Below are 131079 nucleotides of genomic sequence, written 5' to 3' on the forward strand. Positions count from 1 at the left end.
ATTGTGTAATTAATGCATTCAGTTTAATATAAACGAAACTTTTTCTAGAATTTTTTTGACATATTTTAACCACAATCTCAAGTGCCCATCAATAGAACTAAAATAGCTTTTACTTTACTAATTTCAAAACAAATGTTTTACCGAAAATTTGTACGTTTGCCCAACGAAACTTGTCCAGTTAGATGAACACTACAATTGCAAATTGCAACTAGTTAACCATTTGTTTTAATGACAATATTTCACAGGGATTTCAAACGGTAATTATTTGGAACGCATGGCTGAACAGGAAATAGATCAATAATGACTGTCGTCTATCTGAAATAAAGCCATCACTTTTCAGCCAGATTATCAACACGATAGAACAAACAACACTGTTGAGTTGAATTCCCCTGCACGACTATTCACATGTAAATTAGATCCCACGAACAAAGTAACGTAATTTGCACCATGGTCATTTATATTTTTGCCACAAATCCCTTCATCCCGGTCATAATTTTAAATTCAATAAAATCAAATGAAATCAGCACACGGTAAATTGCTAACCAGATTTCCGCATGTTTTCACAGCTCGATGCTAATTCCCTGCGGCGCAGTGAAGAACGAGGCACCGCACTGGTATGCAACTTCAAATTGGTGGCCATATTGGCGGAGATAAATCCTCCCGCCAATCCTCATAACTGCGCCTCGATAAAACGCACCACAGCGTACTACACCATGGTTGCGCCGCACTACGAGTGGATTGTGAGTGAAATTGGATATCTTTACAACTTGGCCCCGTCCGGATCCAATGGGACCAAGGCCGGTAGCTCGAATCAAACCGGACCACTGCCGCCGGTATCGTCCTGGGGCGAACAACAAGTCGTGACCACTGTACCGGGCGCATCAGGTTAAGCGAATTTCAATAGTTTGGGGAGGTATGAGCCGTCTAATTCTCTTTTTTTTTTCAACCGTAGGAAAAAGCAAATCCTCAGCCAGCCCATCAATCAGCACAGGAGTAGCATACAAATTTATTCTCCTTAGTTTATTCATTCCATTTGCGCTTATGTATCGGTTCCACGAATGATGATGGTGAATTCGGGGAACCGCCGAAATGGACCAGAGATCCGAAATACCAAATTTTCAACCCCTTTTTAGAATTAGTTAAATTTGTTTGACTCAGCAAAGGTGCATTAAAATATATATAAGTTATTTGATAAGTTATTAGAATTTTCACTAATTGTGTACAAAAATTTCAGCAAAATGACGTCGTTTGGAAATATATCTTTAGAAAATATACAGTGCATGTTTCTTTCGTCGGTATACAAACGAATTCTAAATACTGAAGCATTTCCTAGCAACAGGCATGATCTTTTCAAATGTTTTGAATTTCCACGGTCGATTAATGAACTAAAATTCACCACAACCCACACGCTCGCCGCAAACTTTCATAAATATCGAGTTTGTTCGGTTTCCAGTAGCACCCCACTACCCACCACCGGAAATATTAAAGCATCCAGCATCGGTCCCTCGGCCGCAAGGAAAAAAAAAGATCCGCTTGGGTCACGTCCTCGGCCGTCCCAATTCCCAGCTGCAGCCGCCCATCTCTGATCGAATAGCCAACCAGCCAACCCACTAGACTCAATTAATGCAATTTTAATTCACCAAAACAGGTCGCCCGGTGGTGGTAACGAAAAAGTGAACCGAATATCGATAGCACGTATATGTGGGTGTCGATCAGAAGCATACACAACATGGCAAGTGTTTGAAGCATGGGTGAACGAGTGTGTACCGCCGCGTCGGGATGGCTGCTGTTTGAATAATTAACACATGTGTGGAGTCGTGCTCGCGCGACGCTTTTTCCACTATTTTCCGAACATGAAACTTTCATCATAACCCTAAATTGGTTATCCTGTGCATACAGCATATCGATGAACGAGTGAAGTGGAAAGTAGTTTATTAGATTACCGGATAACTTTATTGGATGAAGTTTGATGTTTATGAGTACGATGTATTCAACCATCGTTGAATTTAATCAGTTCAGTAGTTATTAAAATTTATTGGAATAAAAGATATCTAAATAGTCGCTATGATTCAAAAAATCAGAATACCTTTTTCATTTTTTGGTTTTCTTGTGCACTCAGTGTTTGAAAGGCTATAAGTTCGCTTCAAAAACATACTTTTTATAGCTTTTTATAGGAGGCATTACATAACGTTCTTAGGCAAATGCTGGGTAAAGCGTACCATTGGTACTTCGCGTACCTGAAGGAATAAAATAGACCCCATCTCGCGGTCCTTAGCCTCTTACCCAGCAACTCCTATCCCTACCTCTCCGTGGTGCTGGCCGGGATACGAGCAACCTTAGGGAAGATCAGGTAACCAACTCCGGTGGGAACTATGGTCGTATGCTGCCAGGGAAGGGAGGGTTTGCTCCTCTCCGGAAGTGCAAATCTTACTGAGCGTCTGTTCTCCATGTCAGGATCGGCTCACAACAGCGTCTGTTCTCCATGTTAGGGGCGGTTGATCATCGTCCGAGTGCCAGCGAGGGACTCTAAGTGAAACTGTGCACCACCGGCAATATTTTTTTTTATTCTTTATTTAGGTGTTCTTTTAATTCTAGATTAAGTTCAATACCGCCCACCGGAAATAAAGAGGAATGGTCCTCCGGAAATTTAGGGGGTTTGGTGTCAGGCCCTGCAAGCCAGCCAAAAAAAACTCACGCAACGAACAATCAACAAGAGAGAACGGACCGGAACCATCGGCGAAGACCACTGCGACGAAAAGGGACTAGCGATTGGAAACTCGGTTCGTGGAACTGCAAATCTCTCAACTTCATCGGGAGCACACGCATACCCGCCGATGTGCTCAAGGACCGCGGATTCGACATCGTAACGCTGCAGGAGCTTTGATAGAAGGGATCAATGGTGCGAACGTTTAGAGGTAATTATACCATCTACCAGAGCTGCGGCAACAAACACGGCCTACGACTAATTGATTTCGCCGTCTCCAAGAATATGGCCATTCGCTCCACCTACTTCCAACACAGCCTCCCGTATCGGTACACCTAGAGATCACCACTGCAGACAGAATCACAAATCGACCACGTTTTGATTGATGGACGGCACTTCTCCGACATTATCGACGTAAGGACATATCGTGGTGCTAACATCGACTCTGACTACTATCTGGTGATGGTGAAACTGCGTCCAAAACTATCCGTCATCAACAATGTTTGGTATCGAAGACCGCCGCGTTACGACCTAGAGCGACTGAAGCAACCTGGTGTCGCCACTGCATACGCGCAGCATCTCGAGGCAGCGTTGCCGGAAGAGGGTGAGCTCGATAGGGTCCCTCTTGAGGACTGCTGGAATACAGTTAAAGCAGCCATTAACGACGCAGCGGAGAACAACGTCAGGTATATGGGACGAAGTGGACGGAACGATTGCCGCTCAACAACGGACCAGATCTTTACTGTACGGCAAATCCTTCGAAAATGCCGTGAATACCAGGTCCCAACGCACCATCTGTTTGTTGATTTCAAGGCGGCATACGACAGTATAGACCGCGTAGAGCTATGGAAAATGGACGATTATGGACGAGAACAGCTTCCCTTGAAAGCTTACCAGACTGATCAAAGCAACGGTGGATGGTGTGCTGTGTGAAGATTTCGGGCGAACACTCCAGTTCGTTCGAATCGCGCCGGGGACTAAGACAAGGTGATGGACTTTCGTGCCTGTTGTTCAACATTGCGCTAGAAGGTGTCATGCGGAGAGCCGGGTGTAACAGCCGGGGTACGATTTTCAACAGATCCAGATTATTTGTTTCGCGGATGACATGGACATTGTCGGCCGAACATTTGCAAAGGTGGCAGAACTGTACACCCGCCTGAAACGTGAAGCAACAAAAGTTGAACTGGTGGTGAATGCATCAAAGACAAACTACATGCTTGTGGGCGGAACCGAGCGCGACAGGACCCGCCTGGGAAGCGATAGACGGGGATACCTTCGAGGTGGTCGAGGAATTAGTCTACCTCGGATCCTTGCTAACGGCTGATAACAATGTTAATCGTGAAATACGAAGGCGCATCATCTGTGAAAATCGGGCCTACTACGGGCCCCAGAAGAAACTGCGGAAGAGAAAGAAAAGAGATTCGCCACCGCACCAAATGTGTCATGTACAAGACGCTAATAAGACCGGTTGTCCTCTACGGACATGAAACATGGACAATGCTTGAGCAGGACTTGCAAGCACTCGGAGAGACGGGTGCTTAGGACCATCTTTGGCGGTGTGCAAGAAGACGGTGTGTGGCGGCGAAGAATAAACCACGAACTCGCACAACTCTACTCATGTTGCAAGAATGCCGGACAGCAACCCTGCAAAGATGGTGTTCGCTTCCGATCCGGCAGGTACGAGACGGCGTGGAGCGCAGCGAGCGAGATGGGCAGACCAGGTGCAAAACGACTTGGCGAGCGTGGGGCATATTCGAGGATGGAGAGATGCGGCCTCGAACCGTGTCTTGTGGCGTCAAAAAAAAAACCCAACGTTCTATTTAGTTCAACGAATTGAGGTGATGTCTGTATGTGTGTATGTATGTATGTGTGTGTACAAAAAAATGTGAGACACGCTTTTTGTACTTAGCCTTATCCGATTTGCAACAGGTTGCATTCGACGCGGAATCCTGCCTAATTTTTCGCTTTTGAAAATTGGACCAATCGGTCATTGTGTTCCGGAGTTGTTAAAAAATTGTTTTTTTTTCATTTTTCCTTGGATAAAAAAATTAATTTATGCGGGTAAATACAAACTATAGCTATACAAACTATAACTTCATCAGAATTGGTTTATAATCCAGATTAAACCATAATCAATACGGTTTGCCTAACCATAATCGTACTATTACGTGATAAAATTTGGAGCATAGTAACTATGGTTTTTCGGAAGTCGACCTTACTAGGAAGGGGTTGTTAATCGTATTAAAAAGTGATTTTTCCAATGCGTTTTCGATAAATGAATGTTACCTGGAATATAAAAGTTACCGTTCGCTTTCTACCACAGTACTTTATCATCTAAGGTTGGTATAATGTTTGACTCAGAGTATAAACCATTCATAGTATGTTCATTGTTTATAGTACATTCAGATATGATATTTATTTGTAGGAAATTTATGTTAATAATTATTACACAAACTTTTTTATGTATATAAATATACAGAGTATTAAAAATTAACCAAATAAATTATGGTAAAAGGACCAAATGAATTTCCTTGTCGCAGGACATACTTGCAGCAAAAGCGAAGAAATTGGCAACATATTAATTTTGCGTAGTACCTAATATCCATTATGGGAGACTATATATCTCTAGTCGACCCTCTATTTGATTTTCATGTTCCGTTTCAGGATTTTCTACTTCCTTATTATGGACTTTCTAAAATGTTCCTATAACGGACACCAGATATCAGCTAAAGAGAAGGTCATAATTCCATTATATATTGTTGCACTTAAATAAAATGCCCGTTGCTATACCTATCAGAGTCTTGATCAGAGTTAATAATGTGTTTCATATTTTAACCAGTTATATGGAGGAGTATAAAACATGTAACTTTTTGTTACATATAGAGAGGGGTGCAGACTTCAGAAATGTAAATACGCTCAGAGGGTCTACTACTGGTCATTTAACCAAAATTGTTAACCTATATTGCCTTGAAATTTCTTGCGTTTGCTGGTATATCTGAGTTAATCTAAACCGCTCTACTTCACTTTATCCTTTCTTCTGCAAGCAAAACGAATTGCTATACCAGGCAGCAGTCGCTATGGTCCAGTACTTTTCAGATCTCTAAGCCGGTAGTTTCCATTTTAGAAGGTGCTACAATAGAGGTAATAACCTATAGAGGACGATTGTCGCTGAGGTTCCTTTTGTTATCGTCCCCAAATATGTTGGGTACCTATCTGTCAAAACATACTGATTTTTCCTTTGTTGACATTTAGTGCCCTATCCTCGCCAGCAAAAGATGTTTCGCCAGTGACGACAGCGACAAGCGTCCTCTATAGTTTATTACCTCTATTGGTGCTATCAAACGGTAAGTATTTTGGGAATTGGTGTGGAGCCATCCATTCGTGCGCGATTCACATGAGCATCGACCTACAACGCCAAATGGCTTCTGAACGCGACCCTTTGGCGATAGCGACCGGTGAGAAAAGGCCATTTCATGCTGTCATCAACATTCGTGTGTGGGTGTAAGTTTATACTGGTCTAAACGTTGACTAGTTCACCCTATGGGCTATGCACTTGCAGTGAGTGCCATTTAAATATACTCATCTCAGTAGACCGCGACTCCGACCTAACTTTCGTTTGCTGACCATTGTGCAGGTAAGGCGTGTGACAGCTGCTTCCTGGGTGATTCCTTTTTAGCTAATATTGAGCCATTCACAATTCGACAGGCGTCTACTAGATACTGCAAAGTTCGCTTATATTGAAGCCATCTGCTGTAAACCCTATTATTTGATCGGCCATCCGTCGGCTGCCATTCTACCGCAAAGCCATATACTACTGATCATCGCCACCTGCCAACCAAGCCTTACAAGCCATCATCGTCCATCGGCAGGTCAACATCAGGCCGTCAACAAGTCAGCACCCAAGCTATTCACCGCCGCCGCCGTTAACTCAATCGCTGGTGCGACCGTCAGCATTATTATTATTTATTCAGACTAAGGCCGAAGTGGCCTGTGCGGTATATAAGAGTCTCCTCCATTCGGCTCGGTCCATGGCTACACGTCGCCAACCACGCAGTCTACGGAGGGTCCGCAAGTCATCTTCCACCTGATCGATCCACCTTGCCCGCTGCGCACCTCGCCTTCTTGTGCCCGTCGGATCGTTGTCGAGAACCATTTTCACCGGGTTACTGTCCGACATTCTGGCTACGTGCCCGGCCCATCGCAGTCGTCCGATTTTCACGGTGTGAACGATGGATGGTTCTCCCAACAGCTGATGCAATTCGTGGTTCATTCGCCTCCTCCACGTACCGTCCGCCATCTGCACCCCACCATAGATGGTACGCAGCACTTTCCTTTCGAAAACTCCAAGTGCGCGTTGGTCCTCCACGAGCATCGTCCAGGTCTCGTGTCCGTAGAGGACTACCGGTCTAATGAGCGTTTTGTAGATTGTCAGTTTGGTACGGCGGCGAACTCTATTCGATCGGAGCGTCTTGCGGAGTCCAAAGTACGTACGATTTCCAGCCACTATGCGTCTCCGAATTTCTCTGCTGGTGTCATTTTCGGCAGTCACCAGTGAGCCCAAGTACACAAATTCTTCTACCACCTCGATTTCGTCACCACCGATGCAAACTCGCGGTGGGTGGCTCACATTGTCTTCTCTTGAACCTCTTCCTATCATGTACTTCGTCTTCGACGTGTTGATGACTAGTCCGATCCGCTTAGCTTCCCTCTTCAGTCTGATGTAGGCTTCCTCCATCTTCTCAAAGTTACGTGCCATAATATCTATGTCGTCGGCGAAGCCAAATAGCTGGACGGACTGAAAATTGTACCACTCGTGTTAATCCCTGCTCTTCGTATTACCCCTTCCAAAGCGATGTTGAATAGCAAACACGAAAGACCATCACCTTGCCGTAACCCTCTGCGGGTTTCGAAGGGACTCGAGAATGCCCCTGAAACTCGAACTACGCACATCACCCGATCCATCGTCGCCTTGATCAACCGTATCAGTTTATCCGGAAAACCGTGTTCGTGCATTAGCTGCCATAGCTGGTCCCGATCGATTGTATCATATGCGGCTTTGAAGTCGATGAATAGATGATACGTGGGCACGTTGTATTCGCGACATTTCTGCAGTACTTGGCGAATGGCGAACACCTGGTCCGTGGTGGAGCGTTCGCCCATAAAACCCGCCTGGTACTGCCCCACGAACTCCCTTGCAGTTGGTGCTAGTCGACGGCATAAAATTTGGGAGAGTACCTTGTAGGCGGCGTTCAGCAATGTGATTGCGCGGTAGTTGCTACAATCCAGCTTATCGCCCTTTTTGTAGATGGGACACACGACACCTTCCATCCACTCCTGCGGCAAAACTTCCTCCTCCCAAATCTTGGCGACCGTCAGCAAGCTATACCATTACAACATTACTGTCTGCAGTAATCTTACTTCTTACTTTTCAAACGATATGTTCGTCGTGGTTTTATTGTCCCCGTTGCAAATAGGGGGAATGACGGCTTTGGCAGGTTTTGTTCTATTATTGGCAGGGTTTTTTTTATGACTGACTATGCTCAAATTTGGCCTAAGCATTCTTTGCATATCAAAGAATATTGTGCCCAATTTTCATAATATTTGGTCAACAAAAACCCCCCTGCCTATAATAGAACAAAACCTGCCAAAGCCGTCTTTCCCCCTAATTTATCTATTCAATAATCATCATTATTTGCAAACAAAAACACACAAATTACTGAAAATTTAACTGTCAAACCGATCCTTGCTCAGCACGAGTTGGGTACAACAGCCACTATGGTGGAACAACGTTCCTCTGATGTTGCTCACAGTGTAACCATAATTCTAGACCAACATTTGAAAAGGGCGTAACAGCCAAAATTTATTCGTTCTGGTTCTTCGTCCACATATATAGCTTTATATGTAGACGAAGAATCGAAAGGAATAGATTTTGGCTGTTACGCCCTTTTCAAATGTTGGTCTAGAATTAATTTTTAAGTGACCGTATGTGATACAGTAAACTAATTTATTTATGCTCATGTTGAGGTTTTACCATTTGATGCGAGATTCTATATGGAACATAAGCATATTATAGCGTTAATATGTAACCATATTATCTAAAATCATGGTACAGTTAGTACTGTTATGTGAACGGTAATTTTGTATGCGGGAAGTCAAAAGCTGCTGCAGTGCATTTGAATGGATGGAAAAAAATCAGTTCAATCAAAGGTAATTGCCTATTTCCGGGAATTAAACCACCCGACTTGGACGTTAATTTACAATGTTATGAAAACTCATATGTGAATATGTACGTTATGTGGAAGATATTGATTTGGAAAATGTATTGGAGGTAACCACTTTCCCTTCGATGGGACTCGAACCCATGACCCTACAGTACGCTAGACTGGTGCTTCAACCAACTAAGCTACGAAGGACCTCCGTCGGCCTTCGCAACCTAGCGGCCACTGAACGAGCTCGAGATTCCCAAATTGGACGCATAGTCAAATTGGCTTATTATAAATATTGGCTTGATAAATGGATTGCGAGTGATTTGACTATGCGTCCAATTTGGGAATCTCGAGCTCGTTCAGTAGCCGCTAGGTTGCGAAGGCCGACGGAGGTCCTTCGTAGCTTAGTTGGTTAAAGCACCAGTCTAGCGTACTGTAGGGTCATGGGTTCGAGTCCCATCGAAGGGAAAGTGGTTACCTCCAATACATTTTCCAAATCAATATCTTCCACATAACGTAGGGTAAAATACCCAATAGTGGACCCCCTAGTAGCGAAATTTTGCTCTTTTCGTCACAAGGAGTAGAAATTTTCAACATATTAATTCTGCTTGACATCTAATACCAAGTTCTGCATCTCCTCTTCACGATACATACATAAAACACTCAAATACACGACGTTATTCGTTGAAATTAACATTTTAAAGTCTGACTGAATTCGCCCTATAGTAGACCCCCTGGGGGTCCATAATAGGAATTTGCTTCCCTATAGTCGACACTTCATTTGATTTTTATGTTCCGTTTCGGGACGTTCTTCTTCCCTATTATGGACCCCCCAAAATATTCCTATAATGGACACTCTCGTGTTTATTTTTTATAGAATTGCAAAAAATCATTTAAATTTACTTTCCATAGCATTTCCAATGCATGTAATCGAATCATAGGACTGTAAGGTAGGTTCTCCCGATGGAATTTTATAGCAAAATGTTTACATTGTGCTGTAATAATGCAAAAATGGCTGGAGGGTCCACTATTGGTTGGGGGTCCACTATTAGGCACTTTACCCTACATATTCACATATGAGTTTTCATAACATTGGAAATAAATGTAAATTGATGAACATAGCTGAATCTATCTCTGAATCTAAAGTGCAATTTTGACCTCTCTCATGTGCTTTTCTCGTTAATCAATAATGTTTTAGAAAGAGCATTTGCCTATGCCCAGTCTCAGCCTTAAAGAAGGCAGAATTATGCTTCCATGCCAATCGGCATTATGCAGATATTGATCTACCTTGACCAAAACTGCATCGGCCAAATAGTAGCTTTTACTTTCGATACACCTTCTAAACCCGTATTTGCCCCCGTTGTACAAAAATAAGCTAATAGGTCAAAATTGGTTTGTGATCGTTTAGCCAAATAGTTGAAATACGTTTCCTTATTAAGTAGACATGAGTAGTGTTTATTGGTAAGTAGTGATAAGTGAGATAGCGAATAGCAAGCATTACAAAGTAAGATCATCTATGAATAAAGAATGTACAAAGAAGAAGGGGTGATGAAGAAGAAAGAATTAAGGGAAAAGGAAGAACTAAAAAGGAATAAAGAAATAGAAAAATGGAAGGAGAAAGAGGGAAGATGGAAAGAGAAAGAAGAAGGAAGGAAGAAAGCAGAGAGAAAAAAAAGGAAGAAGAAGGGAGAGAGAAGAATGAAAAAGGCTGAAGGAAGAAGTAAAAAAGCAGAAGGAAGAAATGAAGAAGGCAGAAAGAAGAAGGAAGAATGAAAAATTAAGAAGGGGAAAAGGAGATTTTCCAATGACCCTTTCACCATCACTATAATTGTCTCCTTGGGACTGAGAATATATGTTCCAAATTTGGTTGAAATCGGCCAATGTGTAAAAAAGTTACACTGAGTTGATCAATAGCTAAAAAATACCTTTTTACCACACCCGCCCCCTTTCCAAGGATCATCTCACCACCAATCTCGTCGTTTTCTTAAGATAAGAAATGTGTGTTCCAAATTTGGTTGAAATCGGTCAATGGATTCAGAAGTTATGCTGGAACATAAATACAAATATACATACAAACATCGAGTTTTATATATAGATAGTTTTGAGTAGTCCTGGTTTTAATTCTCGTGGGAAAAAAGAGGCAATACACCCAGCCTTTACACAGTTGGGTTTTAGACGATTAAGACCATTAGCGTCACAACCCCACAAAAAAATTCACATAAAAATTTAAAAAAATCAGATGGTATTCAAAAGGCTGTAAAAGTTCAGGTTAACCGAGAAATTAAAGAATACCAACCGTGTAAAAAAAATATTGGGTGTACAAGTTTACTCAGTCACTGAGTAGATAAAAGTTAGCGTGTCGGCCTGACATAGCAGACGAGCTTTTTCGAGTGGAAAGCTTTCGAAACAGAAAACGCCGACAGATGGAAGGTTCGCTAAACTGGTATAAAAAGTTCAAATAACACATCCATCGGCGGCAAAGAAAAATGTCCAACACGTGGTGCAACGATATTCATATAAAGAAAGCAACACTAACGAGCCACTTGAGGTGATGTTTTGATTGAGTTCTGTATAAGTGAATCGGTCACGTTAGAAATTATGATGGAATTGAATACAACATAGTAAACTAGCCTTCTGAAGTTGTGAGACTTTCCACTAAAAAAATGAATTGTCGTCGGGAATCACGAACAAAAATTTTGTTCAAAAAATCACACTCAAACAGATAGGGGAAGTGGGGGTAGCACGCCCATAGAGGTTAAAACGCGCCACCCTGAATAAAGTTAAATATCCCCATTTTGATTATTTTCAATAGTTTATACGATAAAGCAATGAAAAATATTGCCATTGGATACATATATTTCATGATTTTTCTCTAGTTATACATGAAAAACTCGAAAAAACGATTTTTGCGTGTTTTGATGCAATTCTAGCTCGGTGGAATTTAGTCTTTCTGTCGCTGTTATACATTGATAAATTAATAATTGAGCCATGAGCCATGCTGCTTACTCGTGTTCTTTATGTTCCACACGAAATCGTCGTCGTCGGTTTTAAAACGATTTTATGGGCCTTCAAACTTCTGAGGTCGGTGTGGGGCATTACGCCCATGCTCATTTCGTATGACCGAAACAGCTGAAACATTCGGTTAATTGCCTTAATGTAGGCAATTAAAATGAAAATCAGTACGATAAGCACATGCGCGTGTTAACCCATCCACTGGCGCATCTCACCCGCATGGTTTCAAAATCATTTTTTTCGGGTGCTTTTTAAAAATCAAATTTCTGTGCAATAAAATGGACAATTAGATATCTGTTATCGGTAGTCAGTCGCAGATATGCTGTTCTTCAGTATGCGCTGATGAAAACTGGCTGAAATGGTGGTTTTCATTGATAAAAATGGCATTTTCCTTAACGTGGGCGTCCTACCCCCAGTTCCCCTAACATTTGGCAGACAATCAAGTATTAATAAACCAGTCTCTGCAACCTATTTGTGACCAAATCCAGTCGAATGGGGAGAACAGTCCAAAATGCACCCTTAAGCTTTTACGATGTTTTCACAAATATAAACAAGAGTATCAAACCATTTCAACGTGTAGATGCAAATTTTACAAAACTAGTTACATTTCACAAAGATATGAGATATTCAATACATCAAGGGTTTAATGACGCAAAACGCTCGAATGGTGGTGTAAAATCAATTGCATGTAAAATAAAGGTGAACGCATGGTTGTTTGTTTTGTCTTAAAGAATTGAACGACAATCTTACGGGTGAGGTGAATAATTCGCAAATCGTTGAATTAAGGTGGTTATACAACAAAGCACAAATGCACGAACACGGTTTTCCGGATAAACTGACACGGTTGATCAAAGCGACGATGGATCGGGTGATGTGCGTAGTTCGAGTTTCAGGGGCATTCTCGAGTCCCTTCGAAACCCGCAGAGGGTTACGGCAAGGTGATGGTCTTTCGTGTTTGCTATTCAACATCGCTTTGGAAGGTGTAATACGAAGAGCAGGGATTAACACGAGTGGTACAATTTTCAATAAGTCCGTCCAGCTATTTGGTTTCGCCGACGACATAGATATTATGGCACGTAACTTTGAGAAGATGGAGGAAGCCTACATCAGACTGAAGAGGGAAGCTAAGCGGATCGGACTAGTCATCAACACGTCGAAGACGAAGTACATGATAGGAAGAGGTTCAAGAGAAGACAATGTGAGCCACCCACCGTGAGTTTGCATCGGTGGTGACGAAATCGAGGTGGTAGAAGAATTTGTGTACTTGGGCTCACTGGTGACTGCCGAAATGATACCAGCAGAGAAATTCGGAGACGCATAGTGGCTGGAAATCGTACGTACTTTGGACTCCGCAAGACGCTCCGATCGAATAGAGTTCGCCGCCGTACCAAACTGACAATCTACAAAACGCTAATTAGACCGGTAGTCCTCTACGGACACGAGACCTGGACGATGCTCGTGGAGGACCAACGCGCACTTGGAGTTTTCGAAAGGAAAGTGCTGCGTACCATCTACCCGATCAGGAATACATAACAAAATTATAACTCAATTTTATCAATGGTTGTTATTTAAAACAACGTGTGTTATAATTAGATAAATCGATACAAATGTGTCTTCGGCCAGTTTTATTGCATATCAAAATTATAACAACATTAGTTATGTATATTTACACAAAATAATTGCCTACATTTTTTGATATTGGAAAAAAGCGGAGGTAATCACCTCCAGTATAACTTGAATCAATGTTCGATGTTAATAGCTATTGCAAAGTTAATTGCCTACATTATGGATGGAAGTCCGGCGTTGTAGCGTACCACATTTTTATACGTGATGTAGGCAATTACCATGAAAGTAGATTTTTGTACCTCATAATCATATCAACGGTTGTTATAATGTTGAAATGAAGGTAACAACCTCTGATATAATTATGTTACGGCTAGAGGGAATTTTGATATAATTTTTGTTATTTTAACAACTAACCAGCCAATTTTATAACACATTTTGTAACATTATTTTTCTGAAATAAATAACTCCCCTTGTTATAATTTTGTTATGCATTCTTGATCGGGTATGGTGGGGTGCAGATGGCGGACGGTACGTGGAGGAGGCGAATGAACCACGAATTGCATCAGCTGTTGGGAGAACCATCCATCGTTCACACCGCGAAAATCGGACGACTGCGATGGGCCGGGCACGTAGCCAGAATGTCGGACAGTAACCCGGTGAAAATGGTTCTCGACAACGATCCGACGGGCACAAGAAGGCGAGGTGCGCAGCGGGCAAGGTGGATCGATCAGGTGGAAGATGACTTGCGGACCCTCCGTAGACTGCGTGGTTGGCGACGTGTAGCCATGGACCGAGCCGAATGGAGAAGACTCTTATATACCGCACAGGCCACTTCGGCCTTAGTCTGAATAAATAAATAAATAAAATATACAACAAAGCCACAAATCGGCCATCTTGGAAACCACGTGCTTTTTCTAGTGATTTTTAAAGAGCACGAATTGAGAGAACTACAACACCCATGGGGATGAAATATCCGTAGATCGTTTGTTTACTCATGCTAAACAATCGACTTTAATTTCAGCATTGTACGAAAATTACTACACTAGATTTGAACTTTTGATAATAGGAGTAGAAAAACCGTGTGGTGAATTTGAAATTCACCACATGGCTTGATTGTACAATCACCTTAATAATGATTAACTAATAATGAATTGGAATGGTAATATTCGTTCATAATTGCCCTACAAAAGATTATATGTATCATTTTATGAGTGAATCCATTTTGCCCCGTGGGTGCGTTATTCCATATATGAGTTTCCGTAACCAAATCAGTATGTGGTAAGCTAATTGGGTATCTCCGCGCTAGTTGGAGCTCCATAGAGTCTATCATGACTTACATCCCTATTATCCTCCAGTCAGACAATACTGGAAGTTTTCATCTATGGTACCGTCGTCGGGGGTGACAATGGGTCAAATGGGGGTGTGAATGGGTCACTGTTTCAACTACTTAGAATACTTGAAGAATGGGTTTAATGTACTGAATACTGTAGAATACTGTTCAAAAATCCATTCGGGTTCTTCTTCGGAAAATCATTCGTAAATTCCTCCAAAAAATACTTCAGCAATACTTTTGGAAACTCACTCATTTTTTGAGATTTGTGCTAACATAAGAACTGTATCACACACAGTGCATGTAAAAAATGGGCATTCACATTATTTTTTGTTTCGTCAAGTGGAAAACGGATGATGATATTGGCGCTTCATCTTCGTTCATTAGCGGCTGTTCAGCGGTGGCAATGTACAAGGACTCCCAGGCATCAAGTTGGGAATACTTTCGAACGCATTTTGTTAGCTTGGCTTGCTTCCATTATATAGTGTGGTTCTGGTCATTAGTGTGTCCTGTCACGCTCGAGTTATGGAACCTGTCGTTGTCAACTGCGTTTTTATGTTCTTTTAAACGAACCTTCACTGTACGGCGTGTTTGACCAATAAACACTACAGGGCAGTCTTGGCATGGGATTTCGTAATATGCCAGACATTTATTCCCTCGGAATCGTATCTTTTGAAGCACATAAACGATCCTTCAAAGTGTTCCCACTTTTATAGACTGCCTGGAAACCATGCTGCTTTAGGGTATCCTGAACAGCGTTTGTCACCTTCGGGTAGAAGGGTAAGCTAATTCTTCAAACCTCTTCCTTTTAGAGCTCAAGTTTAGTGGCGTTCTGACGGTGCTTTTTCTTTTCGTGTTTTATAAATTGCGTTTGATGAAGCAATTTTAAGGTGATTATACAATCAAGCCATGTGGTGAATTTCAAATTCACCACACGAATTTCTACTCCTATTATCAAAAGATCATATCTAGCGTAATAATTTTCGTACAATGCTGAAATTAAAGTCGATTGTTTAGCATGAGTAAGCAAACGATCTACGAATGTTTCATCCCCATGGGCGTTGTGGTTCCCTCAATTCGTGCTCTTGAAAAATCACTAGAAAAAGCACGTGGTTTCCAAGATGGCCGATTTGTGGCTTTGTTGTATAACCACCTTAATGATTCTTCTCTGATACTGGTTATGAATTTTGTTTTTGCCAATCTTTGTGTCATCATTTAGCCGTTCAGCACGCGTGTAGTCCTGGAATGCGCATGCAGGCTCGCTCGTGCTGTGTACCACGGGCGATGTGTTTTCGTTAGTGATGTACATAATGCAAAAGCGTGCGTGCTTGACCTCCCATATAAGGTTTGTGTGAGTTGGGTTGGCTTAGTATTTATATCTATGGATCAATTTCCGCATTTTTTGTTCATACATAAAAAGAAAAGGGCAGTCCGCGGAGACAACACATATATTGTAAGCTTAGTCTATCCAAGTATGTTGCCGGGAATGGTTCTTTCGGTTCGGTTCTATTAACTCGGAAATTCAATCTCCTCACTTTAATTAGTGCAAGATCCCAAACGGGATAACGTCTTGGTTTTGCGGAGCTCCACGCGCCTTCATGGTCAGAAATCAGGGATTAAACCCAAATCAAAAATGAAAAAAATCTCACACTTATCCTCTCTGTGAACACTCACAATATGTAACATACCGTGAGAGACGTTCTTACTTACTTACTTACTTACTTACTTACTTACTTACTTACTTACTTACTTACTTACTTACTTTTACTTTATTACTTACTTACTTCACTTATTTACTTATTTACTTATTTACTTACTTTATTTATTTATTTATTTATTTAGTTACTTATTTATTTATTTATTTACTTATTTATTTACTTTTACTTATTTTATTTACTTACACACATGGCCCAACCCCACCACCCCACCCACCCACCCCAACCCACCCACCCACCCACCCCACCCAACCCACCCCCCACCCCACCCCAACCCCACCCCCCCCCCACCCCACCCCACCCCACCCCCCCACCCACCACCCCACCCACCCACCCCACCCACCCACCCACCACCCACCCACCACCCACCCCACCCCACCCACCCACCCCACCCACCCACCCCACCCACCCCACCCACCCACCCACCCCACCCACCCACCACCCCACCCACCACCTCACCCACCCACCCCACCACCACCACCCACCCACACCACCCACCCACCCACCCACCCCACCCCACCCCACCCACCCACCCACCCACCCCACCCCACCCCACCCCACCCACCCCACCCACCTGACCCACCCACCCCACCCACCCCACCCACCCACCCACCCACCCCACCCCACCCACCCACCCACCACCACCCCACCCACCACCCCCCACCCACTCCACCACCCACCCACCCACCTGGCTCCACCCACCCCACCCACCCACCTCACCCACCCACCTCACACCACCACCCACCCACCTGCACTTCACTCACCACCACTCACTTACCCACTTGCTTGCTTACTCACTTACTTTACTACCTTACTTACTTGCACCTTGCCTTGCCCTTGCCTTTACTTGCTTGTACTTGCTTACTTGCCTTTACTTACTTACCATTTACTACTACTTACTTTACTTCATTTACTTACTTACTTACTTACTTACTATAGTTAGTAAATAATAAACAAGAGTAAAATCCATCCAATCTGTTCACAAATCTCAACCTCAACGTTCACAATAATAAAACGTTTAAAAACATTGTACCCCAACTAATCAAAAAAAGTCAAAAAAAGTTTTCAGTTCAATATAGCTTCAAATGAACAAAATTAATATACGCACAATCTGTTAGCAACCCTACTTAAAGTTTTATGCTCAGATCAATACACCCACTCATTCAGTATTCATTAACCCCTTGGGCCACAACAATACATTCACCTGTTGCACCATGTAAGCACGTCCACGGTATTGATTGATAACGTACCAAACAAACCGATTTCTTTCTCTTCAAATCGTACACCTTCTCCTGCGCCCAACAAAAGCGTGATGTCAGTCGGTGTGTATCATCGCTACAAACTCGATCACCCACTACACGTTGTAATCATCTCGCGTGCTTGTTTAAGCTAGTGCTGGCTACTGGCTCACGGTAATAAGTTTCTCGTTTGCAATTCTCAAAGCCGCACACTATACGCTCTTTCTCTCTATGTCTCCCGTAAGGTGAACCTACTTTTCTTATAGCAGAGGTTTTCAAGGCGAATTCGCGCAACTTATAACAAGAAACGAGGGAAATTTATATCGCTATGCTTTTCTTGAGTAAGCTGATTGTTTTATATATTTACTGAACGATATATTATGGCTTATAAAATTGAGGTCTTAGCTAATAGAATATTGAGGTGAAAAGCAGATCAAGTTGCAGTAGGAACGTAGTGCCATTGTAGATGAAGAAAACGAAGAATGTATTTCTATTGCTATATGAGGCTATATGAGGCAGTTTTGCTTTTACAGACAGTGTCATTGTACCACGAAAAAAAAACATTATGACATTCAAAAGAAGCATTGATTTCATTACCTCAGATAGTGTTTATGTACTTAATTTGAACCCACATTTATTCAGTTGAATTCGGTCGTCCACACTGCTGCTCTGTCACCGAAACGCCCTGATAACCCCCGGTTCGATACGATTTACCGTTCTCGATTGAACCAGCTCGAACCGTTCCGCGCGCCACCATCAGTCGACTTGAGAACGCGAAACGATCGAGTTTGACCCATTCGCCGCCGAACTAACGAGGTATGGGCCGAGGTTTTATCGCACAAAGCTGAGTCACTGTTGGGCCTTCCAAATTATTCATTTCGCTTGAACTGCTCAGTTTTTATGCCCGGCAGTCCCTGTAGCGTAAACGCGATATTGCGGTGACGGTGATGGTGATCGGTCACCTGAACAGACGTCGGTCGCGCGGGTGTTGTGACGCGCGTGTTTGAATTCGTGTCCCACTGTGGGGCGACAGGCGGTGCGGGGCAGGATGCGCCCAAGTGACACCTCCAGCAATAACTGCTAAGTGGTTCGGTACACCGGGAAGAGATTTGAATCGAATGCCTGAACCTGTAAAGGTGCAGAAATTGGAAATGCACACCAATTGTGCTCTTGGTGAAAAATAGCCGTGACGTGAGATGGTGAAAAATTTTACTGGCTAGAGAAAAGCCGAGCGCTATTGACGAGGAAACCGCGTAACGAGAGGGAGAGTGAACTCGACTCAAGCAGTGAAAATTATAAAGCCAAACAGATTTCAGTGCCCGCTAAAAATAAATATTCTATATTTTGCGTCGATTTTTTGTCTGTTTTTGCTGTGAAGAAATTTCCGCCGAGCATTTGTTTCCAGTGGGGAAAGAACGCACGCCAACCGTACTCGCGAAAGTGTTCGATCGTGACTGCGATTGTCCTCAGAATCAAAGCGCAAAGTCAAAACAATTAGAATTTAAAATTCTGATAAGTGCAGCGCATGAAGCACTCAACGAGACAAGCGAAGCGACGAAGTGGCAAATGACCTCCCACCTGATCATGCTGGTGGCGGTCACAGACAGCAGTTGAAAGGCGCTTTATGGATATAAACTAAATCACGAGGCAGTACCGGTTCCGATGAATGCAAAACCGTTTACACACTTTTAAGATGGCAGGCTTTTGAAGCTGTTGAAGCATTGAACAAAGTTCTTTGTTATGGATGGGGGGTTGATCTTTTTATGCAAGCAAGTCGTGGGATGTCAATTGACGAATCTAATAAACTTTGTAGCGGTTTCGTGTGGGTTTTATTGCGTTTTGATATTCGGATTTCGACACACTTCACCAATTTAGTCGCAATGTGTGATTAATGCTAGCAATACGTGGTACATGCCATATATGATTATTAATCTTAACAACGGATAAAACTGTCTCAAGAAGATCAGATCATCAAATAAGATGGAATAAAAGCTCGTCCCATCCAAAGTTTTGACATAGGTTTCTTCTCATGCTAGCTTGCGTCACCCTAATGGGGAATTACGGCACTACAATAGATATACACAGGATTTTGTTTTTACACGATTTTTTTTTCGCTCGTATTTTTGATCGTGTGACTTCAATTTACCACCAAACTCTTCGCAACATGTTTCAAAAAATCCAAAATAAATCGAAGAAAAATCACATGATAATTAATATGTGTTAAACATTTAGGATGAGTGGAAAATTGAGAGAATGTAAATCGCGTAAAAACAAAATCCAGTGTGATTTTTCCAAAAGTTCAACCAGGTCATTTGAGTTAGGTCAATATATTTTCAAAATACAATTAGCGCTAGGATTATTTGATTTACATGAACTACAGCGGGACAAGCAAATAGTTCCAACAGGGGTAACTGAAAACAGAAGATTAAAGTACAACAGAAATTTCTTCTGAAATTTTCTTCAACAATTTTACACTTCAAGTACATATTTTCAAAACAATTTACACGATTTTTTTAAACAAAGATTCAAACATCATTTTGTGGAATCTGATGGCATACACATACCATTAATATTGAAAGGCAAAAGATGTTCTGCTATTAACTAATTTTTTGTTTCAAAATCCGATAAAACGGTATACCTTAATTTAGATGCTCCACTTGGGGGAATGGTACATACGTGTTTCCTTTTGCACAGGACCACGATTTTTGCTATTTTGGCACTAGTGAGAGAATTTATATTACGATAAAGTCATGTTTCTAACACGAATCAATACTCATCCGATTTTTAAAAACAATGTACGCTGGAAAATGCATTCAAAATTTTACAAAATAGTATAAATGTTTCCAGGGTAATTCCACTTTTTTGTTTGCAAATTGTGAAAAATCAAATTGTTATTGTTCTCGAAAATATCCAGTGGGGTAGGTTGGTCGAATTTTGCGTGGGCTGTTTGGCCGAGTTAAAAATGTATTCAATACCAATCGACACAAATTTTGACCGATTCCTCAATAAAAACAACATTGAAGGGAGAGAAAATGCCCGAGAAAATGATATCAAACGTAAGTATACTCTGGTGGAGGAAAAAAAAAGTTGCAAGAGTTGTAAAAAGATTGTTAATTTTTGAAAAAGACTTTAAAGTAAATAATTAAGTTTTGTTTACGAACCTAAATATTACAAAATTATAAGCACTACTTTCCCACTTCTAAACATTGCCCACTGATTCTAGTATATTTACGACAATGAAAACCTTTTTTCAAAAAGTTTAACCACAATTAATACAGATAGTCCGAAAGCAAAACTCGGCCACTCAGCCCCGGTATCCCCTAACCGGTTCACACAAATCAGCCTAATAAGCTTTGTCGGAAAGCCATGTGCTAGCATTATCTACCACAGTTCGTTCCATTTCACTGAGTCGTACGCTGCCTTCAAGTGATTCTGTTTGTACCCTCTCTATCTGGTTGTACATTTAACATAAACTCAAAGTGCCTTTTCCACCGAGCCTCTTGAAAGGAGGCTTCCAAGCCTCTGGAAAGGAGGCTTCCAAGCCCCTCGAAAGAATGCTTTCAAGCCTCTTGAAAAAGACTTACAAGCCTCTTGAAAAAGACTTACAAGCCTTTTGAAAAAAGGCTTACAAGCCTCTTGAACGAAGGTTTCCAAGCCCCTATAAAGGAGGCTTCCAAGCTTCTTGAAAGGATGCTTCCAAGCCCCTTGAAAGGAGGCTTCCAAGCCTCTTGAAAGGAGGCTTCCAAGCCTCTTGAAAGGAGGCTTCCAAGCCTCTTGAAAGGAGGCTTCCCAGCCCCTTGAAGGAGGCTTACAAGCCTCTTGAAAAAGACTTACAGGCCTCTTGAAAAAAGGCTTACAAGCCTCTTGAAAGGAGGCTTCCAAGCCCCTTGAAAGGAGGCTTCCAAGCCCCTGGAAAGGAGGCTTCCAAGCCCCTCGAAAGGAGGCTTCCAATCCCCTTGAAAGGAAACTTCCAAGCCTCTTAAAAGGAGGCTACCAAGCCTCCTGAAAGCAGGCTTCCAAGCCTCTCGAAAGAACGCTTACAAGCCTCTTGAAAAAGACTTTCAAGCCTCTTGAAAGAAGGCTTCCATGCCTTTCGAAAGAAGGCTTCCAAGCATCTTGAAAGTAGGCTTCCAAGCCCCTGGAAAGGAGGCTTCCAAGCCCCTGGAAAGGAGGCTTCCAAGCCCCTCGGAAGGAGCCTTCCGAGCCTCTTGAAAGGAGGCTTCTGAGCCTCTTGAAAGGTGGCTTCCAAGGCCCTCGAAAGGAGGCTTCCAAGCCCCTTGAAAGGAGACTTCCAAGCCTCTTAAAAGGAGGCTACCAAGCCTCTTGAAAGAAGGCTTCCAAGCCTTTCGAAAGAAGGCTTCCAAGCACCTTGAAAGAAGGCTTCCAAGCCCCTGGAAAGGAGGCTTCCAAGCCCCTTGAAAGGAGGCTTCCAAGCCCCTTGAAAGGAGGCTTCCAAGCCCCTTGAAAGGAGGCTTCCAAGCCCCTTGAAAGGAAGCTTCCAAGCCCCTTGAAAGGAGGCTTCCAAGCCCCTTGAAAGGAGGCTTCCAAGCCTCTTGAAAAGAGGCTTCCAATCCCCTTGAAAGGAGGCTTCCAAGCCCCCTGAAAGGAGACTTCCAAGCCTCTTAAAACGAGGCTACCAAACCTCTTGAAAGGAGGCTTCCAAGCCTCTTGAAAGAAGGCTTCCAAGCCCCTTGAAAGAAGGCTTCCAAGCCCCTTGAAAGGAGGCTTCCAAGCCCCTTGAAAGGAGGCTTCCAAGCCTCTTGAAAAAGACTTACAGGCCTCTTGAAAAAAGGTTTACAAGCCTCTTGAAAGGAGGCTTCCAAGCCCCCTGAAAGGAGACTTCCAAGCCTACTAAAACGAGGCTACCAAACCTCTTGGAAGGAGGCTTCCAAGCCCCTGGAAATGAGGCTTCCAAGCCCCTGGCAAGGAGGCTTCCAAGCCCCTGGAAAGGAGGCTTCCAAGCCCCTCGAAAGGAGGCTTCCAAGCCCCTTGAAAGGAGGCTTCCAAGCCTCTTAAAATGAGGCTACCAAGCCTCTGGAAAGCAGGCTTGCAAGCTTCTCGAAAGAAGGCTTACAAGCCTCTTGAAAAAGACTTTCAAGCCTCTTGAAAGAAGGCTCCCAAGCCTTTCGAAAGAAGGCTTCCAAGCATCTTGAAAGAAGGCTTCCAAGCCGCTGGAAAGGAGGCTTCCAAGCCCCTTGTAAGGAGCCTTCCAAGCCCCTTGAAAGGAGGCTTCCAAGCCTCTTGAAAAAGACTTACAGGCCCCTTGAAAAAAGGCTTACAAGTCTCTTGAAAGGAGGCTTCCAAGCATCTTGAAAGAAGGCTTCCAAGCCCCTTGAAAGGAGGCTTCCAAGCCTCTTGAAAGGAGGCTTCCAAGCTCCTTGAAAGGAGGCTTCCAAGCCTCTTGAAAGGAGGTTTCCAAGCCCCTTGAAAGGAGGCTACCAAGCCCCTTGAAAGAAGCCTTCCAAGCCCCTTGAAAGAAGACTTCCAAGCCCCTTGAAAGGAGGCTTCCAAGCCTCTTGAAAAGAGGCTTCCAAGCCCCTTGAAAGGAGGCTTCCAAGCCCCTTGGAAGGTGTCTTCCAAGCCTTTTAAAACGAGGCTACCTAACCTCTTGAAAGGAGGCTTCCAAGCCTCTTGAAAGAAGGCTTCCAAGCCCCTTGAAAGGAGGCTTCCAAGCCCCTTGGAAGGAGGCTTCCCAGCCCCTTGGAAGGAGGTTTCCAAGCCCCTTGAAAGGAGGCTTCCCAGCCCCTTGAAAGGAGGCTTACAAGCCTCTTGAAAAAGACTTGCAGGCCTCTTGAAAAAAAGGCTTACAAGCCTCTTGAAAGGAGGCTTCCAAGCCCCTGGAAAGGAGGCTTCCAAGCCCCTTGAAAGGAAACTTCCAAGCCTCTTAAAAGGAGGCTCCCAAGACTTTTGAAAAGAGTCTTCCAAGCCTCTTGAAAGAAGGCTTACAAGCCTCTTGAAAAAGACTTTCAAGCCTCTTGAAAGAAGGCTTTCAAGCCTTTCGAAGAAGGCTTCCAAGCATCTTGAAAGAAGGCTTCCAAGCCCCTGGAAAGGAGGCTTCCAAGCCCATTGAAAGGAGGCCTCCAAGCCTCTTGAAAAAGAATTACAGGCCCCTTGAAAAAAGGCTTACAAGCCTCTTGAAAGGAGGCTTCCAAGCCCCTGGAGAGGAGGCTTCCTAGCCCCTGGAAAGGAGGCTTCCAAGCCCCTCGAAAGGAGGCTTCCAAGCCCCTTGAAAGGAGACTTTCAAGCCTCTTAAAAGGAAGCTTCCAAGCCCCTCAAAAGGAGGCTTCCAAGCCCCTTGAAAGGAGACTTCCAAGCCTCTTAAAAGGAGGCTACCAAGCCTCTTGAAAGAAGGCTTCCAAGCCTTTCGAAAGAAGGCTTCCAACCATCTTGAAAGAAGGCTTCCAAGCCCCTGGAAAGGAGGCTTCCAAGCCCCTGGAAAGGAGGCTTCCAAGCCCCTTGAAAGGAGGCTTCCAAGCACCTTGAAAGGAGGCTTCCAAGCCCCCTGTAAGGAGGCTTCTAAGCCCCTTGAAAGGAGGCTTCCAAGCCCCTTGAAAGGAGGCTTCCAAGCCCCTTGAAAGGAGGCTTCCAAGCCTCTTGAAAAGAGGCTTCCAAGCCCCTTGAAAGGAGGCTTCCAAGCCCCCTGAAAGGAGACTTCCAAGCCTCTTAAAACGAGGCTTCCAAGCCTCTCGAAAGAAGGCTTCCAAGCCCCTGGAAAGGAGGCCTCCAAGCTCCTTGAAAGGAGGCTTCCAAGCCCCTTGAAAGGAGGCTTCCAAGCCCCTTGAAAGGATGGGGAATGAGAAGTGAGACGTCCTACTTCTCACTCTTCATTTTTCTTTTCTCACTTTTGACAGCAAAAAGTGAGAAATGAGGAGTGAGAAGTGAGGCGTCTCACTTCCCACTCTTCATTTATCACTTCTCGCTGTAAAAAGTGAGAAGCTCGAAGTGGGTATTGAGCCGTCTCACTACTCACTTCGCACTCCTCATGTTTACAGTGAGAAGTGAGAAATGAGTAATGAGAATTGAAACGTCTATCTTCTTACTCATAATTTCTCACTTTTCAAATGACCTATTCGGCCAAATGCCCTGTTCGGCTAAAGGATTCTTTCGACTTAATGACACTTTCGGTCAAATGACCCTTTCGGCCGAATGACCCTTTCGGCCAAACGACCCTTTCGGCCAAATGGCCTTTTCGGCAAAATGACCCTTTCGACATAATGGTCTGTTTGGCCAAATGGTATATTCCGCCAAACAACTTTCAGCCTAGTGGCATTTGGCCAAATGGGTTTCGGCCAAACGACCCTTCCACTTCTCAGGCATACTTTCCTGTTGAAGTATTCTCCTGGCATCGGGACAAGATCAATTGTGATCGGTCAATTCTCTGCACTCAAACAGAAACGGGGACCAGAAACGGGAACCAATACAATGACGTGTTGCTCAGTGTTGCATTTTCTACAGAACTATAGCATTTCCTATCCTCAGCTATCGGATGGTCCCCCGAGCAGTTCCTACTTAAACTATCCAGCCCACTTTGGTGTGATCAAAGGCCCTACGGTTGAAGCATTGCATCGGAGATGGATAGTACTGACGGTTTGGGCACCTCAAGAAACCGAAGTGCATATATTCCGGTCTTTACGGTCCCTTCGACGGTTAGGATCAACAGGGGGCTGTTAGCCCTAACCTCACCATCTTTTTTAATGATGAATGTCTCATATTTACTGCTTAGTCCTGTACTTTCGCTTGAAGCTCGCTGGTCTCGTTCTTGAGTGATAAAACAGATTTCATTCCCATATCTTAGCAATCAGCGCTATGTTGGCCACTATAGCCCCCAAATGATTTTCTTGAAGTTCTTTTTTGAGTGCTTCGCCAACGCTCCATAATTCACCGAAATGTGCAGTGCAATGTGAATCGACAACTGAGGAACGTACAATTTGTGTCGAAAAAATCACCCTTTTGCAATTTATAAACAATTAAATGCAGAATTTCTGTGCGTCCGGATTTTCTCGTGTCAAGATTAATGCAACAACAATATCAACAATTAGCCACATGCTACAACTACAGCTGGCACTCAAACAAAATATTGTTTATTGAAATAATTTCCGCAATGCACATCGCATGTTTATTTCAAATGTATCCTCATTCATAAATTATAGTCGTTGTTTTGTGGGTCTACTTGTGGTGCACCAACAGCATCGAACCGCTGGAAACTAGTTGATAAAATGGGTTTGACGTCAGACTTGTGCGTCGGTAATAGAAGATAAAAATCGCACCAACATTTCGATCGCAAAGCAAAAAAAGCTCTGATTTATTCACGGTGTAATGGTAGTCCCTTTCTCACAATATGCCAAGACATTAACATTTTTGTGGTTCGACACACTAATTTCGTCATGGCTCAGGGACGTTGCAAACGTTTTAAACAAATTTAATTGTCATTGATGGTGAAACTTTCCTGGTCGAATGCAGCTCAGTACAAAAAAGGTATAACTTCAGTTCATTTCGCCAAATAACTTATTGAATTATGCGTAAACCCTTGAATGTTCGCATATGAAGCTAGTTTTATGAGTGAAAGTATAGTCTTTCAGTACTTGAGGCAGAACACTCATGGAACCACAAATTATCACCCATTCGACAAAAAACAGTTCGACTTGTTCGTGTCGCCGAATAATAATTCATGAGATCATCGCAGTCCCGATGGGATGGATTAGGTGTTCCTGTTCAAGTGTTTAGCGTTGGCAATGCAGCTACCCATATCGATGAGTTAAGCCGATCGATGATGATTTCACGAAGCCGAAACAGCTAATAGATGTGACTGGCGCAAGATGATTGAGGCAACGCCTATCCGAAAACGTTCGGTACGGCATTGTTTATTCAACACTGGTTCTATAAGTCGAATAAAAACGGGAGAAGCATGTGGTGTTAGGTCGTTCGTTTTGTGGCGCATTTGTACCGTACGGCAACCTATTTCTTGTCTTGTTGAAGATGGATCAATGCTGGAACCTGAAGCTGGTCATTATAAATCTATTTATCAGCTGTAAGTCGGCTTTGTTCGAATTTTGCCCAGTTCAAATATGTGTTAATATTGGACATTGAATCCATTTCTTGAGCAGGAATTTGAAAATAATCGTGCTGCATGTATGTGTGGTGTACTAAACAATTCTTTTGCATACGAATAACCGCAATTAATTGAACTAGGGCAAACCATATCGATTTTGACCAGGGCTTTAAACTTAAAATTAGTTTTTTTTTTCGAGTGGATTTTCTTTACTGTTGAAACTGATTGATCTTATTTTTGAAAAAAAAAACTTTCCCGGTTGGCTAAATCAGGGACGAAACCGGTACATTTACCCCAGTCTGGATGTCTTTGATGATACAATGAGCAACAAATTGGGTCACAGTGATGCCCTTTTTTGTTTGGTCCTAATCAGTGACTTTAATTCCACAGTTTCCAGAAAGCCTAGTGAGCAAAAGCGTAAGATTGTCAATCCAAAAATGACGAAGATGACGATTCTCGAGTGGAATGGCGAAAAGCCACGACTTTCTGGGCATTGTTCTTGCCAAACAAGATATGTACATATTCATACGCGGCAAACATAGAAAAGCTTTCATGTAATAACACTGGAAAGACTAATAGAACACTAAATTGAAAAACACGCTGAATCTCAATCGAGGTCCAATGAAGAAAAAGAAGAATTACATTTTATTATAGTATCGACTCCAAAACTTCTAAAACGCCGTCATTCATTCGATACGTACCTATATAAATTATACAAACCTTTTTATTTATTTAACGCTACGGAAACCACCTGTTTGCCAGCTGCACTCAGTACTTACTCTTCAGCGATAAAGTACGGCTACCTGTCAGTTCGAAGTTGTTTGAAATATAAATGAAACTGTGTAGAAGTAGAGGCCTTTGCTCATCATTCGTAAACGTGGGCTAGCCTATCGCATCAAACATCAAAAACAAACACACAATGCTGATAACGTTTAGATTTAGATTGAAGCTCATTAACTCAGGTTTGAAATTTAATCCCATGAGGCCGAATTCCAACATTTATTTGCTCTCGATCCGACTTCAGAATGTTTGTCCTATTTTTATAAATCCTCCAGTCGCATTGTGATAAAATAATTTATCCATATTGAATAACGGTCTCGCATCGCAAATACTTGACGCCATCGAATAATTTAGCGAATCACATAACAAGCAACATCTTCATCAGTTTCATCGGTAATTAACTTCAAGCGCTAACCTACGAAGTATATAGCTCAAGTGTTGGAACGAGATTTTTTTCCTCCGATTTCTTAGTAACACAGATACCCCGCCAGCTCTAGATGCAATTTGTTATTTTATTTCACCTTAGCTCATTTCACATTCGTTTCCACTCGAGTGGCTTCAGTTCGACCGATCATGTTGGTCTTAGTATCTCTACACAGCAAACTGCCCGATGGAACCTCTCTCGTGACTTCATACACTGCAAATTGCGAACATTACATAGCCACACTCCGGCTATGACGCGGGCTGCAAACTGAATCAACATGGGGGCTTCACCCTCGCTAACATCATCGACCTTGAGCTGCGGACGAACGATGACGTGTACGTTCAGGATGACTGAAAGTGACTTGTAAAATTAGCAGACTCATGCATGTTCTTAACTTGAGAATAAATTACGTTCACATGGATCAATTGTTCTGATGAAGGTGAGACCACGGTACCAAGCAGCATCAACATGCAACGCTCCTGCCAAATCGTGTCGAGGTCCTAGGCCTCATAATCGATTGGTGAACAATCTCGAAAACTACAAGTCACTGTTACCTAAAATTCGATGTCACGCACGAACAACAATTTTTTAATGGACCGTGTGACTTCTTTAAAATTGGCGACTGAATTGATCGCACCATAAACTTGAATGTTCCATAGTCTCAAAATATATGCACTCTGCGCAAGCGTGATTTATTGGTGTGGACAAGACTTTTTCGCGTAAAACAAATTTTCATAAAATCAATGGGGACAGGTTTGTATTACCTTCGAAAAAAGTAATTTAAATTTTTTCGTTTTAGTGTAGTGCACCTTATCCCAAGCTAACTGATGTGAAAGGCAGACACGCTCACCGCTCAACAACTCGGGAAATTCTTCGGAATTTCCTTGGGAAATTCTTCGCAATTTTCTCGGGAAATTCTTCGGAATTTCCTCGGGAAATTCTTCGGAATTTCCTCAGGAAATTCTTCGGAATTTCCTCAGGAAATTCTTCGGAATTTCCTCAGGAAATTCTTCGGAATTTCCTCGGGAAATTCTTCGGAATTTCCTTGGGAAATTCCTCGGAATTTCCTCGGGAAATTCTTCGGAATTTTCTCAGGAAATTCCTCGGAATTTCCTCAGGAAATTCTTCGGAATTTCCTCAGGAAATTCTTCGGAATTTCCTCAGGAAATTCTTCGGAATTTCCTCAGGAAATTCTTCGAATTTCCTCAGAAATTCTTCGGAATTTCCTCAGGAAATTCTTCGAATTTCCTCAGGAAATTCTTCGAATTTCCTCGGAAATTTTTCGGAATTTCCTGGGGAAATTCTTCGAATTTCTCGAAATTTTAGGAATTTCCTGGGGAAATTCTTCGGAATTTCCTCGAAAATCTTCGAATTTCCTCGAAATTCTTCGAAATTTCCTCGGAAAATTCTTCGAATTTCCTCGAAATTCTTCGAATTTCCTCGAAATTCTTCGAATTTCATCGGGAAATTCTTCGAATTTCATCGGGAAATTCTTCGAATTTCCTCGAAATTCTTCGAAATTTCCTCAGGAAATTCTTCGAATTTCCTTGGGAAATTCTTCGAATTTCCTTTGGGAAATTCTTCGAATTTCCTTGGGAAATTCTTCCGAATTTCCTTGGGAAATTCTTCCGAATTTCCTTGGGAAATTCTTCGGAATTTCCTTGGGAAATTCTTCGGAATTTCCTTGGGAAATCCTTCGGAATATCCTTGGGAAATTCTTCGGAATTTCCTTGGGAAATTCTTCGGAATTTCCTTGGGAAATTCTACGGAATTTCCTTGGGAAATTCTACGGAATTTCCTTGGGAAATTCTTCGGAATTTCCTTGGGAAATTCTTTGGAATTTCCTTGGGAAATTCTTCGAAATTTCCTCGGGAAATTCTTCGAAATTTCCTCGGGAAATTCTTCGAAATTTCCTCGGGAAATTCTTCGAAATTTCTTCGGGAAATTCTTCGAAATTTCCTCGGGAAATTCTTCGGAATTTCCTCGGAAAATTCTTCGGAATTTCCTCGGGAAATTCTTCGGAATTTCCTCGAAATTCTTCGAATTTCCTCGGCAAATTCTTCGAAATTTCCTCTGAAATTCTTCGAATTTCCTTGGGAAATTCTTCGAATTTCATGAAATTCTTCGAATTTCCTAGGAAATTCTTCTAAATTTCCTCGGGAAATTCTTCGGAACTTCTTCAAAATTCTTCGAACTTCTTCGGGAAATTCTTCGGAATTTTCTCAGGTAATTCTTCGAATTTCCTCAGGAAATTCTTCGAATTTCCTCGAAATTTTCGAATTTCCTCGAAATTCTTCGAATTTCCTCGAAACTCTTCGAATTTCCTCGAAATTCTTCGAATTTCCTCGAAATTCTTCGAATTTCCTCGAAATTCTACGAAATTTCCTCGAAATTCTTCGAAATTTCCTCGGAAAATCCTTCCAAATTTTCCTCGGGAAATTCTTTCGAATTTCCTCGAAATTCTTCGAAATTTCCTCGAAATTCTTCAATTTCCTTGGGAAATTCTTTGAATTTCCTCGAGAGATTCTTCGAATTTCCTCGATATTCATCGGAATTTCCTTGGGAAATTCTTCTGAATTTCCTTGTGAAATTCTTCGAATTTCCTTGGTAAATTCTTCGAATTTCCTTGGGAAATTCTTCGAATTTCCTTGGGAAATTCTTTGGAATTTCCTCAGGAAATTCTTCGGAATTTTCTCAGGATATTCTTCGGAATTTCCTCAGGAAATTCTTCGGAATTTCCTCGGGAAATTGATCAGAATTTCCTCGGGAAATTCTTAGGAATTTCCTTGGGAAATTCTTCGGAATTTCCTGGGGAAATTCTTCGGAATTTTATATGGAAATTCTTCGGAATTTCCTCAGGAAATTCTTAGGAATTTCCTCGGGAAATTCTTCGGAATTTCCTCGGGATTTCTTCGGAAAATTCTTCGAAATTTCCTCGGGAAATTCTTTGGAATTTCCTCGGGAAATTCTTCGGAATTTCCTCGAGATTTCCTCGGAAAAATCTTCGAAATTTCCTCGGAAAATTCTTCGGAATTTCCTTGGGAAATTCTTCGGAATTTCCTCGCGAAATTCTTCGGAATTTCCTCGCGAAATTCTTCGGAATTTCCTCGGGAAATTCTTCGGAATTTCCTCGGGAAATTCTTCGGAATATCCTCGGGAAATTCTTCGGAATTTCCTCGGGAAATTCTTCGAATTTCCTCGAAAATTGTTCGAATTTCCCCGAAATTCTTTGAATTTTCTCGAAATTGTTCGAAATTTCCTCGAAATTGTTCGAATTTCCTTTGGAAATTTTTCGGAATTTCCTCCGAAAATTGTTTTTTTTTTAAACTTTAAAAAACACATTAATAAAGTTTAAAAAAAAAGTAATTTGCTCGGGAAATTCTTCGGAATTTCCTCGAGAAATTCTTCGGAATTGCCTCGGGAAATTCTTCGGAATTTCCTCGGTAAATTCTTCAGATTTTCCTCGGGAAATTCTTCGGAATTTCCTCGGTAATTCTTCAGATTTTCCTCGGGAAATTCAAATTCTTCGGAATTTCCTCGGGAAATTCTTCGGAATTTCCTCGGGAAATTCTTCGGAATTTCCTCGGGAAATTCTTCGGAATTTCCTCGGGAAATTCTTCGGAATTTCCTCGGGAAACTCTTCGGAATTTCCTCGAAACTCTTCGGAATTTCCTCGAAATTCTTCGGAGTTTCTTCGAAATTCTTCGAGTTTCTTCGAAATTCTTCGAATTCCTCGAAATTCTTCAGAATTTCCTCGAAATTCTTCGGAATTTCCTAGGAAATTCTTCGAATTTCCTAGAAATTCTTCGAATTTCCTTAGGAAATTCTTCGAATTTCCTAGGGAAATTCTTCGGAACTTCCTCGAAATTCTTCGAATTTCCTCGAAATTTCTGCGGAATGTCCTCGGGAAATTCTTCGGAATTTCCTCGGGAAATTCTTCGGAATTTCCTCGGGAAGTTCTTCGGAATTTCTTCGGGAAATCCTCGAGAAATTCTCCGGAATTTCCTCGGTAAATTCTTCGGAATTTCCTCGGGAAACTCTTCGGAATTTCCTCGGAAAATTCTCCGGAATTTCCTCGAGAAATTCTTCGGAATTTCGTCGGAAAATTCTTCGGAATTTCCTTGGGAAATTCTTCGGAATTTCTTTGGGAAATTCTTCGGAACTTCCTCGAGAAATTCTTTGGAATTTCCTCGGGAATATCTTTAGAATTTCCCCGGGAAATTCTTTGGAATTTCCTCGGGAAATTCTTTGGAATTTCTTTGGGAAATTCTTCAGAATTTCCTTGGGAATATCTTTGGAATTTTTTCGGGAAATTCTTTCTAGGGACATTCTTCGGAATTTCCTTGGGAAATTCTTCAGAATTTCCTTGGAAAATTCTTCGAAGTTTCCTCGGGAAATTCTTCGGATTTTTTTTGGGAAATTCTTCGGAATTTCCTTGGGAAGTTCTTCGGAATTTCCTTGGGAAATTCTTCGGAATTTCTTTGGGAAATTCTTCGGAATTTCCTTGGGAAATTCTTCGGAATTTCCTTGGGAAATTCTTCGGAATTTCCTTGGGAAATTCTTCGGAATTTCCTTGGGAAATTCTTCGGAATTTCCTTGGAAATTCTTCGAATTTCCTTGGGAAATTCGAATTTCCTTGGGAAATTCTTCGAATTTCCTTGGAAATTCTTTCGAATTTCCTTGGGAAATTCTTTGAATTTCCTTGAAATTCTTTTGAATTTCCTTGGGAAATTTTTTGAATTTCCTTGGGAAATTCTTTGAATTTCCTTGGGAAATTTCTTTGAATTTCCTTGGGAAATTCTTTGAATTTCCTTGGGAAATTCTTCGAATTTCCTTGGGAAATTCTTCGAATTTCCTTGGGAAATTCTTCGAATTTCCTTGGGAAATTCTTCGAATTTCCTGGGAAATTCTTCGAATTTCCTTGGGAAATTCTTCGAATTTCCTTTGGGAAATTCTTCGAATTTCCTTGAAATTCTTCGAATTTCCTTGGGAAATTCTTCGAATTTCCTTGGGAAATTCTTCGAATTTCAGAAATTCTTCGAATTTCCTTGGGAAATTCTTCGAATTTCCTTGGGAAATTCTTCGAATTTCCTTGGGAAATTCTTCGAATTTCCTTGGGAAATTCTTCGAATTTCCTTGGGAAATTCTTCGAATTTCCTTAGAAATTCTTCGAATTTCCTTGGGAAATTCTTCGAATTTCTTGGGAAATTCTTCGAATTTCCTTTGGGAAATTCTTCGAATTTCCTTGGGAAATTCTTCGAATTTCTTGGAAATTTTTCGAATTTCCTTGGAAATTCTTCGAATTTCCTTGGGAAATTCTTTGAATTTCCTGGGAAATTCTTCGAATTTCCTTGGAAATTCTTTGAATTTCCTTGTGAAATTCTTCGGAATTTCCTTGGGAAATTCTTTGGAATTTCCTGGGAAATTCTTCGAATTTCCTTAGGAAATTCTTCGAATTTCCTTGGGAAATTCTTCGGAATTTCCTTGGGAAATTCTTCGAATTTCCTTGGGAAATTCTTCGAATTTCCTTGAAATTCTTCGAATTTCCTGGGAAATTCTTCGAATTTCCTTGGGAAATTCTTTCGAATTTCCTTGGGAAATTCTTCGAATTTCCTTGGGAAATTCTTCGGAATTTCCTTGGGAAATTCTTCGAATTTCCTTGAAATTCTTCGAATTTCCTTTGGGAAATTTTTCGGAATTTCCTTGGGAAATTCTTCGAATTTCCTTTGGGAAATTCTTCGAATTTCCTTGGGAAATTCTTCGGAATTTCCTCAGAAATTCTTCGAATTTCCTTGGGAAATTCTTCGAATTTCCTTGAAATTCTTCGAATTTCCTTGGAAATTCTTCGAATTTCTTCTGAAATTCTTCGAATTTCTTGGGAAATTCTTCGGAATTTCACTTGAAATTCTTTTGAATTTCCTTGGGAAATTCTTCGAATTTCTTGGGAAATTTCCCTAGGGAAATTCTTCGAATTTCCTGAAATTCTTTGGAATTTCCTGAAATTCTTCGGAATTTCCCTGGGAAATTCTTTGAATTTCTGGAAATTCGAATTTCTGGGGAAATTTCGAATTCCTGAAATTCTTCGGAATTTCCTTGAAATTCTTCGAATTTCTTGAAATTCTTCGAATTTCCTTGAAATTCTTCGGAATTTCCTTGAAATTCTTCGAATTTCCTTGGGAAATTTTTCGAATTTCCTTGAAATTCTTCGAATTTCCTTGGGAAATTCTTCGGAATTTCCTTGGGAAATTCTTGAGATTTCCTTGGGAAATTCTTCCGAATTTCCTTGAAATTCTTCCGGAATTTCTTGGGAAATTCTTCGGAATTTCCTTAGGAAATTCTTCGAGTTTCTTTGGGAAATTCTTCGAGTTTCTTTTGGGAAATTCTTCGAATTTCCTGGGAAATTTTGAATTTCCTTGGGAAATTCTTCGGAATTTCCTTGGGAAATTCTTCGGAATTTCCTTGGGAAATTCTTCGGAATTTCCTTGGGAAATTCTTCGGAATTTCCTTGGGAAATTCTTCGGAATTTCCTTGGGGAATTCTTCGGATTTTCCTTGGGAAATTCTTCGGAATTTCCTTGGGTTTTTCTCCGGAATTTCCTTGGGAAGTTCTTCGGAGTTTCCTTGGGAAATTCTTCGGAATTTTCTTGGGAAATTCTTCGGAATTTCCTTGGGAAATTCTTCGGAATTTCCTTGGGAAATTCTTCGGAGTTTCCTTGGGAAATTCTTCGGAATTTCCTTGGGAGTTCTTCGAATTTCCTTGGGAAATTCTGGAATTTCCTTGGGAAATTCTTCGGAATTTCCTTGGGAAATTCTTCGAGTTTCTTTGGGAAATTCTTCGAATTTCCTTGAAATTCTTTGGGATTTCCTTGGGAAATTCTTTGAATTTCCTTGGGAAATTCTTCGAATTTCCTTGGGAAATTCTTCGGAATTTCCTTGGGAAATTCTTCGAATTTCCTTTGGGAAATTCTTCGAATTTCCTTGGGAAATTCTTCGGAATTTCCTTGGGAAATTCTTCGAATTTCCTTGGGAAATTCTTCGAATTTCCTTGGGAAATTCTTCGAATTTCCTTGAAATTCTTCGAATTTCCTTGAAATTCTTCGAATTTCCTTGGGAAATTCTTCGGAATTTCCTTGGGAAGTCTTCAGAGGATTTCCTTGAAAGGAAATTCTTCAGGATTTCCTTGGGAAATTCTTCAGGATTTCCTTGGGGAAATTCTTCGAATTTCCTTGGGAAATTCTTCGAATTTCCTTGGGAAATTCTTCGAATTTTCAGAAATTCTTCGAATTTCCTTGGGAAATTCTTCGAATTTCCTTGGAAATTCTTCGGAAGTTCCTTGGGAAATTCTTCGAATTTCCTTGGAAATTCTTCGAATTGCCTTGGGAAATTCTTCGGAATTTCCTTGGAAATTCTTCGAATTTCCTTGAAATTCTTCGGAATTTCCTTGGGAAATTCTTCGAATTTCCTTGGGAAATTCTTCGAATTTCTTTGGGAAATTCTTCGAATTTCCTTGGGAAATTCTTCGGAATTTCCTTGGGAAATTCTTCGAATTTCCTTGGAAATTCTTCGAATTTCCTTGGGAAATTTTTCGAATTTCCTTGGGAAATTCTTCGAATTTCCTTGGGAAATTCTTCGAATTTCATGGGAAATTCTTCGAATTTCCTTGGGAAATTCTTCGAATTTCCTTGGGAAATTCTTCGAATTTCCTTGGGAAATTCTTCGAATTTCATGGGAAATTCTTCGAATTTCCTTGGGAAATTCTTCGGAATTTCCTTGGGAAATTCTTCGAATTTCCTTGGGAAATTCTTCGAATTTCCTTTGGGAAATTCTTCGGAATTTCCTTGAAAATTCTTTTGAATTTCCTTGGGAAATTCTTCGGAATTTCCTTGGGAAATTCTTCGGAATTTCCCTGGGAAATTCTTCGGAATTTCCCTGGGAAATTCTTCGGAATTTCCCTGGGAAATTCTTCGGAATTTACCTGGGAAATTCTTCGGAATTTACCTGGGAAATTCTTCGGAATTTCCCTGGGAAATTCTTCGGAATTTCCTTGGGAAATTGTTCGGAATTTCCTTGGGAAATTCTTCGGAATTTCCTTGGGAAATTCTTCGGAATTTCCTTGGGAAATTCTTTGAAATTTCCTCGGTAAATTCTATGGAATTTCCTTGAGATATTCTTCGGAATTTCATTGGGATTTTCTTTGGAATTTCCTTGGGAAATTCTTCGGAATTTTCCCGGGTTCTTCGGAATTTCCTCGGGAAATTATTCGGAATTTCGTCGGGAAATTGTTCGGAATTTCCTTGGGAATTTTTTTTGTATTTCCTCGGCGAATTCCTGGGAATTACGGTTATCAGAATTTCCTAGAAAAAATATTTGGAATTTCCTTGTAAGCAAATCTTTAGAATTTCGTCAACTAGCCCTTTGAGTTGTTGAAAACATAACTTTTGAATGCAATGGCTGCAATGAATGCAATGGCTTTTACTACTTATATGAATAGTTGATTTTTTTAATTTGTACGCACGCATGGATCCGACGTTAGGCATAAAGGACGTTAGGCATAAGTACGTTATGCATAATGGACGTTAGGCATGAAGGACGTTTGGCATAATTCTGCCTTCAACGAAATCGATCTTTATATACTACTGTGGATCAACGAGCCTTCTATAAAAAAAATCTTTTTAGAGTGAAATAACAGCCTTTCGGTACAACTTTGTTGTACATACGGTAAAGGCAAAAACGATTATAATACTGGTGCTTTATTATCATTATAAATAAATTGGAAATAGTAGCATTTTATCATTGAAAGGTATACAATTACAGATTATCAAAAGTGTACTCCTAGAAACTAATTTCTTTTTAATTGATTTGCAGTTTTATATTTAATTTGATATACACCTGTGTTCAGAATAATAGCAGCGGAAGCCGTTTTTCATACAAAATGGTCAACTTTGACAAGCTGTAACTTTGTATCCCGATGATCGATTGAGCTGAAATTTTGGCAGAGAACTACAAATATGTTGAAATTTACACATACTAGGTATCAATTTTTTCGAATGACGCGTTCAAAAATTACGCCAAATTAAGTCAAATTGTTCAAAATAATAGCAGTTTTTGTTTTGGAAATATCAGGAAAACAATTAACTGGAATGTTATCAATTCGAATTCAGGTGCTGCACGACACTAAGTTTAAAATTTAAAAAATACAAATTGTTGAATTTGACATTTGAATTGGCCAATATATCAAAAATAAAAACTGCTATTTTTTTGAACAATTTGACCTAGTGCGTAATTTTTGAACGCGTCATTCGAAAATGTTTATACTTAGTATGTGTAAATTTCAACATGTTTGTAGTTCACTGCCAAAATCGGGGTACAAAGTTACAGCTTGTCAAAGTTGACCATTTTGTATGAAAAACGGCTTCCGCTGCTATTATTCTGAACACAGGTGTACCTCGTCATGCTAAATTTCTGTTATATCGCTCAAGTTTATGCATGCGGCAAGGTGCACTTCGCGAATGTTCAAATCGACAATGGATGTGTTTAAAATTGCTGAAGGGAAGAGCCCAACTTGTTAACAATATTTGTTAGTTGGGTGGAGCGTCGTTGCTCAACAAGCGAATCGCAGCTATAAATATTATGAACGAAAAAAAAGTAGCCCCTTAGACTTTTTCATTAGTTTATAAAGCATTTATAAAACTAAAAGCTTTGAGATTACTTCTATATCAACCTTATCCATATTGGATTACTACATACACTTATCTCTTGAAATTGTTAATACGTATGAGAATTGAGAAGCGTACATTCACTGAACTTAATTATTTTGTACAAAATAGCGCCACCTTCGCCCAGTGACATTTTTTACACCAATCATAGAAAAAAGTTACAAAGCGCATAAATGAACAACCCATACAAACATCCTCACTCCACACAGGTCAGATAAGATAAAACTTGCCAACCGATGAGGCAGATAACAACACTTGGTTACATCGGGCCGTACTGCCTCGTGATTTCATTTCGCGGATTCCTCCACCGTGAAAGCGAGTGGCGCACATTTTTGAAAATCAAATCAATTGCAATCTTATAGTTTTATCCTTCCCAATAGTTATCTCCAGTCAGTGTCTTCAGAATGAAATGATGACAACAACAGCGGACGAAGCGAATTTCGACGAATTATCACCCTGATGTTAAAAAATACATTCAGAAATCGACGGAGCCCCGCCAAGATACGAGACTCATGAGTGCAATTTAAACATCGCATCATCAACCATAGCCGTTCCACAGTGGCAGCGGGACGAGATAAAAAGTTGTGAACGCGGAGACACCCATTGGCGGTGGTTTCATAACCGCAAGTGCTGCAGTGTGCAATAAGAAGAAAAAGTGCGAGCCTACGACCTCGGCGGGCCTTGGCAAGGTGGTGAAATCATTACCAATAATAAGTGTTTAACGGTGACAAAGATGTCCTACGAGTACAGCACAACGGGCCGGACGGCCAGTACCAGCTCGATCTACGACTATCCGGAACACCTGAACCCGTTCTACGAGGACGAGAACCACAAGCGGCTGCGATTCTGGCAGTTTGGCCACCATCGTTCCGATAGGCCAAAATCGCAACGGCGCGGCAGTTTGGTCAGCATCAGAGATGGTCTCCGCGATATGTGGTAAGTGCATCGAATTGAACCAAGTACATTCGGAGGAAGCCTCGCTAATTGGGTTATTTATTGTGTGTCATAAGTAAGCTTATTCAAGACGGCACGTTTCGATGTCGGCTCCGTGTTAAGTGAGTCGAATTACGGGCGGAACGTGCCCGCTAGGGAGCGGTCAGCGGCGCAAGTAGCTCAATAGAGGGAAAAGTGAATGAAAGAAATGTATGATGTTCCAAAGATCACCTTCGTTTTATGATGATGAAGTGTGATATATTTTTGTTCAAATATTTGCATGTTCAATAAGAGTGGAAAGATAAGCGCATAATAATTACTGGCACAAGAAAAGCTCGAATTTGCAAAAATAAACCATTTTAGCACATTGATACAAAAGAGCAGTTCAGTTCAAATCCAGCTTGGAATAACTGACTTGGTTTGTAGTATTCGGGTTTTGCCAGTAAATAATATTCTAGATAACTTATCCAAAATTAAACCTATTGGTTTATAGACATTTTGCCAAAGATTCTACCAAATAAGATAATATAAATAAGCACATTTCATTGAATTTCTTCAGTAGATTGTACTCACCGTTAAGGTCGACATTCATATTCGTAAGTGTTGCCGAGTGATTTTGAAACTTGTGGTTAAGAACTAAACTTCTTTCAGCTGATAAAAAGACATTGATTTGTTCGATCAGATAAAGCTAAAAATATTGCAGGTATTAATAAAGATTTCATAACAATTTTAGTTGAAATTCTTACACTTTTTCAGTGCATCCGTACGTACTCCAACTTTTACTCGACAAACTTGCTTGCCATCGGATAGCGCCGTATCTAGTATTTAACAAATTCTTATTATTTTTCTAGGACTATTTTCAAGATCCTAATGGCACACGCATAGCAAATCTGTTCAAATCATAAGGATGTTTACTGTACTAAAAAAACAAAATAAGAAAAAAATGTTTTCAATAATGGTGAAAATGCGTATTAATTGCATTAATTACATGCATAATGATACAAAACACGCGATCTAATCCCCTAAAGGGGTTTTTTGGCCTATCTAATGATTTTTGCCTTTCTTGTTGTACCAGAAGGCTATAATTTCATTCCAAAAGCCAAATTTTGATAGAAGGCTCGGAGACGCATAGTGTTATACCCCAATCGTCTCTGCTCGAAAAACTGAGCAAATGTCCGTCTCTGCGTGTGTGTGTGTGTGTGTGTGTGTGTGTGTGTGTGTGTGTGTGTGTGTGTGTGTGTGTGTTTGTGTGTGTGTGTGTGTGTGTATGTGTGTAGCCCCGGGAATTTTTTTGTTAAACACGTTTCATATAGAAGGACTTAACCGATTCGAGTGCAACTAGTTTCATTCGATGGAGAAACTTTCCTAGTTGGACACTATTTTTTTTTGTTTTCTACTAACTCAAGCGGTTTGAATAATATTTCTATTTTTCTTTTAACAAATACGCTGTTTACATGCACACTTTAAATCATTAATCAATTTATATTTCTGGTTTGTTGATTTTTATCGGTGATGAAAAATACACAATTTCCGTTTTTTAATAACGTTTCGGCTTACTCCATTCAGCCATCATCAGGTCTATGATCAAATTTTAGATTAGTTCAAAATATTGAAACTGATTACAATATTCTTTTCTCCTACTTACATTGAAAAACGTAAACGCCACCAGTGTGGTTTAATAACTAACCCCCCTCAGTCTAATACTATCGAATTCCTTCTTTTTGTTGTACTATATGCGTCATCGTGTCTACAGAGTTGCTGTTCGTTTGTGTAACGATCGGATTTTTCACACTAGTGCGTTGTACGCCGAGTCAATTCCACCGCATTCTCGTTGTAGGCTCACCGTTGCATCGTTTCCCATCATCTTTATGTGGAAGGCCTCTGCGATAATCCTGCTCTCCTGATTTTCTATCCGTTCTAAAATTTCCGTATTTCCAAAATCAAAATTGTGTCCTTCAGTCATATAATGTTGTGCCAGGCCAGTCTTTGCTTCCCTTTTCCTTATGCTGGTTCTATGTTAATTAATTCGTGTTTCCAGCATACGGGCTGTTTGTCCCACGTAGACTTTGTTGTCACATGCACCGCAGGGAATTGCATACACTACATTTTTGGTTTTATTTTTTTGGAATCGGGTCTTTTAGTTTGCTGAATACGGTGTGTTTAGTTTTGTTTCTTGGTTGGTATGCTAGTGTAATGTTATGCTTTTTGAGAATTTTTGACAATTTCTCATTCAAACATGGTATGTATGGCGTTTACATGTATTTCATTTCGTTCCTATTGTCGTCATTTTGCTGTAAAGTGTTGTAATGCTGACATTAAACTAGGGTAAAGTGCCCAATAGTGGACCCCTAACCAATAGTGGACCCTCCAGCCATTTTTGCATTATTACAACACAATGTAAACATTTTGCTATGAAATTCCATCGGGAGAACCTACCTTACAGTCCTATGATTTGATTACATGCATTGGAAATGCTACGTAAAGTAAAATTAGATGATTTTTTACAATTCTTTAAAAAATAAAAACGAGAGTGTCCATTATAGGAATAATTTGTGGGGTCCATAATAGGGAAGAAGAACGTCCCGAAACGAAACATGAAAATCAAATGAAGTGTCGACTATAGGGAAGCAATTTCCTATTATGGACCCCCAGGGGGTCTACTACAGGGCGAATTCAGTCAGACTTTAAAATGTTAATTTCAACGAAAAACGTCGTGTATTTGAGTGTTTTATGCATGTATCGTAAAGAGGAGATGCAGAACTTGTTATCAGATGGCAAGCAGAATTATTATGTAAAAAATGTCTACTCATTATAACCGGCAGAGCTAAATTTTGATACTAGGGTGTCCACTATTGGGCATTTTACCGTAGTAAATAACACTGACTAGTAAATAGCAGGCCACGGCTTTGCCTCTTCCCTCTTGGGACAACGAACGGAGTCGCACGCGCGATAAGACAGCACACCCCGTGATAGCTCGTTCGGCAGAACTAGGCCGCACAGCAATGCTCCAGGGATGTAGAAGCAAATCGTAGAAGTATTCCAAAACAATCTGTCGAGGGATCCCGAAGCAAATCCGCTGGATTCCGATCGTCGAGAGATTCCGAAGAAAATCGTCGAAGTATTCTGAAACAAATAGTCTAGGAATTCCAAAACAAATCCCCGAACGGTTCCAAAACAAATCTTCGAACGATTCCAGAGAAATTCCGAGGCAAATCAACGAGATATTCTGAAGAAAATTCTCCATGGATTATGAAGGGTATCCCCCACATATTTCCAAGGGTATCCCTAAACGATACCAAATGGAACCCCGTGTGAATTCTTCTGGATTTCGGTTGGAATACTTCGATGATTCTGAAAGGAATTCTTCAGTGATTCCAATGGCAATTCTTCTCGGATTCTGACAGGAATTCCTCTCGGATTCTGATGAAAATCCTATAAAAAAGCTGCATATGCTAGCCAATAAGTGTACGAGGTGGGGGTGATATAGGTACTTGTCATACGATCTATCGATTGCTGAGTTGCAAATTGCAGTAATACAGTCAGCTTTAGCCTGGGAGTTAGAAGGTGTTAGCTCTACTGCAGCTCCAGTGACCCATTTCAGACTGCCTGGTAACTCACGTCCAATCCGAGGTCACTTCACTTGCGATAAGCCCCGCCTGTTTATGCTACCATTATCAATTGGATTATGGATCCATAAACAAACCTCCGGATTTTTACATCCTTATTTATTTATTACCAGACTAAGGCCGGAATGGCCTGTGCAATACATAAAAGTCTTCTCCATTCAGCTCGGTCTATGGCTGCACTTCGCCAACCACGCAGTCTGCGGGTCCGCAAATCGTCCTCAACCTGATCGATTCACCTTGCTGTGCACCTCGCCTTCTTGTGCCCGTCGGATCGTTGTCGAGAACCATGTTAACCGGGTTACTGTCCGACATCCTGGCTACGTGCCCGGCCCACCGCAGTCGTCCGATTTTAGTGGTGTGAACGATGGTTGGTTCTCCCAGCAGCTCATGCAACTCGTAGTTCATTAGCCTCCTCCACGTACCGTCCGCCATCTGCACCCCACCATAGATGGTACGCAGCAGCTTTCCTTTCGAAAACTTTCAGTGCACCTTGGTCCTCCACGAGGATCGTCCAGGTCTCGTGTCCGTACAGAACTACCGGTCCAATGAGCGTTTTGTAGATTGTCAGTTTGGTACGGCGGCGAACTCTATTCGAGTATAGCGGAGTCCAACCAAAGTACATACGATTTCCAGGCACTATGCGTCTCAAAATTTGTCTGCTGGTATCATTTTCGCCAGTCACCAGTGAGCCCAAGTACACGAATTCTTCAACCACCTCCGGCGGCACAAAATTTGGGAGAATACCTTGTAGGCGGTGTTCAGCAATGTGACTGCGCGGTAGTTGCTACAATTGTTCCGTCTCTTCACGGTCTCGATCTTCCTGCTGGCGCTTTTTCCTCCGAAAAATCGGATTTTGTCTGTTCCGCGCCTGTTTGTGTCGTGCCTCGTTCGCCCTCAAGCAGTGTTGCAGCAATCTCGCTCATGCTGCATTCTTTTCCTCAACTAACTGCTCACATTCGCTGTCATACCAGTCGATTCTCTGATCCAGGAGCACCGTGCCTAGTGCAGCATGCTTAGGTATTTCAATACAAAACGAATAATAATTTGTGATAATAATTTCTGTTATCGAGCTCGTCGCTTCTGCTCGGTACATTCTTGATTTCTTGCTCTGATTCGGTATGTAGAGAGGGTTTGATTAGATGCTTGGGATTGCCCTAGTTTGTAATACTTTGTTTCATTATTCCTTTAGCGCACCATTGCTAAGACCAGCTTACGACTTCCAGAGGTGTGAGATTAAACAAATGCACCAAAAAATCAGAATTATTACACCGATTATTCGGAAATTCCGCTGGAAATTCCTGAATTCCACCGGGAATTCTCAAATTTCCTTATGGACTTGGGAATCACCCAGAAATATGGGCATTCCCCCAAGATTTTGAAAACTTCCCAAGCACTCTAAGGATTCTCCCAGCAATTCGGATATTCTGCCAGGAATTAGGAAATTCGTTCAGGAAATAGGAAATTCGTTCAAGAATTTGAGAATTCTCCCTAGATTTCTGGTATTCCCTCAGAATTTTGGTAATTCTCTCAGGAATTCAGAAATACTTTCAGGAATTCGGTATTTCCTCCTGGAATTCGGGAATTCCATCAGAAATTTTAAATTTATCCAAGAATTTCAGTAATTACCCCAGAGATTTGAGATTTTACAAAATATTTCGGGAATTCCCTAAAAATTTCAAGAACGCTTAAAAGAATTTGGGAATTCCGAAATTCACTCAGCATTTCAAGAATTCTCTAAAAAATTCGACAATTCTTCTTATATTTCGTGTATATTATTGTAAATTTGTTGTCAGGAAAAATATACGCATCCAATCAAAGTTGTCTGTGATGTGTGGTTTGGCGCGCTCTCAAACATAATATTGTCTATCCGAAATAAATTTATAAGGTTTTTTTTTACCGAACTCTCTCAACTTCGGAAGTAGTGCGCTGGATTCGCCTAAAGATGTGCTAAACAACGCATCGATTAGTTTGACAAATTTAACTCCGGAAGAAAGTTCGGTTCGGAAGTCCCGACTTCCGCATTCTTTTTTCTTTTTTGCTACGCCGACAATGTGTTAATGCTTTATCACGTTTTCGACCCGATTTTATCACATCCCGATTTTGTCATCGACCCAATTTTGCCACCCCAAAAGATTTTGAAAATTTTAGTCGTTCTTTTTATTTTTATAAATAATACCGCAAACAACAATGATTTTCATAAAATAACTTTCACCGCCTGTGGTTTATTAAATATCATTCCTGAGTAACTTTCAAAGATTTTAAAGCCTTTTCGACAAGAAATAACTGGTGCCAATCACACAATTTACCTTTCCAAGGCATAAACTGATTCATATTTGTGAAATGAATTAAAAAATTGAAAAAAAAAATTTTCTTTTTTGTCACTTTTTCTATTTTATCACCCCAAAATTCACTAGGCGGTGATAAAATCGGGATATTACTGTAATTCCAAATGTTACAACCCAGCTTCTATTAAATGAGCCGAAACTATACAAAAGTTCATTTAATCATCGTATAATTTTCTGTCGAATTAATCTTTAACATATCAACTATCTTTGTTGCAATTCTGAGCTCAATCGGGCATACCTAACCAATTTCTAGAACAAAAGAGTGTCTGAAATGTATTTTCCTATGTATTTGGGCTGAAACTCCCATGCAAACTTCAAATCAAATGCGCAGCTTATGCAACAATCGATTGAGCTGCAAATTTCAGAGATTGATTTTCTCCCTCCAATGTAGGTTGACCATACGTACTGTATTTAACGGGACAGTCCCGTTTTTTCAGACCTTATTGGGCTGTCCCGTCGTAATCTAAAAAATCCTTAATTTGTCCCGTTTTTCATTGATTCTTCCAAAGAGCTCCAAAATATTATTCAAATAAATTCAAAAGTCAAATACAAAGAAACTGGACTAAACCCATCAACAAAGTTTGGGATATTATTAGTGTTGCTTTTAAAAGAATGATATCTATACCGTTATGGATCTTGTATGGATCGACTTTTCTTAAGAGTTTTAACAGTTAACAGGTGACAACGGGAGATTTTTTCATACAGCTTAATTTCAATGATTTTTTATGCTTATTCCGAAGGCCAATTTCATCAGTGGATTGAATGGAACCGGTAATTTGGTTGGCAAGTATATCCTAAAAGTCAGATCACGTCTCAACGTCAATAAAATGAAGCAGACAGACATTCAAATTTCCAAATAAAGTTCATTTTTGTTTTTTTTTCTTGCGGGGTAGGTAATTCTATTTTAGTTTACATATTTTTAAATCATTTGATTCTTTTCGAAACAATAATCATTTAAATCATTTAAAGTACTTCTGAATAATTTTGAATGTTTCGAAATCATCTACTGTAAAAAAATGACAACATTAGAAAATAATTTATAAATCAGCTGAACAAAATTGAGTTTAAGCTAGTTTCAAACCGAAGGAAAATTTGTTCTGATTTCGGTCCTCACGTACTTCAAAGCTAATTTACAGATGAGGAGCTTGTCTGAAAATTTCGCTTTCATATATGAACCGGTGCCAGCGAAAGTTGTACATGTTACATTGAGTAAATTTTTCAGGAGACGCATTTTCCCGAAAACATCGAATAATAAATTCATATTTGCAATTTTTTGCAACTAAACTGTACCAACATGTTATGACTGATGTGCCTAAAGATAGTAGTGAAAAATAAACGAATTTTATGACAAATTTGAAGTTTTTTAGAACAAATTGCACATGTACCACTATTAATGGAAACAGAAGGAAACAAAAACCGCAAAACGTAGACAGTAAAAGTGGTACATGTACATTTTTAAAATCATTCTAAACAGCAGTAAACTATCTTGAAATTCAAAATAGGATTAAAATCTGTTGTGAAAACAGTCATGTTGCTGAATTTTCTTTTAAATAAGCTGATTTTAGTGGGTGGAACTGTACATGTACCACTTTTTCTGGCAACGATATCTCCAGATTTAGTTGCCAAAAATCACTTTTTCTTTATTCCCTTGCTAGATCTTTGGAAATAGAAGCGGTTGGTGTAAAAAACTCGAAATTGGCAATGTACCACTTTCGCTGACACCGGTTCATATGTGTGCGGGATTTATGGGATTCCGTTGTAAAAAAATAAAATTCCGGCCCGATTTCAGGATTTGTCTAACTTTCCGCGACGAAATTGCATGAGTCCCGCCTTTTTGGAAGCAATGGACAAGATTTTTTAGGTATGAGGCTACTTTTAGCTGCATTTAGATCAATGTCGATCAAAAAGGACTGTGAATTGATTAGATTTTACATTTATTCACATGCGCCAACCAACCATGTTATCATTAAAATGGGGTTTTAGCACGGGAAACCAATAATCCCACCCTATGGCTTTTTCCGAATTTGTGTTTTGACATTTTTTTTGATAATTTTTCTTATCTTTCTAATGCCTAGACCGGCTTTGAACAGGGTACTTTTTTTGTTCTTTCTTTTGTTTTTGTCTACGCCCATTTGAAGAGTGAAATATTTGTAATTGAATATTTTTCCAAAACTTACTTAATACAATAGAAGGATATGGTAGTGAATGTTTCACTCTAAAATTTAACTCTAACTCCTTACACGGAAAATGAATATTAAGCGCATAAATTTTGAAAACTCCCAGCTCTTGAATTCTGTCACAAGGTTTTTTGACATGTCCCGTTTTGCAAGTGCGTTTGTCCAATTTTTTCACCAAAATGATCTGATTAGCCTACCCCAATGGCACAATCCTGGGGGTGCCCCATAGAATTAAACAACTTTTATTCTCCCCATACAAGGCTGGACCAGTCTAGTGTGCATGCAATTTTGCGCGTTACTGCACCTAGTTCTGCTACATGAAAATTTGGATACAGATATAATCCGCCTATAATGATTATTATATAATGGAAAAGAATCGGCTGTGAATGTAAATTATACCAACCCCAAACAAATCATGTTACGCATAAAAACATTTTATTTATAATAGTTGAAGATATTATATATTGGCAATTAAAACATTTTCAAAATATTTCCAAGCACATTTTTATTATCAAAATTTCAACTCTTATTCGAAACAAACAAACACAAATATTCGAAAATGATGTATAAATAGGATATAATAAAACTTATTTTTCTTATGTATTTTTGCTCCACCCGAGTAAAGTCACCGAACAAGTTTTGTTCACTACAATTACCAAATTAATTTGGTCTGTGAATGGATACCATCTCATTTCGTTAAAAAATCATACTATCAAAACGATACAATATTTATTCATCGAAACAATTTAGAAAACATCCGAAAACATTTACATTTCAAACCTACTAGGAATACCAATCAATCAACTAACCTAAGCATTCGGTACCGGTGCAACCGGCAGATGATCGCCGGTGGCGTGGAATCCATTCTCGTCGGCAGTCCACTGCAGGTTGATTGGCGTTCCGTCCGGGGCGTTGTACGAGAAGCTTCCCTTCTGTACGGTAGCCTGAACCTGCTCGGTGCCGGAGCCATCCTCCTTCGGGACCTCAACGGCCTTCACTTCTCCCTGGTCTTCCACCTTGATGCCGTTACCCGACTCGTACGAGTACGCAAAGCTGCCGTCCGGATTCAGGTTGGAGCTCTGCGCCACAATTGGAATCGGGGTTGAATCCTGGGGAGCGCAGGACACGGCGGCGACCAAAAGCACTACGGCGAAGAGCACCTTCATTGTGACTAGATGGGATGAGTATTTTCTGCTGGTTTGGCACTGTTCGAATCGACTTTTGAGTGGGTTTGCTGGAGTTTTGGATAACAAATCAGCTCTATATAGTGAGTTCCCCACCCGAATCTTCGGTTACCCTTCTATGGAGCTTACTCTTGAGGCGCTAATCGATCGTAAAGGTTACCGACCATACTCTTTGAACGATGACGGCATGGAAGCGATCGGTTTAGTTGGGCTGTGCAGCTAAAAAGCAATGATGCGATCTGGCTGCGGCTGACCTTGGTGACTCGTTAGATCAGCTGTGGTTAGCAAGTCCGGGCGCGGTTGCATTCAAAGCGATGCGCTATGAACATGTGAAAACAAACTTGACCTTGCATCCCGTTAGCTCACCCCTGTGAATAGTTCGATAATTATGTAGGTGAATTTTTTTGAAATTGACGTAGTTTATAAATAGTTTTTCACGCTGCACGATAGTGATTCACCAGGGTCCACTTGGCCTACCTAGTGGGGAAATTGACGTGATCCTGAAACCTGAATTATAATTTTTGTGAGGCACATCGATGATCGCATAATTGTTCAAAACTAGTTGATCCGGCATCCTGCATAATAAGAGAGAAGCATCCTGCAAGAGAACGCCTTGACGTTTCATATTCGTTTTATGCGGGATCGATAAATTTGAACGCGAAAGTGTTCCTTTGTTTAATATACAAAACAAATAACATCTTACCATGTACCGTTTTAATTAGCGAATGGTATTCGCTAGTTGGGGTGAGATCGTGCCCCAATTAGCGAAAAATCGCTGTGTTACTTTTTTTCCTTCTTAACTGTCGTCGGAGGTGGCTTTGGGTAAAAAATGGGGTAGGTAATAGAATAGATCATATAGCGATGACGCAATTTTCGTTCTGATATGAAGAATTGTCTACGCATATGTAAGAATGTCTGTATAGGAACTATGTAATATCACACTGTTATTGATAAAAGTTGATTGCAATAAGATAACGGTTTCAAAACTTAGATTGCAAATATAGGTGAGCCCCACACCCGTAATGTAGGGTATATCATTTTTACGTAGTGTGTTACGGAGTTAAGATCTACCAAACCGAGCCCTGGCTTAAAAGCTAAGGCAATAAGTTGTGGTAATTGAGAATTCATCGTATTTAGTCTTCGCTATCAACAGCAGTGTAAAGTAAAAAGTATAACTAAATTAACTTAACCCTGCAGGTGGTTGAAAGACTCAAAATCCATCCAATCGAGGCAGCGGAAGCAATTTTCCAACCAATTTCAATTTCAACACCTCGGTGCCCATTTCCCTGGGCTGAACTGTCTGCTGAAAAACGTTTAACGCTTAAATTTGTTTATTTCTGTTTTTTATGTTTTACATTAGTTTTGCATCATAAGTGTTTGGCCTTTTGGCCCTTCAACTTTGAAAAATTATAGTAGTTTATAGACTTGTAATTCCACTTGTCAGACCACATTCCACTATAAAGCTCAAAATAATTTTCCTAACAAAATAGGTTTATAGAGTTTCGTGAGAACAATCGTACATAACATCCTTGAAGGGAAATGGTTGGTATTGGCCTTAGAACTAAAAATTGGATAACCTAACTACTATTAACATTATATTTATAAAAAACAATTTGATATCCTAGTTGGGGACTTACTCTCGGATTGTTTGATGGTCTGAAGCCAAGCAACAAACCCTAAACTTCTCCTTACACTTACCAAAGTGTTCATGTAATGTTTTAATCCCGGCCAGACGGTGGACCTCAGATGTTTTTGTCCTGGGAGCAGTGTTGAGGATCATGCTCAGGAACATGTTTTAATTGCACTCCTTGGAGTTTCAGATAATGAGTTCTAGCGCAGCTCTCGCAGACCAGCATACCGTATACGATCACAGGGAGGATGATTTGCTTGCAGACAGCAAGATTAATCTTCAGGAACAATGACGGCCGGTGGTTGATCAAAGGGTACAATAGTTTCAACAAAACGCTACACTTTGTCACCGTTTTGTCAACCTGTTGCTGAAAAATAAGTTTGCTGTCGAGAGTCTGCCAAGGTAGTCGGCCTCATTGCCCTATTCCACAGTCGTGCCATTGAATGGGCCGAGGCTTGGATTTTAGTATTTTGGTCATTTTCCAGAACGGCTTAGCATAGTCTGGGAGAGTGCGGATCTTATTCTAGAAATCGTTATTTTTAGGTCCACCATTCTGGCCTTGATAATTTTTGTGATTCGATTGCAGCGTGCCTTAAGCTCAGGCAGTCCAGTACGCTGAAATTGCCTGCGAGTGACATTCCGCAATCGAATTAAATCTTTGGTGAGTGTTTCGATGGTTATTACCGGGGTTAGGGACAAAAGGTCGAAAGGACAAAAGGTCGAAAGACAAAACGTCGAAAGACAAAAGGTCGAAGGGACAAATGGTCGAAAGGGACAAAAGGTCGAAAGGACAAAACGTCGAACGGAACAAAAGGTCGAAAGGACAAAACGTCGAACAGGACCAAAGGTCGAAAGGACAAAACATCGAACAGGACCTAAGGTCGAAAGGACAAAACGTCGACCGAAACAAAAGGTCGAAAGCTTGAAGTAGACAAGAAACTGAAACGGAGAGAATCAATTTTGCTCCAGCGTGTATCATATGCGGTGTATTTTCAATGCGTGCGTCTGCGTGGCTGCGGCGTGCACTATTTTTACGGATCGAAGTGACATTCAGAACATCTACATATTCACGTATTATTGGCACTCATTTGATGAATTTTATTTAATTGTTAAAAATAGTGAAAAATAAAAGAGAATTTTTAGCCAACTGTAGAGGACAACTCTGTCTTGCGAAATACAAGTTTATTCATTTCTTATCAACAATATTTTTTATCTCTATCAGAGCTATCTAGATATTCATAATATTGTTTTACAGTTATTACACCCAGGTTTTTTTTTACACGGTTTGGTTTTAGTCGTTTAAGACCTTCAGCGTCAATGAAACAATGAGTTAACCCCACGAAAAAATTCACGAAAAATCAAAGAAAATTCAGGGGGTATTTAAAAAGCTGTGAAAACTCAGGTTAACCGAGAAATTAATGAATTCCAACCGTGTAAAAAAAAACCTGGGTGTACTTCTTCTTTGAAAATTGCTCATTCTTCAATTTTGATTTATTAGATGAGTGAATTATTTCTGCTTGAAGGTAAATACATTTCATAAATTCTTCTGGAATACACCCATTTTGTTATCAACTAGTTCTGGAGAGACCTTTTGTATTATTCGACCTTTTGTAGTTTTTCGACCTTTTGTCCCTTTAGACCTTTTGTCCTTTTCGACCTTTCGTCCCGTTCGACATTCTGTGCCTTACGACCTTTTGTCCTTTCGACCTTCTGTCCCTTTCGACGTTTTGTCTTTTCGACCTTTTGTTCTTTCGACCTTTTGTCCTTTCAACCTTTTGTCTTTCGACCTTTTGTCCTTTCGACCTTTTGTCATAGATTCTACTTACCGAGCCGTCGGTACATGTTGTTCACGGGCCACCGAGATCGCCTCTTCGATAGAACGCACCTGCCGATCAATTGGTTCAGGCATTTCCGGCAGCACCTCACAGTCGACGTTGGCATCCACGCACCTTTGGAACCAGCCCAAGTCGACTCGATGATAGTTTTGCCGGGACAGCTGATGCCGATTAACCGAGGAGCCCACTTCCGCAACCACCGGATAGTGATCCGAGCTGAGCTCCCGGTAGACGACCAGCTGCGAGATGTGGTCGTTCATGTTGGTGATGTACAGTACAAGTCGATTGTCGAATGGACGCCAGACCGACTCAGCCGTGTGGGGGAATTCGGGCTCATGTATCGTGTAGTGGCCTTCCTCCATGTCGTCGCTCCAGATGGTGCCGTTTCGATTGCCGCGACTGTTGGCCCAAGCTATTGGGTCAGGATTTGCCTGTAGCTGACAATGTGAGCGTGGTAGATCTTATACCGTAACACACCACGGTGGTGTCTACCCAGCGCTATGGGGTGCAACAAAGCATCAAATTATGACTAAAATAAAAACTCCCCCTAAAAAATTATAAGTTTCCAAAAAAATAGGAAATTGCGTATTGCGTAAATATAAAATTTTCACAAATAATGCAATACTTTCATTCACAATAAAGAATTTTTCACAAAATAAAAATGAATCAGCTCTTTTAAACAAAAATTGAAATTTTAAAAGAAAATTTCCATAAGTAAATCAATATTAGGAATAAACAGTTACAAAATTTTCCGCAAAAATAAATATATATTGGCAATTTCCTATTTTTTTATGGAAAATTTCTAATTCTTCATGGAAATTTTATTTTGCTGCCTCAAAATATTTTCGGTTTTCGTATGTTGCCGAGAAGTTTGGTAGAGCGAGAATCAAACTCAAGTGCACAATAGTAGAATTAATTTGTTGAGTTTAGTTGAAAAATCTGAGTCTGCTCATAAAACACTGAAACTCAGTAGATAGTCTTGGAAAGCTAATATTGAGATTGCAATGCAAAGAACAAAACAAAGTCCTTAACTTGATTTTAAAATTTTAGAAGTAGTTAATGCATATTTATCGTTCTAGTGAAAATTTCAACCCATCTTCCTTATTTACAAATCATGCAAAAAACATGTTTTCCCATTTAGATCCAATTAACAATAATAATATGCGATAGAAGAAGAAGAACTTAGCAATAGTAGCAACTTTTGAAGATGATGAAGTTACTTCGCACATACTATATCCGGGTATTAAGTTGAGCCTGCGAGACAAAATATGCCCTAGATCACAGCAAGAACGACAATTTTGTTTTTTTTTCCTGCTACCACTTTAGTTTGCAAATATACATATCCATAGGACTAACTCGGGGTCAGTGATACACTCCGTACTGGTCAGTTTCGTTTCCAGGTCTTGCTTTTAGCGTCAGTTAGTGGATGCCCGTACCCAGCTTCGAATGTGTCGCCGCCTAATGAATGCAAATTGAACACTCGCCATTCGTACAGCCCCGAATCTGCTGACAGTAGAACTTCTGTTTTAGACTTTTCTGACAGTGCCAATAGAAGTGTGAAATTCCTTCCAAATTCAATTGCACAGGGATCAATGTCGGAGGTAGTTAGCAAGATGAGTAATGAGTCGGGCCAGCTTCTAGTAACTGCACGGTTTTCGTTTATAAATGGGTGGTTCCATAGAATGTCCGGTGCAGTGTTGCTCCACGCGTCTTCAGCGCAATTGCACCCGAAAGGTTTAAAAATAAACATGCGACAACTCGTAGTGCTGTCGATGGTACTGTTAAGTGCCATCAACGTGACTCCACAAGGCTTCCTCCCGCAGGGATTCGGATTGAACCAAGTGCCAATTTTGAATTCTTATTCGGACCAACAACTAGACGGCAGTTTCCAGTACGGGTATGAAACCGGCAATGGAATCCAGGTGCAGTCCCAGGGTGTGCTGAAACCGATTCCAGTGGTGCGACCCGATGGAGTAGGCACCAGTTTGGCCCTGGTGCAGAGCGGAAGCTACTCGTATCCTTCCCCCGATGGAACGATTATTGAGGTCAGGTGGACCGCCGATGAGAATGGATTCCACCCGCAGATAATTCGTTCGCCAGCCGCGCCTGTTCCCGTCGTACCATCGCCTGTTCAAGTGGCCCGTGGATTGCCGGGAGAGTTTAGATTTAGACGAGTGGCAAGAGTTAAATAATAACGACGAATAAATTCAATTACAGGAAAGCCATAAATTGACACATTTACAACCAATCAGAGGGTAATAGTTTTTTTTTAAATTTAATTCCAAAATTTTCTCAACGATGAAAAAAATATCCTATGTAATGCATGTTTGTGAAAATAGTTTCATTCATACTTACCAATACCAACCAATTAAGTGAATCAGTGCCTTTCGCCTCAGAACTTTCGACGCCCGACACTTAATTGAGCATAACGATCATTAGGTCTGTTCTTTTCAGTCTGTACATCACCAATGCTTATTCTTTTACTGCCTTAGTGGACCTTCGTATTCAATATTCATACACCCATAAAATACAAGCTGATGTTGTTCACCCAGGCAGGCGGGTCTTCCGTTTGTATTCAAACAAGTGGCAATCTGCTCGTAAAGATTCCGCCTTGCTCAATCTCAGACTCTAACTGGGTGCAATCATGTGCTCCGCATCAAAGAGTTAGAGCTCAACCGCCTCCGGGTATTAGATGCAGAACAGATTCAAGAAGCATACATCTAACATTCTATATGCTACCTACAGCAACTTGCGGTAGTCACTCGAACCAGCTCTTGAAAATTTTGTTCTTTTGAGTGGTAGCAATTTTACTTGATACTCTAAATAACCATAAAAATTGAACTTCAATGGGATTACTACAAGGAGCTGTCGAATAGGCTATTGAACCATCAGGAAACAAATAATATAATAAGTAAAAGCCCAATTAAAGGACTACAGTAGATTTATTAAAACAACATATTTATCTAGTTTTCAGATTTAGTTCTTCACTAAGAATTACAGAGGAGGTTTGGCATGGCAATTGCAACCCTGTCAATATTTTATATTATTATTGGAGAGGTTGATATACTCATAGTCATAAGTAACGTAACGCAATAATTGGAAGGAGGAATCTGTTTGAACGTTGCGGTTCATACAAATAAATCAAAAATTGTTAGGGGCAGGACAGGAGTTCCAATTTTTTCAGTTTTGCGCTACGTAATTTGTTAACAGCACCTTTTAAATTAAATTATTCTGTTTGTGGTGACGGTGGTTGAGTGGTAAGAATGCCGTCCTCTCACCCCAGTGTGCGTGTTGTGATCATAGTTGAAGCCGATGCGATGGTTTTTCCAACACGAAAAATGTGGTCCAGTACTGCAACAGGTCGTGATCGTCATAAGCTATCTCAGGCGACCAAATGAAAGTATCGTGGACTCTATGATCAATTTCGCATGATATGCAACCATGAAAGGATGTTGTGCTTTATATTAACACTAAAATTTCTAAATTATGGTAAAAAAATCTATTTATTGAAAGCGGTAATAAACATAATAATAAAGCAGTTATAGCACGCTTTCATGCCCTGTCACGGAATAAAAATTGTTGAGATTTTCGTAGCATGCCTTTCATCCTTCGCATTTCTTTAGAGAATGAGTAAACATCGCGTGGCATCTCTCGTAGAAATTGAGAAATTCCAGTACTGGTCACAACAAATCGGATAGAAAGTAAAGCCATATGTGTCCTGGCCCATATGTTGATGGGTACGATACGTAGGTCCAGATGTAGGTTTCGTGTTCATGAGGTCGGTGATTGTCACTTGTGAGAAAATAAACGAACGAAAAATAAATGAAATAAATTAATACTCATCTGATAAAAGTAGAAAAAACAATTTTATTTTCATGTTATTTTGTGTTCTTACATATTGTTATACATGATCCCAAAGCGTTCATTGAAGGTTTTATTGATTGGATACACAATGAACTTGAACGGTGGTGGTTTCTGCGCGGGTGTGATTTAGAGGTGAGGACTTAAGTCGAGGCTGTATCCGCGTGATGTCGAGGCTTATCACTGTCCGTCCAATCACTATTCACTAAACGCACATCTCCACAGAATAAAACTGGTTGAAAGCAATCTAAGTAGGTACGGTTCCGGTTATGACGACATCGATCACGAAGTTTGAAAAAAATGACGTCTCCAGAGAGCGACTGTTGGATACCCTTGTGCCCCGAAGTAAGCAACCTTACAGGGAAGTAAGAGGTGTCTTACATTGTATAATACACAGAAGGCACCATCACCGCTAGGTGGATTATTCTGGGTTTTTAATTAAAAACTAAGTTCAACACAGGCTGCTATTTTTTCTTTCTCAGGTTTTTTTTCTTGACTCTGTCTTTTTGTTCCGTTTACCGTGATAGTCATCCGGAAGATGCTCTATGACAAAACATATTTCGAACACGGCACTACGTCACATCGATCAAATACCAGGATGAGCAACTGAAATACTTCAAACCTATACCCCAAGCCCGTTTATCCTAAAATTACGCAATTTTCTAATCTAGTATTGCCACGAGTTTTTTGGTATATGTCCCTCCATTACTAACTGTTAATGATATCGTACTAGAGAATTGCGGCTCCGCAATGTGTCATACACGACTGAGCCTGCCAAATAAACGAGCTAGTTAAAAAACACTGCCATGCATCACGTGCAGGTCCACCACCCCATGTGTTCTTGCCCTGAGAGGTGGGTGGCGGGGCGCTATGTTGATAATCATCTTCAGGATTTTTTTGTGGGCCCGTTGTTATCTGAGTGATGGGTTTGAGAGCAGCTCTTTCAGAGTGGCATACCGTATTCCATGATTTGACGGAACTTTTTTTAAGAACAAGGACGATCGAAGGTTCAGTGGGTACAGCAAGAACGTTACACTTTGTCACTTATTAAGAAGCCCACTAATTACGTAAGCACTATAAATAGTATAATCTATAGACGAGCGAAAGCATGGCTGAGTCGGTTTTTTTTACCGTGCACACGCGCATATTACATCTCACCCCTTCACATTACAATTGAAATCGTGACGTCATGCTCGTTTGGAGATACATTTGACAGTTCGTTTGGAGACAGAGGATTTATCTTCGCTCATTCATATTTATATTCCACTATCTATAGTAAGCCCTTATGCACGCAGGCAAAAACTTAGGATTTTCATAAGTTACAACTTATGAATGAGTGCTTTTTCGGTTTCATTGAAGACTTATGCTGTCCATAAAAATGGCTTTTGAACTCCATAACTATGACTTATGATTGGCATTAGAGTTGATATTGAGGAAAAATATTCAGTTTACAATGTCGGCGGCGGATGAGTGAATAGCATTTTTTGCTGATTTATAGTTTCAACTTTGGTCGTTTTGAATGCTTTGATTACTCATCTTGGTTGTGTTTATCATTGTATTACTCTAAACACATGTCAGGAAATTGATTTATTTTACGTTTTTCATGATTTGGTTTTATTTTTATTTTTTCAGGTTGATAATTCATAGGAGAAAAATTGTAAAAAAGGCATCAATTTATTATTGTAATATATCTTGAAGATTCTATTTTCGCTCATGGACTCCTTTCAAATCCTCTAATTGTTTAACAAATATGTTTATTAGAATGCTAATGCTAATAATTTTGTATGACTATTTTTTGACGGTGGGATTTGGTAAAATATTGAAACTATAACATTTTGTTATAGTAATCAAAATATCGTCTAAACATTCATGGCATGCATTTTAAATAAAATTTTCATTACAAATACTTGAAAATTTTATCTCATTTTTATTATAAGATTCATAAATATGACTGTGATTAATTATTTACCACTCTTATAACATCAGTAGTTCTTTCTCATGATATTCATAAGTCTGGTTATGATAGTTGTAAGTAGTTGAAAATGCATTCCTCCTTCTGAATCATACATTACACTTATGGTTTTCACATATAATCTTTGTGGCGCCAAATCATAAGTGCTTTTTATGAACCTCCTAAGTATTTTTGGCTGGGTGTAGTAGAAGAGAGGGTCTGGTAACCCATATAAATAAAGCATGTTTTGTAAGAAGAAAGTTACATGGGGGGTTATCAATCTTATGGAACGTACACACGGTCAAGCAGTTTGACCAACATTGACTCCACCTCTCGTTTATTCAAACATCCATCAAGTTTTACCAACAGCGGCACGAACAATCAATTTATTCGACCAACAATATCACACACGAACGACCAAAGCGCCAACTTGAGCACCAACCATCAAAAAATATATGGGGGTTTGTGCAACTTCACTACAAATGCTCAAACATGTTCGGCGAACCTTGACTCCAACCCGACAACTCAAACCAAAATCAAACCGTTTTAATTTTTTCCAACCGAGCCGCCAACTGTCAAATAGTTGTTCGAACAACTTCACACACGTTCAAACAAAACAGCAACCGAAGCGTTTTCTTGAGGGCGGAGTCAATGTTCGTCAAACTGGTTGACTGGTGTGTACGTTGCATTAGACAGGGTTGAAAATCGACCTCATTGACCCTTCCAGCTGTCTGCCCATTAAGGGTGATTTTACAGTCCACGGCCGCAACTAGCCCGGCGATTTTGAGCAACGGAGATGACGGCTTGGGCTTTTACCGCGTTGATACAGTTCTTTCAGCTGGTGAAGTACTCTACCAGGACATCTTGGCCTTATTGGATTTTTTCCACTAGCGCTCTCATCACTCTGCCTTTGGAGAAGTGAGAGGTATCGCATGTGGGAGGCGAACAGGTTGAAGAGCGAACCCGGGATTCTGCCCTGAGGACGCGTGCAATGATGTCGTGCGCATCGGAACTCGCTCCGCTGATTGAGACCCGGAATGTCTTCGCCGACAGATTATTGTTGATGATTTTTACCAGGTAGCTGGGAGGATTGTAGCGTTGTAGTTTGTTCTCCAGACCATCATCCCAAACATTGTCGAATTCCAATTCGACATAGAGTAAGGCCATAGCAGAGGTTTTACAAAGAAACTTATTACGTCTGAAGACGTTGGCAACTCAGGTCAGTTGCTGCACGGTGGATCGACCGCGTCCTAATCCAAACTGTTCCTCGAGCAAGATGCTAGAGTTTCCGGCAGACTCAAGCAGTGTTGTCCTACACTCAGGGCAAAAAATTCTGCTCTTTGATTTTACTCCATCTAAACGATTTTATAGTTTCAACTAAGTAAGTTCAACTAATAGAAGGATATTTGAATTTTCTAAATGTCATGTCAAACTGTCAAAAAAATGCACTCCAGAGCCACAGGAGCGCGCGCACTGAAAATACACTGGAGTGTTTTCACTGGAGTGTATTTTCAGCGCGCGTGCTCCTGTGGCTCTGGAGTGCAGTTTTTTGACAGTTTGCCATGACATTTAGAAAATCCAAATATCCTTCTATTAGTTGAACTTATTTGGTTGAGACTATAAAATCGTTTAGATGGAGTAAAATCAAAGAGCAGAATTTTTTGCCTTGAGTGTAGGACAACACTGGACTCAAGTAGCGTTGGATTGTCTTTTCGAATAGCTTGAGTAATTACAAGAGAAAGCTGATATGACATTAACTTTTTGAAAAAAAAAGAATCCTTGCCAGGCTTCTGGATGGAAATGGACGATGGGAAGTAGCTGAGTCTGAAACACTTATAAAAGATCAGTGAAAGGTGCAAAAACGGAGCACACAGTCTCGGATGTAACCTACCTGTCCCGCATTGCCAAGTGTCCCGGAAAACGTCCCGGATGCTATGATGAATTAGTTAAGTCTGGAAAATTTGTGATATCTGCAGAAAATAGGATATCTAGAAAAATTGTAACATATACGAACAATTAGATAGAAAAATTATGTTAAAAGGGTCTTTTAGACCTGGAGAGTAAAGTTTTTATTTTTTTAAATAATCTAGCCAGTTTCCCGTAAGTATAAAAAAATCTACAGCATTTTTGGTTTATTTTCATGAGCTTGGCACCGCCAAGTCTCAGCAAACATTATTTTTGCCGAGATTTCAGTAAAAGTGACGTTTCTGTTGCTGAAGTTCGGAAAATATTTGGCTGATAATCAGTAATAATCGATTTTTTTGCCGAAGTTCAGTATTAATCTTTACTGAGATACAGCAGTGGTCTATCCAGTAGACCAATGAAGAATGTTTCGCTTATTGCTTATTTCACGACCGATGGAATGGGCATCGAACCCTCTCCTTATAGTACACATTATGCTATACACTGAAAGAAATGTCTGATACGATTTTCATAGGGTCGTTTGGACCTGGGTGGTGCGAATAGAATCGATTTGGTTGTCAAACTGAAGCCAAAAATTTCTATTGTGCCGGAGCCAAACATTGAAGATTGTGGTTATGTTCGTTTCTGATATAATATTAAGAAGTATTGTTATTATTTAGGGCAGAAATAAAAATAAACTTTGTTTGATTTTTGGATTCTTTGTAATAAACATTTTCACATTATATTTCGAATGGAAAATTAGTAGGAATGCAACTAAAAAGCACTCGTTACGAAGTTTCATGAGATTCAGCAGCTGATTGGAGCATGAATGTATGTAAGCAATCGTAAAGTCATGTAGAGTCTAGCGCATTTGTACGCCCTCATGCAGCATGGAAAGAGAAATTCGAAGAGCGGGAAATATTTGACAGGCAAGTAACTGCAAAATAATTTTGTTTACGGGAGTAATTTCAAAATATCCCTCTACTCGCTTGAGCGCAGAAAAGCGGCTCTATCCGCAGCACCCAGGTTTGGACGAAAGTCATTCAAGCAAAAGCCATTTGTCCAAATGCCATTTGGTTGAATATTGCAGTTTGGCTGAACATCATCTAGCCGAATTTCATTTGGCCGAAGCGGAGATTAGGCCAAAACAGTGAGGCGAAAATGTAATTTGGCCAAAGAGAACATACGGCTAGAAGGGAAACAACATTTTCGACCAAATGGTCATTTCTGCCAAATGACTTTTTCGGCCAAATGTCATGTTTGGCCAACTGCAAATTTCGGTCAAATGGCCCTTTTTCCAAACGGCATTTTCGGCCAATTGATCTGTCCGGCGAAAACGGTATAATGGCCTTCGGCCAAATGGTTTCATCCGTAAGACTTTTGATTTTCAATTTGTCCCTGGCTATCCAGCAAGATGATTTTTTGAAACGTCGATGGGTGTATGATTACCAAGAGGGTGAAACGCCTGTCATCCGCGGTACAATGGCACTCTACCCAACATCGTTTTTGGTACTTCTGTTTTTGGTACCCAGTTTCTAGGTAGTATACCCGAATTCAGCGCTCATTTTGGGTGATTGGTTCGTACGCAGTTAGTGCTAATTATCGGCAATTAATTTCTCGTGGCGAATACTTGCAATTGGTTGAGGTACATCGAGCCTTTTGTGTTTATACGGCTTCTTTATGTCGAAAAATAGCTCGTCGATACTTCCGAAGTTTTGTTATCATGAATCAAACGAAAGTAAAACAAAAACATTGTACGCCATATTGAATGAATGGTGGGTAGGCGTATTAGCCTTCTCTTCAGTCCCCTGATGATTACTCTCACGTGCCTCTTAAGTAATCAGGATGTCCAAGGTTCGAGTCCAACTTACATTTTGTTTTAAATATAATACTCTGAGCATTTTTTCAAATTTGTTTGATTTTTTTAATTGTGCATTTAAAAAAAAAATACTTGTGAAAATCAACACGTTTTCTTATGTCAAAATTCCAAAATAAAATCTCATGATGATCACATGACCAGTTTGCCTAGTGCACACATACATTTATATGTATTTTATTTCATTTCCAAAGATTTCGATGTTCTTATGCATTCGAGTAATTAGCATCATGCTGGATGTTTTGGTTGAGAGGAGAATAATCCATTCTGAAACGATTTGTTACGCTTCCACAATTCAAGACAAAATTTTCAAAACGACTTATCTGCTTTTGTAAACAAAGATTCAAACGACGATTTGACGAATCTGATAGCTCTCCCATGCAAACCAACACCACCAATAGGTAGGCGAAGGTTTCCGCTACATGTTGATGGTATTGGTTTGCGTGGGAGAGCTATCAGATTCGTCAAATCGTCGTTTGAATCTTTGTTTACAAAAGCAGATAAGTCGTTTTGAAAATTTTGTCTTGAATTTATAGTGCGTAAAGCTAAGGTGTCCCGGATTGGCCCAAGAAAGTTCTGGACACTATAATTTAGAACTATAATCAGATTGACAAAATTCTAGGACCCTTTAAACATTACATGTTAATGAAAGGATCCAATTTGAAAATAACTTTTTAAGAAGTTATTAGCAAATTAGTAAAAGCTGCCCCATGACATTTTTTTGACATTTCCCATCACTGTTCCTGAGCTTCACCATTCTGGTCTGGATGATTTTTGTCATTTGATTTCAGCGTGTCTTAAGCGCAGGCAACCCAGTACGTTGGTATGTTGGTGTCTCGTTGTACCCGTTCAAGCCATTTGTTTGGAGCGGGAGTTGGCCCATGCTTTATGTTTGACGTTGGGATTCCCTGCTATCGTGTGAGCTTGACGATGTCCTTTCTCAGATCATCCGATGTTCCAGACGGCAAATAATGTTGCTTCCTAAGCCGAAAATCACTCCTCCCATCTGTAGTTTATCGATCCAACCTCACCAGCTAGAAATCCGGATTTGTTGCACTTACCTCGGGTTTAGTGAGTTTCAGTGATGAACACCGTGCCGATCTCCGAGTCCTTGAAGAAACTGCTGAACACGATAATGTTGCTCTCGAGTGAGAAAGCAGTCACGCTGACCAGACCAGCCATTTGCAATGCCGAAAAGGTCCAGAAATCCAGCTTCGCAGACAAGTCTTAAGTTGACTGAATATTAGAGCCAGCTGGTCCGGCGTGTAGAGGGATGCGGAATGCTTTGGGAGTAGAGGTTTTTATTTATTTATTATCAGACTAAGGCCGGAGTGGCCTGTGCAGTGCATAAAAGTCTTCTCCATTCAGCTCGGTCCACTTTATATGGTTTTTTGCAGAGTTGTGGATTTCACAGAGCTCAACACGCTTCGGGCAGCTCATTAGGTCCACTTCCTCTATCTATTCACATTCTTCGACTCCGTCTCCACCGCACCAGGTGCGATGAGCGTTCATGAAACAGATCCAAGCTCCGTGGCCAAACCGAAAATAGTTCATACATTGAGTAACCTCTCCGTGCACCGGTTTTTACCTGCTCCATTCGTTGGCAGTGCTGTTAATGACCTTTTTCATCTTTAGGTCCTTGAAGGTCGTCCTACCGTTCGAGGTACACAAGGTACAGTCAGTCATTTTGCATACCTTACGTTCGGGTACTCTAGTAACTTCACGTGATGACACCTTTCCGCGGTCATCAGCTTCACACCTACGATACCGTTTACAAAAATCGGCGTGCACGCTCACGCGATTATTTTGAAGACAGCTGCTGCTTCTTCCTTTTCTCTAACGTTCCTAAAGCGTTGCCAGCGCACCGCCCTTCAGCAAGGAGAACTTGTTGCCAGTGTTGCCACATGTACAGATTTATCTGGAAAGGTACAGATTTTTTGGCAAATTTTGGTACAGATTCTGTACGGTACAGATTACAGATTTTCTCCAATAAGTACAGATTGGTACAGATTTTTTTACAAACCAAGCCTTAGAAAAAAGTATTTCATTGCATTTTTCTTCAAATAGTTGCTTCTGCTATAAAAAATATTTAATTATTGGAAATCAAATCGAAGAGTTCGTATTATATTTTGTTTTACAGTTTCAATAGTATCGTGACAACATATTTCACACTACAGTCATACATATTTTATTTTTTCCTAGATTATATTCACATATAAACACTACGGAGACAAGAAGGATTTTTTTGAAAACCGGATAATCCTCTCGATAGTTAATTCCTGATAAATGAAATGTCAACTCATCTTTATTTATTCAGACGAACATCCTAATCCAAATTTGTCAATATCTAAATTCCAACAACATTTCAGTATTGATTATTCAAAGGCTCGATTATCCGTAAAAAAATGCTTGACTATATCGCTTGTATTATTACATTTACAAAACAACCATTCCAGATTCCTAAATCTACATTTATATTTAACTGTATATGAGGGGATGACAATCAGAAACAAATGGAAATTAACATGTTTTATTTATAAAATTTGTTTGGCAATTTATTTTTTAAATTTCCGGATAATTATGTCCGACTTACATAATAATTTACTCTTTCAAACCTTCGCAAATTTTTTTAGAGGTATTTGCTCCAAAAATTAATTCATTATTATTATTATTATTATTGTTGTCTTTATTAAAGAGACTTGCAGCCCTCGGCTGGTTCATCTCTGAAAAAATATTCCAAATAAGATAATAAACTAATTAATTATACACTTTTAGATGTTGTGAAAAAAAAAAACTTGGAGATACTTTTCAAAAGTTAACCAAGATTTTTTCATCTTCGCAATCACCCAAATTTAAAAAAAAACTTTTTTCAATAATAAATTGGGTTGCATTGCATATTTGTCCTATGGTTTCAGATATTTACTCACAAATTTTTCATACTGCCTGGTACAGATTATGGTACAGATTTTTGAAGCTTTCGGTACAGATGAAAAAGATTTTTGAGCACATGGCAACACTGGTTGTTGCTCTAGGGAAGCTTTTCATTTCCCTCTTCGGATGCAACGCTGTACGCTTCCACGTTTTATTCCTAACAAAGCTGGTCGCAGTGTCTCCCATAACCAGTGGTGGAAATACTCGCTTCACGAGTAAGAAAAGAGTGTAATTGGGCCTACCAAAAATGCCACACTTGCGCGAACCTACTGCCTGCATTTTTCTGGCGCTTGCTTTGTTCGCGAGTACGGGCAGAGCAAAAACAAAAAGCCGGGCTGTATTTTGTTCGGGAGTAAAAACACGGTCGCGAGTTTTTGTGATTACTTCGAATGCAATGGATAGATTTGACTCGACATAAACACAATCCAGCTTTCCACGCTCGCCATAATGGCGGCTGCTATAATAAAAGTGACATTAACTGCTTCCCGACACTGAACTGAAATTCTGGTCTAAGCAATCGTTAAATTTTCTGGTAACCAATAACTTCAAATGAGTTGTTTATTTCTCTATCAACAAACAATATGCACCAGAATTTAAATCTCATAGTTTAAAATCTTTTTTACTAATTTTACCTGGCACTTCTCTATTTCAGCGATTATTGAATAAAAGTGAAACAATATGACAACAAATTGGATCATGGATGAACACTCAACGTTCATCACTGATGTTGAAATTAATATGCAATATTCAAGCACATTCAAGGCCGCCGTCTGAACTTGTTGCGAAATGATTCACTAAAAACGAAAAGTGCACCTTCATGGGCTTTTGGAACGATGAACATCCTTCTGATTGCAACATCCTTCTATAAAACTGTTCGTTAAGTCAGTTTAGTCTGTTTCAAATATCGTGAAATATTTTTCAATCAACTACATAGTTAACTTATCATATACGCACATTTCAGATAAATTATTGGAACAATTTGACAATAACTATTGAAAATATTCATCAGCTGCAACTAAGCCGGATGCCGTACTAGGAAGTTTCAATCATCTTTGATTCCACGGCATGAACTTGGTTCTCTCCCTGCTTTTTGAATATATTTTCATTCTTCAAAAGATGGCCCCTTTACTTCACAAAGTGAATCGGATTGCATATTTACCACCCTACCAAACTTATTCTGATGTCAATACATAAGCTGACACATTATTAATAAATTGCAAATTAAAACATTATTACATCAGCATTATTTCCATTTGTTATAGTTTATCAGTCAATGAATCGATTGTCGTCTTAGAATTAATGAGAGTCATTTATTTGAGCCAATGTTGGCGATGATTTCCCGAATATTTAGCGCTACTTAACGACACAATTGAAATCTTGAATGCTGGCTTCACATGGTTATAAATGAATGTATTCCTTTATACAATCTCCCGTATCCTACTTTAAGACCTATAATAAGAGTTTAAGTTTAAATGAATCAGAAAAGTTCCGGTGTACGTAAGAAATATGGGTAAATAGCTGAATTCGTGGTCTCCAGTTAGCCTTGCGAGCAAAGACGTGGATTCCCAAGCCGGAGATGGCGAGCTCGATTCTCGGTCCGGTCGAGAATATAGAATGAAGAGCCATAAGAAGAAAAAGAAGCTGGACAAAACTGGTAGAAAAACTTGAAAATCACAAATCTATCTGTTTGAGAAGCGTATCTGATTGAAGAATGTTTTATTATTAGTGTGCCTATGAGGAGACATGAGACCACATTAGTTTGCACAGTACTTGGTACCAGAACCTGTGACAAATTTGTAGGAAATACTTCACAGTGTATAATAATATAGCAAACATCCATGTTTGAATATCGAAATAGATCGCAATCATTATAAGATGGCCGCTTTAAAAAAAAGGTACAAATCAAATTTTACGCTATCATCTAGAACCTAGGAACTTTCATCCGTGGTTGTCTGGACTAGGTAGCATATGAGCGTGAGTAATGAGTATGACATGACTAATTGAACAGGTTTATAGAATGTCTTCCCAATATCGGCAATTTTTGAATGGTCATGCCGGACTGTTGGATGGACTCCCTATAAACAGAAGGAGGTTCATCGTTCCGAAAGCCCATTAAGCTTCACCTTTCGTTTTTAGTGAATCCTTTCGTACACTACTAAAAATCCACACATATTTATTGGCAAAAATCCATAGAATTAACTTATGATGTATATCAGCGCACACATAACCATTCTCCACGCGAACTAGTTATAAAATATATATCAAAATAAACTTTATGTGTGGTCTCGAATTAGCAATTATTTAATTTATGTGTGGTTCTATATCTATTATATTAGGGTGAAACTATTGCAAAAATCTATTACGGCGACACATATATCTTATACAGATATTTTTGCCAGTGTAATAAATTCAGATGGCGGCCTTGAATGTGCTTGAATATTGCATAATAATTTACACATCAGCGATAAACGTTGAATGTTCCATGATCCAATCTGTGGTCAAATTGTTTTATTTTATCCAATAATCGCTGAAATAGAGAAGTGCCAGGTAAAAATAGAAGAAAATGAAATTAATTATAAGATTTCAATTCTGGTGCATATTGTTTGTTGATAGAGGAATAAACAACTCATTTGAAGTCATTGCTTACCAGAATATTCAACGATTGCTTAGACCGGAATTTCAGTTCAGCGTCGGGAAGCAGTTAATGTCACTTTTATTATAGCAGCCGCCATTATGGCGAGCGTGGAAAGCTGGATAACAATAAACAATTCACGTACATTTTTCAGGGTTCGTTTTTTTGTTTTCTCTGCGTTATTCGCAAAATTGACCAAATTAGGAACATGGCCAAAACCGGTACAGTTCCCCTAGTAGGTAGGCAAGAAAAAGGCAAAACAAATGTTCGCGAGTCTTTTGCATTGCCTACTTCTTGTTTTGTGAGTAAGGTTCGCAGATTTCCACCACTGCCCATAACGGAGCGATTAACAACAACAACAAACAAACGTACGAACGAGCGAAAAAACAACTTTAAAAGAAACATGAGCAAAAAATACGACAGCCTGTGTCACTTTCCCGAACTGGACTGGGCTATTCATTTCATAGCTTTCACCTCTACTTGATATTTCATGGGCTACAGCTCCCCCTGATGAGTCTGCACCATCTGCACCTTATCATAGGTGGTTCGAAGCACTTTCCTTTGGAAAATTCTAAGTATGCGTTGGTCCTCCACGAGCATAGTCCAAGTCTCTCTAGGAGCATGTTTTCGGCAGTCAGTTTGATAGGACGGTAAACACTATTCGATCAGAGTATCTTGCGGATTCCAAAAAGCATACAATTTCCTGCAACTATACATCTCCGAATTTCTCCGCTGGTATCATTTTCGACCAGTGGGACCAAATGCATTAATACCGAGACCGTCCAAAGGGGGCCGAGAGACCTTTGCAAAGAATTCACCCTTTTTGTGGTTCGACTATCATGAACATGAACACTTTTCTATGGTATAATTATTTAAGACATGGTATAATATTTTAAAGACACTTCTCCAACAATTGAAAAAGAGCTGGATAGTGTTATTGTGATTGTGAATCAAATATGATGCTCTCCTCAACACATGTTTGCACAAAATATTTTGCAAATAAATGAATGCAGATCACGAGGTACTTCTTGACGAGCTGGGTGGTCTAGTGGCTACCGCTTCTGCCTTATTCTGATTCAGTACAGAGACAATTTACAAGCAAAGGTTAAACACTGGCAACGCAAAGTAAGTCTCGGAAATATTACAATGTTTGATGAACTGTGCATTTTAATTGAGAAAGGATTAACTAATTTAGATGCAGATCTTAAATTAGAAATTATGGCTAATTTTGACTCACTGGAGCAACAGTTTGATGGATATTTTCCTGAGTTGGCCCAAGAAGGTGCTTCCTTAGTTCGCAGTCCGTTTTTGTCTTCATTGAACGTGGAGCCTACCCGATGAAATCCAAAATGAATTTTCAGATTTCGGCGATTTCGAGATTTCGATTTAGATTTTGACGGAATTGTTCGTCATCTCGTGATTTATTCAGTGAAAAAAGCTTGAGCCAGTTTTGGTGTGGAATATACGAAGCGTCGTTTCAAGCTTTGGAGATTCTGACACCGTTTGCTTCTGCTTACTTATGCGAGCGTGGATTTTCAAAACATTTTCAGATTCGAGAAGCAGATTGAGCATTGATTAGAATTTGAGATCGGCTTAATCAGACACACAAACTCGTATGCCGAAGCTGGTATCACAAACGCAAGTACAGAAATCACACTGAACGAATAACTGCTGAAAAATGACATAATAGAATGATAAGAGATATTGAAATAAAATTACTTGAAAATACAGTAATATCCCGATTTTATCACTCCCCTGGTGAATTTTGGGGTGGTAAAACAGGGTATGTGACAAAATCGGAAAAAAAATATTTCCATTTGTTTAATTAATTTCACCAATTTCACTATTTCACCAATAATAATTCCATCCCTTGGAAAAGCAAAATGCGTCAACGGTACCCGTTATTTCATGTCGAAAATGCTTACAGAATCCTTCATAGATACTCAGAAATCATTCATAATAAACTACAGGCGGTGAAATTTATTTCTTGAAAGTCAATGTTGTTTGCGGTATTATTTACGAAAATGAAAAAAAAAGCCCACAATTTTCAAAAAAATGTTGGGTGACAAAATCGAATCGAAAACGTGATAAAATCGGGTTGAAAACGTGATAAAACCGGGGGTAGACAAAATCGACCATTTGTTCTTGATTTCAGCATGACATATCCAGGAGGCCGTGGGCCACTTGGATAATCATAAAAGAGGTCGTGATCCCGAAAAGGTTGGGAGCCACTGATCTAACTATTGCATACTTGAATAAAACGTGAATGTTTAAGGCTATGTTTAAGGAATTGCTAAATTTCTATATAAATCAGTTAGAAAGCAATCAAAGCCAATTACTTTGATTCTTAATTGCCTAATCACTCGTTTGTGTATGCAACTAGTATTAATAAAATAACTAGGGACACGGCAAGTATTTCCATCCATCGTCGTAGGGGCTAAATCCAACGAAAGCAATGTCCATTTGCTATAACTCTACTATAGCAGAACGTTTCTCCTGAGCTTACGATTTGGTACGGATGAGTTTGGAAAAAAGTGTCTGTTTTGTTGATTCTCTAGACTATGTCGAAAAAACGAAAATGCCTACCTTAACCCTACCCTATAAATATCAGCTAGTAGGTATGCTGATGGCCAGTTCTTACTTATAATGAGATCACATTTTCAAGAATCTTATCTTTCTTGTCGCGTTTCCTCAAGTATTTGTACGTGAAATTATCTGCTGGACGGAATTTTATACTCTGAGCAAGCTTAAAAATAATTCCAGAAAATGCAAAACAACCGATTCGTTTATCTTTCCTCGTCCGAGGTGAACACACATACATATCTTTTTTTTATCATAACTCACCGCAACCGTATCGCATCGTCTCGATCGAACGCATTTCAAGGCGACAGCGTGTAGAATATTCGATTAAGCTCAATTAAAATGCAGTCTGCTCATTGTGCCGCGTACGATACAGAATAAGTAAACGACAACCGTAATGGGAGCAACGAATTGTAGCCGGTTCAAAGATTAAACGAACTTCGTATGCATTTGAAGCTGCTCGAACATCGACGTCACTTTGTCCGGTGACGACCAGCTCGGCATTATGAAGCTAATCAAGCGCTCCACATGAGCCTCACCAGGGGAAGTAATTTCCGAGCAGCCATAAATTGAATTAAACTACCGTTCGATGCTCTTGCGCCGACCGACAACCTGCCCCCCTGCCGCCGGCGGGCATCAGCAATTCTTATCAGTTCCGATAGGAGGTACACAGGTTTCACAACGTCTGATGGCCATACCTATACCGAATGACGTTGTGTGCATTAACAAGTGCTGCCGTGCCACTAATCCAGTGTTTACAACCATTTCTCTATGCTTACAGGGAATTCAAAACCTTCCGTCTGAAAAAGAAACGCTCGTCGTCGCTGGGCATAAACAAGACATCGGAGAGCCCACCGCCCCTGCGGCGAGACGATCCCGGACTGCACTACTATACCATGGGCAACAATTCGACGCCCTATCGGAACACAATCAACACCATCGGATACGGTCCCGGCCAGTCGCAGTCCACCTCGAGCACACCACTTTTTCAACGAAACTCGCGCTACCGCAGCTCGCTGCAAACCCAACCGCAGGTAGGTGGATGATTGATTCGATTTTCAATGGGGTTTTATGGGATTTCAAGGCGCGTGGGTTAAGAATTGGAACAAACCGCGCTAAAAATGGCAGTGTTTGATTCTTGGTCTTGCATGAACATTTTGAGGAACATGGAACATGATAGCTTTATGAATGGATAAATTGTTATGTGATTTATTACGTCATGCTAAATTCGTACCAGTCGTGTCAATCATTACTCTACACACATATTACCCCCGCTGCTTTAGTTTTGCGAGCATTTTTGAACCCCGAGAGTATACAGGCGAAACTTTTTTTGGAACAAAAACAACATGATTGCCTCTGTGCCAGTCTAACACCGGCCACGTGTGTTGACAGATTGTTAAATAGGTTGCGAACCAGTTTTAATTAGGACAATGGATTACAACTTGTGGCGCATTGGATGTGGATCATTGGTGTGGCGCTTAACCACATTGGGTTGCAGCAAGCGAGGATAAACGTAGGGACCTACACAGTTTAACTCCGTGGGGACAATAAAGCATCTGGGCGTGATGATTGACGATAAGCCCAATTTTACGAGCCACGTCGATTATGCATCCCAATGGGCTTCATTGGCAATGAAATTTTTATCGCGAATGATGTCCAACAGATCGGCGATGCAAAGTCAGGTGCGTAGACTTATGAAGAACGACTCTGCAAACATGAAAGTTGCTGGTGTCAGGTTCGTCCTAATATTCCTAACGGAACTTCATCGATTATCCTTATAGGATCTGTCTTCTCAAATAGGAAGTAAACTCTGCAATATCTTCGTTAATTATGTACCTTGTTAGTTTTACCGCTTCATTTAAAAACCCTAAATTTCCTCAAAAAATTTATCAATCATCATGGGAAAAACCTTCGAAAATAATTTCGGCAATATCTACAGAAATTCCATGGAACATATTTTTTCTTAACATTTGCTGGAATTCCGTCTGGAAATAATTCAGAAACTTCTCCCAATACTTTATCAAGAATTTATTCCACTTCTGGACGGAGTAGGCTGTGAAATAGCTGCTTTTAAATTTTACTCGTTAGTGTCATTCGTTTTCATTTTATACTAGTCGACCCGGCAGACGTTGTCCTGCAAAGTAGGCGAGAATTTATGCGCGTTCTAAACCACCCATGCAAAGTTTCCATCCGATTCTTAATTTTAGTTTTTGAAGATTTAGTCAACTTAACCCTTGATTTTCTCATGAGGAAATATCATATAAACTCGTCGGAAACCATAACGAACATATCTGCTGAAGGGGTGAAGTAAATCCATCAAGCCGTTTTCGAGTCATGCGGATACGAACACAGACTATTTCATTTTTATTATATAGACTAGTCGACCCGGCAGATGTTGCCCTGCATAGTAGGCGAAAATGCGCGTTGTGAACTACCCATGCGAAATTTACGATTTACTCAACCTTACTCGTGCGTTTCGCATTAGGATATAGGGTAAGACGGTATAATGCGCCCCACCTGGCCAAAACGCCCCACTTTGATTTCTAGAAAACTATAACTAACTAAGGGTCAAAATCAGTTGGTACCTATAAATATTTGTAAAAGCATCATCCTATGTGAATATGGGAGTATTTTTGTATTACGTAATAAAAATAATAGAAAAATACAAAAAGTTACAGTTTTGATGTAACTTTTAATGTTTGTTTGCTCAACATTCTGGAGCGACGCTAGCATACTGTCCGCAAAACTTGCACTGGAACACTCAGTTGGGCAACCAAATAACTTTTCTCAGTGGTTTATATGATATAAAATTGCTTCCATCTTCAAAAATGTAACGTTTTTCAAAAATATGTTTCACTGGTCAAAACGCCCCAGTGTAGGCAGGACGATATGCCCTTACCAACTGGACACAGGCGCGGCGAGCTTGCAGCAAGTGCTACCAAATTATATGGGAACTTTTGAAATGTAATTCCAACCTGGTTAAATGAACTTACGTTGGTTTTTTAATGTCAAGCACATAAGGATTTGTAACCTTTTTATTATGGGATTGATAAAATACTAATGAAGGGCTATGAAACGTCTTTGGTTAAGGTGGGGCGTATTGCCCAGGCACTTTTTGAAATCCATTTTTTCACGACTTTTCAAAAAAGGTTTATTACGTGTTACCTATCTGTAATCTATCTTCTTCTATATAATAAAAATGAAATGGTCTGTGTTCGTATCCGCATAACTCGAAAACGGCTGGATAGATTTTCTCCATTCCTTCAGCAAATATGTCCGTTATCGTTCCCGACGGGTTTATATGATATTTTCTCATGCGAAAGTCACGAGTAAGGTTGAGTAAATCGTGAAAAACTAAAATTAAGAATCGTATGGAAACTTGGGCGCATTTTCGCCTACTATGCAGGACAACGTCTGCCGGGTCGACTAGCATTTTTATATGACTACTCACGGGCGATACATTTGCGACTTTGTGGACTACCAAATAACACAAAGTTTGCATAAATTGCGTTGAAAAGTAAAAAGTAATCAAGGAGTTGCCTTAGGGGGGGCATATTATACCGTCTTACCCTATCATATAAACCCGTCGGAAACGTAAACGAACATATTTCCGAAGGAATGAAGAAAAACCATCCAGCGAAAATTCGAAAAAAAAATCATAATTTAAAGTGGCAATTGCAAAAATATATTTCTGTGGGGATCTTTTTTTTTTAATGTTTCTTCATTCCAACTGGAACTTGGCATGTTTTCTAATTTAGTATTCCATTAGCATTTCCACAATTTTCACAGATAATATTCAAAGCATTTCTATGACCGCCATTGTTTAAGTTTGTATCGTGTGAATATTGTGTGGCAAGTACAAGGGATACCTATTAGGAAGCCGAGAATATTTCCCATCCGAAAACACCCTAGGCTGGCTGGACCAGAAATCGAACTCGCTACCTCTGGTTTGGCTTCGGTTTCTCAATCGATCCAACTTTCTTAACCCTTAAAAGGCCGGAATGACACTCACCTCATTTAAAATGCTTTTTCTCAGCGCTATAAATTGGCCATTCCGCATGAAAAGATATCTAGCTTCTGAAAGAGTTCTGAGTAAATTATTCAAATGAATTCCTATGGAATTTTACAACACTGATGAGGAGTGCCAAAAATCCCTACATAAATTATCTGTAGTAGTAGTAAAATTCTTCTTTATTTAAACATTTTTTGTTCCACAATTATTTTTAACATGTACAGTGATCGGCCGGCTTGGCCCTCCAACTTCGATTTTACTTATTATTATTATTATAGAGTTTTGGCACTTCCTCAGCAAGCGTGCTGGGAATTTTCACCTACCCCGGGCAATCTGAATGCCAAAGGGGATTAGGCTCTGTGGATCTCATTCGCCGGTTGACTTAAAATCCTATAATAAACGTTTGCACCGGATGTATTAGTTATGGTGGTTCAGGAATCTTCTTACGATGCTGCAAGTTCCAAGAACCACTGTCTTTTGGATGCTATGGAGGTTATGAGATAGTTCCAGCTCTCCTAAGGATCTCAGAAGAGATTTCAGGACGATTCCGGTTGCTGAGATAACAACCGGAATTATACGCACGTCCTCCAGGTGCCACATCTGCTTCAACTCCTCCGCCAAGTCGTGGTACTTCGTTATCTTGTTGGAGAATGTTGTTTGGACATTATGGTCTAGCGGTACAGCAATATCGATGAGGGTTACCCGCTTCATCCTTTTGTCGTAGACCACAATATCGGGCCGATTGGCACGAATGAGGACATCCGTTATGATCTCGCGATCCCAGTACAGCTTCACGAAACTATTTTCCAGAACCGGGACAGGCACATATTTGTAGTAGGCGACAAACTGGTTAACCAAGTTGTGCTTTAAAGCAAGCTGTTGGTGCACAATCTTGGCTACTTCGTTATGACGACCGAGATAGGCTGAATCAGCTAAGGCTGAACACCCGGACACGATATGTTCGATCGTCTCTCCTACTGAATTGCACTTCCTGCAGCGGTCCTCCACGTTTTCGTGCAATATATAGTGCCGATAGTTCTTCGTCGCAATTACCCGGTCCTGGATGGCTACCATGAATCCTTCTGTTTCCGAGAAGAGTTCACCCGCACCAGCCACGTATTCGACGCCGCTTTGTCGATATTTTCCAGTTCCAGTTGATGGGGTTGCGTCCCATGTAACTCCTTCTGCTTCCACGATGCGATCATCTCGTCGACAGATTTGATGTCGCAATTCAGCTGATAGTCCTCCTGCGCCAGATGCAGGGCACTGAATCCGTGGTCAGCTTCACACACAGCGCGATAGATTTCGTGGCGGTTCTGGCTTTCCACGAAGTATCTTCGCAACTGCTGGATCTGGGAAACACATAGTGTTTGTATATCGGTGACGCCTCTTCCTCCTACTGTACGTGGCAGGGTGACTCTCTCAATGGACGATTTTGGATGGCGCATGCGATGCTTAGTGAACGCCACTCGTACTGCTCGTTCTAACGCCTCCAAGTCAGTCTTGGTCCACTTCACCACCCCGAAACTGTATGTCAACAAGGGCACAGCAAACGTGTTTATCGCCTTCACCTTGTTGCCGGCCGACAAGAGGCTCTTCAAAATACCGTTGACACGATGCAAGAACTTTTCCTGCAGCTCTTTCTTGATCGTCGTATGGCGAATTCCTTTCAATTGCAGGAAACCTAGGAACTTGTACGTTTCGCCTTCAACCATGTTTCGAATCTCCTCCTGTTCGTTGACGCGGAAACTGTCGGCATCCACCAGGTGACCCCAGTGTAGATGTATGGATCGACATTTATCGATACCAAACTCCATCCGGATGTCGTTGCTGAATACCGTTACAAGCCGCAGAAATTGGTGCAGCTTCTCCACAGATTCCGCAAACAGCTTCAAGTCGTCCATAAAGAAGGTGTGGGTAATGTTTGTACTCCTTTCCCCACCCTTCAAATGGTAGCCATAGTTGTGTTGGTTGAGTGCTCTGCTAAGAGGGTTCATGGCAAGGCAAAACCATAGAGGACTAAAGGTATCGCCTTGGAATATGCCCCTCCTGATGCTGAGAGTCCTGGACCGTAACACCTTTTCTCCGTCGGTAATGTGTAGGGATGTGCTCCACATCCCCATAGCGTGCTGCATTAGCCTGATGACGTTACCGTCTATCTTATACAACTGCAGTACCTTAAGAAGGTACGAGTGAGGTACTGAATCGTATGCCTTTTTATAGTCGATATACGCCATGCTCAGGTTTCTTTGCTTGTGGGTGGCCTGCCCAACAACGACTGCATCAATGATGACCTGATCCTTGCAGCCTCGTGTGTTACGTCGACAACCTTTTTGTTCCTCGGTCATCAGGTTGTTGACGTCGCAATGGTTCTGCACCCTCCTCGCTATTACCGATGACAGCACTTTGTACAGACTCGAAAGGCACGTTATTGGTCTGTACTTGGCTGGATTCAAAGTGTTCCGATCCTTCGGCAGAAGATAAGTGACACCCCTAGTGATGAATTCCGGTAGCTGCCCGGGGTTATCTAGTACCGTGTTGAAGCATTCCGCCATCCGCCCGTGGACTGTTGTGAGTTTTTTATACCAGAAATTATGCACAAAATCGGGTCCTGGTGCAGCCCAATTCCTGGTATACCGAGTAGCCTCACGTATGTCTTGGGCGGTCACGTTGATAGCGGTCATGTCTCCAATTCCACCACAATATTGCTCTTCTTCTGCCATCCACACCCCATCGCCGTTGTGTATGACGGGGTTCTCCCATAGATTGGACCAAAACTGCGTGACTTCTCCAATCTCCGGAAGGCCCTCGCCAAAGTCGGCTTTGTCGTTTCGGATGTGGTTGTAGAACTCCCTTTCGTTGATGTTGAACATTCGATTTTGCTCCTTCCTCTTCGCTGAACATTTCTCCATAACGTCGCAGTCGTTTAGCAAGAGCCCTCAACCGCTGTACATGGGTGTCGAGGATCTCAGTTATGTTCGCCTCGGAGCTCTGTGGGTTTCACAATTTCAGCAACATTCCGAACTAGCCTCGTTGATCGATTCCTGCTTGTACTGTGTTAATCGACCAATCTTTGACCGCAGTGTGGCGATGCGGGTCTCCAGACGTCGCATCCACGCGGGTTTTCGTGCTTTGGGGCGTGCGCGTCCATCACTCTCACCTTGTGGGCGCGTTCGCAATCCCAACGTTCTTACAACAGCCACTGCAGCCGAATACACGATAAATTGCAGCTCCTCAAGGTTCTCCACGGTTTCCAAGTACTGTGGCAAAATATCCTGGTTAAGGATGCTTACTGTACTCGTCAACCGATAGGAGTACTGCAACTTGGGTATCCGGTGTCGGGACATGGGGTCTGTCCCACGGAACTGTGTAACTGCTGTGCCCATATGATTAGCTAGTTCGTCCTTCAATTGCTGTCGTTGCAATTCCACTGTTGGTCCTGGAGCGGCGGGTGCAATCGAATCGCGACGGTTACTTGCGATTGATGCATCCAACCCAACAGAACTCCTTCTCGACGTATCGCTCGATCTTGCCTCCTCCTCCTCTCCTAATTCCCTCTGCACTTCCCGCTTGATGTACTCTACGTCTTCTGGAGTCAGCATATTATGTGACATAATAGCTCTCTGGCGTGTGTACAACTTGTTCTGGTCAAGTTGGGGTGCAAACCGAGGGAACCTCTCATTGAACATCTCCAGCATCGCCGGTCTGCCGGACATATCCGTCTCCATCCTGGTGCAAACGTAGTAGCAACGGATCACGTACTGATTCATCTCCCTTGTCCACATGATCCGTTGCCGTCGGCGGCCTGCTAACGTGAGTGATTGACGTCGATCAACCACAGCAACATCAGCAGGTGCAGCATTGCCTTGGTGATTTCTTCTGCTGCCGTTTCTGTTTTGCCTTGTCGGCACGGGCTGAGCCCGATGACTAGAGGGTCGCTGTTGCACCTCTCCTTCCTCTAGCCGCTGGCCGCTCGCTCTGTCCACCGTTCCAGGACCAGCTCCAGTAGGAGCTCCCTCCTCGGGCAATCGCATGGGTGGTATTGTTCTTGAGCGTAACTCCATATTTGGGTGTGCTTTCATTCCCGGAAGCTACGGGTTCTGTAAAGTTATTTAATTCTTTACAGTGCTAAATAGCTAGGTTCAAGCGCCAGTGCTCGCCCGAGGGTGGTTTTTCATTGGTGCTTAGGAATTGGGCCTTCAGCTCCCACCTACTCGAAATGGTGGTTTTTCATGGACGCCCAGGGTATTTCACCTGAGCTCCCACCTATAAATTATTATTATTATAGAGTTTTGGCACTTCCTCAGCAAGCGTGCTGGGAATTTTCACCTACCCCGGGCAATCTGAATGCCAAAGGGGATTAGGCTCTGTGGATCTCATTCGCCGGTTGACTTAAAATCCTATAATAAACGTTTGCACCGGATGTATTAGTTATGGTGGTTCAGGAATCTTCTTACGATGCTGCCAGTTCCAAGAATCACTGGAGAACCAAGGATGCTATGGAGGTTATGAGATAGTTCCAGCTCTCCTAAGGATCTCAGAAGAGATTTCGGGACGATTCCGGTTGCTGAGATAACAACCGGAATTATACGCACGTCCTCCAGGTGCCACATCTGCTTCAACTCCTCCGCCAAGTCGTGGTACTTCGTTATCTTGTTGGAGAATGTTGTTTGGACATTATGGTCTAGCGGTACAGCAATGTCGATGAGGGTTACCCGCTTCATCCTTTTGTCGTAGACCACAATATCGGGCCAATTGGCACGAATGAGGACATCCGTTATGATCTCGCGATCCCAGTACAGCTTCACGAAACTATTTTCCAGAACCGGGACAGGCACATATTTGTAGTAGGCGACAAACTGGTTAACCAAGTTGTGCTTTAAAGCAAGCTGTTGGTGCACAATCTTGGCTACTTCGTTATGACGACCGAGATAGGCTGAATCAGCTAAGGCTGAACACCCGGACACGATATGTTCGATCGTCTCTCCTACTGAATTGCACTTCCTGCAGCGGTCCTCCACGTTTTCGTGCAATATATAGTGCCGATAGTTCTTCGTCGCAATTACCCGGTCCTGGATGGCTACCATGAATCCTTCTGTTTCCGAGAAGAGTTCACCCCGCACCAGCCACGTATTCGACGCCGCTTTGTCGATATATTCCAGCTCCAGTTGATGGGGGTGCGTCCCATGTAACTCCTTCTGCTTCCACGATGCGATCATCTCGTCGACAGATTTGATGTCGCAATTCAGCTGATAGTCCTCCTGCGCCAGATGCAGGGCACTGAATCCGTGGTCAGCTTCACACACAGCGCGATAGATTTCGTGGCGGTTCTGGCTTTCCACGAAGTATCTTCGCAACTGCTGGATCTGAGAAACACATAGTGTTTGTATATCGGTGACGCCTCTTCCTCCTACTGTACGTGGCAGGGTGACTCTCTCAATGGACGATTTTGGATGACGCATGCGATGCTTAGTGAACGCCACTCGTACTGCTCGTTCTAACGCCTCCAAATCAGTCTTGGTCCACTTCACCACCCCGAAACTGTATGTCAACAAGGGCACAGCAAACGTGTTTATCGCCTTCACCTTGTTGCCGGCCGACAAGAGGCTCTTCAAAATACCGTTGACACGATGCAAGAACTTTTCCTGCAGCTCTTTCTTGATCGTCGTATGGCGAATTCCTTTCAGTTGCAGGAAACCTAGGAACTTGTACGTTTCGCCTTCAACCATGTTTCGAATCTCCTCCTGTTCGTTGACGCGGAAACTGTCGGCATCCACCAGGTGACCCCGGTGTAGATGTATGGATCGACATTTATCGATACCAAACTCCATCCGGATGTCGTTGCTGAATACCGTTACAAGCCGCAGAAATTGATGCAGCTTCTCCACAGATTCCGCAAACAGCTTCAAGTTGTCCATGAAGAAGGTGTGGATATTGTTTGTACTCCTTTCCCACACTTCAAATGATAGCCATAGTTGTGTTGGTTGAGTGCTCTTCAAAGAGGGTTCATGGCAAGGCAAAACCATAGAGGACTAAAGGTATCGCCTTGGAATATGCTCTTCCTGATGCTGAGAGTCCTGGGCCGTAACACCTTTTCTCCGTCGGTAATGTGTAGTGATGTGCTCCACATCCCCATAGCGTGCTGCATTAGCCTGATGACGTTACCGTCTATCTTATACAACTGCAGTACCTTAAGAAGGTACGAGTGAGGTACTGAGTCGTATGCCTTTTTATAGTCGATATACGCCATGCTCAGGTTTCTTTGCTTGTGGGTGGCCTGCCCAACGACTGCATCAATGATGACCTGATCCTTGCAGCCTCGTGTGTTACGTCGACAACCTTTTTGTTCCTCGGTCATCAGGTTGTTGACGTCGCAATGGTTCTGCACCCTCCTCGCTATTACCGATGACAGCACTTTGTACAGACTCGAAAGGCACGTTATTGGTCTGTACTTGGCTGGGTTCAAAGTGTTCCGATCCTTCGGCAGAAGATAAGTGACACCCCTAGTGATGAATTCCGGTAGCTGCCAGGAGTTATCTAGTAACGTGTTGAAGCATTCCGCCATCCGCCCATGGACCGTTGTGAGTTTTTATACCAGAAATTATGCACAAAATCGGGTCCTGGTGCAGCCCAATTCCTGGTATACCGAGTAGCCTCACGTATGTCTTGGGCGGTCACGTTGATAGCGGTCATGTCTCCAATTCCACCACAATATTGCTCTTCTTCTGCCATCCACACCCCGTCGCCGTTGTGTATGACGGGGTTCTCCCATAGATTGGACCAAAACTGCGTGACTTCTCCAATCTCCGGAAGGCCCTCGCCAAAGTCGGCTTTGTCGTTTCGGATGTGGTTGTAGAACTCCCTTTCGTTGATGTTGAACATTCGATTTTGCTCCTTCCTCTTCGAACATTCTCCATAACGTCGCAGTCGCTTAGCAAGAGCACTCAACCGCTGTACATGGGTGTCGAGGATCTCAGTTATGTTCGCCTCGGTGAGATCACGGAGTTCTGTGGGTTTCACAATCTCAGCAACATTCCGAACTAGCCTGGTTGATCGATTCCCCTTCTTGTACTGTGTTAATCGACCAACCTTTGACCGCAGTGTGGCGATGCGGGTCTCCAGACGTCGCATCCACGCGGGTTTTCGTGCTTTGGGGCGTGCGCGTCCATCACTCTCACCTTGTGGGCGCGTTCGCAATCCCAACGTTCTTACAACAGCCACTGCAGCCGAATACACGATAAATTGCAGCTCCTCAAGGTTCTCCACGGTTTCCAAGTACTGTGGCAAAATATCCTGGTTAAGGATGCTTACTGTACTCGTCAACCGATAGGAGTACTGCAACTTGGGTATCCGGTGTCGGGACATGGGGTCTGTCCCACGGAACTGTGTAACTGCTGTGCCCATATGATTAGCTAGTTCGTCCTTTAATTGCTGTCGTTGCAATTCCACTGTTGGTCCTGGAGCGGCGGGTGCAATCGAATCGCGACGGTTACTTGCGATTGATGCATCCAACCCAACAGAACTCCTTCTCGACGTATCGCTCGATCTTGCCTCCTCCTCCTCTCCTAATTCCCTCTGCACTTCCCGCTTGATGTACTCTACGTCTTCTGGAGTCAGCATATTATGTGACATAATAGCTCTCTGGCGTGTGTACAATTTGTTCTGGTCAAGCTGGGGTGCAAACCGAGGGAACCTCTCATTGAACATCTCCAGCATCGCCGGTCTGCCGGACATATCCGTCTCCATCCTGGTGCAAACGTAGTAGCAACGGATCACGTACTGATTCATCTCCCTTGTCCACATGATCCGTTGCCGTCGGCGGCCCGCTAACGTGAGTGATTGACGTCGATCAACCACAGCAACATCAGCAGGTGCAGCATTGCCTTGGTGATTTCTTCTGCTGCCGTTTCTGTTTTGCCTTGTCGGCACGGGCTGAGCCCGATGACTAGAGGGTCGCTGTTGCACCTCTCCTTCCTCTCTTCCTTCCTCTTCCTTATTATTATTATTATTATTATTATTATTATTATTATTATTATTTTTATGTTGTTACTTAATTTTTAAAATATAATGTATCATGACGGCCTTCGGGAGGCGCTAGTGTGTTTTTTCAAATTTGATAACCTAACTACAATGTACACTAATATTTACAATAAAAATTTGATAACCTAGATTGGAACTAGTGCCCTAATTGGAGCCAGATCCGAATGCAAGCAACGGACCCTAAACTTTTCTTTACACTCACCAAAGCGTTCATGTAAGGTTTTTATTCCGGCCAGACGGTGGACCTCGGATGTTCTTGTCCTCGGAGGGAAATTATCTGTTATCTTTGAACTGAGCAGAATGTCCCGAGCATGGTTTAAACAAGCATCACGCTTCTACATGATTGTAGAGCTGAAGAGCGGAACTCAAGAACATGTTTCACGACCTTCGGTGTGATGGAATACAGTAAGATTGGTATCACATCGTTACACGTTACACGCATCTAGAGATCTGTAGATTTTTGGCCGAAGACATGAATTTTTTGGTGGCCGCTACTTCATAGGCCTTACGACCCTAACCTAAAAAAATGTCACAGAATACTTTCGCAAAATCGTCTGATATCTTGGAACTCAGTAGAATGACCTGAGCTTGGTTTGAAGCACGGTATATGCTTCTATATCGTTGTAGATCTGACGACCTGATCTCAAGTACGTTTCGGATGGCCTTCGATGTATTGGAATACAATAAGATTGGTTTAATATATCTTCACAGACAACTTGGGAAGAGTTTTGATAACTGCCATGAGCTTTTTGAAGATCGTTACCATATAGGCCTTACGATCTACACTTCAGAATGATTCGCAAGTTTTAGAATATCACTTGGGGCAAGCCAAATATTTCCACATAAATCATCAAACTCCACAGTTTCAAAGCTCTAATTGACTCCGTTCCATCTACGCCTGGAATAACGCGCATACGTCCTCCGATGTCGAACCGCAATAAACGCCGGCGCGAGAACGACGGTGACCTCGATGCTGAAACCCGTCGACCCGTAAAAACTATGTGCTATATTGGAACTGGAAAAGCGGACGCAAATCTGATTGCTGCTGAAAAATCAGACCACGACCCTTAAAGATTTTGGCTTCATCTATCCGGTATCGCGTTGTGAAATTGGTTGCTCGAAGTACAGACGTAAGTTTCTTAAGTTTCGTGTCGTACAAAATCTGGATGCTTCCCGATTTTAAATCGATTGCACTCGCTGCTGATATAATGCCCCCTGGAATTAGGTTTCGAGAATTTGAAGACCTAAGTGCCAGGAGACAGTTTTTTTGAAGGCCAACAACGCTATCAACAACAGGGATTCTGGACGAGACTCCGAAAACTGTTCACCAGCATTAATTTCTGCTTCCAATGAACAAAACATATCGTCGGCTCCTACTCTCATCTCAATAACTGTATCTCTAATTTGACTGGAGTGCAATCATCGACCACTTCGCCATAACTGCTACCAATATCAACGCCAACGGGTGCAGGATCCGTACCACTAACAGCTTATTATCAGAACGTAGGTGGAATGCATACGAAAACCAACGAATTCTTCCTTGCCGCTGCATCCAGCGATTATGACATTATAGTTATTACTGAAACTTGGCTCAGAAGTGATAAACACCGAACTTGCTGATAATTACAACATCTATCGATGCGATCGCAGCAGCTCGACTAGTAGTCTCCAACGAGGTGGAGGAACTATCATCGCAGTTAAATGCTCTCTGACAAGTGTATCGGATCATCTGTCGGAGAGTTGGTTGTTGTGAAGGTTATGCTCATGTATAAATCCGTTTACATCTTTCATATTTACTTGAGGTAGAACAGTGATCTCGATAAATTTGTTGCGCATTCAGACTATGTAAACCAAATCGTCAACATAGCTACTCCCTGTGACACCGTAATCGTAGTTGGGGATCACAACCTTTCTCGGCTTTACTTACTTACTTACTTATGGATTCTGTACACCTCCGGTGGTGCAAAGGGCCGACTTGAAAGATCTCCATCCTGAGCGTTGCCCGGCTATCGCTTTAACCTGTTGCCAGGTTAGATTTCGGTCGACTTCTTTTATTTCATTATTGAGGCTTCGCCGCCATGAGCCTCTGGGTCTGTCTCTGCTGCGATGTCCCGCTGGGTTCCAGTCTAATGCTTGTTTACAGATTTCGTTTCCGCCTCTACGTAGAGTGTGGCCGACCCAGCCCCACTTCTGATCCCGAATTTTCTATCGGCCTCTGGTGACAACGACGATGGAGCTCGATGTTTGAGATCCAGTTGTGAGGCCACCAGGCCCGAATTATATACCGCAGGCATCTGTTAATGAACACCTGCAGCCGTTGAGTGTTCTCCATTGATACACACCATGTTTCGCTAGCGTATAACAGCACAGATTTCACCTTAGAGTTGAAAATTCGTATTTCATTCGTGCGTTCATTTATCTGCCTGTTTTTCCAGATATTTCTTAAACTCGCAAAGGCAGCCTTTGCTTTCCTGATCCGTGCGCCTATGTCGATCTTGGTACCGCCGTCTGACGCCATTTGGCTACCAAGATATTGAAAGCTTTCAACATTCTCCACTGGTTGCCCGGCTACTGTGAAACTGGAAGGAGTCACCGTGTTTACATCCAACGATTTGGTTTTGTTGACGTTGATGACTAAACCTGCCCAGGAGGAGCGCTCGGCAAGGTCGTTGAGCTTACTCTGCATATCAGAGCGCCGTTTCGCGAGGAGTGCAACGTCATCAGCCAATTCGAAGTCGTTTAGGTGCTCTATGGTTATAGGCTGCCATAACAGCCAACGGTTTGGTTCACGGTCAATCGCATCTACCAGAATCTCATCGTTTACGATGAGGAACAGTAACGGTGATATAATACATCCTTGCCTCACACCAGCTACGACCCGGATAGGGTCGGACAGGACCCCATTGTGCAGCACTCTACACGAAAAGGCCTCGTACTGTGCTTCGATGAGGCCGATGATTTTCTCAGGAACCCCCTTGCGTCTCAGGGCGCCCCACATATTCTCGTGGTTGAGACGGTCGAAAGCTTTTTCGTAGTCAATGATTACCAAGTAAAGGGACTCTTGGAATTTGTTGACCTGCTCCAGAATGATGCGGAGCGTGATAATATGGTCCACACAGGATCTTCCGGCACGGAATCCGGCTTGCTGCCGCCGGAGAGTCGCATCGATCTTCTCCTGAATCCGGGATAGAATAATTTTGCACAGAACTTTGAGAACGGTACACAGCAACATAATGCCTCGCCAGTTATCGCATACAGTCAGGTCACCCTTTTTGGACACCTTCACTAAAATACCTTGCATCCAGTCGACCGGGAAAGTTGCGGTGTCCCAGATATTACGAAATAAACGATGCAGTACTTGAGTGGATGTCATGGGGTCAGCTTTGAGCATCTCGGCTGATATGCGGTCGACTCCTGGGGCTTTATTCGATTTCATGCTTTGGCTGGCTGTTTGAATCTCTAGCAGTGATGGAGCTTCGGTATTGACGCGTGTTATACGTCGGATTCTAGGCAGATCATGCCGAGGTGGTGATGGTCTGGTTGGCACTTGAAAAAGTGGTTCGAAGTGCTCGTTTCAGCTGGTCAGTTGGGTCGGTCAATAACTGATCATTCGTGTCTTTCACAGGCATCGTTGCATTCATCTTCGCCCCGCTTAAGCGTCGTGAGATATCATAGAGGAGGCGAATGTCCCCGGTTGCGGCGGCTGTCTCTCCTTCGTCGGCCAGAGAGTCTGCCCACGCTCGCTTGTCCCGTCCACATGGGCGTTTTACTTCCTTCTCAAGAACCGCGTATCGTTGACGGGCTAAGACTTTGGCTCCTCTGGTTTTCGATCGCTCTGTCGCGACTTTGGCTTCTCTTCGCTCCTCTATCTTCCTCCAGGTCTCATCGCTGATCCATTGTTTTCTCTGGGTGCGTAGTTCGCCCAGATTGTTCTCGCTGGTGGCGATGAAGGCATTCTTGATGGCTGTGACTACGAGGCTGTGAAGAACGAGCCTAATGCACTACCTGTGAGAGGGTGCTTTATAACCGGTCGTACATACGTAATGCATAGTATTTATGCATTCCTCGATAAATCCCTGATCTACGCGTATCAAAGCAGGCGTTGCTTTGAACGATAAAGAGTCGTCCTCTTTGGTGTTTGAACTGCCAGGTATGTACGATTTCCAGCCACTATGCGTCTTCGAATTTCTCTGCTGGTATCATTATCGGCGGTCACAAATGAGCCCAAGTACAGGAATTCTTCAACCACCTCGATTTCGTCACCACCGATAGAAACTCGTGGTGGGTGGCTTACATTGACCTCTCTTGAGCCTCTTCCTATCATGTACTTCGTCTTCGACGTGTTGATGACTAGTCCAATGTCGTCGGCGAAACCAAATAACTGGACGGACTTCGTAAAAATCGTACCAATCGTGTCAATCCCTGCCATTCGTATTACTTCCTCCAAAGCGATGTTGAATAGCAAACACGAAAGACCATCACCTTGCCGTAACCCTCTACGTGTTTCGAAGGGACTTGAAAATGCCCTTGAAACTCGAACTACGCACATCATCCGATCCATCGTCGCCTTGATCAACCGTATCAGTTTATCCGGAAATCCGTTTTCGTGCATTAGCTGCCATAGCTAGCCCCGATCGATTGTATCATATGCGGCTTTGAAGTCGATAAATAGATGATGTGTGAGCACGTTGTATTCGCGGCATTTCTACAATACCTGACGTATGGCGAACGCCTGGTCTGTGGTAGAGCGTTCACCCATAAATCCCGCCTGGTACTGCCCCACGAACTCTCTTGCAATTGGTGTTGGTCGGCGGCATAAAATTTGGGAGAGTACCTTGTAGGCGGCGTTCAGCAATGTGATTGCGCGGTAGTTGCTACAATCCAGCTTATCGCCCTTTTTGTATATGGGACACACGACACCTTCCATCCACTCCTGCGGCAGAACCTCATCCTCACAAACCTAATCACCCAGTGCAGCTCTCCTGGTAGGTGGTCAACTCCAGGGGTTTTGTTGTTTTTCAGCCGGCCGATCTCCTCCTGGATTTCCTGGAGATTATGAGCCGGAAGTTGCATGTCCTGCGCGCGTGCTCCTAGGTTCACCGTTGTCTGCCATATCGCCATTCAGGTGCTCTTCGTAGTGCTGCCGCCACCTTTAGATCACCTCACGCTCGTTTGTAAGAAGGTTCCCGTTTATGTCCTTACACATATCGGGCTGTGGCACGTGGTCCTTACGTGAACGGTTCAACTCCTCATAGAACTTTCGTGCGTTATTAGCGCGGTACAGTTCCTCCGTCTCTTCACAGTCTCAATCTTCCTGGGCGCTTTTTCCTCCGGAAAATCGAGTTTTTTCTGCTCCAGGCCCGTTTGTATCGTGCCTCGTTGGCCCTCGTGCGTGTTGTAGCAATCTCGCCCATGCTGCATTATTCTCCTCAACTAACTGCTCACATTCGCCGTCAAACCAGTCGTTTCTCTGATCCGGAGCCACCGTGCCTAGTGCAGCGGTTGCGGTGCTTCCAATGGCGGATCGAATATCTCTCCAGCCATCTTCAAGAGACGCTGCGCCTAGCTGCTCTTCCGTTGGGAGTACCACTTCCAGCTGATGCGCGTAGTCTTGGGCTAGTCTACCGTCTTGTAGCCGCCCAATGTTTAGCCGCGGCGGACGACTCCGACGCGTGTTGTACACCGTCGAGAGTTTTGAGCGCAGACATACTGCAACGAGGTAGTGGTCGGATTCAATATTCGCACTGCGGTAAGCGCGTACGTTCGTGATGTCGGAGAAGAATTTACCGTCGATTAGAACGTGGTCGATTTGGTTTTCCGTTACGTGATTAGGTGATTTCCATGTGGCCTTGTGAATATTCTTGCGGGGGAAGAAAGTGCTTCGGACTACCATTCCGCGGGAGGCTGCAAAGTTAATGCATCGTTGGCCGTTGTCGTTCGATACGGTATGCAGACTATCCGGTCCGATGACCGCTCTATACATTTCCTCCCTTCCTACCTGAGCGTTCATGTCACCGATGACGATTTTGACGTCCCGCAGTGGGCATCCATCGTATGTCTGCTCCAGCTGAACATATAACGCTTTTTTCTCGTCGTCGGGTCTCCCTTCGTGTGGGCAGTGCACGTTGATGATGCTATAGTTGCAGAAACGACCTTTTATTCGCAGCTTGCACATCCTTGCGTTGATTGGCTGCCACTCAATCACGCGTTGGCGCATCTTTCCCAGCACTATGAAGCCGGTTCCCAGCTCGTTGGTGGTGCCACAGCTTTGGTAGAAGGTAGCCGCTCGATGCCCGCTTTTCCACACTTTCTGTCCTGTCCAGCAGATTTCCTGCAGCGCTACGACGTCGAAGTTGCGGGGATGTAATTCATCGTAGATTATCCTGTCGCAACCTGCGAAGCCTAGCGACTTGCAGTTCCATCTTCCAAGCTTCCGATCGTGATCCTTTATTCGTCGCCTATCGTCGTTGCCGATTGTATCGAGTCGTATTATCTTCTATGTCGTTCGAAATGGTTGTTTTTAAAGGCGGATTATTGGGCCTGCGCAAACCTCCTGTCTCGTCGGAGGGCCGTCGTGTCAGGGCTGTTAGCGTCCCACCTAACACCAGGACTTGGGCTTGTGCGCTTTGAGCGGCACACGGTCGCTTTGGCGGAGCCTACTTTCGGATACATGCAGTTTTTTATAGAGGTTTAACAGGGCCCACTGTCAAACCCCACCACATCCTAAGCAGGCGCCACAACTCGCAGATGGCCTGGGGAGGGATCGTCAAGCCCTTGGACATAGTCCTGCTGCCCCCAACCCTGGCCAAAACACTCGAACTGCTGATTCAAGAACGTATGTATATAGCTGCTAAACCTGTTATCTCTGAGTACCAACATGGCTTTGTACGAAATCGCTCAACTGTAACAAACCTGATGACCTACACTAGCATGCTGAATTCTAACCTGGAGAAGAGATGTCAAGTTGACAGCATTTACATCGACTTTTCGAAGGCTTTCGATAAAGTTCCTAATGGATTAACTTTTAAGAAATTAAAACGTTTGGGATTTCCTGACTGGATTGTCACTTGACTGCGTTCTTACCTGATTGGTAGGTCATCCTTCGTTGAATTAGGCACTGTTGCGAAAAAGAATCCACGTGTCTTGGAGGGACTCGAACCCTCAACCTCCTACTCTCAAGATAGGCGTGATAACCCCTACACAGAGCTAACCACGGTGGAGGTTGGTACTCGGAGTTGCCGAATAATATGCAATTAACTGACATTGATTGGTTCGATTTTAATTGTTTTCAGGGGGCACACCACTCGATAAGGAAGCAACGTAAACTGTATTTTCGGAAAAAAAAATCCAGGGGCTCGTGAGCTCTTTAGAAATCTTATAGAACCTAAGTCGTTACTTGAGAGCTAATCTCACAGTATTTCATTTAATCGTTTATTTTTTTCCCCTTTAACAGGAGAACGAAATTGGCCTCCATAGAAACGATCGCTATCGAAGCACAATTCAGAATGGCTTCGCGACTTACAGTGGCAGCAGTATGGTTACTTCAACGCCACGATCGCGATACAACGCCGATACAACCGGACGTGGAATGACCGCAGGGTAATAGATTGGTCGATTGTTGCTAGCTTTGCATTCATATAGCATTCTCCTATCTTAACAGGGTCTCCCAATCTAGTCTTAAAAGCTCAAACCCGTTCGATGATGATGAAATGGATGATAGCGTTTCGATAACCGACAGTCTAAATGACCCCAATGGAACAATACGCTCAAGCATGGCGAGACGCAAAAAGCGTCGAGCACCGGCGCCTCCAACTCGCAACTTGGTATGTAAATTTTGTAAATTCACGATGAATGTAATTCACGCCCGACTTTTTTTAGGCGAACGTCCACGTTGACCCCGCAGACACAGCACTTGCAACGAGATTAAAAATTGAAGAATCACCTCCGCCGGAAAACCCAGAGAACGTAAAAAATCTCACGAATCTAACCGCTGAAATTGAATCATTTGTACGTACTAGTTCCGACGATAAGGTCCATCAAACGGAAACCGTGCAGGCCAGTCATGTTGAAAACCCCGCATCGTCTAGCGATAGTAATAATAATCGTGTGGTCGAGCTTGTCATCGTGGAAACAAAGAATGAAATCAAAGAAGAAGTTAGTTCAACACATGAAGAAAAAGTTGATCATGTTGTTCCTAATGAAGGCAATAGTCAAACCTCTCCTACCGAAGTGACTAAAAATAAAATCTGTATCCCTGAACCCGTAGAAGAAATGTCCCAAATTGAAGAGCTGAAAATAGAAGATGAGACAAGGTCAATTACTCCACCTCAACCTTCACCTCGATTAAGAGCAACTCCACCTCCGGTTCCTCAGACACCTCCTGTTGTTGAGCCGGTAGACCTTGAAAACGTCGCTCTCCCCGAAACTCCAATCCCTGCTAGACGCCACAATAAAAACCGTAACCAAGCGGCGGTAAACGGCACCGAACTTCGAATAATCGAGTCATCAGACTCGACCACCGCCAGCACAGCCGAGGAAGAGGAAAATATGGAATCCAAGGTCGTCAAACGCATCAACTACGAGTTCCAATACAAGGTTGAACCGATCAAAACCGAAATCGACGAAAAAATTAACACAGCCCGACTCAAGATCAGCGAGTCAACCGGTGACATCGATTCGCTCCAAAACACCGGCACCGATCGGCGACGATCCGTGCGAGACATCATCGAATCGATCAACAAAAGCCAAAGCCTCCTTAAAGTGAACCACGAATCCACCGGCACCCTTTACTCGGCCCAATCCAACGATAGCGTCAATCGCAACCTTCGGGAGCTAAACGACAGAGAAAAGGAAATCCAACGAATGCTGCACGATATGGAAACCAACTACGGTGGCCAGGCGCAGACCCAGCCTCGCAAATGGTCTCTCACGCCGCCGACGAACAAACGCAGCTCGTACTACGACAACGTACCGGAGGGTAACGAAAATCTGGACAACTTGGATGACCGCAACAATCTTCTCAGCAAATCGGCATTGCGGTCCAAGAAGAGCCCAACCAAATCGCTCGGCATAGAACCGTCCGATGATGGGTCGTATCAGGACTGCATGGATTGGAATCCACTGCCCAAGCCGCGGCGCAGTCGGCATCTCCCCGACTCACAGTCCAATCAGTCTACGTCAGCAACGGGAGGTATTTTGACGGTCATCGATCAAAACAATAACGGCAACGCGAAGCAAAGCTGAATGCGACTCGGCGGTGCTTTCAATGGGCAATCTATAACTTAGAAATTATTTATTTAATCAATCAAACCTGATGCATGGCCTCATCGTAGTCTAAGAATAGATAGTTGTCGTGCAAGATGAACAGATGTTATGAAATATTGACCATTTATGATGATGTTTCAAATAAATGATTGGATGCCAGAGAACATTTTTCCTCGCTATGAGAAACTTCGTAACACTGATGTTTCTACAAACTGTTAGTTAAGTCATACTCTATCTCAATTTTGTTTCAAAGGTGAGAAATCATAATGGCGGCCAATATAACCACCTTTCGAAAACACCTCTGCAAAACGGCGTGAGTCTAGGGGTTCTATGAATCACATATGAGTTGCAGTCACCTATGTGGAATATGTGTGCTGCTAGGGCCACGACAACTGCTCCGAGAACACCTACAAGTTTTTTTTCCGCACGTGCCTCCGGGAATGTATCTTGGAATCTCTCTGGGCATCCCTCAGGATTTTTTCCACAAATTATTCAGAAAATCCTCAGATTAGCTTTTTAATAAGAATCGCTCTTTTTCAAAAATATTGTTTTTATTGTGGAAAATTAGATACAAATAACAATTGAAACCAATCCATGGTCCATCTGGTCACATTTCGGAGCACCCTGTAATGCAGCCAGTTGTCAGTATTGATCAAAAAGTGGCCACTTCCCTCAAGGATCCAGCAACCCAGGGTGCTTCGGAATGTGACCAGATGAATCAAATATCCTCAGAACACATTCCTGAAGACTTGTTTTGCAAAACCATGAAGTTTGATACGTTGCAAAACAGGTTTCCGAATTGATTAAAAAAAGTGGTCTTGGGAACTAGCACTCCAGGGATCTCGGAATGTGACCAGATGGACAAAATACTCTCAGAACACTTTCATATGGACTTGATCTGCAAAATCATGAAATTTGATATGTCGCATACCAGGTTTCGGAATTGATGAAAAAGAGGCCACTTCCCCCCACGGAATCAACATTCTAGGGCGCCTCGGAACATGATCAGAATGACAAAATACCCTCAGAACAAATGCCTATTGACTTGTTTTGCAAAACCATAATGTTTGATACGTTACAATCCAGGTTTCAATATTCATCAAAAGTGGCCACTTCCCCCAGGGAACCAGCATTCCAGGCCATCTCGGAATGTCACCAAATGTACCAAATACTCTCAGAACACATTCCTATGGACTTATATTGCAAAATCATAAAGTTTGACACGTCGAAAGACGTGTTTCCGGCTTGATCAGGCAGTGGCCATTTTTCCGGACCGGAAGGTTACCCCAGTACTCCCATCAATATCTCCGGAACCATGTCCATTTTCAAAACGATGACCAATGTCCCTGAAACTGTGGGAATTTTGCGACAGACACCACGAAGGCGAACAGGGCTGGGTCCCTACCCGAGCTGCTAAAAATGTGCCTCCCGGATAAATCCGGGTCCCTTATCCTCCTTGCCTTGATCCCCCCGGGACCACGGGATGCTGCTACTACTTCGAGGAGGGCTGAGCTCATGCACTTCTTCTAAAATTCCGGCCCCTAGCTTATGGCAGACATTCTTCCACGTGCCTCCGCAAACCTCGGGCAGTCGAATAACACGTGCTCTGGAGTCTCCTCTACGTTGATACACACCGTTGATCCCACTCCTGCCACTTTACCATAGAGTCCAGTCCAGCCGTCTTCCTCACATTTCTGGTGTCTCTCCGTTGGTATAGCACTCGATATCCTCTGCTAGAGTTATGCAGAGGGGCAGCAGGGACTTTGTCCAAGGGCTTGACGACCCCTCCCCATGGCCACTGCGAGTTAGACCGGGACCATCGTCCCTAACCCCTAATCCCAAGGCGTCAAGCGACCCGTGCCGAGGGGATGCATGGCCAGGGGGGTGAAATAATAAGCTAGGCCTTTAACGGAGCCTGTGGGGTACCTGGGCACCCTCCACAGTAATTGTCCCTTACCGCGTCATGCTGGGCTCTGGCGTGGTGGACCTCTTTTCCCGAGCAACTCGTGGGACCAAAATGGAAAACCAAGTCAATTCTTCAATTAGTGGTAGTAGTGTAGGCGACAACCTTTTCGCAAGAAGTGGGTTGTTCAGGTCTCCGCCTAGGAGGCCAGAGGCAATAGTCGGCAGCTCAGTGCGCAGCGCCAGCGTGGGTCACTCAATCTTCCTCTCGGCTAGAAAAACGCCGGTAGGGGTTATTGACGGCCCATGGCTTGTGGAGGCGATGAACCGCAAACGCGATGGGCTTTCGGCCTTCGAGGTGGCGACGGAACAGCTGGACGCCATCATCGACTTTGCGTCATCGAAGCATAATATCAGCAAAGACCTCAAGAGGAGCTTGCAGAAACTTCGAAAGTCGATGCTGGACGCCAAGCTGGAGAGGGCGGTCGGGACGGCCAAGTATAAACCCGTGAAATCGGTGGAGTCGAGGTCTACCCAGACTGAGGCCCAAGGATTCGCGGACTCGGGCAAGGTCGAATCGACCGAAGGCGTGCCAGCGAAGACGGTGGTGCCAAAGTCTACCCAGACTGAGGCTCAAGTATTTGCGGGTACGTCGGGGGTGACTGCTCCAACGGAGCAGACACAAAAACTGGGGAGACAGTCTCCAGGGGATGAGCTCCCTGGGGGCCGCTCCGAAACGCGGAGGGTTACTACCCCGAACAAGGGTAGTAGGGCTGGGAAGCTGAACTCCGGTCAGGTACCTCCAAAACCGGGGGAGGAATGACCTGGAAAGGTCCGTCCACTCAGGAAAGACGGTGGTAAGGGATTACGGCAGGCTGAAAGTTCTCAGCCGCACCAGACCAGGGAAATAGAGGGGGATGACGCCTCCTGGACCCTGGTCAAGAACAAGAGGAAACCGAAGACGTCAAGGGCCGAAAAGAAGGTCCAGGCGAGCAAGAAGTCTAGGGTAGGCGCCAATCGCTCCAGGGGCGATGCCCTAGTCATCACGGCGGACGAGGCTAAGTACTCGGATGTCTTGAAGGCGATGAGGAGTGACGTCAAGCTCGGTGAACTCGGCGCCGACGTACGTCGAATAAGACGTACCCGGATGGGCGAGATGATACTCGAGCTGAAGCGGGGCGTCTCGCAAAAGGGCGCCGCCTACAAGAAGTTGGCGGAGGAGGTCCTAGGCGAGACGGTCAAGGTGAGTTCACTCACGAGGGAGGTGAATCTAAGGGTTAAAGACCTGGACGAGATCACTGAAGTCGAAGAGCTCGTCACGGCACTGCGGCGACAGTGTGAAGTGGAGACGCCCACCGCAGCCGTTCGGCTACGGAAAGGTCCGGCAGGTAGCATTGGTTCGGCTATCTGCAGCAGACGCCTCCAAGGTAGTCAAGTTAGGGAGCGTCAAGGTGGGATGGTCGGTATGCCCTGTGCGCATATACGAGCATCCCGAAGTTTGCTTCAAGTGCCTGGAACCGGAGCACAAGCAATGGGACTGCAAAGGCCCTGACAGAAGCAATCTCTGCCGACGCTGCGGATTGGAGGGACATAAGGCACAATGCTGCACGAACCCTCCCAATTGTTTGATTTGTTCCAGCAAAGCTGTGAACAGCAAGCACCCCATGGGGGGTTCGATGTGCCCGGCGTTTAAGCGTGCTGCAAAATCAAAATGCAGGTAACGCAGCTGGCTTGCTCGGCCTCGCCCGAGTGTTTGGTGTGCGCAGGTTTAGAGGAAACGGCGGAACACGTGTTGTTCGTGTGCTCACGTTTTCGCGCAATGCGTGACCACATGCTTGCCACATGTGGTCTGGACACTACCCCGGACAACCTAGTTCGGAGGATGTGTAAAGATGAAGTTGGCTGGAACGGGATTTCATGCCCTCCGATGGATCCGCTGGATTACTTTGCAGTTGCTGACCAGCATCACTTCCGTTTTGTGGTGAGCCAGCTGCAGCTTGACTCCATTCATCCAGGTTTCTATTGCGTCGGTCGCTTCCGCCACCAGCATTTCCTCCAGTGACTCACCGGTTATCGTTTAGGACGACACCATCCGCGAATCCGTAGTATGGACCCTTGTGGAACGCCCGCCGTAACCCTGATCGACTTCTGCCCCGAGTTCGTGTCGTGAACTAGAATCTGGTTCGGGAAGTAGCTCCTAAGGATCTTACTTTCTTCATCTTCAGACCTTTCGCCACTGATGACAGCTCGTCGTTGGAGACTCGCATACCTGCAATGTTACTCCGTCTTCATCTGCGTACGGTGTAGGCGGCCACATAGTAGAATAATGCTGCGGGAAGAGACCGTCAACGATAATCTTCATTTTGACCGGACACATTTTCGCTGGCGTCGATGGACCCCTGATCCTCGCTGTTACGATCCGATAAGCGTTTCTCCAAGGATCAGCGTCAGCTTCCCGGCACAACTCCTTGAAGCATTTACAACAAACATTCACTAGTTTAACTAACATCAATGTGATGATTCAGTTCAGCACTGTGTTGAATTATGTCTGTACTATTTCTTATCGCAACTTCTGTTCAGGCTTTGTTCACACAATTTTGGAGAAGTTATACAGCTACAACATCTCATTTTGAAAAACAACTTTATTACCTAATTCGTTAGACCTTTAATAAGCATTTTACTTAGCCTTAATTCAGCTACATGTAAATACTTCGAAAATAATAACGCATTGAGAGTAACATGATTAAAATCTCCATTCAACGTATTGCAATTGCTATTTTCATATAATCATTTTAAAATTTTCCTAAATCGGGTCTCGAACTGCTGACATTTGATCATCCGCCGGTAACGTTGCCATCCGCGCCATCCTTGATTTGTAAGTTATGGCTTACTCAATGCAAAACATAAATAATCGTATGGCTGAATATGAATCATAATTGGACTCTTAATCAACAAGTCAATATGTCAAACTACAGTTTGTTAATAACTGTACAAGATTTTTATTTCAACCATTGTTCAGCCAGTCAGTTCAGCCAGCCACACTGGGAAAAATTTAAGAAAATAATGTCAAAACGATAAAATAAAATTCGTCTCCAATGATGGGGTTTATGACAATTTAATGAATTTATGTTCGACCTTTCTCGGATACTCTGAATAACCGATTGCGATATTATTCTGCCATCAATACCACACATGCAGCGAGTAAATAACTACACATATTGACATTTATTTACATATAAAAAACAACTAGTATATAGGAAATCTGTAACAGATATAGATAAATTAAATTATTATATCATCAATTCAATTTCTTTCAAACGGAAAAAGCATAAACTATTATCATGCTTTCTCCCACTGTGCGATAGATCCGGTGAAGGTGAAATTCAATGGTTAAGAAGGACAACGGTTAAGAAGGATGTCTAATGCTTGCTTATTAATCTTCCATTCAAACTCAATTCGACCACCCTTTTAGAGCATCACATCATAGTCGAACAGAGAATTTTGAAAATCATTAGTTCAGTACATTGATAAACTTCCCCAATGTGCTGAAATGTGATAAAACTAAAACGTTAGTTCGATCTCAAATAAAGGTGGTAAACAAATAAATAGGCCAAGTCGAATATTAGTTGGATCAAATGCTGAGATGGAATCTGTCTAGCGAATTATTCAGCATCCATTTTATTCAGCTATGAAGATTACAAATAAAGAATAATTCGACTTAGATGCTTATTTGTAGCTTGTCGTTGTTTGTTGGGAATGTTGTGAAAACTCATATGTGAATATGTACGTTATGTGGAAGATATTGATTTGGAAAATGTATTGGAGGTAACCACTTTCCCTTCGATGGGACTCGAACCCATGACCCTACAGTACGCTAGACTGGTGCTTTAACCAACTAAGCTACGAAGGACCTCCGTCGGCCTCCGCAACCTAGCGGCTACTGAACGAGCTCGAGATTCCCAAATTGGACGCATAGTCAAATTACTCGCAATCCATTTCTCAAGCCAACACTTCAACATGTGTATAGTACACGTTCACATTAGAGGAGCGAGAGTATTTAGAATATCTGGCGGCTGTACACATTCTTCATCAGCAACTGTACTGATCAAAAGAGGCTGTGTAAGCTACCATGGGTCGTGGGTCATGGGTTCGAGTCCCATCGAAGGGAAAGTGGTTACCTCCAATACATTTTCCAAATCAATATCTTCCACATAACGTACATATTCACATATGAGTTTTCACAACATTGTAAATTAATGTCCAAGTCGGGTGGTTTAATCCCCGGAAATAGACAATTATTGTACGTCTACTTGTTAGGTGGACACGGTCGGATTTATTGAACCTGTCCTTGAAGCTGTTGGATTGGCTAACTTTAATCTCCCGTTTGAAGGCCAATCTAGCATCATCACAGATACATACCGTTCTCCTCCCAAGTTACCACCAAGCATTAATTATTGCACGTAATCAATCACAGATCAGCATATTAAATGCTAATTGCATTACATCAGTTTTAATGATGTAAAAATGCTTTTATTCATTAACTGTCAAGCAACGATACATTAGTTCAGCAGCACGAATGCAGCGATGCATTACTTATGTTTTATTTCAACATGTTAAAGTAATGAAGCATTATTTTGGTCGTAAAAGGGCATTTTTCCACTTGAAACCAACTTTAATGGCTGCAGCATGTATTATTTGCAAGCATATATAGCTCCATGGTTATTTGGGCTGTTTACCGCCGAGTATTGTCCGCAGCACCTTACGCTCAAACACTCCGAAAGCTCTCCGATCAGTCTCCTTTAACGTCCATGTATACGTCCACGCCGTATAAAGCCACCGGAAGAATCAGAGTAGTATGCAGCGCGAGTTTTGTCTTCGTTTGCAGGCTATGGGACTTAAGCTGGTTACGAAGTCCGTAATAAGCCCTATTTGCAGCTGCAATACGCCTGTTCACCTCGCAGGTAACATCATTATCGCACGTCACTAATGTTCCAAGATACACAAATTCTTCTACCACTTCAAATTTTTCACCATCCAGCACCATTTCGCTACCACCACTATACTATTGAACCCACGTTGATTGCCAGCGACCATGTACTTCGTTTTGTTGGTATTGATCGTAAGTCCAATCCTTGCTGTCTCCCTCTTAAAAGGAACAAAAGCCTCTTCCACGGCACGGCAATTAATCCCGATAATATCGATATCGTCTGCAAATCCCAGGAGCATATATGCAATGTTGTGATAATTTATTTATTTATTTATCCATCAACAGGCTTAAAATAGCCCCAATGATGTTGGTAATAATATAAAACAAAAACAGAGATACAAATCAGGTCGGCAAATAGAAGTAAAACAAAATAAAAATAGAACAAAAAATAACAATCAATAATCTACATTCATCATCTAATACTGTTACGGACACCTGTTAGAAAAGAATGACGAAAACTTATGACGAAGCATATCACGTGTACTGTTGAAGTCGAACAACGGTGCCACTCTATTAAAGATCCGTTGTAAGCCACTAACTCCTCCTTGCAGGCCATAATTGGTACGTCGTAGAGGCAACCGAAGCATTACACTGTTGCGAAGCGTGCGTTGTTGAACGTTAATATCGATTCGCTCCAAGATGGCTTCACAATCGATTCGACCTTGAAGCGTATCAGCAATCGTCATTGCTCTTGCTGTATCTCTTCTGGTGCGGAGCAGCTCAAGATCTATTAAACGACATCTGCTCTCGTAGCTCGGCAACTGGAACGGATTCCTCCAAGGAAGCTTTCGAAGCGCAAAACGAAGGAAGCGGCGCTGGACGGATTCTACTCTATTGTTGTAGGCCGGGCTCCAGACTGCTGCACAATATTCCAGTGTGGAGCGAACGAGGGCACAATACAGAGACTTCAGACAATTGACGATTAAAGACAGCATGAAGAAGAAGAAGTCGAAGGATGATATTTGAAAAATATTGCACGCGAAAGCATACGGGAAATTTTTTAAAACTCTTCTCAAAAATTCTAGAAGCAATTTAATTAAAAACGGTTAGCAGTACGGGGTTGGACTTTCCTTCTACTGCATAATAAACGCAATTTTTTTATTTCGAATTTTATTTTATGATATCATACTTGATACACAGAATAAGAAAAGTCCAACCCTCTACTGCTTTCCGTTTTTAATTAAATCGCTTCTAGAATTTTTGAGAAGAGTTTTAAAAAAAATTCCGTATGCTTCCCCGTGCAATATTTTTCTAATATCATCCTTCGACTTCTTCTTCTTCATGCAACCTTTAATCGCCAATATATATCGGTAAAATTTTTCGCTGTTCTGAAAATAAATCCCAGCGTCTTTGAAGCTTTCTCGACGATATACGAGACATGCTGCTTGAATGTTAATTGCGAGTCTAAAATAACTCCCAGATCCTTCACTTGATTTACGCGCCCGATTGTGGTACCGTGCAGGTTGTAGGCGAATGTGATCGGTTGCCTCTTTCGCGAAAAGGTGATGACGGAACACTTGGTAGGATTCAGTGTCAAGCGGTTTAGCAGGCACCAACTGGCAAAGAGATCTAGTTGCTCTTGCAGATAGTAGCAGTCGGCGATTGATTGGATCAAAAGGAAGATTTTTAGGTCGTCAGCGTACGATAACCGGGGGCTCTTTATGATCAAATGCGCATCGTTGAAGTAGAGTAGAAAAATCAGTGGACCTAGATGACTTCCTTGAGGTATACCGGATGTTGCAAAGAAGCAATCAGATCTGAAGTCTCCAATCGCTACCATCAGTTGTCGGTCCGACAAATACGATCTAAACCAGCGAAGAAGGTTGCCGCAAATACCGAATCTATCAAGTTTTGCTATCACGATGACATGGTCTATCTTATCAAATGCGGCGGATAGGTCGGTGTAAATGACATCTGTCTGAGCTTGTTCAATCATGCTATCGGTGATAAACGATGTCAGGCACAAAAGGTTGGTGGTCGTTGAACGTCCAGCAGTAAAACCGTGCTGATCTGAGCAGAGGTGTTGTTTGCAATGCGAGAGCAACGGTTCCATGATAATCAGCTCGAAGAGTTTCGACAACGCACTCAGCGAAGATATGCCTCGGTAATTGTTAACGTCACGCTTACTGCCTTTTTGTGTACAGGAAACATGTGGGCGTGTTTCCAGCAGGATGGAAATTCGCCGCTGGATAAAGACGAACGAAATAAGCGCTGAAGCGGTACTAATAAGCAGGAGATATGTTTCTTCAAGAACGATGCTGGAATCCCATCTGGACCGGGACTGTTCGATGATTTCAGTTGAGACGCAGCCCTGGAAATTGCATCCGCGTCCACATCGAATGTACCAAGCGTTTGTCCAACCAATGGCACATTACTAGCAGCGAGGGTGGCTTGATTATCACTTACAGCTTCATTGCTAAATACGCTAGAGAATTTCTCTGCGAAAAGACGACACGTTTCTTGGGTGGAAGTGGCTATTTCGTCATCCAGGTGCATCGAGGATGGAAACCCAGACTCTTTTCGCTGTTCATTGACATATTTCCAAAAACGTTTTGGATGAGAGCGTATCTTGCTCGTATTGGAAAAAACATCTTTGATTGGCTCGCTTGTACTCGTAATTGAGCCTGACGTAATGATTTCTAAGCGGTACTGTACGGTGCCTTGTAAACTTACGCAGGGCAGCTCGTTTAGTTGATTTCAGTTTGCGTAATGAAGTCGTTTGCCAGGGACAGTCGGTTTTCCTGTCTCGCACAGTCTTTGGAACATGTCGATCAATAACGTAAGTTAAAATATTTGAGAAAATTCGCGCCGCAGTTTCAACGTCCTCTTGTTCCAGAATACTTTCCCAATCTAATGAAGACAATAACTCGTCGATACTTCGATTATCGGCTCTTGAGAAATTGTATGAAACAGTTACATCTGAAGCATTGAAATCATGCGCCGCATTATGAGCGATCATCACAAGCAATGGCGGGTGATGAGCAACCGATTTTACCAGAGGGGCAGGAGCCTGAACTACGGACGGAGCATGATCATGATCACTGGCAAAACATAGGTCCAAAATACGGTTGTTTTCATTGACGACAGAATTCATTTGTAATAATGTGGCGGAACTGTAGCTGTCGAGTAGAGTCTCCGCACCAGCATGGAAAGTGCTATGTCCAGTGTCCGGGAATAAAAAACCGGCAGGTGAAGATTTCCAAGAGATTTGCGGCAAATTGAAGTCTCCTAGCACGATAATTTCGTCGATTGTGCTGGCCGTTTCGATAATTGAGAAAATTGATTGACAATGAGCATTAACGTACTCAACGTCCCTGGTTCTATCAGGAGGAATGTACAGCGCGCACAGAAAAAGATTACGGTCACCAAGCTGAATTGTTATCCAGATCTGCTCGAGACTTGCCCATGCGGTTTTCGCAACGATTCGTGCATTCAAGCCGGTTTTCGCAGCAACCAAAACTCCACCACCTGTAGATTTCCGACTATTGTCACGGCAACGATCGCATCGAAAACTTCGTAGTCCGAACCGAACACCTGGTTGGAAATCGTGTTCTCATTGAGCCAAGTCTCAACCAGAACAATGACGTCGTAGCAATGGTCGGCGACTGCAAGGCGATAGTCTTCGACGGATGAGTTAATTCCACCAACATTTTGGTAATACAGCAGTAAGTTGTGCGGTAGACCGTGGCTGTAAGTTGAACAACAATCAGGCGGCGGAGGGTTCACTGACTTAATATACTTGCCTGCGGAAAGTGTTCGGAAGACCCCCTCACCTGAGTAAAGCACAGGGCCGGGACGGCTGTTGGTCGCTGGCTGCAAGGGCTCGACTGTGATGAGTAGGCTTGGGGCTTCCTCAAGGCTACAGGCAGTTGTGCGTCCCGGTGGAGAAGACATCGTGGAACCATGATGAGAGGCGTTTGAAGCGAGGCCAGCAGCCGTTTGATGAACTAGTGCCGAGTAGTTCAGCTGTAGATCAGTACTGGAAGTCGAAAGTCTTATAGCCGAGGGGCTGCTCGATAATGCATCGTACTTGCCTTCGAAAGAAGAGCGGAAGACCCCATCACCTCGCTCATGCACAGGGCCGGGACGGCTGTAGGTCGCTGGCTGCAAGGGCTCGACTGTGATGAGTGGGCTAGGGGCTTCCTCGAGACTGGCGGTAATTGTGCGTCCCGGTGGCGATATGGAGAGAGAAATAGCGGCCGGGTAAGGACCGTCTAGGTACGGATGCTGTCTAACAGGTTCGATTGTAGGAAGATGGCTGAAATCGGGAGAAGATTCAGGAGGGAAATGCTCGACTGTGCTGAGAGGACAGGGGACTTCCGAGATACTTGAGGCAAGTGTGCATCCCGGTGCTCCAACGAAGACATGGATATTATTCACTCGATCATAATTGCTTCCTCTACCGTCGGAAATTCCAGCGGGTCGTGAATGGCTGGTGATGATTTTGGTCGCCAAAAATTCGCCGATGAACTGTCACCAGAGAATTCCCTAAACAGAATTCCTTTTGGCCAGGTGGATGTGGAGAGCGCTCTTGGTTTCAGTTCAACATTCATACCTACTTTGAATGAGACGAAGGATAATGTACTAACGTCTCTACCTTTTGCTACCAGCCTTGTAACTTGAACGTCATCCGCATCTAAGCGTTTTTTGGCAAGGGCGGCTACTTGCTCCACCGAGACGTCAAAAAAAATCTGCACGTTGTTTCCACCTGAAAAAGTACGTAGATTTTTTCCACCTGAAATTCTCGCGTAACATTTGAAAAGGGCCTACAGCCAAAACGTAAACATTGAGAAAATGCCGTTCGAAAAAAATGCATCACAATTTCTATTCCTATTTCCCAGGTTTATGATATTTTAGGCAGCAAAAACTACTAAAAGCACGTAATCAACACTATCTATCCATCCATAACCTTAACTGCATCGAAAACATGCAAAAATGTGTCGAAATCGTTAAACTAAAATTTTAAGTCTATTTTCATTTTTCTCTCCGGAATAAGCCTTCTTGATAAGCCATTCTGCATTTGCTTGTCATTCATAGACCCTTTGTTTACGGCATTTTTCGAAAGTAAACACGGGATAAGGCTTTTCGGGAGGGGAAATTTTCTCTCTCCGAGGTCGGGCCGATGACGGTTCGGAAAAAAATCCCGTTATCGGCCCGAAATTGGAGAAGGCATATCCCAGACAGAAAAAAACGAGTGGCTTGGCCGTTTTTTAGGGTGGACCTACACATATTTAGAAAATAACACGTTGTAGGCCAAATCAAAAATTAGTTTTTTCTAAGTAATTTAATTGAAGATGCGGAACATTTTTATACTATTAGTGGCTATTAGAGGATGCTATCGAAGGGTGTTAAAATTGAATTTGTTTACTTTTCATTGTAGGCCCTAATCAATTGTTAAGCGAGAATTCACGTAACCTCTACCTGATTTGTCGATAGAATTTTCATTCTACGTGAAAATCAGGTAAGTTCTACCGGAGTTTTGGATCGAATTCACCGGACACGTAAGTTTCACCTGAATTTTCTGAAGCATTTGCAGTTACGTGTGCACGTGAAATGTACCTGAAAATTCAGGTGGAAACAACGTTTAGATTATTTGGAGTGTTGTACGGTAGCCGAAAAAGTCGCCGCTAGGAGACACAACACAGCCAAAATTTAACCACAGTTTTGCGAGCGATTCAAAATATAGCGATAATGGTTTGTTTCACTTTCACATTCAACTTTCAAGTTCACTTAATGCGCATCCAATATAAAATTCACAACACTAAATACTTCGAGTGAATACCGACAAACTGACACAAAAAGGTAAAATAACTACAACAATTTACTACTAAATAAACGATAAAAATACGATGGGGACTGATTTTGGATGTTCGTACTCGGACGATAATCGGCTGATCTTTATAACATGTTAGCAAAATCTCAATTTGTCTACATTTGCGACATTGGACCTTATTGAAGAAAAGTGTTGAAATAGTATTCAAGAAAATTAAATTGAGGAATATTTTTTTCAATCTGCTGTGCTCAATTTATACGAGTTTGTTTTCGACGAGCTCGCAACTGATGTCAAATTTTGTGCGAGCAGTGTGCGTTTGACAGCTGAGCTTGTTGTTTTCGTTTTGCATCGTGTGTGGTGCAATTTCACATTCGTTCGGTACATGTGCTTATTTCGAGGCAAAAATAGTGAAAATTAATAGTTACTTCCATTTTGCAGCAATGGGAAAAGCCAGGAAAGCAAGGCCACATAAGGCAAAAGTGAACCCAACAGGTTTGGTCGACGTAAATGCGTTAATCGACCAGGAATTAGCAAACGGAAAATCTGACTCCCCAATTCAAGCCATCGTGGATCAGCTGCAGTCGGCGAGTACCGAGGACAAAATCTGCGGGCTTCAAACCTTGGCCACTATTTGCCACAACGATGTAAATATTGGTGCTGTAGTGGAAAGCGACATCGTTCGTATTGCCGCTAGCCTGTTGATGGACTCGGATTTGAGTGTCCGACATGCAACTGCGGGGGCCTTCCGGAACCTCTCGGTTCAGAGTGTAGAGATTTGTGAATATATGGTGGATCAGGATGTTTTAACGCCGCTGCTCGCATTATTGAACCGGTATACGACCGCCACAGGAGTCGAATGGAAGCCAACATTCGACAAAACCCTGCCGGATCAAATGGACGAGAAGTCGGATACTTTCCTCCAGGCGGTTAATTTGCTCTGGAACCTGTGCGAAAGTACGTCGGTGGCGTTAGACAGTTTTAATCAGACACAGCTTCTGGAAAGTTTTGTCAAATGCCTAAACGTTGAGGTCTATGGAAAAGAGATTGGTAAGTGTACTCAAAATTTTAGTTTTTGCATCACTAGATATTTTAAAATTGTTCTAATTTTCAATCAAATTATTTTCCAGCTGTTGCCGTTGCACAATGCCTTTTAGTCATTTCTGAGGATAATGCCGCAGCATGGCGGATTCTGTCGAATTTTGGCAACGAACTATCTTTGTTGCTTGCTCTTGAAGGAGACTACCCGAGCGTCCTTTTGCGTACTGTTGCAGCCGGAATCATCGCCAACGTTCCGGCCCTCTCCGCTACCTACCTAAGTCAGCTGTTCCAAGCACTATCAAAAACACTTGACGTTAATCACCGCGCTGCTCTGAACAGTGTCACGAGTTCATTGCCTTTGTTGACGCAGAAAGATGTCGCAGATTTGGAAGTCACGGACGACACACAAATGGAACAAGAATCGGCGGAGCAGTCTTTCCAAAGGAGGAGACGAGCCGATATGCCGTCAGAAGTGGAGATGGAAGTTAGGAATGTAGGCTGGCTCCTACAAGCGCAAAGAATCGCAGCAGAGATTTTGACCAACATTTGTTCAACCGAGGAAGATGAGTGGCAGGACGATATGGACGAGGACAATTTATCGGAGGCAGAGAGTGTCCATGATTACGAGACTAACGGAGCTAATGTTAGCATTCAAAATACCGACAAATTGCCGGTAGAGGTTTTGGAGGCAATCAAATCGTTAGGTTTCGTAGAGAAACTGTGGCAAAAAGCGCAACCCTTGGCCGAGAATGTTGGACAAATTCTTGCGGAGAATGACAAAAATTTACTGAAACGTGTCAACAATTTGCGAGCCTCCTCAATGTTGTGCCTCCACAATCTGTGTAACAACATTTCATCGGACGATCTTGGCGGGGCAGAAGGCATTTATCAGGTTTGGTTGGAATTGGGACAGCAAGTTTTCCAAGGACACCAAAATCCTAAGCTACTGGAAGCTTCAACCTCACTCATGCGTGCCACATTGGAACATCTTCGTAAAAGCCCGGAATTGTTCAAGCAAATGTCCGAGAGTGACCTTCAATTGATGCTGAATGGTGTGACAGATTGCCAGGATGCGGAAATTCGTGCCAATTGGCTTCGGATGTTGGGAATCCTCGGTTGTTTACTGCCGGAACCATTGATCAAACTGATAATTGACTTTGTCCTCACAACCTGTCTCAAAGAGAAAGACCTCTGGACCATTTCGGAAGCAATGGATTCGATGATGGACATTTTTGCCGAAAATGATTGGAATCAGGTAGTGCACGATCTGAGTATGGTGCCAAAATGCAAAGAGCTGGACCGACATCTAAAATCTAAACTGAAACAGAGCAAACGGGAGCTGAATGAGCGCTATCCGGCCGTTTGCACCGTGCGCACCAATCTTAGTCGATTCTGTAAGTATCTTGAAACTGAAATGAAGAAATTTAAGCCTTCCATGGATACATAAACATCTATGATTAGAAACAATGACTCAACCGCCTGAAAACTACCTATCAGAAACATATTTGACCTTCTGTTGATCCCAGATTTAGAGTTTATCATCTGCATCCTTTAGACGTTAGGAATTATATACGAACTGAATAAACATTTCAAATTTTCCTTGGTAGAAACTAAAAGAAGTTTATCAAATATTATAGAGAAACCCTGAAAAGGAACACAACAAAAATTGAACCTTAGAGTTAGAAAACTCGCTCTATATTCTGTGGCACAAGATTCGTTTTGGGCACAGTACTTTCGTGTATATATCATCACCCCCTTTGCTAAAAAAAACTCCAGCATGTGTCAAAGTCTCGCACGACCCAACACATGTGCTTAGTAGTTGCCAAACTGCCACACGGAAGTGTACTGGAGTGTCAGACCATTGAAGGTAATACCGACTAAATTCTCTTGAGCTCCGCCATTAATTTCCCCCAGGAACTGCCTCCCAGCATTACTTCTGGACGATAGGCAATAGGGTTAGGCGGGGCAAGATGGGTCACGGGGTAAGATGGGTCAGGGCCGTTATTGAGCATCGTGTACATTTTAATGTGGAGATTATGCCTTTGTAGGAGGAATAATTTGGTTCTACTTTATTATCACTCGATTTGATGATAAAATTTTATTTTGGTAGAGTATGGCAAGGTAAAATATTTTTCAGCATTGTTTCTTATGCGAAACACACTATCTATAAAACGTGTAATCTCGTCGAGCAATGTGAAATTGAAACATTTTTAGTAACATAGTGAACGTATTAGGGGCCGTACACATATTACGTAAGCACTTTTGGGGGGAGGGGGGCTCTGTTGTTTTCTTACGCGCCATATAAATAAAAAATAATTTGTATGGGATAAATCTTACATAGGGGGAGGAGGGGTTGAAAACCCCAGAAAAATTGCTTACGTAATAAGTGTACGACCCCTTATAAGTAATGTAGGTGATGATATACTAACTGCGTTGAAATAAATAAACTTGATCGAAAATTAGACATTCTAACGTGAACTTACAAATGGGGCAAGATGGGTCAGCACATACTGAAGGGCATAGTTCGTATTCAAAACATATTTTCCACTGCTGGTTTAATCATTTTAAGGTTACTTTTGACATAATGATGTTAATTTGTTGATTGAAAATGTCTATTTTTTGTTTTTAAGAAAGCTATACTTAGACGGCTTGTTTTCATAAGAATTTGCAGACATTTTTAAATGTAGAGCCATTTCTTCATCCATGGCTTAAAACTTATTTTTTATTCAATATAATCATTGGCAATAAAGCTATCTATCTGTGTGTAATTCAATATTGGGAATAAAAACAATATTAATTGCAGTATTTAAAGGTGACCCATCTTGCCCCGCTGTTTGACCCATCTTACCCCGCCATTTTTTGATTGACAGAAAAAAAGACTTCTACTTTAATGATTCGAAATGGAATGAAAAGTGGAGTTTTTGTTATTTCATACCCCTGGCTTACAGATTATGAGCTATTTTAATAGATCCATGTTGAAAAGTTGAAATAAAATGTTTCTGTTTTGAGATATTCAGGGTTCGCCTTAGGCGACCCATCTTGCCCCATCATACCCTACTTTATTTATGTATTATCAGAATAAGGCCAGAGTGGCTTGTGCAGTGCATAAAAGTCTTCTCCATTCAGCTCCGTCCATGGATGCACGTCGCCAACCACGCAGTCTGCGGAGGGTCCGCAAATCATCCTCCACTTGATCGATCCACCTTTCTCGCTGTGCACCTCGCCTTCTTGTTCCCGTAGGATCGTTGTAGAGAACCATTTTCAAAGGCTTCATTTCATTTATTTAGTCTACATCTAAACAGTTAACACTGAATCAACAATTTGACGCACAATACACGGTTCGAGGTCGCATCTCTCCATCCCCGAATACGCCCCACGCTCGCCAAGTCGTTTTGCACCTGGTCTGCCCATCTCGCTCGCTGCGCTCCACGCCGTATCGTACCTGCCGGATCGGAAGCGAACACCATCTTTGCAGGGTTGCTGTCCGGCATTCTTGCAACATACCCTGCCCATCGTAGCCTTCCGGCTTTAGCTACCTTCTGGATACTGCAGGGCTGGTAGCGAGTCACTTTTTAGTGACTTGGTCACTATTTTGTGTCAAGTCACTAAAAAGTCACTATTTGCATCCAAAAGTCACTAAAGTCACTATTTTCGCATCGTTTCGCCGTTTGTAAAACAGTTTGAGTTTGAGAAACTGCACAAAAAAGCTCCAAGTGAATTATGGAAATCGCCAGGTTGCTTGCAATTCATGTTAACTATGATCTTCTTCTCCATGAATAAAGGTTGTTAAATACGAAGTGTTGAGAACAAAATTGAGGAGTACTCTGCCGTCGGACGCATAAATGTCACATGTTACAAACGATGGAAATGAGAAAAACGCATTTGAAGTTTCAAAATGCATTTATGCCATTATCGTCCAATTTCACTTTTTAATTGACTTTAACGCAATAAACTATCGAAGTATATTCATATTCATTGGGCCTTACTCAAACATTGCCAAAAATAACTATTTTTTCCACTTTTTTGCAATCAAAACCCGAATGTGACACTTATGCCGCGAAATTCACTAGCCAAGCGAAAAATGTACGCATATTTGTCACACCGTTTACTGAGACGTGGTTGTTGTTAGTATTTGTTTTGACACTACGAGCGACGATTGTATTTCTTGGATGTGATTATTCGCTGACGGCAGAAGTGGAACCGGAAATGGAATATTTGAAACAATACGGACAATCTAGTGGTGAAGAATCGGAAGAGGACTTCCTCGGGTTCGATTTCGAAAATGAGACAAATGAGCGTTTTCCGTCTGCGGAGCCGGCAAACGTACTATTACCGGTCCCAGAGGTCAACCAATCGGTTTTCAGTGACAGTGGCGTAGTTTCCTTGCCCGGGACAAGTTTCCAAGGAAGAAACTCCGACGAAGAAACGGAAGCGAACTGGGAGCCAATGGAATGCAGTGCTGCTGCTCAAAGCTGTGATACGGATAGCTCTGGCAGTTTTTTCGTAGTGCGAACCAAGCGGAAATCCGGAAAAAAACCAAAAAAGAAATGAAACGTTAAGATTCAGCTAAAAAACGGCACATGTCGCATACGGTCCGTCTGGACAATTGCGGATGCCTCAAAAAGTGCAACGATAAACTTACGCGTGATGACAGACTACAGTTCCATAAAGCGTATTGGGATCTGGATAATGTTGGTCAAGCAAATTTGATCCGGCGGTATGCACATCCAAAACTTGTCGGACGACGCCGGAGCCGTAAAGTGTCCACGGATTTGGTGAAACAACTTGCGGTAAATTGCACTGTTCCAAGCTCGAACGGTGACCCAGTGACTGTTTCCAGAAAGTTTTTTTTAAACACGATTGGTTATCGCGAAAATTGTGGGTAAGTTTTTGAAAGCATTGCCTGTTGTTACATAATTTATTTATATGAAAAGTAGTAATGTAATTTATAGATGCATCCGGGCAGCTCGGGACGGACCTCCAGTAGATCGACGTGGGAAATACAAGAGAGATAAGAAAGTACGCGAGGCCATAAGGGAGCATTTATTTGGATATGGCCCAAGTATTTCCCACTATCGACGAGCTCATGCTCCCAACCGTCTTTATTTGCCATCGGATTTGACCGAAAAGTCCTTGCACGAGGACTATGAAGCCAAACAAAACTTCAAAGCAAGCTATTCGTTGTACTGTAAGGTCGTTAAAGAAAACAACATCTCGTTTGTGAAGCTCGGACACGAAGAGTGTGAGGCGTGTACTGCTGCAGAGCTCCGTAACAAGGTGAATGGACACTCCGAAATTAAGGATTGTAGCTGCACCGACGGGCCCTCCTTAGCCGTGCGGTAAGACGCGCGGTTACAAAGCAAGACCATGCTGAGGGTGGCTGGGTTCGATTCCCGGTGCCGGTCTAGGCAATTTTCGGATTGGAAATTGTCTCGACTTCCCTGGGCATAAAAGTATCATCGTGCTAGCCTCATGATATACGAATGCAAAAATGGTAACCTGGCTTAGAAACCTTGCAGTTAATAACTGTGGAAGTGCTTAATGAACACTAAGCTGCGAGGCGGCTCTGTCCCAGTGTGGGGATGTAATGCCAATAAGAAGAAGAAGCTGCACCGACTGCTCTGGACATGCACTACATCTCCAACGTGCAAAGGAATCGCGAATGTCTTATCGAGATGATGGTGACAAAGTGCTGCCAGGAGTAGCAGTTTTTTCTGTGGATTTGCAAAAGGTAAGATCTTGGAAATGCCTAACTCAATCATTTATAAGTTTTGAATTTATTTTCTAGGTCATACAGCTCCCACGGTTGGATTGCTTCAAGAGCATTATTTTTTCGCAACGGCTGCTGGTATTTAATGAGAGCTTTGCGCCTGTTGGCGCCTACACACGAGCCTTTCCAGTGTCTGCGTGCATTTGGTCCGAGTCGGTTGGTGGTCGCACAGCTAACGAAATCCTTAGCTGCTTTTTCAAAGTCATTAAGAAGTACGCTGACCTGAAGACAATTATCTTTTGGTTGGATAATTGTAGTTCGCAAAATAAGAACTGGAATTTATTCCAACACATTATCCTACTGATAAACAGTAATGAAATTCAGGTCGAGCGCATACTGTTTAAGTATTTCGAATCAGGACATACGTTCATGGCCGCTGACTCTTTCCATGCGGCAGTTGAATCAAAAATGCGCCATGAACGTGTCGTCAGTTTCGAAAACTTCAAGTCTGTGGTTGGCAATGCGAAGAACAATGTTGACGTACTTGATATGCAAGCATCTGACTTCTTCAAAGCTAAGCTCACCGTTTCGCAGTACACGATTATTGCGACAAACGTACGTTGGCAAAATGCTCCTCAAGGAATTGAAGAAGAAAAGAAAACTTCCCTCCTGAAAGTGGTTCTACCTGTTATTACCGAAGAGGAAAAATCGTTTTTTGTTGATCTTCCGACGAAGCAAAAAGCTTCTGATTAATCTTTATGCTTGTTTCTTACTTTAAATAAATATTATCGCTATAACATGTCACAATATTCAGTTTTATTCAGGAAAAAAATGGGTTTGTTTAAGGGTTCCTTTTTATCAGTTTTTACGGGTCTTCAATATTTTAAGTATGTATGGCGTGCATACCTACCCGCCACCATTTTAAACTATCCACGTAGATTTTAGATGGCCCCTAAAAGCATGGCATATTTTATGGACGGTCCTCACGCTGTGTTATGTGTCTCTTTGTGTAATCGCTATATCTCTATTTTTAGTGTGACAAATATGCGTCCATTTATCCCAGTGTGACAAACATGCGTCCATTTGTTCAAATGTGACAAATTGACAAATTGTTTTCTAGAATAAAACCTCTGTTTTGACAAAATATTTCAAAAATACGTATCAAATTATGACGTTAGACATCAAAACCTCAAAAATGGTAAAATGTAACATGTGACATTTATGCGTCCAACGGCTAACTGGAACCAGGCTTTTTAATTAAAAAACGGCTGTGCGTAAATACCCTAAGATGACTGAAATTCAGGATCCAATAATAGTCTCGAAAACAAAAATTTAAAAGCAAGATATGTCAGAAGTAATTCTGCACTGAGGAAACTGGACGTACGAATCTCGGTACGAATTTCAATCAAACGCTTTATGGAAGTTTGCCACAAGCAATCAAAAGGCCGTCTTATGAAAGATGATTTTAATTTAAAAAAAAGGTAGCAGTGTGCGGCAGAGTGGGTTCGTCGGGATCAAGAGGCCTGTATGCAGACCACACAGCGAAGCTTGGACAATGGACATACGTTTAGGCAACTCCGTATATAAAGCGCAGGATTGTTACGACTACGCGGAATTCGCGATTTTCGCGGTTTTCGCGGATTTAATGCAGATTAACATAACGGTTTTAAGGCTTCGCACGGATTTAGTTTTGGAGGGAATTTTAATAAATAAGGAGCGTAGTTTTTGATAGCAAAATGTTGTTGAGAAGGAACTCCACGTTTGAAGTCTATGCTTACCCAAGCCATTATTGAATGCAGAGGCGCAGTCACCTTCCGAGACGTGGGTAGGACAAATAAAAGGATTTATCAAACAGGAGAACAACGAATTTGACAGGAATAACTATACTCTCCTTCATAGTCGAATCATGATTGGCCGAGAATCAACTATTCTCACTGTACATGCTTTAGAGTTTCATAAATTCAAAACCACCAACGATGCCGGTTACGTTCTTACAGTCCGTTTAAGATGAGGATAAGAAAATAAGTTCAACACTCATTGTTTCAAGAGACCAATGAATCCTCTGCATCTCCGTATGCGCCACGGGAAAGGAATAATTGATTAGTTTAGATAAGATATTCTTAGTAAGTGTTAAAAAAATCATTATTTCGAACTTAATTGTTGTGTTTCGGTTCATGAGCGATAGCACGATCCGAAATCTACTCAGCGCAATGCACGGCCGACGGCCTATGCGTCCTGAGAAGAATCGTTCTTCTTTTGATCAAATCATGCGCACCACAGAATCATGATCTATCAAACACTAAATTATTTATCTTCTTTGTTTCTCGACGAGAAAATAACCACGCACGCCCATTGCCTTCTGTATACTGAGAAGGATCGCGTTTTTTTTTTCGATCGAAACGACGGGTACCGTCAACTGGGGGGAAGATGATCATTTCTAAGACAAAACATGCAATAACAATGTGTGTTTACATCTTAAATCGAAACAAATATTTTCAAAACATGTACTGCTATACGATGCAATAATCAACAACTTTAGTTTTCTAAAATGTGTTCGCCTTTATTAAAATAAATTAAATTATCCCACATTTTTTGAGTAATCTGGTTTGGGGTGAAGTTGATCAAGACAGCTCTACTAAAATCATCATGACCTAGCCGTCAAAATACACTAGGTTATTTGTATGAATGTTGAATTTACTACGTAAAGAAGTCTACGAAGTCAATATTTGAAACGAAAAGAGCGTCATTTATGACTATCTCTCTCTTTCTTCCACAAAATACATTTTCATGATTATAATCGAAAAACTCGGATTTCTACCTAGCGGTAACATTACTTGAACGGAGAATATTGTTGACGACCGTTTCATAAAAAAATTTGGCACTTTTGACTGACACATCAAATGATGATCTTCACCTCAATGATCATCCCCAGTTGACGGTACCACAGAAGCACGGTCCATCAAGCTTCTGCATTCTCATAATGGTAGGCGATAGCATAGCTGAAAAAAAAAACTTCATAAATGTTTTCACTGTAACACTCTGTAATCCAAGCTACTTTCAAGAAATATCTTAAGGTTTAAAGAAATCCTTTTGTACTTTAAGAGATATCTCCGGGTATAATACTCAAATTATTCAAGACATTCCATGCAGATTTTTAATGGTGTCAAGCGGATATCACTATCTTTCTAACTATTCAGGAATCCATTGGAATTTCGGAAGGCTAGAGACCACACAAGTAACTTTAAATCGACCAAAAACCTTAAAGGATTATCAAATCTCGTAAAGGATTTTCAGAAATCTTCATGAATCTCACAGAGTATTTATGCCATTATTTATGGCACTCCGGATTTTGGACTTTTGCGTAGTGAACTTCCGTTTTGCGTAGTGAATGCAGAGAGAACAAATTTATATTTTACATTGTGTGGTTTCCCAAGAAACTTCAAGGAATTCAAAAAATGTACTTTCAAGAATATTTCTGACTCATCAAGGACCATTACAGCTTTCAGACAGTTTTCAACAAAATTTACGAAATACCAGAAAACGTTAAAAAATAGACTTCTTGGTGAAAACCTTCAGGCGTCCTTGAATCAATTTTGGATGTCCTGGAATCATAATAAAATCTCGAGAGACTGTTTAGGAAAAAATCTTTTCAAAACCCAGAAATATTTTGGATATTAGGTAAATCCTCTAAATAGCTCTGAAATCTTTCCTTAACTAATTTACAGATTCTTGTTATCTTATAACTGTATGTATCAATATTTAACTTGATATTTAGTATTGAAGTTCTTGTCATAATCATGGGTAGGACAATGCTTCGAGTGTCCCACCCAAGTATTTTCATGCGTAGGACATGTCCTACGTGTCCCACCCACTCCCGGCGCCACTGATTGAATGTATTATAAGGGCAACACTTCACTTGTGGTCATTTTTCAGCGTTTTTGAGATATGTCTTAGTTTCTGCTTGATTAACACCTCTACGACGAACCAAACAGCATGAAACCATGCCATCATTTTTCGATTTTTTTTTTGTCAGGAATTAGGTTTTATATTGTTTTTATAGCATTCATCTAGAAAGAAACAGGGTCTATACAAAACACAAATATGTTCCTTGTTTCTTGTACAGAAATAGGATTTTTCTGATTATTCTGAAAGTAATTCCCGTTGAAATTTTCCAACAATTCGATGAGACTCTTTTTCAGTCTGCTGAACTTTGCTCCAAAAAAATAGATTTTTTTTCTCTTGGAGGAACTTTCACTGTAATTTTTGTAGCGATGACTGCTTAAATATTTGTGCGAAATTCCGTCTTGAATTTGGGAAATAATTTTCGGAAGGTTTTTCTTAGGAATTCGAATTCAATAAACAATAGGGTTTCTTACCCCATTCCCGGCCTAACATGCGTACGACTGCATTATTTAATTGATATTTATGACAGGAAGCCACTTTTTCTGAAATTTGTAGGCTGTATAATACTGCATTGGGGTTCACTTCTGCTTAAAAATAGCTATTCGTGCTTTAAAAATATCGTTCAAAGAAGCTTTTATTTGAGTTAAATTAACCAGGTGCAGCACTCGTTTCAGTCATAGCGATTCCCAATCCGGCATACAAAAACCAATTCCCGGCCTAAGCAAAATTTCACTCAATCTCTCAACATTTTACTCTCATTCTCTCTCGACGGTAGAAAATGCGATGTAAACAAAAATATGCGCGTTCCACGACAACAAGATGCCAGATGGTATTATTCATAATCATTTTTATTTGGTTGAGAAGATATATTAACTCATCCAAATTTCTTCCAAATACTTAAAAACAATATTTATTTCACCTTTTAAAATCGAGAGAACTATAAATAGCATGATAACGTCAACGTATTAGACAATTTTCCTATTAACGATGAAGGATCATTTTTATAATTCTGGCCTTTTGGCAGCACGGTGCGGCTAGAAGTTCTTGGGCCGAGGTGAATTTTTGTTCGGTTTGTGAATACATTTTAAAATGTATTCTAGTATGTTTAAATAAGTTCTAGTGAAACGAACAAATAAGAATAATTGAAGTGCGGGTGTTTAGAATTGTGGTGTGGTGATTAACAGCTTCATGCAATGGTTGTATCGAGCACTGTGACGATTTTCAGGTAGGTGTTTATTCGATAATACCGTTTTGTAAAAGTGGAAAGAATCACTCCGGCTCAGTGGTGTGGCATCGGAGAGTGAAATTTTGAATTCTACATTTTTATTTTCTGCAATTGAATCAATTAGGAGTAAAACAAGTGATAGAAAAATATTGAGTATTGTGAAAAATAAATGGGAGACTTTTTAAAAATTATCAACCATAAACCTACGACTTCCAAACAGTTTAAATCATTAGTTTTCTGTGCAGTGAGCCGGGAACCGGGTCCATAGGCCCAAGTAGTGATTTACCCTATTTACAGGAATTCTCAAAGCGATTTCCTCCGGTATTCATGGACAAATTTAAAGAAGATTATTTTTCATGGATTTCCGGAGAAGTTTTTACAAGAATTAACATTTTTGTACTGATATCGGATTTCTGTTGGAATTTCCGTCCGAACTCCTGGAGAAAGATTTCACAAGAATTGAAGTATTTTCCGCACAATTTTTTAAAAAAATCCTAGAAATTTCCACAAGGTTTTCCACAAAAATTCAACTTCTGCTGAAATTTCTGAAAAAAAATCACATTTTATGAAACTTGAACAACTTTGTATGATTCTGAATTATTTTTCTCTGGATGTAAATCCAAATAATTTTCATATTTTTATATGAACTCGAATAATTTGTATATAGAACTTTTGTTCGAAAAACAAATTAACATTATTTTATTACCTAATTTTTACGTAAGTTTGGCTTATGAACATCAATTACATCAAAGCTGCAACCATCATTTTCTCTATGAAACGTTGATTGTAGTAATAATTTTGACGTCTTCATTCTTGTATGCTTAATTAGTAGAATGTTGGTGAACAGGACCATCCAGAATAGATGTGATACTGATGGATATTTTCTTTGTTCTTTTTCAATGTGGTAAAATCCAGTTATATTATATAAAACGTACACGTTCTGTAAATTGTGGTAACAAAAAATGACATTTCGCGCGTAGTTGGCGCGAATTGGATTTCATGTCGCGTCTTTGATTTTAGTTGGCGAGGATTTCGCGCCGGTCGAAACTTAGGTATGGTACAATTCATGTTATATCTGATTTCTGAGTAAATTTTTGGTGAAATCGGTTCACGCGCAACCGAGACCAGGAGCTCAAAAAATGACAAATGGGCACTGTATGCATTTAAATTTGTTATTATTAAAAATGTTATAAATAATTATTAAAAATTGTATTTAAAAAAAGTCATCAGAATTTTAAATTCTTTAAGTTTTTGAAACAATTTGTAAAGATTGATAAAGATTTATAGGCTTTGTGATTCCAAATAATTCTCTGTCTAGTTAGATCATTTTATTGCTTTTTTTTTATCGAAGAACCGATATCTTCAGGCCTGGTAGCGAGTCACTTTTTAGTGACTTGGTCACTTTTTTCTGGTCGGTCACTAAAAAGTCTCTTTTTTCAAGCTCAAGTCACTAAAGTCACTTTTTCTCGGAAAAAGTCACTATTTTTAACTATTTTGAAACTTTTGACTATGTGTCGTTAGGAGCATTGTCGTGGAATGAGAAAAATATTAAAAAATTTGAAACTTCATCGAAAGATGGATATGAAATGAAGGATTTAGAAAAAAATATCAATTAGTACTTTTTGACACGAAAGCTGTTCGGAACTTCTTCGTGACTTGAGATTCGCTGTGAATCTCGGTGTACTTATTAGATTTTTGAAGGTGTCACAGTTTATGATTGGGTGCATATAGTAATGCAAGCAAGATGGACACAGCGAATTGAGAATCTAAATATATTCACAAAGCCAATAGCAGATTCTGCTGTTTTTGAAATCTGTTTTAAAAACTATTGAACTCTACACTTTATCAATTGATGAATATTAAGATTCAACTTTTTATTTTCGATACATTTCCTGTTGTTTCGGAAAACCATTATTTAGCGTGGGCTTGCTCTTATGCTCATTAAAATATTTATTTTTTAATCAAAATGGAGGAATTTGCATCTCTGCTTGATACTGCAATGGACTTTTGGATGGCATCTTCTACCTACACACTTAATTTTTTTACCGGAATCTTTGCAATTTGTTAAACTTTTATCTAGATTCGCATAGCCGAGCCCCAGCAAGAGCTGCAAAAATAAAAAGTAAGTGTGTAAGGGATCCCCCATAGAAAGATTATTTTTCATAATGTTTTCGTAAGAAGCGAAATAAACTGTCTCTCGACATCTGATCCGAAAATTCTTAAGAATTTTTCAAAATATATCGCGATGACAACTTAGACATTTGAAGCTGCATAATGTTTGGATATTCCATCCAGAAAAATAGTGAATGTGTTGGTTCGTAGTTCAAACTTCTTATTTAGGCTCCCTTTTTGAAGGTTTCAAAATTATTCTTGGGTTTCAACTTTATGAACTTTGTGTTTCGAAATAAATCTATGTCTTAAAATTCATTAAATAAATTTCTATCATAAAAAAGTCCAATTTTCACACACAAGTAAAGATTTTCCGAATAAGTTCGGAATCATTATTGCACATTATACTGTATGACTTGCCTCAAAGTAGAGCTATCCCAGTAATAAAAAGAATAAAATAAAACAAACTCATCAGATTTCACTTGTCATAAGACGAATTATTCCATTCCATCACTTTGTAATTTTTGATCAGTGTCTCATACTTGAATCAACTTAAGAAACTAAAGACGTCTTTACTAGTGAGGCGAACCAATATGATTCACTATTATAGGAACAGAAGTTTGCTAGTACCACTACTACTTGTCCATGTACCAGTTAATGGAGGAAGCGATTTTGAAAAGAAAAGAATATTTTATCATTATCACATATTATATCACAATAATTTTCCAGTAAAGTAGAGAAGAACAGCTTTCTGCCAATATATTTACATCACAGGAAATATATTCCTATCAATTGTTATGAATTAAACAATTTTGACCTGTAGCTAATACAACTATTACCGGTGCACCGACCCTACATATTCACATCTGAGTTTTCAGAACATTGTAAATTAATGTTCAAGTCGGGTGGTTTAATACCCGGAACATAGGCAATTAACTTTTATTGAACTTCATATAAGTCACTGCAAATGAAATTAAAAGTCACTATTTGGTCACTTTTTCTGCAGCTGAAAGTCACTATTTGGTCCCTTTTTTCGCCAGTGTTGGTCACTAAAGTCACTTTTTTGAGTGGCATTGTTCGCTACCAGCCCTGTATCTTCCTAAATATCCAACTTTGTGATATTTATGAGGGTGTTGCCAAGTTGATTGCCTCTTGCTAAGCTCCATCCTTTCCCTAGTTACGGTGAAGCCAGCAGTAGTAATCCTCATGCTTTTGTAATTTTTGTCTTTTCTTGATTTCTGATAGCATTCTAGATAAGGATTTCAAAAGAAAAACATGATATCACTAGTTTACAATCTACTACGAGTTACACAGTGATAATGCAAATACAACTCAGCTCACTACCTAGTTAATACTTCATACAAAAGTCACTATTTGGTCACTTTTTCTGCATCTGAAAGTCACTATTTGGTCACTTTTTTCGTCATCGTTGGTCACTAAGTCACTATTTTGAACGGCATTTATCGCTACCAGCCCTGATACTGGGTTCGCCGTAAAGCTGAGCGAGCTCGTGGTTCATTCTTTGCCGCCTCACACCATCTTCTTGCACGCCGCCAAAAATGGTCCTAACCACCCGTCTCTCGAATACTCGGAGTGTTTGCAAGTCCTTCTCGAGCATTGTCCATGTTTCGTGTCCGTAGAGGACTACCGGTCTTATCAGCTTCTTGTACATGGCACACTTGGTGCGGTGGCGAATCTTTTTTGACCGCAGTTTCTTCTGGAGCCTGTAGTAGGCCCGACTTCCACAGATGATGCGCCTTCGTATTTCACTACTAACATTGTTATCAGCCGTTAGCAAGGATCCGAGGTAGACGAATTCCTCGACCAACTCGAAGGTATCCCCGTCTATCGTAACACTGCTTTCCAGGCAAGCCCTGTCGCGCTCGGTTCCGCCCACAAGTATGTACCTTGTCTTCGATGCATTCACCACCAGTCCAACTTTTGTTGCTTCACGTTTCAGGCGGGTGTACAGTTCTGCCACCTTTGCAAATGTTCAGCCGACAGTGTCCATGTCATCCGCGAAACAAATAAATTGACTGGATCTGTTGAAAATCATACCCGGCTCTCTGCATGACACCTTCGAGCGCAATGTTAAACAACAGGCACGAAAGTCCATCACCTTGTCTTAGTCCCCGGCGCGATTCGAACGAACTGGAGTGTTCGCCCGAAATCTTTACACCGTTTTGCACACCACCCACCGTTGCTTTGATCAGTCTGGTAAGCTTCCCAGGGAAGCTGTTCTCGTCCATAAATTTCCATAGCTCTACGCGGTTCATGCTGTCGTATGCCGCCTTGAAATCAACGAACAGATGGTGCGTTGGGACCTGGTATTAACGGTATTTTTGAAGGATTTGCCGTACAGTAAAGATCTGGTCCGGCGGTCGAGCGGCCGTCAACGAAGCCGGCTTGATAACTTCCCTCGTACTCATTCACTAATGGTGACAGACGACGGAAGATGATCTGGGATATCACTTTGTAGGCGGCATTAAGGATGGTGATTGCTCGAAAGTTCTCACACTCCAGCTTGTCGCCTTTCTTGTAGATGGGGCATATAACCCCTTCCTTCCACTCCTCCGGTAGCTGTTCAGTTTCCCAGATTCTGACTATCAATTTGTGCAGGCAAGTGGCCAGCTTTTCCGGGCCCATCTTGATGAGCTCAGCTCCGATACCATCCTTACCAGCTGCTTTATTGGTCTTTAGCTGTTGGATGGCATCCTTAACTTCCCTCAAGGTGGGGGCTGGTTGGCTTCCATCATCCGGTGAACTGACGTAGTCATCTCCTCCGCTGCCTTGACTTTTACTGTCTGTACTCTCAGCGCCATTCAAATGTTCCTCGTAGTGCTGCTTGCACCTTTCGATCACCACACGTTCGTCCGTCAAGATGCTCCCATCCTTATCCCGGCACATTTCGGCTCGCGGCACGAAGCCTTTGAGGGATGCGTTGAGCTTCTGGTAGAACTTGCGTGTTTCTTGAGAACGGCACAGCACTCCGCTTCTTCCAGGCGGCGTTTCTTCTCCTGAAAAAGGCGGGTCTGCTGTCTCCGCTTCCGTCTATAACGTTCCACGTTCTGCCGGATACCTGCGTCGTTAATGGCTACTTTTACTGTATTCCAGCAGTCCTCAAGAGAGACCCCATCGAGCTCACCCTCTTCCGGAAACGCTGCCTCGAGATGCTGCTGGTATGCAGTGGCGACATCGGGTTGCTTCAGTCGCTCTAGGTCGTACCGCGGCGGTCGTCGGTACCGAACATTGTTGATGACGGATAGTTTTGGGCGCAGTTTAACCATCACCAGATAGTGGTCAGAGTCGATGTTAGCGCCACGATATGTCCTGACGTCGATTATGTCGGAGAAGTGCCGTCCATCAATCAGAACGTGGTCGATTTGTGATTCTGTCTGCAGTGGTGATCTCCAGGTGTACCGATACGGTAGGCTGTGTTGGAAGTAGGTGCTGCGAATGGCCATATTCTTGGAGGCGGCGAAATCAATTAGTCGTAGGCCGTTTTCGTTCGTCAGCCGGTGAGCGCTGAACTTCCCAATAGTCGGTTTAAACTCCTCCTCTTGGCCAACCTGAGCGTTCAAATCTCCTGTGATGATTTTGACGTCGTGGCTTGGGCAGCTATCGTACTCACGTTGCAACTGCGCGTAGAATGCGTCCTTATTATCATCAGTGCTTCCGGAGTGTGGGGTATGGACGTTGATTATGCTGAAGTTGAAGAACCGGCCTTTGATCCTCAACCTGCACATTCTCTCGTTGATCGGCCACCGCCCGATCACGCGCCTTTGCAAGTCGTCCATCACTATGAAAGCTGTTCCCAGCTCGTGTGAGTTGCCGCAGCTCTGGTAGATGGTATGATTACCTCTAAACGTTCGCACCATTGATCCCTTCCAACAAACCTCCTGCAGCGCTACGATGCCGAATCCATGGTACTTGAGCACATCGGCGAGTATGCGTGTGCTCCAGATGAAGTTGAGAGATTTGCAGTTCCACGAACCGAGTTTCTAATCGCTAGTCCCTTTTCGTCGCAGTGGTCTTCGCCGATGGTTCCGGTCGTTCCGGTTCGTACTCTCTTGTTGATTGTTCGTTGCGTATGTTTTTTTTAAAGGCTGGCTTGCAGGGCCTGACACCAAACCCCCTAAATATCCGGAGGACCATTCCTTCTTATTCCCGGTGGACAATGGTGCACAGTTTCACTTAGAGTCCCTCGCTGGCACTCGGACGATGATCAGCCGCCCCTAACATGGAGAACAGACGCTGTTGTGAGCCGATCCTGACATGAAGAACAGACGCTTAGTAAGATTTGCACTGGAGAGGAGCAAACCCCCCCTTCCCTGTCAGCATACGACCATAGTTCCCACCGGGGTTGGTTACCCGATCTTCCCTAAGGTTGCTCGTATCCCGGCAAGCACCACGGGGAGGTAGGGATAGGAGTTGCTGGGTAAGAGGCTAAGGACCGCAAGGTGGGGTATATTTTATTCCTTCAGGTTCGCGAAGTACCAATGCACTTGCCGTGCCAGCATTTGCCGTGCCAAACTCAACCATAATCTAGCTCATTTCAACCAAAAGTTTAGGTTGATTTGATGTCAAACAAACTATTAGTATGATGTAAGCATCTGCCGTGGTTGAAACCAACTAAATTTTAGTGTTGAATGTAATAATGGCGTGTAGACTTAAAGGCCACACTTCATGGATTTCTTGGAAGACTGAGATCTTATGCTTTGAACACATCTCTCTTATGAGCAACTAAGAGCATGTACCATATTTGAAACAGGCCGATAGATCTTTGGTTATGCGTGTAGATCTAAAGACCTTATTTGGAGGATTGTTTGGATGGCTAAGAGCACATAACCATATACTACCAAAACGTGCCGGAATTGCGCATTAAATTGGACGACTATTTCACTGCCACAAGCGCGTCATCCTACGACATAGTGGTTCTAACTGAAACGTGGCTGGACAGTATTTTTGAATCCAGGATGCTGTTTGACGTCCAGGATGCCCAGTTTCGAACATCTAGTGCAAGGGCCTGGATGAGATAACCGAGGCCGGACACCTGGTAAACGCACTGAGAGATCAGTGAAATGTCGAGATCCAGGAATCCGTGATTCGGTTACGCAAAAGCTATGCGGGAATGCATGTTTCCTCATTCCAAGTACCTGTGGCTGAGGCCAAGAAGATGCTGGATAAGGCAAAACTGAAAGTGAGCTGGTCGGTGAGCACATGCCAACCAATTCAGGCCTGTTACAGGTGCCTTGGCGACGGCCGTCCCAAGTAACCAAAAGTTCCTGAGCTGCTTAAGCGAAAAACGTACTCTTAAAGGAACTTCTGGTTACTCGGGATAAATCCTATGACTGCAAGGGGCCTGACCGCAGTAAGCTATGCCGTGGGTGTGGAACTGAAAACCACCAAGCTCGCACCTGTCAGGCTGCACCAAGATGTTTGATCTGTCTCCCGGGCACATACAACAGGCATCTTACCGGTGCTCAGGCCTGTCCGGGCTCTAGAAGGGTTCAGACATGCAAGTAACACAGCTCAACTTAAACCACTGCAGCTCAACTGCTGCTACAACAGTTGGTTATCGAGTGCAAAGCTGATGTTGTCTTGCTGTCCGACTCATACCGTATCCCTGCTGGAAACAGCAGCTGGATAACAGACAAGTCCGGTATGACGGGAATCTGGACTTGTGGGCGATACCCCATCCAAGAGATAATATCATCTCCTGAGGGATTTGTCATAGCAAAGGTAAATGGTGATCCCAAGTAACACCAAAAACATCATTTTTTGACTACAACATGAGAATCTTGTTGTATTACAGTCGTATAAAAGAAATACAAAACTTGTTTGGTCCTAAAAAAGATTTCAGGATGTTTTGTTCAAACATATCCGCATAATATGAAACACCAAAAATATGCAAACAAATTTTCATTACAATTTCGTTTAAAAAACCTGGATGGTGGAATTAAATGGGATGGTACAAACTCGTCTTATGACAAATAAAGCGAAATGCAAACTTTAGTAAACGCACAAACAAATGCTTAGTAATGTTAATCGTCAAAATGCATTACATGAAGCATTTCCAAGCTCTTCAATTTTTCTGATAAAAATTGTAACGAAAATAAATTTGTAACTAAAACAAAGTTGGACGAGAATTCGACGAGACGAGGAAGTTCTCGATTATGCTAGCGAACAGACTGATGGGGCAGTGACAGCGAAATTGGGTCTTCAGAACACTCGCATGATCCTCAGGAGTTCTGTAATAAAATTCAAAAATGGGCGAAAAGCCATATATCAGATAATGTGTTACCAAAATGTGCAAGAACGTTTGTTCAAACTCCTCGTACCACTGTCATATCCACGGACGAACGCCTGGGCGGCAAATACTAACACCATGGGCATACTAACACCATTCACTCATGCAAAGTTTATAACGTTTTGAGCAAGTTCCAGACCGATCATCGTTGAACGTTAACACTGACGGCTTGCCAGCATTTGAGAGTCCTTCAATATCGTTTTGGCCAATTCTTGTGAACATGCATGAACTACGAGATGTCCAGTCACCTTTAGTTTATTTTGTGGCGGAAGTATGTAAAACATATTTTATAATTTGAATTTATTTAACGAGAAACATATTTTACAAACAAACCAAAAGATGTAAATACACCCAACCGGCGGTTGTTAGATTTTCAAACAATTCTGTATAAGAATCTACCAAAACCTGTATAAAAATTGGGCATATGCGATATTGTTAGATTCTTATACAAATATTGTATAAGAATCTAACAATTTTGTAAGATTTTCTTACATTTTTTGTATAAGAATCTAACAATTTCGCATATGCCCAATTCTTATACAGGCTTTGGTAGATTCTTATACAGAATTGTTAGAAAATCTAACAACCGCCGGTTGGGTGTACATTCCTTAAGCCATTTGTCGATGAATTAAATAACATTTTGGATCAAAGAATTTGTATTGCAAATAAAACGATCCTCATTTCCCTTCGATGCTTCATATGTGATACTCCAGCTCGATCCATGCTCAGAGGTAGTACGCGTGATTTATTATTTAACATACAATATGTTGATAATGTTTAATACTCTCTTGAAATCCATTCATACAAAGTTTTTTTTTTGGCCATGCCGCAAAAAAAAGAAGTTAATTTTTTTTAAATTTGTGTTATACCGGCGCAACATTAGTGACGTGCGATAATGATGTTACCCGCGAGGTGAAAAGGCGTATTGCAGCTGCAAATAGGGCTTATTACGGACTTCGTAACCAGCTTAAGTCCCGTAGTCTGCAAACGAAAACAAAACTCGCGCTGTATACTACTCTGATTCTTCCGGTGGCTTTATACGGCCATGAGACATGGACGTTAAAGGAGGCTGATCGGAGAGCTCTCGGAGTGTTTGAGCGTAAGGTGCTGCGGACAATACTCGGCGGTAAACAGGAGAACGGTATCTGGCGGCGTCGCATGAATCACGAATTGTACCAGGTGTATAAAGGGCTGGATATTATTAAGCTTATGCAACACGGCAGACTACGGTGGGCTGGTCACGTTGTTCGTATGCCGGAAGAACGACAAGCGAAGATAATATTTAGTAGAGAACCCGGAAGAGGCCGCAGGCTTCGTGGAAGGCCGCGTACACGATGGCTTTTTGCAGTTGAAGAGGACCTGAGGGCGCTCAATGTTCAGGGCGACTGGAAGCGATTGGCCCAGGATCGAGTCCAGTGGAGAAGGATACTCCATTCGGCGTAGGTTCATCGAAGAGCTGTAGCCCATCAAGTAAGTAAGTTATACCGGCGCGGCGTCTGTGATTTTGTGTTAGGTAATTGATTTATTCTACTTATATTCTAGATGTAATAAGCCATAACGGCCTTGCTTGAAATGTACTACCGAAAGAGAGTGCTCTCATCTCTTCAGAACAATGATTTTCCCAGACATCTATGTACCTTTACGAAGTGACAGCGGCTTCAGAACTCGTATTTACGAAGGACATCAACGTGTTGAAATACTTTCCAATTGGTGATGCTTTGCACCTTATCGATCTTGGCATTTCAAAACGATTTTTGAACGGTTCAATGAATAATCACAATGTAAATTGACTTTCGTAGCTGCTACTGTCCTTCTAGATGGAGTATAGAGCAGTACGATATTCTTGCGGCGTTTAAAACCAGTAGTTGTAGCAGGAGATTTCAATGCGTGGGCAGTAGACTGGGGTTCCCGGTTTACTAAGGCTAGATGTCATATCCTGCTAGAGTCTCTAGCCGTAATGCACAGAACAGACGCTGAAAGGGTCGATAGACGCCGGGTATTCTAGTTAGCGAGAAGAGCTCTGAACTACGTGATAAAATGTAGCAAGAGAGCCTGTCTTGAACAGCTGTGCAGGATGGCCAATAACACTCCATGATGGGAAGGAAGCAAGATGGTGATGGCTAGGACCAACAGCACGCCTTCTGAGAGATCCCCAGACTGCCGTCGGACGCATAAATGTCACATGTTACAAACGAGAAAAATGAGATAAACGCATTTGAAGTTTCAAAATGCATTCATCCTATTATCGCAAAATTTTACTTTTTTATTGACTTTAACAAAAGATATTTTAGTTACCAGATAAAGATTGTCGCTGTCGTCGCTGTCCGGAACATCTTTTGCTGGCGAGGATAGGGGAGCTAAATGTGAAAGAAGAAAAATCCATACGATTTGACAGCTTGGTACCCAACATGTTCCGGACAGCAGAACAAAGGGAACCGAAGCGACAATCTTTATCTAGTAACTAAAATATCTTTTACTTTAACCCAATAACCTATAGAAGAATATTCATATTCGTTCGACCGGACGCAAACATTGCCAAAAACAACTATTTTTCCCACGTTTTTCAATCAAAACCCGAATGTTACACTTATGCCGCAAAATTCACTGGCCAGGAGAAAAATGTACGCTTTTTTTCACACCGTGAACTGAGAGATAGTTGTTGTTACATTTCGCCAGCGACGATTGTATTTCTTTGGCGTGATTTTTCGTTGTCGCACTATGGGGCCTCCCCATACAAACTAGCGGACTAAAATATTTTCTTCCTTTTTTCGAGCTTATGTGTTTTTAATGTTTTTAATGTTATCATAACGGTGAAATATTGGTAAATAAAAAATTCCAGTCATTTCGCGACTAACTTTTGGAAAGAGGTTAATATTTTGACTCTTCAATCGAATATAGGGTAGAGAACCATTTGGGCATTTAACCCATTTACGTTGAGGACGGGAATAGGGGCTACTGCCTAAATGGTCACGCTCCCTATATATGTATAAATTTCCAAACGAAATCAATTTTTTATTCACAAAATATCAAAAACAAATAGGGAAGAGCTCTTATTATAGTACACTCAGAAAAAAATTTATACTAAATAGGTTAGAAGTCATACTAACTGACTATTCGCCTGGTTGACCCCAAACTCGTATATGATCAAACAATACCGCGATAGTATAACTTTCAGTTAATTGTGAATTAGTATAAGTTAGCTTTATTATTATAGAATATTGAAATTTTAGTTGCTATGATGCACACTAAGAAAAAAAGACAAATTTCGCAGCAAACAAGTTTTGTTTTCCAAATCGCATTTTCTCAAAATGGCGCAAGTTGGTACATGATTTTCCGTGGGAATCTGAAAGTACACATCCCAAATATGATCCCCAACTAAATATCTCCGCGGGGAAAAAAGTGGCTGACCTTTTTTTCGTATTTTGATTTTAAAACATTTTTTTCCTTCATGATATCACGTTTTCGTTAGTACGATATGAAAGCTCTTTTAATTGTCTTTACAAAGCTATACATACAACTTGGTATCATATCAGATAAAAGCCTTTCTAAAATTAGTATGAAGTGAAGCAAAATTTTGAAGAGAAAAACCGCGTTTTTTACCTTTTCTCAACTTTGATAATTAATATCTCAAAAACTATAACTCGTAGGGACCTGAAATTTTAGGGTTTTCTTATCTTGTGTATCTACTTTCGAACAAAAATTGTGAAAACATTATTGGTGTAGGTGAGTTTTCCGATGAAAGTCCGCCTAAATCCCCATAGTGTGTCGGTATAAGTGGAACCGGAAATGGAATATCCAATACAGACAATTCAGTGGCGCGGAATCGGAAGAGGAGTTCCTCGGGTTCGATTCAAAAAATGACACAGGTTATTGTGTTTTGTTTGCGGAGCGGGCAAACGTTCCATTACTGGTCCCAGAGGTTGACCAACCGGTTCTTAGCGGCAGTGGCATAGTTTCCTTGCCCGGGACAAGGACATGCACAACATCCTCAACGTCCAAAGGAATCACGACTGTCTTATCGAGATGATGGTGACAAAGTGCTACCAGGTGAAATTTTTTTTTCTATGGATTTGAAAAAGCTCTCAATTATTTATAGATTATATTCTAGATCTAGGTCATACGGCTTCCACAGTTGGATTGGTTCAAGAGCATTAGCGTAAAGGCTGCTGGTCTTTAATGAGAGCTTTGCGCCTGTTGGCCCCTACATACGAGCATTTCTATTGTCTGCGTGCATTTGGTCCGAGTAAGTTAATGGTCGTACAGCCAACGAAATCCTTAGCTGTTTTTTCAAAGTTATTATGAAGTACGCTGACCTGAAGACAATGATCTTTTAATTGGATAATTGTTGTTCGCAAAATAAGAACTGGAATTTATTCCATCACATTACTCTACTGACGGCGTTTGATTCTAAAATGCGCCTGTAGTTGGCAATGCAAAGAACAATGTTGACGTACTTGATATGTAAGCAACTGACTTTTTCAAAGCTCACCGTTTTGGAGTATACGATAAACCACTGCCAGGGTGGTATATATCGGGTGGCCCAAACGGCCGAGTTTTGCGAGTGTTGGTGAGTGTTTTGCCGTTGCAACGGAAAAAATTCATCGAAAATTTGCCATAAAGAAACCGAATCAGCTGTTGTTTACTTTTTTGAAGTAACAAATTCGAGCAAAATGTTGAAAATTTTCAATGAAGGGATGTGTTGTCAGCATAAATACGACGGAATCTTAGTATTGCATGAGAAAAATCTTGCGCAATACTTAAATTTCGACGGACATTTTTTCTTTGTTTTGGTTAGTTGCCATAAGGAAACCGAATCGTGAACATTTTGCCATAAGAAAACTGAAAAGTTCACTGGGTGAGTACAAAATTCACCAAGCTCGGATTACCAACACAACTACACATCTTCCCACCCGTAATGTAGAACCCTGAACCACTGCAAGTCACGCCCGTATGTGGTGGTGTTTGAAAAAGGCCGTTATGAACTTGTATACGCAAACAATATCAACAGTAAAGACCTTAAATACTGCAAGTTGTTTTCCAAGAAGCAATTTAAGTTGGTTGTAAAGGATTCATCCTCTTTTGATACAAATGTACGTTGGAAAAATGCTCCTCAAGGAATTGAAGAAGAAAAGAAAACTTCTCTAATGAAAGTGGTTCAACCTGTTGTTACCGAAGAGGAAAAATCGTTTTTCATTGATCTTGCGACGAAGCAAGAAGCTTCTGATTAATCTTTGTACTCGTTTCATACTTTGCATAAATTTTATCGCCATAACATGTCACAATAATTATGAGTTTCACCAAAAAACGGGTTTGCTAAAGGGATCCTCTTTATCACTTTTTTACAGGCCTTGAATATTTTAATTACGTCACAGTTTCATATCGTCTTCTCCCAAGAGGCCGTTCACGTTATACTTGGAGAGGTTCTAGTCAACATAATACCTTCCCTCTTCTTTCATGGACAACCGTCCATAAAAATTCTGAAAGTAGGGAAAGACCTTGCATGCTTACCAGCCACCCTTCTAAACTATCCACGTGGATTGTGGATTGTAGATGACCCTAAAAGCATGGTATATTATATGGATGGTCCTCAGAACACATCGCGCAGTGCTATGTGTCTTTTTGTGTGATTGTTATATCTCTTTTTTTAGTGTGACAAATATGCGTCCATATATCCCGGTGTGACAAGTATGCGTCCATTTGTTCGAACGTTACAAATTGACTTCAGATTTTTTTCAAGTTTTCTAGAATAAAACCTCTTTTTTAACAAAATATTTCAAAAATATGTAAATTATATCAAATATCAAATTATGACGTTAGACATAAAAAAATGTTGAAATGTGACATATGACATTTATGCGTCCAACGTCAGCAGAGATGTTAGCTAGAATAGTAGAAGGGTTGTTTCTGAAACATGAATCATCGAACTGGCCCGCTACACCGTACGAGTCAGTCGACGTGGTACCGCTAGTGACTAACGAGGAGCTTATCGTAGCTGCAAGAAAACTTAAGCTCAATTATAATTTCTCGAGTTCGTGGCTAACTCAATAATATTCCATCCCAAGAAAATTGAAAAAGATCCTACCAGGAATTAAAATCCTAATTATTCCACATGATATTAGAAGTTCATCGCTAAGCTCGTTGATTTGTAGGTCTGTAGCCAAGAAGTTCTTGGATGGCCAAACATTTAACACGATTGTATAACATTTCGCCGGAAACCATTTCGCGGAATTCTTTTTCCCGGCTAAACATTTCGCGGAATAACATTTGGTGGTATGTACCTTTTCGCCGAATGACTTTTGGCGGAATGTACCATTTCACGGAATGTACTATTTTGCGGAATATTAATAACAATAGCTTAGGGTTTATTCAGCACTTCCGTAATTTTTACCTGCGAGCTTTTTAAGGCTTTGTACCGGACAGATGCTACCATTTAAAGAAGGCATCACCCCTCCCTATGCCGTATATCGGGCAGACGCGTTCTTTTAGAGAAGGTATTATCAACTTATTTCGCCATATACTGGACAGACTTATCCATTTAAAGAATGCATCACCCCTTCCTTCGGCTTATACCGGGCTGACGCGTTCTTTTAAAGAAGAATTTATCAACTCCCTTCGCCTTATATTGGGCAGACGCATCCGTTCAAAAAAGGCATTATCTTTCCCCTTTGTTTCATACCGGGCAGATGCGTAATTTCAGGGAAGGGACTAGGGACACGGCAGGTATTTTCGTCTGTTCGTCATAGTCTCGAAAACCAGTAAAAGAGACGCTTTTTTGTAAAACTCATACGTACCAAATCGCAAGCTCAGGAGAAACGTTCTGCTATAGTGGAGTTCTAGCAAATGGACGTTGCTTTCGTTGGTTTCAACCCCTACGACGATGGACGGAAATACCTGCCGTGTCCCTACCTGTTTTCGTTTCTTTATACCAAACGTGTCCATTTCAAGAAGGCATTCTTTTCTCACTTTGGCTTATACCGACCGGATGCGGTCATTCACAGAAAGCACATTCTTTCATTGCTTTGAATCACAGACCGGATTGCATGTAATTAAGCAAAATTCAGTTGATGACTTTTTTGAATATTGCAATCAATAGAATAATATGACAGCTTTTGATTGCAGTACTCAAATTAATTGATGAAAAAATGTTACTACCTAAGTAAAAGTTAAGCGAGAATTAGAGAATTGAATTCCGACAAACGGCATTCCGCGGAATTGCTTTCGGTGAAAAAGTACTTTCCTCGAAATGCTTTTCGAAAAAAGTGCATTCCGCGAAATGTGTTTCGAAGATTTGGTACATTCCGCGGAATGTCGTAACGCGAAAAAAAATCCGCGAGATGTTTTTCGGCGAAATAGTATACAACCATTTAATACGCCAATGCGGGTAAAAGTGATATCTCTGTCAAAGCAAACAAATCTGCCAAAGGTATAATATCTATTTCATGATTGCCTGATAGGTTGCTTTGGTTCGGCAGATACAAACGCCCTGCAAACTGTGATTTTTGTGTTGTCCAATCATTGGCGTGAAATATGAAAGTCGGCGGCGTGGAGCTAACCGGCGTATGGCACGTCGGCGTACGTCAATAAGTGTCGGCGGCGGCGCACAT

General features: G+C 41.8%; 5 protein-coding genes across 8 annotated transcripts in view; 4 read left to right on the forward strand and 1 right to left on the reverse strand.

Annotated features, from left to right (window-relative positions):
- Window positions 1-1274, forward strand: part of LOC134212101 (uncharacterized) — a 9349-nt gene extending 8075 nt beyond the window's left edge. Inside the window, exons 6-7 of the mRNA XM_062689640.1 lie at window positions 567-885; window positions 953-1274. Of these exons, the coding sequence (XP_062545624.1) occupies window positions 567-885; window positions 953-1062 (429 nt within the window). The 3' untranslated portion in view covers window positions 1063-1274. The remainder of the gene's footprint in view (window positions 1-566; window positions 886-952) is intronic.
- Window positions 1275-18447: 17173 nt separating this feature from the next.
- On the forward strand, window positions 18448-90682 carry LOC134212103 (uncharacterized). Of its 4 annotated transcripts, none has more exons than XM_062689643.1 (6): window positions 18448-18587; window positions 38120-38675; window positions 69984-70236; window positions 88708-88853; window positions 88915-89077; window positions 89133-90682. In XM_062689643.1, exons 2-6 carry the CDS (start codon window positions 38473-38475, stop codon window positions 90495-90497), a joined length of 2130 nt encoding a protein of 709 aa, XP_062545627.1. In that variant the 5' UTR covers window positions 18448-18587; window positions 38120-38472; the 3' UTR covers window positions 90498-90682. The 4 variants fall into 4 exon arrangements, with proteins under 4 accessions (XP_062545627.1, XP_062545626.1, XP_062545629.1 ...); XM_062689642.1 differs by having other exon boundaries at window positions 18534-18970; XM_062689645.1 differs by having other exon boundaries at window positions 18534-18962.
- Window positions 47309-48058, reverse strand: LOC134216203 (endocuticle structural glycoprotein SgAbd-2-like). The gene has a single exon (XM_062695154.1). It carries the CDS (start codon window positions 47984-47986, stop codon window positions 47630-47632), a length of 357 nt encoding a protein of 118 aa, XP_062551138.1. The 5' UTR covers window positions 47987-48058; the 3' UTR covers window positions 47309-47629.
- LOC134216204 (endocuticle structural glycoprotein ABD-4-like) lies at window positions 53176-53717 on the forward strand. The gene has a single exon (XM_062695155.1). The coding sequence runs from the start codon at window positions 53218-53220 to the stop codon at window positions 53659-53661; it is 444 nt and encodes a 147-aa protein (XP_062551139.1). The 5' UTR covers window positions 53176-53217; the 3' UTR covers window positions 53662-53717.
- Window positions 90683-103414: 12732 nt separating the features above from the next.
- Window positions 103415-105837, forward strand: LOC134212105 (HEAT repeat-containing protein 3). Its single transcript, XM_062689647.1, has 3 exons — window positions 103415-103558; window positions 103619-104227; window positions 104308-105837. Exons 2-3 carry the CDS (start codon window positions 103621-103623, stop codon window positions 105663-105665), a joined length of 1965 nt encoding a protein of 654 aa, XP_062545631.1. The 5' UTR covers window positions 103415-103558; window positions 103619-103620; the 3' UTR covers window positions 105666-105837.
- Window positions 105838-131079: the final 25242 nt, after the last annotated feature.

The sequence above is a fragment of the Armigeres subalbatus genome, chromosome 2 (genome assembly GCF_024139115.2).
Source record: "Armigeres subalbatus isolate Guangzhou_Male chromosome 2, GZ_Asu_2, whole genome shotgun sequence".
Lineage (NCBI taxonomy): Eukaryota > Metazoa > Arthropoda > Insecta > Diptera > Culicidae > Armigeres > Armigeres subalbatus.

Bases quoted from the DNA above. Each gene is read 5' to 3' on its own strand.
- LOC134212103 (XM_062689643.1), top strand. From the start codon at position 38,473: ATGTCCTACGAGTACAGCACAACGGGCCGGACGGCCAGTACCAGCTCG. The intron at 70,237-88,707 runs GTAGGTGGATGA...CCCCTTTAACAG, and splicing joins CGCTGCAAACCCAACCGCAG to GAGAACGAAATTGGCCTCCA. The intron at 88,854-88,914 runs GTAATAGATTGG...CTATCTTAACAG, and splicing joins GGACGTGGAATGACCGCAGG to GGTCTCCCAATCTAGTCTTA.
- LOC134216203 (XM_062695154.1), bottom strand. From the start codon at position 47,986: ATGAAGGTGCTCTTCGCCGTAGTGCTTTTGGTCGCCGCCGTGTCCTGC.
- LOC134216204 (XM_062695155.1), top strand. From the start codon at position 53,218: ATGCGACAACTCGTAGTGCTGTCGATGGTACTGTTAAGTGCCATCAAC.
- LOC134212105 (XM_062689647.1), top strand. From the start codon at position 103,621: ATGGGAAAAGCCAGGAAAGCAAGGCCACATAAGGCAAAAGTGAACCCA. The intron at 104,228-104,307 runs GTAAGTGTACTC...ATTATTTTCCAG, and splicing joins GGTCTATGGAAAAGAGATTG to CTGTTGCCGTTGCACAATGC.